This window comes from Cyprinus carpio, chromosome B4, assembly GCF_018340385.1.
Source record: "Cyprinus carpio isolate SPL01 chromosome B4, ASM1834038v1, whole genome shotgun sequence".
Lineage (NCBI taxonomy): Eukaryota > Metazoa > Chordata > Actinopteri > Cypriniformes > Cyprinidae > Cyprinus > Cyprinus carpio.
The window spans coordinates 22,104,044-22,234,196 of NC_056600.1; the positions used below are offsets into that span (position 1 = coordinate 22,104,044).

Consider the following 130,153-nt stretch of genomic DNA (forward strand, 5'->3'; position numbering starts at 1 on the left):
GACTTGAACTTAAGTAGGGTTGGTAAATGAGGATGATAACACGATACACCTGAACACAATGATAATCAGACACAGACAGGAAATTAGGTCACAACAAGGCGGTGGTGAAGGGCTGGCAGCAAGGTAGGCAGAAGACCAGGGCAGATGAGATGGAGGGAGGAGCCATTTTGGTGGCAGAAGGGACCAGGGCGGATCAGATGGAGGGAGGAGCCGGGAAGCAGACAGGAGGGAGCAGGAGGAGCCAGGCAGGACCCAGATCCCAGCCATGGTGGAGGAAGGGCTGATGGTGACCATCTGATCTGGATACAGACTGGATCTGGTGGCTATGGTGACCTCCGAATAAGAGAGAAACAGAGTAATATTAGTGTAGATGCCATTCTTCTAATGATGTAGCAAGTACATCAGGTGTTATGGGAAGTGTTCCCGGTTATGGTTTACCTAATTAATGCAGCCTAAAATCCTTTAACGGATTTGGATATTAGAAGCGTATTAGTGTGTTATGTGTAAGCCAGGTTAAAGAGATGGGTCTTTAATCTAGATTTAAATTTCAAGAGTGTCTGCCTCCCGAACAATGTTAGGTAGGTTATTCCAGAGTTTAGGCGCTAAATAGGAAAAGGATCTGCCGCCCGCAGTTGACTTTGATATTCTAGGTATTATCAAATTGCCAGAGTTTTGAGAACGGAGCAGACATGGAGGACTATAATGTAACAAGAGCTCGTTCAAATACTGAGGTGCTAAACCATTCAGGGCTTTATAAGTAATAAGCAAGATTTTAAAATCTATGCAATGTTTAATAGGTAGCCAGTGCAGTGTTGATAGAAACGGGCTAATATGGTCATACTTCCTGGTTCTAGTAAGAACTCTAGCTGCTGCATTTTGGACTACGTGGAGTTTGTTTATTAAGCGTGCAGAACAACCAACCAATAAAGCATTACAATAATCTAACCTTGAGGTCATAAACGCATGGATTAACATTTCTGCATTTGACAATGAGAGAATAGGTCATCATTTAGATATATTTTTGAGATGGAAAAATGCAGTTTTACAAATGCTAGAAACGTGGCTTTCTAAGGAAAGATTGCTATCAAATAGTACACCTAGGTCCTAGGTAAGTTTTCTATTGAAGGAGTGGATGCCGAGTTGCTATATCCTTCATATAGATATTAATTATATTAAAACGTTAGTTCTTGTTTGACTATTAATCAAGTTATGGCAAGAGTAAAATGTGTAACCTTATGTGCGCTTATGAGATATTAAAAAATCCTGCTTTATGCTGTACTTCTACTCTCTAAGATGATGACTTCATAGTGTGTGTGTAACAAACCATACTGATAAAATTCTAGCTAGGGCTAGACGGCCTTGAAGTTCTGATTATGTTTTCTGCGTATGTGTGTTAGTATCTGTCTGTACAGTGAGAAGCTCAGACAGTCCCAGGACAAACGTTCAACTACCAATGTCCAGCTTATCAGATATATACGTCTTTAGAGAGTTTATCTAGGTTTTGGAACCAACCAGAATTTTGTTGACTTATGCATTGACGCAATTAGTTCTCTGTCAAGAGTATAATTGTTGGTGATTTTGAGTTGTACGCAGAGCGGCCTACAAACTCCATCGAGAGTACTGAAGCTGACTTCTGCTGATGAAACTGCAAACCATGTTCTTCAGTAAATTTTTCTTTAATTGAACGCATCTCTGACTCCTGGTCTTCATTCATCATATCTGGTCCTTGGGTTTTAACTGTAAATTCCCCTACACTATTCTATGCAAAAGAATGTTATGGTCAATAGTGTCGAACGCAGTGCTAAGATCCAATAGCACTAATAGAGAGATACAACCACGATCAGATGATAAGAGCAGGTCATTTGTAACACTCTAAAGAGAGCAGTCTCATTACTATGATACGGTCTAAATCCTGACTGGAAATTCTCACAGATACCATTTTTTTCTAAGAAGGAATATAATTGTGTGGATACTACCTTTTCTAGTATCTTGGACGGAATAGGGAGATTCAAGATTGGTCTGTAATTAACTAGTTCTTTGGGGTCAAGTTGTGGTTTTTTGATGAGAGGTTTAATAACACCCAGTTTGAAGGTTTTGGGGACATTTAATAATAGTCAGAAGAGGATCTATGAATTCTGGAAGCACCTATTTTAGGAACTTAGATGGAATAGGGTCTAACATACATGTTGTTGGTTTAGATGATTTAACAAGTTTATACAATTCTTCCTCTCCTATAGTAGAGAATGAATAGAACTGTTCCCTTAGGGGATCTATTGTGCACTGTCTGATGCGATACTGTAGCTGACGGCTGCATAGTTACAATTTTATCTCTAATAGTATCAATTTAAGAAGTAAAGTAGTTCATAAAGTCATTACAGCTGTGCTGTTGGGAAATCTCAACACTTGTTGATGCTTTATTTTTCGTTGATTTAGCCACTGTATTGAATAAATACCTGGGATTATGTTTGTTTTCTTCTAAAAGAGACGAAAAGTAATCAGATCTAGCAGTTTTTAATGCTTTTCTGTAGGATAGGTTTATTTGCTGCCAAGCAATACGAAGAAAATATATCTAGTTTTTTTTTCCTGCTGTTGTGCTTTTTTTTGGATGCTGTTTTTTTTGTGGTGGTGTTGTGATTATTATACGGTGTTGTAATGTTTTTTTTGTTATTCTTTATTATTATTGGAGGAACTGTATTTAAAATGCTAGAAAAGAGAGAGTCCATAGTTTCTGTTACATCATCAAGTTGTTCTGAGGTTTTGGATATGCTAAGGAATTGGGATACATCAACTTACAAAGCAGTCTTTTGTGATAGAAGTGATGGTTCTACCATACATGTAACAAGAAGTAGAATTTACAGTTTTAGCTATATGAAGCTTGCATAAAACCCAATAATGATCTGAGATATCATCACTTGGCTGCATAATTTCAACACCATCCACGTCAATTCCATGCGACAGTATTAAATCTAGAGTATGATTTCAACAATGAGTAGGTCCTGAGACATTTTGTCTAACCCCAATATAGTTCAGAATGTCTATAAATGCTGATCCCAATGCATCTTTTTCATTATCAACATGGATATTAATATCACCAACAATTAAAACTTTATCTGCAGCCAGCACTAACTCGGATATAAAATCAGCAAACTCTTTAATAAAGTCTGTATGGTGGCCTGGTGGCCTGTATACAGTAGCCAGTACAAACATCACAGGGGATTTATCATTAACACTTGTTTCTCTGGATAATGTTATATGAAGCACCATTACTTCAAATGAGTTATACTTGAAGCCCGCCCTCTGAGAAATACTGAAAACATTGTTATAAATTATAATAAGAATATAAGTATAATTTATAATAATAAAATATAATTTAATATAATTTTCACATTTTATTATTATATATGTATGTGTTTATAAACAACCACATTTTGGTAAATATAGCCTTATTTTGAGGATGTCCCCTGAAACTATCTTGATGGCAGTCTCCATTTAAAAAAAAAAAAAAAAAAAAGGATTTCTGCTAATTTGTCTGTGGTGTTACTGTCTTTACTGTCTTTCTGCCTTAATATTAATGTAATCATACTGTTGATCAATTTCACTATTTTGTTCAATACATTTTTAATTATGGCACCTTATATGCAATAATAAGTTTGGTGTTACTTCAAAAATCTGCTCCCGTATCTTTAATTGATGTTTATTCATTTTGGTGGCTTTTTTTGCCCCAAGTTCCCATTAATTTCAGACCTTGGTTTCCATTTACTTTCAAAGTATGTACAAACAGAGTTGAAATAATCTTCAAATTATCTTCTTTGCATTCTACAGTGGGAAAAAAAAAGAACTTTGGTGTTACTTCAAAATGTATGTGAAATTATTTCCTTCAGATTTAAGCTTCAGGCATTTGTTTGCAGGGCATTTGTTGTGGTTTTTAAGATGCTCTTGGTACATACATGCATACATACATACATACATATCTGACATTCTTACCTTTCTAAGAATAAACATGGAAAAGGTATCACAGACCATTTTTCACTTTTCAAAATAATGTCAAATTATATTTAACAAATCTGACAGCAATAAATGTAAATACAATAAATGTAAATCGAAATGTTCTCAGTATCACATGACACCAGTAGAGGGCGGGGATTGACTCTGTATTTTGAGTATTGGCTCTGGTTACATTGGCGAAGACTGCAGCACCCACACTTTGAGCTTTCACTGAATGTAAATGAATGTTTGGTTGTCTTTATCATTATTATGCATTTCCGTAGATCATTGTTGGCACAAAGTTCTTGGTGTGATTATGCTGAATCAGAGATTTTAATTTTGAATTCACATTCCCTGCATTCTGTAACTGTTTATTCATGTGCAATGATGCCATCTTGTGCCAAAGCTGATATATATTAATTAAGTTTACTCCACTTAGTGCTCTTATTCAAGTTCACTTGATTTGTTTTTTATATATGGTACTTAAAAAATTACATTTACGTAGCCTGTTCATTTCATGTGTGCTCACATACAATGTAAAAATAATGGTCAAATTACTGGCAGTGATGGCTGCCAAACAAAAACCGTAAAATTTATGAAAATATTCTAATTCAAATAAAGTGCAAAAACTTTTATGTAAATTTTCATTGAACACTTTAACAGAAAAACTAAATAAATATATAATAATGACTAAACAGTTGTTGTCTGTAACATGCAGCATCAGAAACACTTCAAATTCCAACAAAACATTGAACATTCTAATTCTCAGTCTCATTCAGATATTTCTGATCTTTAGTTATTTATTAATAAATTTATGCAGAAAATGTTTTGACAGGATCATTCTGATATACACAGACATCAAGAATGAGCAAATGATTTTCAACAATGTGGACAAAATATTCAGATCATAAACACATCACAACTAAACGTCACAAAACAAGCTACTAAAAAAAAGCTTTTTGTTGATTGTCAACATTGTTGAGATTCATATACTGATTCTTTATGTTTCTGTGCATCTTAAAAAACAGCTTAAAATGTTTCTTTATGACTTGATGTCATTGAAATCACAAAACAACAGTAAACAATGTCAAATTCTCAATTAACATAGCTCGACCTGTTAATGACATTCAAATCAGGCTTCTACATCATCAGCAATAAGTAGCTAATGTAATCTGATCAGATTTTTTCTTGTAATTGTTGCTTTAAAAGAATGTGCTTTCGAAACACAAAGTTAGAGCAGTCAGAGAAAGGTCAATGCTTAAGAAATCAAGGGTCAAGAGCCCAACTAAAGCAAACACTGATCTATCATGGTGACATCACACTTGACTATTTTCAGTAAAACATTAACATCTTAACCTCTGTAATTCTCAACAAGAAGTCAAACTGGTTAGCAATAAGTGAAGATGCTGAGAGATCTGTTTAATGTTCTGTTCCTGCAAGTCATTTGACAAAATATGGGGAGAGACCCATAATTATCTACCAATCAGTGTATTGGTTCTCTTGTTGCAAGGCAGAACTGCTTGCAAAAGCTGTTTTAATAAATTAGGATTTTGAATTCACAACAATTGAAATCTTAAGTTTACAATACATATTTTGTAGGAAAATAAATTAAACAAATTTAGGTTTTTATTCATGGGCCTAAAACGCAAAATTTTAGCTAATGTTTAGTTAAGATCACTTAATTATTCAGGTAGAGACAACTGGGTTTACAGTGTTTCAAGTAGCCTACATTTAAGTGACCTCCAGTTACCGAGTATATTCCCCTACTGGTCAGTAGGGGTCGCTCAGTATTTGTGTGTATTTTCTAGTCCTGTTGTCCTGTTATGAATGTGTTTGATTCATACTGTTCACAGTTACAATCCCATTCATCTCAAAGACATTTTCATGGATTGCTCATACAGCCCTGTAAGTGTGACTATGATGAGCTGTGAAGACAGCAGACAAAGAAAAAGGTTATTTCGTGAGTCTCTAATTCATGAATGACTGTTAAGGCTTTTTTTCTCACAGAAAGATGCAGTTAAGCTACATAATGATGTAGTTATATATCATCTAACAGTCTATGTTAACTAATAAAACCATTCCTTTTACAATTTTTCTTTTATTATGACATGAATAATGTATCGTTAACACTACTGTGGTGACTGAGAGCCTTTAATCCACTAAATCTTGGGACACTGATGACTCAGTGACCTTCAACACACACAAAAAGTTGATATTCGTCAATAACACTGCACTATAACTTCACCAGAATGAATGACAAATACAACATGTATTTGTCATTCTTTCTGGTGGTGTTATGTGATGTGCACTCTGTCTTTCCACCTGTTTGTTTACAGCGGTCCAGAGTGGCATTCCTGGAAATGGAACACAAGCATGGCCAAATGGAGCATCAGAAGATGGGCTAGATGTTTCACGCCTCTCCCACGCTGCACATGTGAACTGTTACCAACATTTAAATGATGTTTGAGGAATAAGCAAAACTGATGCTAGCATAAAATCTACTGCTACATTTTTTATATGAAATGGTCTATGCATCTGACATTCCAGAAATTCCTTAATGTAGGTGTCTGCTCTCTCTCTTTTACTTTTGTCTGATTATCTTGACAGACAAATATATACCCTTTATATTGGTGCTCATTGGAATGGGTTGCTCTGGGACATTGTGCTGTATCATTCGCAGTCTCTGTAAACATAAGAGAGTCCTTAGAGCAGGGCATCCTCTTGAGGTCTGTCCTGAACTTTCTGTGGGACGACTTTAGGTCTCTCGCATCAGTTTTTACGTCAGTCTCAGAGGGGACTGACATCTGTCACCAACCACAACCCATATTTATCATCATACACAAATGGTACAATGTATTAACTGTGACACACATAGTAAAAGTCGTATGATGAGTTTTTGCAATTGCAAAAAAACATTTAGTTTTTCAGTGATGATGAAAAATCAAAGTCAAAACATCATTAAACCAAGATTTACTGTTTAATTTAAGTGAATACATTAGATCTATGCCTAGTTCCAGATAACTTATCTGAAAATAAAGCTTAATATTGCATCTGGTTTTGCTTGTCAAGACCTTTTTTTTTTTTAAGAAGGTTTTGATTGTTTTCGGTAAGGTCACTTGAAATATCGGCCAATCTTCATGTCAGAATCCATCCAGCATGACACAGTATTTGCTCATCATTTAGTTGACTGCATGTGTAATGAGGACATCTCTGCAAATCCCAGTAGATTGAAAAGCAATGATCAGACAGTGTTATCTGCAGAAAACACACATTTTTTCACATGTTGAGGAAGAGAAAGACAGGAAAGGACATCAGAGTGCAGGAATGCTCTGGCTATGATTTCCTCCTGTCGCTCCTCTTAATTCCTAATCTGAGGGGAAAGCTGTCTATCTAGGGGATTTGTAAAGCTGTCAATTAAAATCCCTTGACACAACCCTCCCCCTCTCCCTCTCTTTTTATTTTTTTCCCTCTTTCTCTGCATTTCTTCTCTTCACTGGGGCAACGTAGTCTTTAAAGTAAATGTTAGATGGTGTTCGCAAACCCACTTTACTTCTGTAATGTGTCTTGTTTCTGAGGGAACAGGAACAGTGGAATGTTCTGTTTATCTGGAATTGATTGAATGGTTAATTTTATCAAGTAGACTAAACTGTAAGTGTTAGAAAAGATTATTAAAAACAATTATTTCTTTATAACGTGGTGTGAAATATCTCACTTCAGAATTGCAATATGTATTAAGTTTTCACACTAAAATAAAATTAAATAATGGTTATTTAAGGTCATTGCCTTAAAATGTATGACAGTCAGCATTGGAAATATCAGTATTTCAAAATCATTAGCCCATCTGCAAAATAGGTGACATTACTAAGGTTAAATATAATGTGAATGCCATTTGACTGAGTTGTAAATGTTATACTATAGATATATTGGTTCACATTTTCCCCAGCCCACACAGTAAATTAGACATCATCAGAAAAGTAATGTCTTTTTTTTTGAGCATTTGGATAAAAGATTGGAAAAACTTGCCCTAATCAATCCATCAAAATACTTTTTGACCATATTAACAAAATATCTTGATTCAGTTTTTATTCATGTTGGATGTAAAGGGCATTTCAGCAGGTAGACACGTGCAGAGACATGCTGAGCATGAGTGGCCACTTTATTTACTGCTACAAGAGGTGCTGCAGACAGACTTTAGTCTTGTTTAGAGCAAGATAAAGACATTTCCCTTCCCCTGACATGATGAAGGGATGACTCAACCGTCTGTGATGCACAGAAGGGTTTAACCCCTTCATGAGCGACAGGAGCAGGCAGGACGCCCAGCGATGACAGCAGCTGCCGTCTTCCTCTTCAAAAGAACTCCTATTATTGATGCTTTATGCAATGCTCACATGAGACATACCATAAAACCCCTCGGCAGAATAGATCAGGGTGAAAACATAAAATAAATCAAATATTATATAAACTATATATATATATATATATATATATATTAAAACAATGAATAATAATAATAGTAATAATAGTAATAGTAATAATAATAGTAATCATATATTAAAGTATACAAAATGTTAAAAGAAAATAAGAATTCATTTAAAACAAATTAAAAAGATGTCTTTTCAAGGTTTGTTTCAGGCGGCAGCATCACCAGACGTTTTACACTTAGAGTGTGGCAAAAAGTATGCAACCAGTTAAGAACAAAAGGTTAAGACTGAGTCCTCTGCACAATGAGACTTTGCTGCAGCCTGGAATTGAACTGCTGGTTTCGTCTGGCCAGAGGAGAAGTGGCCCTCCGACTGAGCCTGGTTACACCCAAGGTTTTTTCTCCATTCTGTCACCGATGGAATTTTGGTTCCTTGCAGCTGTCACCTCTGGCTTGCTTAGTTGGGGACACTTCATTTCCAGCGATATCGTTGACTTCTGAAAAAACAGAGGTGTTAATTATAGAACCTAAAAACTCTGCATGTAATAACTTAGAACGCTGTCTAAGACTTGATGGCTGTTCTGTCAATTCTTCGACATCACTTAGGAACCTAGGTGTGCTATTTGATAGCAATCTTTCCTTAGAAAGCCACGTTTCTAGCATTTGTAAAACTGAATTTTTTGGGAGAATGCTCTCAATGTCAAATGCAGAAATGTTAATCCATGTGTTTATGACCTCAAGGTTAGATTATTGTAATGCTTTATTGGGTGGTTGTTCTGCACGCTTAATAAACAAACTCCAGTTAGTCCAAAATGCAGCAGCTAATGTTCTTACTAGAACCAGGAAGTATGACCATATTAGCCCGGTTCTGTCAACAATGCACTGGCTCCCTATTAAACATTGTATAGATTTTAAAATCTTGCTTATTACTTATAAATCCTTGAATGGTTTAGCACCTCAGTATTTGAATGAGCTCTTATTACATTATAGTCCTCCATGTACACTGCATTCTCAAAACTCTGACAATTTGATAATACCTAGAATATCAAAATCAACTGCAGGCAGCAGATCCTTTTCCTATTTAGCACCTAATTTCTGGAATAACCTACCTAACATTGTTCGGGAGGCAGACTCTTGAAGTCTAAATCTAGATTAAAGACCCATCTCTTTAACCTGGATTACACATAACACACTAATATGCTTCTAATATCCAAATCCATTAAATGATTTAAATGATTTATTTATTGGGTAAACCGGAACCGGGAACACTTCCCATAACACCCGATGTACTTGCTACATTGTTAGAAGAATGGCATCTACACTAATATGAGTCTGTTTCTCTCTTATTCCGAGGTCACCGTAGCCACCAGATCCAGTCTGTATCCAGATCAGATGGTCACTGCAGTCACCCGGATCCAGTATGTATCCAGCCCAGATGGTGGATCAGCACATAGAGATGACCTTTTGTGTACCAGGTTCAGATGTTTTCTGTAGTTATCCTTTCCGAGTGTTTTTTCAGCACATAGAGGTGACCTTTCCTCTGCACAACCTGACTTTGCTGCAGCCTGAAATTAAACTGCTGGTTTCATCTGGCCAGAGAAAAACTGGCTCCCCGACTGAGCCTGGTTTCTCCCAAGGTTTTTTTCTCAATGCTTGCTTAGTTGGGGACACTTCATTAACATCGTTGACTTGATTGCAAATGATTGCACAGATACTATTTAAACTGAACTGAGCTGCATGATGACATCACTGAATTCAATGATGAACTGCCTTTAACTGTCATTTTGCATTATTGACACACTGTTTTTCTAATTAATGCTGTACAGTTGCTTTGACACAATCTGTATTGTTAAAAGCGCTATATAAATAAATGTGACTTTACTTGAAATTGAATTGACTTGATGATAGTATATAGTTAGAAATGATTTTTGAACATATTTTTGTGTTGTGAGTATTAAGAATGATGCTGTGTTTTGTTGCTATATGCTTTTACATCAGATCAGATCTGCTGTCTGTTGTGATATGTAATACGTGTGTACGTATGTACGTGTGTGTACGTAAATACGTGAGCCGGAAATGTATGTTGTATTGAACATGTGAATCCCTAGTAAAGAAGTTATGATCCATCTCTGATTCTGTAGAGTAATACTTCATGGTGGCAGCGGTAAAACAACCATAGTATCATCCACGTGAGTGTTCGTGACCAGTGAAGCGAGGAAATTATGCCGCGAGCCCAATCTGTTTAACGTTAGATGGCTGTGTAAAGTTACCGCGGGAGTTCATTCCGTGACGCGTTCTCTTATACACTTGTGGGATCGTAAAAGAGCATTGTCTGCGTGATAATTGCTTATCAGTCCGAGGATACAACAAAATACAGAAAAGGACAACTACTTTTGACGTGAGTACAAGATACATGTGCAAAAATGGCGGCACATCTACCAATGATGAACTGGTCTGACCCCGATCTGAGTGAAGCAATGTCTTTATTTAAACAAAAAATGAATCTGTACCTCGAAGATGAAGAAATAACAGATGCAGAAAAACAAGCTAGGAAAATATGTAGAGGAATTGGAGATGAAGGATTAAAACGTCTAAATGCAAGTGGGCTTAGTGATGCAAATAAGAGAGAGCCTGACACCTTGTGGAATTTCTTTGAAGGACAACTAAAGTTAAATGTGAACTTCAGAATCCACAGGCTACATCTTATGCAGTATAGACAAAAGCCAAATGAGAGCATTGATGACTTTGTGACTAGAGCCAGAACTTTAGCACTGAAATGCCAATTCACTGACGATGAGCTCAATGAACGTTTAGTTGAACTTATCATTGGCAGTACTCCTTTTGATGCTTTAAGAAATGACCTATACAGCAAACCTAAAGGTCATCCAATTGCTGAAGTTCTAGCAGAAGGGCGAAAGTACGAAGCCTTAGCAGCTGGTAATGAACAGATACAACAACTTGGTATGTCACAGACTGAAAATGTCCATGCTGTAACAAGAGGACGAACGTGTCAAAACTGCAACACAAACCACAAGCCAAGGCAATGCCCTGCATACAATGATATATGCTCTATGTGTGGTAACAGAGGCCACTGGGCAAAGTGCTGTAAAAAGAGCAGACGACAGAGAGAGTTATCCAGCCAGCACAGAAGAAGCAAGTCACGAACACGCAACAGATACCAAAGCCACGCTCGCCCATGGAAAGAGCACAAACGCAAAGACGAGTCCAGCATTAGCACTGTAGAAAGCACTAAAGATGATGAGTATACATACCAACAACACTTTTACTCCATCACCATCAGTTCTAAATGCATGCATAGCATCCATGTGAAACCACCTAGAGATGAGGCATACACAAACCTAAATATTAAACCACCTTTCTTGCAAGGACATGGGTACACACTTCGTCTGAAAATAGATACGGGGGCATCTGGAAACACACTTCCATTGCGTACATTCAAGCAGACGTATGGTGCATCTCCACAAAGCATGGAACATTTAAAATCAGCATCCAACGTAAAACTAACGTCATACACTGGCGATGTGATTCGCTGCTTTGGAACCATCAACATGCCATGCCAACACAAAAAGTCCAGATGGATAGATGTAAAGTTTTATGTCGTTGATGTACCTGGACCAGCCGTGGTTGGGCTGCTGGTTGGTGTACTCATAAGTGTTGTGACGGTAAATGTTGATGCAATGTCTGAAAGAGAAAATAAGGGACATGGAGAACGACAAACAAAAGTGAGTACCTATCAACAAAATAAAAGGCATCAAAGAACTAAAAGAGCAATATCCAGACCAATTTGACAAAATTGGCAGTTTCAGTGGCACAGCAAAGCTCATCCTAAAGGAAAGTGCCAATCCATTCATCGACCCACCACGCAAATGCAGTATCCACATAAAGGACAAACTTCAAGATGAGTTGAATAGACTTGTCGACCAAGGAGTCCTGCGAAAAGTAGAAGAACACACAGATTGGTGTTCTAGTCTTGCCTTCAGCACTAAAAAAGATGGATCACTTCGAATCTGCTTAGATCCTCAGAAACTAAATGCAAGCCTGAAGAGGTGCCCTCACAAAATTCCAACTGTAGAGGAACTAAACCCAAAATTTGCAAATGTAAAAGTGTTCAGCAAGCTAGATGCAAAAGCCGGATACTGGTCGATACATCTTGAAGAGGAGTCACAGACTCTAACCACGTTCCGCACTCCTTTTGGCAGATACTGCTGGAGACGCTTACCATTTGGTCTCAGTGTGTCCCAAGACCTTTTTTCCAAGCCAAAATGGACCAAATTCTTGAAGGTCTTCATGGTGTAATCAGCATAGCAGACGACGTTGCAGTTTGTGGAGTTGACGAGGAGGATCATGACAGAAATCTGACAAGCCTGATGGAAAGAGCTGTAGAAACAGGTCTGGTGTTTAACAGTGACAAGTGCATCATCAAACAGCAGAGCATATCTTTTTTTGGCAACCTGTACACAGACAAAGGCATCAGACCAGATCCAGCCAAAATCCACGACATACAAAAAATGCCGACGCCACAAAACAAAGATGACCTTCATCGATTCATGGGCATGCTAAACTACCTGTCACCCTACATACCAAAGTTTGCTGATAAAGCCCACAATCTGAGAGGATTGTTGAAAAGTGACTCACCGTGGGTGTGGGACACTGATTATCAGAAATGCTTCGATGACCTAAAGGCAACAGTGACTATTGATGCTTGCTTAAAGTACTATAATCCAGCAGCCACCCTAACACTGGAGGTAGATGCGTCACAGAAAGGCATTGGTGTAGCACTTGTGCAAGACAACCGGCCTATTGCTTTCGGTTCGAAGACGTTAACTGAATGTCAATCAAGATACAGCAACATTGAAAGAGAAATGCTTGCTATTGTGTATGGTATGCAGCGATATCACACATACTTGTATGGCAAATCATTCGTCGTAGTAACGGACCACAAACCTCTCGTCACCATATGCACAAAGCCTCTTCATGCTGCTCCTCCAAGGTTACAACGCATGTTGATCAAAACACAGGGATACAACTACAGCATTGTGTATCGTCCTGGATGCCAAATGATTTTAGCTGACACTCTCAGCCGCCTGCCAAACCCTGAAAACAATGAAGACATTAAACTCGATGAACGAATTGATGGGCTGGATACCGAATTTGAAGACCCTGAGCATCATACTGTTGCAATTGTAAACTTCTCACCAAACAAACAGGAGAGTCTTAGAATGGAGACTGCAAAAGACCCCAAGCTCAGTGCGCTTAAAGAAATCATCCATCAGGGATGGCCAGACAGGATTCAAGACTTGCCAAAAGACCTACACAGCTATTGGCCTTTTCGAGATGAACTCGCCATAGAAGCTGGAGTTGTATTTAAGGGCAGACAAGTGCTTATTCCAGAATCCATGACCAGCGACATACTGACTCAACTCCATGCAGCCCACCAAGGTATCGAAAAAGAAAAAACACGCAGGTTGGCTAGAGAAAGTGTATATTGGACCAAGATAAACACAGACATTGAAAAAATGTGCAGATCTTGCAGTACCTGTGCAGAACACCAAGATGCACAACCAAAAGAACCTCTCATTCTACACAAAACTCCCACAAAGCCATGGCAATACCTGGCATCAGATCTGTTCGAGATCCATGGCCATCAGTACCTACTTACCGTGGACAGATATTCTAAGTATCCATTAGTTGATGAAATGCCCATACCAGTAAGTAGCCATGCAGTTGCACAAAAAATGCAATGTTACATTTCTTTATTTGGTCGACCAGATGAAATAATGACAGATAACGGACCACAGTACACGGGACAACCTTTCAGGAAATTCGTAACTGATTGGGGAATAGAGAACATATCACAAGTTCACCACACTATCCAAAAAGCAATGGATTTATTGAACGACATGTGAGACACATCAGATCAATCATAAAAAAAACAATACAACACAAAGGAGATGTACAAGTGGCTCTGATGCAGGTGCGAGCGACACCCATTGATGGTGATCTACCATCCCCTGCAGAATTACTCCTCGGCAGACCAATCACCACACTCCTACCAAGTCATGCAGATCCAGGTAAACTGGAACACAGACAGCACCTGGAAAAAAGGATTACAAGGATGAAAACACACCATGACCAATGTAGTGGTAGGGACTTACCACCGTTGTTTCGTGGACAGAGTGTAAGAGTGTTAGACAAGGAGAGGAAAACATGGCAGCCAGGAACTGTTGTGGAAAGATGCAAGGAGCCGAGAAGTTACCTGATCCAAACACCAAATGGAAACACAGTCCGACGTACTAGGAGCCAACTACATGAAATGTATGTAACACACACACAGAAAATACAGAAAAAAGTACAGTTTGCTGAAACACCCCAAAAAGATGAGGTTGAACAAAGCCACAAGAATCCAGTGGAGAACAAAATCACGCAACCTCTTGACACAAAAACAGACAATACAGGTACTGAGACAAGACCAACACGCACAAGGTCTGGACGGGTCATTATCAAGCCAGCCCAATACAAAGACTTTGTGTAAAGATGAAGTAATAGTCAAACAGTAAAAAGAATACCAAATACGGACTAAATGTGTATTTTTCACGCGTAGTAATTAAACAGATTGTTTGAGTTCATTATAGTTCTAAAGAGCAAAATATTGAAAAAAAGAGCAATATTGTTGTTTGTAGTAGTTATCTGAAGTGTTTACACAATTATGTTACACAGGGGGGATGTTGTGATATGTAATACGTGTGTACGTATGTACGTGTGTGTACGTAAATACGTGAGCTGGAAATGTATGTTGTATTGAACATGTGAATCCTTAGTAAAGAAGTTCTGATCCATCTCTGATTCTGTAGAGTAATACTTCGCTGTCAGGACGCTTTACCTTCATAGCAGTGCATTCAGACAAGCCCTCACCGGCTAATTCTCTCTGTGCACAGATGCCACGGGCTCTCTCTGTTCTGAGTGCATGATGGTCAGTGTTAGTCATCCGCTCTTCTGTTCCCTGCAGGTACTTCAAGGCTTTTTTTCTGTCCGACTTCTGTTTTGACTCAGTGCACTGAAAGGGCTTCAGATAATAGCTTAGTGTTTTAAAGGACTCATGCCATGAGGAAACTCATTTCCGTTTTTTGAGATAAAAGACTTCATTGTATTATTTAAAGCAGTCTTGATTTTTATTACTATTATTATTTTAATATGTTCCTTGAGGTTTACTTATAATGGTAAAGTTTTTCTTTTGCATACAAAAAGTAAAAAAATAAATATGCGGAGAAATGATTTATTTCAACCCTCATTCTCACCCTCTGTCTAAAACGACCTGTTTTAAGGGGCGGGTCCTTTGAGGCTTGTCAGTAATCAGCCACTGTTATTATGATAGGCTAACATCATTGCATAGGAAACAGTATCAGCGCCCCCTCGCTAAATATTTCTATGTGAACTCTCCATGACACTGTGCCTCATTTACAAAACAAAATACTCCGAACATGATCTAGGATGCCATTAAAAGTAAATATCCACTTGTTCCTTATGCTGGGATGCTTCTGATATCCATACAAAGACGCAAACAAGCTTTTTAAACCAAACACTTCAAAGTGAACGTTCTTTCACTACATTTGTCTTATTGTACGATTCAAGCATATGGACTTCTGTTTATTGTAGCCAGTGTAGACAAGATAGCGGCAGTGATTGTAATTTCTATTTGCTTTTGACGCGACGCGAAACTCGCCTTCGGCGTAATCAAGTGTCAGCTTTTAAAGGGATAGTTCACCAAAAATGTTTAATTCTGTCATCATTTGCTCACCCTCATGTCGTTCCAAACCTGTATGAGTTGCTTTTTTATGTTTTTTATGTTTTTTATGTTTTATGAATTTGAAGATTGCTGGTAATCAAACAGTTGGTGGTTGCCATTGACTTTCATAGTAGGAAAAAAATACTATGGAAGTCAATGGCAACCACCAACTGTTTGATTACCAGCAATCTAGCAACTCATACAGGTTTGGAACGACATGAGGGTGAGTAAATGATGGCAGAATTTTCATTTTTGGGTGAACTATCACTTTTTAAGTGATTGAATGCTTCTATGGTGAGTAGATGACAATTCTTCAGTGTCATGCTCTGGAGGCATTGTTTATGCAAATGTTTATGCACATGTTTGCACCCATTATGGCAAATGATATGTGACTGTATTGCAATAATTGGTTTTGCCTCTGTGGATTGTACTTTTGAACAAAATTAAAAATACCCAGGCAGTTGAGATTTGCTATGTATGTAGTGATCATATTGGAGTCAAGTTATTTTTAACAATCGAATGGCAAATAAACCTGTAGGACATGTTTGATTTTGTCTCATGAATAGGAAGGGGGCTGTGCTATTGTGGATATAACCATCTCCAGCTTGCTGATCTGAACAACTGAATTCTTCCACTGCAATTAGAGGTGCTCACGAGGGTGCTCAACATGATGAACGCTGGTTGTTAGTGGTTACCTGTTGTTATGGTTACCATTTCCCTCGTTCCTCGCAACAAAATCTCCCAAGAGCTCTGTGTGAGCACCAAGACACTGCATACTGTATGAATGTGGCATTTGTCCCTGTGTTATAAAGCAGACACGAACACACACAGACTGTTACTCAGCATGTACAAACACACACACACACAAACACACACACACACACACACACACACACACACACACTCTCTCTCTCTCTCTCTCTCTCTAACAATAATGCAATAAGAAAATATGACATTTTATGAAAATAATAAAAAAAGCATATCCTGTCAAAATTAATAAATATGTTAATATATATATATATATATATATATATATATATATATATATATATATATATATATATATATATATATATATATATATATATATACGCTTTGGTCAAGCTTGTTGCTTGTAGTCAGAGGTGTAAACATACTTTTTGTACTTCATACAAGTAAAATATGCATTTAAAATTACACGTTTATTTGACAATTTTTTTATATATATATTACGTATAAGATGCCTTTTTACTGTAGAATCTTTGCAATATTTTTCAGTAAAATGACTTACAATAATACTTTAATAGTGTAGTTATGGTGTTTGGGGTTGGTGAGTAAGATGCATGCGATAAGAAAATTTTGTATCTAGAGCATGAAATTGGAAGGCAGCCAATTACGCTGCCACATTAGCTGCTGTTGTGTGCTTTTATATTAGCACAGGCCTGCGGACAAAACCTTTAAATGAGTCAAGAACATGCAGATTCTCTCAAGATTAAGCTGGATGAGCAGATAAACATACATCCATCAATCACTGTCATCAAATGCACTGGATGCTTTTAAATAGAACGTACATAAATAGGAAGCAGCCATCATCCAAGCCGTAGTCATCTCTCCATCCAGAGCTTGCATCTTTTTGCATTTGCATTTCACTGAAGACTGGCATTATTGCTCCGGGCGCACTCTCATGACAGTTAATGCAAAGACGAGAAGAGCTGTGTCATGTGTGCAGATTAGAGTCCCTCACAAAAGTCATGCATTCGGACTTCAGCCCTTGGCATCTGCTGCACTCTCAGCTCCCGCTGAAACAAGAAAAAGAGCTTCTTTAAACCTCTGTTGATTTCCCACTCATTCAGAATGCCTAAAGGAAGCTAAAGCAACAGAAGACATATTTCCATTACATGTAACTAGTTACTCCCCAACATTGCTGATAAACTAATACAGAGATCTGATAATTTGCAGTCTTTACAAACACATACATATTAAATACATAATGATATGTGTTTGATAGTATTTCAAACTTTAAGTGAATGCTTGACCTTGATTTAGGGGTCACTGCACCTATGTCTGTTTTAACAAGTAATAGGAGAAACAAACTACACACGCAGAGAATAAGGTCGCATAGGTTTTAGTTTTTATAATTTTTTTTTTTGATGTGTTTTTTATAGCTGCAGAGATTAAAAGATTGAGGTCATCTGAGTCATATTTTATCACAGAATGCAGCGATTGCCAGGAGCTGTAGGAGATCAAGCAGCACAATAAGAGAAGCAGCAGCAGATCTTCAGCCACCATATTCAGTGTTAAACCATCACCGGGATCAGTTCTCTGTCACCTGTTACCCACTTGACTCATTCAACACATAATCTCTCTCCTTACATCTGACACTTAAATGGCTCATTCCTTTTTTAAGCATTTATCATTTGAGCAGCAATCTTTGTGTTTTATTTCCACACAGGCAGATTTTTCAGCATATGGAGAGGGCAAATGAGGCACGGTTTGAGGGATAAAGCACTTCTATAAGATATCACAGCTTCTCCAGTGACTGAGAGATTGTGTTCTCTGGATTTTCTAATTTTAGACTGTAAACATTGTACCTAAAATGACCAAATCATCCAAAAGCAATATACAGATTTACATACAGGTACTTTATAGCCAGGATGCTAGAGTAAAAGTATAAATAAAGCTGTATAAACCCATGAAGACAGGTCAAGACATGTGCAGGGCATTTGTAAAACAGTAATTAAAAAATCTAGGTGGTTTAACTGTCTCACCCTTAATGAAAGATTTTTTTTTTTTTAAAGTAACGTTTTATTACGTTTTATTGTGTAACATTTGTATCTAAATATAATTATCAAAGATAACATTTTTCTTTTTTAATTGTGCCCAGATTAGGCCTAATTACATTTTAAATTGGCTGCTAATTTGTCAAAGATGTTAAGATGTTTGAGGAAGAATTTCAAAATGTGTTGCCTTAGTTTTATCCTAGTGTGAGGAAATCTTCCAGATTTTGAAAATAAAATTGGTAGCTGGTATTACACTTTTACATTTAGGCTTGACATGTTTTTTTATTTATTTTTTTGTTCATGTAGGGCTTAAAATGTGTGTAAGTCTATACTTGATGAAAAATGTCTGTGGTCCATGTGAGAATAAAGTAAAAGTTAATGAAACCAGTTTTTAATTGATGCACCTACGAATCATCCCTGTAATTTATCTGTGCTCATATAGTTGAATATGTGCACTGTCTTTTAAAATAACATCAGAAAATGTCATAGCCTATTCAAACACACACAAGAACTTACAGTGGTGATGCAACTTAGACTGAGGCGAAATGTTGTCAACTCATGTGTGAATGTAGGCCTATGCTAATTTAGCACAGATGCCAGAAATACATTTTATGAAAAGAGAAAATTTGAACAAAGATTATATTAAAACCCTTTGCAAGTGATGAACATTATAAAAAGTGTGTATTTGATTATATAAAATGTGTATTTGATGCGTATTTGATGATGAAAGAAGCCATACACAACATACACAATGGTTATTTATCTTTTATTAATGCTTTTATTTTTGTTACCCTTTTATTAACAATTGTGCTTATTTACATGGTGATTTCAATTATTAAACCAAATCTTACAAATATGAATATGTGCGTCTTTGTGTGCGCGTGTGTGATTGATTGATAAATAAATAAATAAATAAATAAATAAACAAACAACCAAGTTGGGTTAGGATCTTCCTCTCTACACACAATTAATTTAAGCGAAATGGTTCGCTTTAATGATTCAGTTCATTATTATAGATACAGTTTTACAGTGTTGTTTATCACTATATGATTTGGTTTCCACTCCATCCACCACATAAAGTCCTTACAGTCAAGTGATACACCAACGCTTTGAGAATCGGTTCATTCAAAAGAATCTGTTCAACAGAACCGAGTCGCCTGGGAATCACTCCAGTACTTACGCTCAGCGCGCACACATGTATTTACCAGAATGATGGGAGGATGTTTGGATTATAGTACACTTCTTTATCCGCTGCAGAAGAAAAGAATCTAGCGGCAAAGAAAACGAGAGTGGATGTACAAGGGGCTTTTTGTTTTGAATTCTACAGGTCGTTTCTTAATGCATTTTGATGGCTTGGAAATGGAGATAGCTTTGGTGAGCTTTGACAAGCGGGGTAATGGAGGCAGTGATGGAGAGCCCTACCAAAACCAAAACTCCCTGGATCATCCACGCTTGGTCCACAACAAAGAACTGTACTCGAGAAGTCCACAACAGAGCTCATGGAAAATGAACGACATGAACAACACAATGATGGGTTCCACTGAGAATACGGTTGATTATTACAGTCCCCATTTGTTTGATGAGGACATTCTGGGCATGGATATGGACCATGAGAACAACGAACGAGTTCTTATCAATATCGCCGGACTGAGGTTCGAGACACAGTTGGGCACTCTGAACCAGTTTCCCGACACTTTGCTGGGAGACCCGGACAAGAGAATAAAGTATTTTGACCCCCTCAGGAACGAGTATTTCTTTGATCGCAATAGACCGAGTTTTGACGGAATTCTTTATTTCTATCAGTCCGGCGGGAAAATCCGACGACCTGTTAACGTGTCAATCGACGTGTTTGCAGACGAAATCCGCTTTTATCAGCTGGGAGAAGAAGCAATGGACCGTTTCCGCGAGGATGAGGGCTTTATCAAAGAAGAAGAGAAACCGTTGCCACAGAATGAGTTTCAGAAACAGGTATGGCTCATCTTTGAGTACCCTGAAAGCTCCAGTCCTGCACGAGGCATAGCTATTGTCTCCGTCATCGTCATAACCATCTCCATCATAACTTTCTGTCTGGAAACTTTACCCGAGTTTCGCGACGAGCGAGAGCTTCCAGTGACTAGTCGCGCTATCAATGGTACTCAAGAGCGTCCATCGCTCACCTTTAGCGACCCGTTTTTCATCATTGAAACCACCTGCGTGATTTGGTTCACCTTTGAGCTCTTTGTGCGCTTCTTTGCCTGTCCAAGTAAGTCTGAATTCTCCAAAACCATCATGAACATTATTGATATCATGTCTATCATGCCGTACTTCATCACCTTGGGCACAGAGCTGGTGGAGCAGCAGGGCCAAGAGCACAATAATGGCCAGCAGGCTATGTCACTGGCCATACTGAGGGTCATTCGTTTGGTTCGGGTGTTTCGCATATTTAAGCTCTCTAGACACTCCAAGGGGCTTCAGATCTTGGGCCAGACCCTAAAAGCCAGCATGCGAGAGCTGGGCCTCTTGATCTTCTTTCTTTTCATTGGTGTCATATTATTCTCCAGTGCTGTTTTCTTCGCTGAGGCAGATGAACCTGAGTCTCACTTCTCCAGCATCCCAGATGCCTTTTGGTGGGCTGTGGTGACCATGACAACAGTTGGATATGGTGACATGAGACCGGTGACTGTGGGGGGAAAAATTGTGGGCTCGCTGTGTGCCATCGCAGGGGTGTTGACCATTGCGTTACCGGTGCCTGTCATTGTGTCTAACTTCAACTATTTCTACCACAGAGAAACTGACCAAGACCAGGCGTCTCTCAGAGAAGAGCCTAATAATGGTGACACTTCAAACCCATGTGATGATCTTCATGGGTTGAGGAAATCATCAACATCTAATTCAAAAGATAGAGAGCATAATGAAGAAACAAACATTCCAGTTGAGAAGACTAACATGAAAGCTAACAGCAGAATGGATATAAAACGCTCCCTGTATACGTTTTGCTTGGACACTAGAGAAACCGACCTCTAGTTTGCCCACCTCTACCCCATTGCACTACCGGTGCCCATCACTGTTTCCAACTTAAACTATTTCTATCTCAGGGAGACTGACCAGGAGTAGGCATCTCTCAGAGAAGACCATGTGATGAACTTCATGTATTGAAGAAATCCTCAAACGCAAGCGATGGAGAACACAGTGTGGAAGAAACGTGTTTGAGAAGACCAACATTATAAACTGGATATTAAATGGTCCCAAGAAACAGAAACTTCTAGGCCATTCATATCCACTAAGTTAATGCACCCAAGTTCTGTATGATCCAAGGATCATCGCACTGTTAAAATCCTGGAAAGTTGCATTTATTTTATTTTTTAAAGCACATTTTAATCTGTTAATCTCCTGGGCATCAGCAGCTTTTAAGCATTACTTTTATAATTTCTTATTCAGAAACACAAAATAATGCTAAAAAAAACAATTATGTAAAATATTAGGAACTGCTGCGATGCTTGGATGACATGTTCAGTGTTGCCCAGTGATTCAAGTGAAAAGCCAAAATAGTTTTTTTTCTTTTAAAACATACATCATAAAAACAAATGTACATATTTTTTGTAAAATAATTGTTTGGTCTTTAGGGTCTCAATCAACACGACTTTTGTAATTAGTTTAAAATACTGTATGTGTCGTTTGTCGTATCAGTATTTTATAGCAATATTTTTTCACTCTCAAATTTAAAACTCAATGGCATATGAAATCTAGGGAGCACTTCAAGGAAAAGGACTTGTTTGCTTACGAATTCACAACGATAAAGCCTTATTGACTCTAAATCACATCACAGTTTTCCCGAAGTTTGATGCAAAATGGATTCAAGCAGAAATTAACGTGTACAGGAGAAGGTTACCCCAACAAATGACTGAACCATGATGATCTACTGAAAACAGAGGAGAACTTTAAGATGATCCAGTGATCCAATTTCATATAAGGTCAGTCTCCATTTTAATTCTTCATTGTTTGTTCCATTTGCTTTCAGTGCTTTTTTTAATTTATGATTTTGACATTTTGTTTGTTATACTCAATTGTAACCTAAATCACAGTACATTAGCCTATACATTTATACATATATACATTCGTGTTCATAATTGCTAAACTCTAAAAATCTAAGGTTTAAAGGGGAATAGGTATTCACGTGCATGTTCTCTATCTTTGTTGGATATGCGTTGCATGATCTAAAATTTATAGAATTAGTGTGAATTCATATTTATGTTGAGCTGTCAAATGACATATAGTGGAGAAAATAACAGCCACTGAATTTGTGAGTTCATTTCCATTATTAACACTGTATGAGCCTGTATGTGCTAGGGGAATGAGTTGATATTAGGTGCCAGGAACCAGAAAATAGGTGTGTGTTTGAAGCAGGGGCGATCACAGACAAGGTTTTGCTATGAGGAGTGACATATCGTGTTTCACAGAGGATTAGATATGCCATTGCCCGTTATAGATTATATCACATAACCTTCGAGAAAGTGTGTGAGTGTTACTGCATACTTGTTTTGGTTGCTTAGAAACATAAGACAGCTGCAACTAGACAGTGGGTAATGTAGGTCAGGACTGACAAGAATAAACACTTTGATAGCAATAAAACATCGCAAGCACATTAAAATGGCATGTTGTTAGATATGTGACTGCAAGAAGATGTTCATCTGTAAGGTTACAAACATGAAACATCTGGTTTCACTTTTCGCCCATATCTACAGTATTAGCTTTGAACTCATCTACTCCCTCTATCAACTTCCCGTTTCAATAGAAAAATTTCACAGAAAAAAAAAAACCTGCAGCATGATTTTCTGTTACTCTTAATCATCATTTTTTGATGTAGTCAAGTTGATTTAGTCATATTAAATATTTTTGACGTAATAATAGAAAATTAATTTTCATTTAGATGTTCCCTGACATATCACATTTACGTTATTTTACGAAACATATTTTGGAGTGTAATTTATATTGCACAGTCTCTTAGCCAAATTTCAACAGATAACACACAAGTTGCGTCAGTGCAGATGCAGATCAATCACTTCACAATCAAGTGATTGCCTGAATATTCCAGATATCACAAGGAATTAAAACACTTATATTGGTCTATAGATAGGGAGGGGCGATATAGCCAAAAAAACTAGCATGATCATTTTTTTCATATCAGTCGATAAAGATGCTTATCACAATAAATGTCAAATCTTTATTTCTTTCACGTTTAAAGCCAGATTTTTGCTACAAAGTGAAAGTTGTAGAAACCAGACCATTAATTTTTTATTACCAAATAATTATCTAAATAGAAAAACTAGTTTCTTAATGTTCTAATGAGTGATATTGTTCCAAATCAAGAAACAGGTTTGGGTTGCCTGATAATATTAATAATAATAATAATAATATCACTTTTCGTCTCTTAGAAATGCACATCTAATAGTAGCTTGTGTTAGGATGAAGAGGTATATTTTTGTTCATTATCAAAATCAATAACATCTGTAAAAATTGTAGCAACCTCAGTTTTAATGGTTACATTTATTCTGACCAAGTTTATATTTATTTATTTATTTTTAAATTAACCATTGGTCTCACATAGTAACATACATTTAAATCAAGATAAACACAGTTAAAACCAAACATATATCACCTCAATACCATGGTAAAACAACAGTGTTTCTCATGTTTGGCTTTAAACTAGTTTAAATCACGAGTCATTTGTGTTCTTCACTGAATTCAAGCGCTTCACACCTGGATCTCACAGCGCTGTGTAGTGCTCGCATGACCGAGTAAACACATCTGCTCTAGTGAGCTCACTTTTTTACTACACTGAATCTAAATGTCTGTGCAGTTCATTTCATAGCATCACTGTTGGATTATAGTGAGAATATTAGTAGAGCATTTAACACAAGTGTTTATTTACATATAATTCAATAATAGATGAATGTTTACTAAATTCATAGATTATTATACTTAGATTATTATAAGGCAAGCATGGGTGGTGTTTGCATGTGCAGTACTCTCTAAAATGATGTTGGGGGTATTACAAATAGTTTTGAGAGAGTTGTCAAATTGTTGTTGTGGTGTTCTTAATGTTTTAGCATGATGTTATGCAATTGCTACAATGTTCTAGGCATGAGTGGTTTAGCTTGAAAGTTTTAAGCCACTTCATTTGCTCAAGTATAACTTATAAATGTCTCTAGGATAGAAAATTGTCACCCTGGCTCAGTTTTCTGGTGTGATATCAGCACAAATGTCATCTTGGTCATTTTGTCTAAATTCACAGCCAAACATCTCTGTGTTGATGAATTAGTATGTTCTTTCTTTCTCTCCCTCTCTCTCTCATAGTCTGTTCAGTCAAATACAGCAGATAAAGTGTGATTTCAGCACCACAGACAGCTCCATAAATTCTAGCACAGCTTGTAAAAATACACAATTCATTTAATAGGAAACATTTAACATTTTAAAGGATCATTTTGAATGGTGGACAGCCATCATATGACAGATGAAAATGGCATTAGACAGGCTTTATCTAAGTCTTAACCTCTTGCCATTTTCATTTGAATAAGTAGCTCAACTGATACCAAATATTTGTCCAGGTGAAATACTCTTTATGACCCACAGTACTGTGTGTAACAGTAGAGTATCCTGTAGTTTTGTGCAGCTCAATGGATTGCAATTATGAAATAATGTTGAGTTAACCGAAATAGATAATTTTTAGGGCCAGTTTTACTAACAGCTTGCACCAGCGCAAACCGTCTTTTGGTGTTAAAACTGTCGGGTTTTACTAAAGACACGCAAATGCATGTCCTTAATAATTTTGCGCTTGAAATGGCTGCAATTATTGCTGCTAGGAGGAGGCACTGCAGAGAACACATCTGGTAGCATGTGGTAGAAGGGAGAGGATTTTTTTCACACGTATTAGTTTATTTAGAATGCCAGAACACACTATCCAAACATATCATTTGCCAAAACATGTTATTTTTAATTTGCTTCAAGAAATAAAAGACGACGTTCTAGTGTTGTCACGTATAGAAATATAACTTTTTTAGATTAATGTTATTTTTAAAAAAAAAAAAAAAAAAAAAAAAAAAAGCCCAGGAGTCTCATTTACAAAACTCTCTGTAGATTTCATCCTAAAAGTGTACGCCATGAACCGGGTTGACCGGGTACTCGGTACCACCGGTACTTAAAAAAAAAACTGGTACCATAACAGTTCCGCTTTTTTAGTACTGACTTGGTACCGAAGTACCGGGGGTCTTTGATTTGTTTCTGTCCAGTGGTTTTAATTTTTAAAGTTTTTGTTTGATTTAAAGCTAGATTTTGCATACGCACAAAAGTTTTCAGATTTATAAAACCATTCGTACGCCAGAACCTGCACAAAAATCCCTTTATAAATCCCAGCCAGAGGAAGATTGTGCATACGTTCATCTCCACCCCGACTCCTCCCCAAAATCACCACATATGGAGCTTACAACGCCTAGTTTTACTATGGATAACCTCATCTGCATATAATTTCCATGCATATTCCCATCAACGTGACACCATATTTAACACCGTTAAAGGTACAAGACATTAAGGAGATATGACATACGGACTATAAATGCCATTTGTGCCATACACAATTTTTATTGCTAAAAATCATCCAGTATCCTTGTTATGTTTTAGCATAAATACATAAAAATAAAAATCCATAAAAACTAATCTGTTTAAAATAGTTCTCAGATAAATATTTTAGAATAGAGTTGGTCTCGTTCTTTTCCACTGGTCAAATAGTATTTCAATTGTTTTAAACAATTCAAATCAAATTTAATTTATGCAGTTTTGCTGATAAGGTGAACATCTTTTAGCTATTTTTTAGCCTATATTTATTGCAGTGTTAAATAGAATTGTCTGACTTGGCATGTCACTGACAAAGTAACCTACTTTAAAAAGAAAACATGCAAATTACCATTTTCGTCAAGTTGTATCCTTCAAATACAGTGGTATTTTTCATAATGTTGTGGAGAAACCTTCACATGGCATCAACATCTCCGTGCAGCTGCGGTTGTACAGTAAGCTATTATCATTGGACCTATTCAAACCGGACAATGGACCGTTCTGCCATAATATCGAAGTAAGTGCGCATCATTGATCATTGTTCTCACTAAAATATTTTTGCATAGCATGAGATCTACAGTTTAGTTAAATTTTTGTTAAATTTTTGTTAATTTTAGTTAAATATTTTGCACCTATAGCACTCCTCACTGTCATTAAAACAGCAGGCCACAGGAAAAGTGACCAAGCGCATTCCACTAAATATGTCTAAATTCATATAATTTTTAACTTCTGCGTAATGACTTTATGTATTTTCAGTGCTTATCTCCATTAATGAGAGTGGAATATTTAATGTAAATGTGTATATTGAAATGAAAACAGATTTTAAAATCGTTGCTTACTTCATTTCTTTTTTTACGCCAGGAAAGAGTGCGTACGCATGGTCTAGAATGTCCGTAAGGTGCGTACATATTTACGCCAAGTTTAATTTTTATAAATCCTGATATGTGCGTGGAAAATTGCGTATGCAATTTCTATGCCTATTTTGTGCATACGCAATGTTTATAAATGAGACCCTGGGTCTTTTGACAACACTACTTGTAACCCTCAACTAGGAGTCATGCAATACCAGCTCTATCAAAACTTCTAGCAAACATTCATTTTTTGGCGTCTGGTTCTTTTCAACGTACTGCGGCTTCTGTATTTCTTTATTCTTTATTTGCGACTACGCTTATTTGCGCTGCTCTTGGTATATTGTGTTGGAGATGTTGCGTCTGTGTTCTTTTATTTGCACGTAGTTAGTAAATCACCCGCAGGTATTTCCATACCCATCTGTGCTGTTATGGAATTGCGCTCTCACGCTAATTTGCCCTGTTGGTAACACTTTCTATGAAGCCCATATTTATAATACATTATAAGGGTATTCTTAAAGGGATACTCCACCCCAAAATAAAAATTTTGTCATTAATCACTTTCCCCCATGTCGTTCCAAACCCGTTAAAGTGCCATTCGTCTTCAGAACACAATTTAAGATATTTTGGATGAAAACCTGGAAGCTTGAGACTGTCCCATAGACTGCCAAATAAATAACAGTGTCAAGGTCCATAAAAGGTATGAAAGTAGTATTTAGGATATTTTGTATGAAATCATGGTTGCTTTCTGGGTTATATGAAGCGACAAGAACACTTTTTGTAAGCGAAGAAAACATAAATAACGACTTTATTCAATAATTCCTTTGTCAACGGTCTCCTCTGTGTCTCTTCCTATCACTGTATACTGTGTATGCTCTTCTTTGTCATCCGCCCCACAAGGAAATATAGGCAAACACTTTATTTTGGTGGTTCCCCAACAGACAAACTGACTATAAGTTACTTTGCAAGTATGTCAACATTCTACCAACCCTAACTTTAACTAAGCCTACTAATACTCTAATGAGAGGTTTTTAACATGTAGTTGCAAAGTTGCTTATAGTCAATAGACTAAGGCAGTGGTTCTCAATTCCAGTCACTTTGAATGTCCACTTCACAGCGCATTTACGTTCGAATAGAACAAACATCTGAAGCGATAAGAGAAACATACAAAATGTGCAGAGCAGGGGGGCACAAGGACTGGAATTGAGAATGGCTGGACTAAGGGGAAATAAAAAATAAAATGTAACCTAACATATAAACATTGCAGTTTTTCAGTTGAAATGATTAACAAACTCACACCAAAATTAATATTAGCATCACAGGAAACACTCAAATAACACTTCCACACCTAACCACAACATGTAGTAAGATAATGTGCAGATCTTAAACAATGTCAAGATATGTAGTCCATTATAAATGTAAAAGATTTAATTTGGTGTTCATTGTGTGTTATAAATAATCATGATCTTAAAAGTTATAACCACAAATGCATAAGCATTATAATGTAATTGTTGTTATGATTATTAATAAGATGATATAAAATAAGTTTTTTTATATATATAATGCGTTATGCATTCATTATGATGCATTAAGAATACCCTTATAATGTACTGTATTATAAATATGGGCTTCATAGAAAGTGCTACCGCCCTGTTTAGTAAAACTGGCCCTTAATGTTATAAATCACAGTTATAGTAGTCCACATTCCAATAAAATAATATAAATAATATAATTAAATTAAATACATTTACTCACCTTCATGTCACTTGTGTGGACTTTTTTTTTTCGTACAATGAAAGTGAAGGGTGACTATGTCTGTCAAGTGAGATTTTCTGTGAATAAGTAAAATGTTGTCTACATTCCTCACATACAACTATTACATGAGCTATGATGTCTAGTAATAAAGTACACATCATACAGACTACTTTTAACTCTCTGCTGAGAGTCTGCTTTTGTGTTCCATAAGTAAAGAGTCAAACATATTTGGAAAGACTTGAGGGCAAGTGAAAAATTAAAATTTTTGGGTGAAGTATCATTTTAAAATGTGTTAGAGTTCATCCACTTAGAACCCTTCACATTATTTATTTTATTTAATTAATTAATTTATTTTTTATTACTGAGGAACAAGGTGAAGGTATACTACAGATGCTGCGAATAGAGCTTAACTTGTATTGAACCTAGAACAACCTTTTAATCTTCCAGAGGTTAGCAAATGTTTGACTCCCAAAAGAACAATGTGACTTCATTTTAAGAAATGCAGAAATAACTTTTTTATTAGATAGAATTGACAAGCAGCTTGATTCTCATCTCCCTCTTATGTCAGTATTTTCACAGGAAGTGTCACACACAGGCAGGATAAATCAGGTTCAATCTGGCAGAAATGCGCTGCTAAACTACAGCCTACATCAGCCTACAAAAACTGTGAGGGCTGTTAAAAGCTGTTATAGAGATATTGGTAAATCAGTAACCTATTTGAATTTTCATATAATTTTCATATAAGGAAAAAATATAAAATATATTTGATATTATTTGATATTCAAACTTAAACCTTTCTACACACATTATTTAAAACTTACACTGCCATGTCAAACATGGCTCAGCTCAGATCTACTCATATTTTAGTTTTAATGAGCATTAGAAGTATTTTTTGTTATTGTGAGTTTAAGATCTCTATGCAAAAACCTTCATCTCCTGTGAAATAAGATGCTTTTACTTTAAAATATTACTTTAATTTTAAAAATGGTTACCTTTACTTGTTCCAAGCATGGTCTTTTAATGAACAACAGAAGTAAATTGCATTGCCATTATTTACAATGAGTAAATTACAAATGTTTTAATTTAATTTGTTACCTGTGTGATTGCATTTAGTGTAGAATTAAAGCCATTGGTTGTGTTGTTGTTAGGGCTTGTGTTAGAGACAGATAGCTTATCCTGACATGACTCTGACTGTGTTATCTTGTCTTTCTAATAAAAAAAAGGCTTGAAGCAACAGAACCATTCCGGGTCTCTTATATAAGCAGCCCTTCCTCTCTGACCGCTGCTCACAGAGAGTAAATGGCCTTTCAATTAGACAAGAAAAAAGAGTGTCTTAAAAGGCAAGGAAAAGTGATATAGAATGGAGCAGATTTAACATCATGAGCTTAGTGAAATTGGATTTAAAAATATCACTTCAAAAAATATCATCTTTTGTTTGTAAAATGGTACAGTTTTTTAAATATCTGAAAGTACACTCTTAACATCTGTCAGTCAAGCATTATAATAATCAAGTATTATTTAATAATGGAACTTTAGCAATTAGAAATAAACTTGATAACCATGTTTGAATGCATATTAGTCATTTAACTGAACATTTTAACTGGACTGGTGGTAGTGCTTTTTTGATCATTCAGTGTTTCTGTAAAAAAAAAAACAATTGGGAAAAAAAATAACACAAATACTGCTAGGAAAATAATGGTACAATTTCTACTAATAAGAACTATAAAATGCACTAAGGATTACTAAGGATTAATGATCTTCTGGATTCATGAATATTAATCAGATTTTGTGTGTTCGCTCTAACTGATTTGCTGAAATGAAATTGCCATTTGCGCATTAGCTCGTCCCACTACCGGAAAACCAGGCAGTTCTTAAAAGCTGAAGAATTACAAAGGAACGCCATTATTTTGACCGGAAAATACAACAAAGAATATAGTTTACATGTAGCGCATCAGTTCACTCTCTCTCTCTCTCTCTCTCTCTGTGTGTGTGTGTGAGTCAAGTCGTATGCCTTCACACTAGAGTTTACGGTACGTCAAATACAAGTGTGTTGCACATCTGAAAATCTGAATCTGAAAATTTATTAGCCACTGGCTAATATTAGACAGCATTTAGTCGCCCAGAGTGAAGATTTAGTCACATATGCGATTGATTTACTCACAATGTAGAGGGTTATAAAATCTGTCACTGGCACACCACCCTTTCAAAAGGTAAAAATATGTACCATTTAAGGGTACAAAGATTGGACTTTTGAAACTGTACTGGCCTAGTGATTTTTTTTTACCTTTTTTTCTGAAAGTGTGTACATTAGCATAATACAAAATAACAAGGACAAACCAACATACATACAAGAAGGTACGTGTTTTTTTTTTGTTATATATGGGCTGCAGCCCAGGGCCCTGAACACTAGGGGGCCCCCAAATCTATTCTCTTTTATTTTTTATATATATATATATATATATATATATATATATATATATATATATATATATATATATATATATATATATATTTTTTTTTTTTTTTTTTGTGTTTTGATTTCTGCAAATCAGTTTGGTTGAATGCAAAGATGTGATTATTGATCGTAAGCACAACAACCAGCTAGAAAACACTATCTACCTTTTACTGTTTGCAATAGTTGGATCGAGGCTATAGAATAACCTTCCTATCTGTGAAAGCTTCAAATTCTGTCTGTGAGTTTACAACAAAATTGAAATCGTATTTTCTTAGTGGCTTTTTAAACTTTGTATGTTAAATTATTATTTGAGTTTGCTGGTGTATTTCATTTTAGTGGCTCCTGTGGCTCAGTGGTAGAGCACTGCATTAACAGCGGAAAAGGTCAGGGGTTCAATTCCCAGTGAACACACATACTGGTAAAAAAAAATGTATAACCTGAATTCACTGCAAGTCATTTTGGATAAAAGCATCTGATGAATGTTAATATGGTTTTTATTTTATTTGTACAGAACGATGGTCAACTGCTGTTCTGTTTATCGGTGCTTAATAAATACAAATACCTGAGGGAAGATGTCTTTCCCTATTGTAAGTTAATGTTGTTAAATAGAGAAACAAAATTATAAATGTTTAAAATGTCTATAACTTCTAGTACATTATAAGAAGAGCATGAAGAAGTCCTTTTAGTGGTGAGTGATATTAAATTTTATTTGCTTGGCTGTTGTTGATTTGTAAGATTATTACTCAATAATATTGTTTAATTTATGTACATAATTTTGTAGGGGGGCCCCCAAACCTGCGTTAGCCCAGGGCCCCTCAAAGGCTTAATCATGGATCTGCATACAACAGCCAATAAAAGTCCATTTATAAGACCAGGGGGCTGTTTCTTAAATCAAGTTTACCAAATAAGCTAGGCTTATTTCAGTTAGTCGGACTGTATTTAATGTATTGTGCCCAAGATTTAATGACTTTGTTTTAAGATATTTGAAAACATTTTAACATGCTGCTACATGTGCATTCAGTTGTTTAGCAGTTTCTAGCCATGCAGCCTTTCTCTCGGGCTTATATTCTTATATGTAGAATTCAAATTTTACATGTGTCACATTTAATGTACAACAACAAATATTTGAGCAGAATGCATATTTTATTAAGAATTATTGCGCTATTATTCTATCGCGTTCCATCTGTTTAGCACGCATGTGTAGCATCACTCGTTCACTCATGCAAGCCTCACTCACTCCTGACAGCAAAATGGATGTATTTCCATGACTTTCTAACATTTACAGATGAAAAATATACCTGTGACGTGTCAATTATGCACTGAGGAAAACACAATGTCTCAAATGCACTAAAACGGCACAAATATTCGCTGTTTGCCATGGTGGATCGATTTGATCCATGATCGACATTAAGGGAATAAGCGTGCACATCAAATTATCCTGACTCATTGAACCTAGATCGAATTAGTGAGATTGCGTGAACTTAAACTGTCATTTATGATTGATTTGTTATGTTATTTCAAGTCAGGTTTTGGACTTTAATCCACGCTTTTCTTAGAGTCTTTTATGAAACAGCCCCCAGGTGTGTGTGTGTGTGTAGTTTCTATAAAAGTATAATAGAGGGGGCTGGCGGACAAGGAAAAGGGTGAATGAAAATGATTGCAGTTATCCTATAGTTAGCAGCAATAATACTAATACCATTACCAGTACTACCCCTAATAATAACAATAATAATAAAAATAATACTAGCCATAGTAATATTAAATTATTATATTGCCTATGGTCCCCCCATGGCCATGGCCCTATTTAGTCCACAGCCCCCATCACGGCAAAGCAGGTTGATTTGTCAATTAATCATAATTCATTTTATGATTTCAAAATGTTCTTCAATAAAAACTATAGTTATTTAGGGGAAAAAAATTACGTTAGTGTACATTTAGATTTTTTTATTTTTATTTGTCCCATTCCTGACAACAAAAAAACAATGGGATTACAGTTCAGTGCCACTGACAAATTTGAATGTTAATCGCTTTATTTAATAGATTCTCTGTCCCTCTGCACATGGTTGTCTAAATCTGTTTGATAAGGTCAAAGGTCAGAGCTGGGACCTCTGAGATGGCAGGTAATATATTAATTTAGCAGACATTTAGTATCCAAAGTGAATTAAACTTAAAATATACTTTCTTCATTCATGTTTCACGGTGGCCCATGCATAGGTCATGTGATTTAATTTTCTTCATCTCCAGAGTCTGCAGACATATGCATGCAGCCCAATTTGATGATGACGCAATGGGAATGTTTCTGTTTATCAGAGATGGGGTACTCCAGTCACATGACTTGACTCGAGTCAGACTTAAGTCGCAAATTTTGCGAGTTGAGACTTGCTTGACAAATATTCATAAAAGACTTGACTTGACTTTGACTTGATATTCATGACTTGAGACTTGACTCGGTCTTGAGTTAAAGGGTTCCTCCATCCCAAAATGAAAATATTATCATTAATCACTTACCCCCATGTCATTCCAAACCCGTAAAAGCTTCTTTGATATTTGGAACACAATTTAAGATATTTTGGATGAAAACCTGGAGGCTTGAGACTGTCATAGACTGCCAAATAAATAACAATGTCAAGGTCCAGGAAAGTATGAAAAGTATCGGCAGAATACTCCATCTGCCATCAGTGATTCAACCGTAATGTTATGAAGCGATGAGAATACTTTTTGTACATGAAGAAAACAAAAATAACGACTTTATTCAACAATTCCTCTCCTCTGTGTCTCTCCAAATCAGCGTACCGCCATTTTGACAATTCTGAGCAGTACGCAGATGGCGCTTGACCATCAAATTATTAACATTATTTTGATGGTCACTGATACTAGTAGTACAGTAGAACATTTAGATGATGTAAATGAAACTTCATAAAGTTTCACTTGATTATACATTTAGTCAGGAATTACAGTTTGGAAAAAGTCTAACTAGTAAAATGTGTACACGTTATGTGAAACCTAATACAAGTATATAAATTCAAAAAAAAAAAAGACTTACTCATGTTTATGATCTCATCTGGATAAAGCGCTTCATTTCTTTTTTCTGAGGAAATCCAAAACTCAAATCCTGAGGTAATCCTCAGCGCATCTTCTTGGGGTGAATTATGTCTTATTCCTCTCAGCGCGAAGCAAACAGTAAAATAAAATAAAATAAAAATTGATTGGTCTGTCTGGTTTGTTTTTTTTATGTGCGTTTACAAGCCGCGAGCTTCACGTGGAACATTAAAATATTAATACCGCGTTCAGTGCGTGGGCGTGGTCGCATTAGATATAATGAAGGGAGACATGAAAGATGGACATCACATTGTTTTCATATGGATTACTTTATCACAGAATATTTGTTTTTGGTAGCACTTGCTTAGTTTAAAAGTAAACATGTCAAGCTTTCTATAGATATCTCTCTCATGTCTCTGTGTTGAGTATTCACTGAGTTACAGTTCATTTTAATGACGTGTTTCTAAATGAAGATCACCGCAGACCAAGGCTGCAGACAGCACTCCTTGTTTGTTTTCTTTATTTTATAAATGCACAAAGTTTTGTTGTTATTATGTGTGGATACAAATAAAAGAAGACCCTTTACAGATTTGATTGATGTATTGCTCTTATCTGTACGATCAAAACTGTAATTTAAGTTCTTTTCGGGGTTATCAGGAGAAAATTCCTCAACACGCGTATACGCGGGCTTTGACTCCAGATGGTATAACACTATAATAAACACACAAAAATTATCTCTGCCTGATGACACGGTTATTTTTATTATTGCGAAGTGAGATGAATGAAGACGCTCTTCATTCATCTCACTTCGCAATAATAAAAATAACTGTGTCATCAGGCAGAGATAATTTTTGTGTGTCTGGAGAAGGGAAGTTTGGTTTATCAAGTTAGTCAGTGATTTTAGCAACACGGGTTCAAATCCTGGGTTGTGGTGTTTTTATATAATAAAATAATATATAAAATGATTAAAACATTATGTTACACCATTTTTTTATTTTATTTTTTCTTAGATAGAGTGTGTCCATTTTACACTAAGCAACCAGTAGAGACTGAATTCAGTCCAGCTGGAGGGGGTGGTGTTTGGGGGTAGCTTGTATAGCTTGTGGGGGTTGAAAAATAAAGGTGTGAATCTCTTGCTCTTTCATATGGGCAATGTCTGATGAGGGTTTCAAACTTGCAGAGCAGGTTTAGGCAAAGTGTTTTCATGCCTCATTGGGTTTGGCTTTTGCAATTTTTGCAACTGCGTAGACCTAAAAAGAATTATACACAATATAATATGTTTTTGTTTTATCGCAGGAGAGATGAGGCGCTTCTGAGAGAGAGAGACAAAGAAACTGGCGGAAGAGTGGTGCATCTACCAAAGAGAAAAAAACTTTTGTTTTTAATGTAGGCCTATAGCCTATGCTGCTTTGTACTATTTTCAGTTTTAATTACGCAGCAACGCTGCAGTCGTTTTGGCAATACAAATGTAAAAATATATTGCGACATTGAAAATATATTGAGACTATAGAGAATAGAGAATATTTAGACTTTCTGTGATTTACGATGCACAAACCAGAAGCAACAATATCTGCAGAATGGAGAAGGGTTGACCATTTTTAAAACATAAAATATAAATTTTATTGCAATTTTCGTTTTTGTGTTTCAGAGGAAAAATCAATGTTAAGGCATCTCTCCATTACAGACCATTCTGAAAGCAGATTTTATGCAAACGTGTATAAAATGCTTTAAAAACTTTAACAGAGATGTCTAGAGGGTATTTTATAGGTCTGCCCCCCACGTTAGATTTTTCTAGTTACTAGTAGTCATTAATTTAAGTCATTATTCAACTAATCGCACGTTTATATTAAATTAACACAGTCTAATCAATAATGAGCCTTAATATATTCCGCGCTCAAGCACATGCATTAAGTTTGCCACAAAGTACAGGCAGAAGTAGCCTAATAATTGTGAAAAAGGAGACATTTTAATTATTTATTAATAAACTAATGTTTTCTTGTCGGCTGCAAGATTAAATTCACAGTGCTGACTCTCATCTCCACAGGATGCGCATAATTGGAGTATTTGCTTTCATTTTGAATTGGTTCGTTTAAAAGTAGACATTTCAAGCTTCCTGTAGATATATTTCTCATGTATGTAAGGCACCCCAGATTTAAGTCATTTCATTATCAAGAAAAAAGGGGGGGGGGGCCAGAAAAAAATTAATTGCGAGGGCACCTCCCTGTTATGTATGCGCATCAATAATTTTCCTCACAAACACTTGAATATGAATAGTAAAAGAGCACATTTCTTTTAGGTTACAGTATGGGATCCGCATTAAAAATAAATCTTCACAAGTCTACATCTCAGACAGATGGAGTTATAACCTGTAAACTAAAGGTTATTCGACGTTTTAAAATGATCTAACGGATGATGCCGCTCCAATTCACTGATTTTGATTTTTTTAAATAAATCTCTTTTACTACTACTAATAATAATAAAAATACAAAGCAGGTTAAGTTAGATATTATTGTACAAATAATTATAAAATGCTATAGACTGCGAATAAGATTGCAGTTTTACATTTTGGATTTTGGAGTTAAAAATGTTATTTGTTAAGCAAAAAGCCCAAAGTAGGCCAAAAGTATATGCTATGATAAAATTGTTGATCAATGTTGGATTTAGAGATTAATTATTCTTAATTCTAATTCTAATTGTGAACTGTGTGGAATCATAAATTTTACTTTATAAAAGGAATGGTTAAATCGGTTTCAAAGTTTTTAAATTCCTTGTTTTATTTTTGTGATTATTTTACTTTCTTTTATGTAAAGCACTTTGAATTACTATTGTGTACGAAATGTGCTATATATAAATAAACTTGCCTTGTCTTGCCTTTATACCATAGGAGCTTACATTGCTTTGATTAAATTCAAGAACTAATATGAAATAAGCTACTAAAGTTAATATTTTACTTTAACTTTACAATTGGAACAAATACATGTGCTATATATATATATATATATATATATATATATATATATATATATATATATATATATATATAAAAACCTATTTTCCACAATTAGTTCTTAAATACATCATAGTTTTAATTAAATCCGTAATTTTCAGTACGTCGCTGGAATAATTCAAATCACAATCTGAATACTGCTGTCATAGAGTATGTTTTATTTTTTGTTTCCCTGTAGTTAGAGCGTGTGAACGCGACTTTTATTTTGGTCTGGCGATATGACATCATAAAGCCGAGTCGCGCTGCTGCGTCTCTGGTTCAGCTAAAGAAAGGTTTGTGTTTATAAGCATTTAAGAGTGTTTAAATAGATAACTTTAAGACAAAATTATAGTTTTAGAAGAACTGTAAAAGTGACGTTTTATTATTTAGTGTATTATTATTATTATTATATGTAACGCAGTGTGTCGAAGGGCGTCCACACGAGTAAGTTAACCAGGAGTTTTGCAGGTTTTATGAAGGTAAATGTAGCCCAAGTCTTTTTTTTTAAAGACCCCTGTTCAGATTTTATTCCTTAAACTGCTTCCTTAGTTTATTTTTAAAACTAAACTAAAATAAACGAATAGATTGAAGGGAACATAAAGTGCATATTTTCTTTATGTTAATGTCTAGGGAGCATACAATGAGTTGTATTAGCAACAAACAATTAAACGAATGTATTTTAAATACCACTCTCAACTGAACTCTATTAATATTTAATAAATTCATTCATTTAAATTGACATAAGCAAAATGACAAAACAATTTGTGTTTTCTGTGAAACTTAACAAAATGAATTAGTTTGATTTAAAACAAGAACAAATATCTGCCAATGGGCTCAGAATCCATTTTGGATATTATTTTTTACATGCAATGATACAAAATAAAACCAAAAAAGTATAATATGTATACAAATAAAAATAAATGTTTTGCGTCACATTCAGCTTCATGCGCGCCGAGCAAATCTTGCACTCTGATATTTTAAGCATTTAAATGCGACTGCAATTTGTTTTTGTTTTATTATTAAATTGTATGGCTCCCTTTAAAATCACGGAAGTTGTCAATTAATGAAGCTCTTTTTTACATCGTATGCACTTTGTTAATTATAATGAGAGAACTTGAGTTTAAACGTGAGGACATTTTATTAATCCGTCCATTCTTTTCAGTTTCAATGATTTAGCTAAATCATGGCCAGGTTTAATTTATTAGTTTCTTGTTTTAGTTTGGCCTAAATAATGGGAGCAAACTTATTTAGTCCCTCATGTTTTACTAAAATAATGGAAATAATTTATAAAATAGGCAAAAAAAATTTAATCAGTGTAAAGACTGATATCTTTTCCCCAAGTAGTTATCTTTCAAAATAAATGACAGGTAATGAATAACAAAGAATGTGCGTGCTTTATTCTGTTTTATTCGTTCTAAGAAATGAACGTAACTTATTAAGTAGGCTACTAAAGTTTCAAAGTTAAATATTTTAACTACAGTGTTTTTCTTTTATTTTCCTCTGACTACAGCCATCAAATGTAGCACACCAGCGAGGCAAAGCTGATGGTTATTTGCCAAAATGTGCTTTGGTGCGTTTGTTTGATAACTTGTGGTTAAAGCCCCACTCAGCAGTCAAAAGCTGCAAATACACTTTGCAGACGCGGCGGCGGCACTCGCAGCGGAAGAAAGCACACTCTGGTTGGCCACCTACTGTATATGGTAATCAGCCATCTTTTACACATTCATGATTCTTATAATCTCTTTCTCTTCTTATTCAAGAAGTTCATGCCCCAGTTCATTCAGTTTTTTTATGAATGAAATGTCTTGTTCTGTGCCACTCCGAGTTGGATTCAGCAAATGGTTCAATTAAATGAGTGTATTTGTTCAGTATGTTTAAACAATGAAATGGTATGGAGCGAATTTTGTGACAATATTCATCAAACAAATCCAGCATTTTGCAAATAAACAATTTGCTTTGCAAAGAAAAACTCGACTTTCAAACAAACGCAAAGTGATTTGCAAATACAAAATTCTATTTGAGAGAAAATGCAGAGGTATGGACAAATATATTTATAGTGTGTTACAACTGTGAGACTCATTTTGCATTTTTATGAGGAATCTTGGTTTGATTTTCTCACAAATGCATGCAGGCAGATTTTCTCACATGCGTCAAGTTGGATTTTCTGACAAATGCAATTGAGCAAGTTTATTTTCCAAAAACAGCAGATGGCGCTGTTGGTCAATTTATGCTAGTCTCCTGAGATCTGAAATATCTGTTTACCATTTCAGACCAATATGAGAAGATATCCTCGCTGTCCAAAGTGTGTCTTCACCCGTGTAGCGCACCAACATCCAACGGGCAGAAAAAGAAAGTAGGCTAAATTCTATGATGAAGCTTGACGTTTTGATGGCATTTTTCGGGGGCATCTACTGTACATGCTTACCTGGCTGACCTCAGATCATTAACATGTGAACAGAGCGCTAGCGATAATGAGGTGAAACATGAGAAACTTTACCTCTCCTCACTTTTATACGGATTATATAATCAGAGAATATTTGTTTTCAATTTGAATTGGTTTTAAAATTAGACATTTTAGGCTTTCTACACATAGATGTACCATGTATGTGAGGCACATATTGACTGAGATTCAGGTTGTTTTATTCAAGAAAGTTCCCAGAGACTGAGACGGCAGAGAGCGCGCCCTGTTTGTTTTCTTTAGTTTACAAAAGTACATTGTTTTGTTGACTATACACAAATAAATGCAGACCCTTTGCAGTTTCAAACGATGCCATTCTCGTATCTGTAATTTAAATTATTTTTGTGGTCATCAACAAAACAGGACAAAACGCACCGGCACAGTCTTCGACCCCAAAGATTAGTTTCTAATCATTACATTATCCTTCTGAAATACTGGTAAACCACTATTTATTAAAATGCTGAATTTAGTATTATATCAGCGTGAACTTGATCTTTCTCCCAAATTCACAGGACAAGAGTGACACCAGAAGATAAATATTCATCATGTTGCTTATCTAAAAAATACATAATTATTTTAGACACAAATGATTGCACAGTGTTAAAACATTTAAAAAGTTTTAGATATTGTACTAAATAATGTGATTTGCTTTAAAAATGTTATTAATAATTAATGACCTCTTGGGTGATATTGCTATATCTGATACTAAATTAAATGGTCTAAGCTTTCATTTTTGGTACACAATATTTTTGTTATACATTGAACAATTTTATCAACATGTATATATTCTATATCCCGTGATCCTACAGAGGATAAGAGGTATGGAGAATGGATCAGTTTTTATAGGGAAAGACCGCCTAGTTAAATGTTTAGCCATGTCACTACTGATTTTTGAACTAATCAATCATGTTACCAACTTTACAGCCCTTATTGTGAATTTTACTGAGACTAGTAGGGTCGCTTTGTGAAAACATCTAAATGGTTAATTATATAGTAAGACAGAAACTCACCTGTTCCCCACTCATGTTGGTCTGCTGTATTCGCTGAAAAGGTAAACAGGTGTTTCAGGTCTCAGGGGACTAGCATAAATTGACGGACAGCGCCATCTGCTGTTTTTGGAAAAGATAGTTGCTCAATTGCATTTGTGAGAAAATCTGCTTTTACACATGTGGGAATATCTGCCTGCATGCATTTGTGAGAAAATCAAGCCAAGTTTCCTCACAAATGAGTGTCACAGTTGTAACGCACACTACATATATTTGTCCATACCTCTACATTTTTCTCTCAAATAGAGTTTTGCATTTGCAAATCACTTTGTGTTTGTTTGAAAGTCGAGTTTTTACTTGCAAAGCAGATTTTGTTTATTTACAATACGCTGGATTTGTTTGATGAATATTGGCACAAAATTCGCTCCATAGAAATGTTCTTTCATCAGATGCTGTATGTTCATTTTAAGTCAGTTTTTGAAAGCAGGAAAGAAGTCACACATTTTAAAACACATGCTCCGTGCATCCATATTAAATAATGTTATCATATATCCTTTCCTTCTAAGGTCCAAGCATACTTTTTGGCATCCAGGTGTCTGGGCCTTGCAGGGTCATAACCCATTCTTGACATAATAACACAAGTACTTCATGAGCTGCAGACAAACTTGAATTATTCAGGGAAACTGAGCTCAGCTGCTTATAGAAACAAATGAGTGTGTTTGATCAAGGAATCTGATATGCTGATCTAGATTACTTAACATGACGCTGATGTTCAACATCATATATGATGATTTATAATGCCTATTTCACTAAAAGAAAAAAAAACTTTTACTTTTATATCAAATGCATGATGTACTGGTTATATAAGTGGAAGCAGCTTATAAAAGCAGAAAGACTAGTGAAGCGAGGGTTGTGTCTCTATCAGGTTAAATGACGGTGTAATGATTCCCAGAGGCAGTGAGGGGGATGAAGAAAACAAATTCCTATTAAGGTCAGTTTAATACCCAAGAGGTTACTTTTTCAGCTATTTAGGTTACTTGTTTTATCAGGAATTAGTCATTATTATTCATTTTTAATAGCAATAAGTATTATTCTAACTATTATTGGTTTTTAAAACCCCCTGAATTCATAAGGAGTTTGTTTTATCACTTATTTTATGTATGCCGCTGATGAGAACCAATATTGGCATATGATCCATTTAATTGCCCAATTTAGTTTAAAACATTCTGATTCCCCAAATTTTGCTTCCCAACACTGGTTATGTTTGTTTTAATCAGATATTTGTTGCATGTAAACACCTTATTTATAAAATCCACTAAAAGGAGTTAAATTTGCATGATCAGCCCACAAGGAATTGTGGGTGCTAACAGATGCTTAAAGTGCCCCTATTATACCATTTTAAGGCTGCCAATATTGTTTTATGAGTCTCCTAAAACAGGTTTACATATTTTCTAAATGATTTGTAAACAACTCGTGCAAAGCAGTTTGTATTGGTCTACCGTGTACAGCATGTATCGGGAACGAAATGCCCATTGCCATAACGGAAGGATAGCCCTGGAGACTTGTCAATACCATAGACTGTGGTCAATACATAGAAAAGATCGTATCAATTGTACCTTACTAATTCGAGCCAGAGTCTAATGACGAAATGGTTGAACTGGCTGATTGACAAGAGACTAATTCGCAAGCACGACTGGAGCAGGACATTTCTCAGTGGTAAACGTCGAGTGTTAATAAGTTTGTGGTAATTATAAGATGTTATGAACCAAATTTACTCTCACAGCATAGGATACAGCATCTTCTCGACATGATGTTAACCACACGGAAATTTAACTGTTTGTGGGTGGGCAAGTTGGCGACGTAGAACGTGCAGACATTATGCAAATGTAACAGAACAAGATTCGTATTCCTGATGACTCATTTAGGCGATTGCGAGCCGACCCTTTTATTTATAGACAATAACTTACTTTATCGTGACACACTGCAGCAACGGTAATATTCGAAAAAGCATAATAGGGGCACTTTAACTGTAGGCTAGGTTACTAGGAATGGTAACTTTCTGGAGTGACATTTTTAATAATTTTTTTTAAAAAGAAATCAGTAAAAGATTAATTAATTTACTTTGGAAAAAGTAGTAATAAAAGTAATAGCTGAGCATACTGTTTAATCAGCGACAACTTCTTTAATCTCCCTGGAAATAACAAAGGAAATTGTCACATTTTCAACAAATATGTATACAGGAATATGCATATGTATTCAAAATATACAAATGAGGACAACAAAATCAACCAAATCAATCAATCAGTAAATAAATAAAATGCAAGTGTTAGATAAATACAATGTAGATGGGAAGTGTTAGATTTTAAAGTTTTAATAAAAAAGAAAAGTAGTTAGAAATGGGAGCATCAGTGCAAGTTCTACTAGGAAGACTTAATGCCACGTCACATTGCAATTAGATCTAGCCAATCGGCACTTAACATGAGGAATATAAAAGCCCTCTACTCACACTTCATTGTGTTTGCAGATGCTGCCGCGAAGTTTCCCCTCCATCCTCCCCACCACCACCAGGTTGGCCCTGTCCATGCGGGGTATGCTCCGCCCTGGTCTTTGGCAGGAATAGCTGGAATCTACAACGTCTGATTCAAGTTACAGATGGGGCCTACACCAAAATAATTTTGTTCTTTTTGTATTGGTTTTGTAAATAAATACTTTTGCTTTTTATCTTCACATCCTGAGTCTTTCTGGTAGAAATAGAATAGAGAGTGCAAAAATTAGTCAATTTTTATTTATTTAAAAAAAAGTAAATAGAACAGAAAAAGAATAGAAAGTGTTAGAAATTAAGATGGAAGAGATGCATCTTTTTTTTAACTGCACTTTTTTTGGCTCTTTAAAGACAAATCTTGAAGTCACATTCTGGATTATTTGGAGAGAATTGATAGAACTGGCTGGAAGACCGTGCAAAGAGAGCATTGTAAATAGGGCCTGATCTTCTTAATATAAGGCACAATGCCTGTATAATGCAAATCTGCTGGACCAGTTCAAACAGTGTGGTCTGTGAAATTTTGTTATGGTAAATAAAAGGTGTTATGGTGATGCGCCTAGCTGGATATAGAAATTGTGATGAAGTAATGGGTTTGCTGAAACCACAAGCAATTCTTCATGCAGCAAGAAATGACTGTTAGACATGCTGAGATGTGAGCAGCTATTGTTGGGATAAGAGGCAGAGATGAGTGTCATCAGCTTAGCATTGATATGAAAATGTATGTTTCTGAATGACAGAACCTAGTAATGCAATGTAGACAGAAAAGAGAAGTGGTCAAAGAACTGAGCCCTGAGGCAACCCAGTAGCTATGTTGTGGCTTGGACACCACACCCCTCCAAGATACTTTTAAGGACATATCTGAGAGGTAAGACTTGAACCACTGGAGTGCGGTTCCAAGCATGTCTACGTGGTGGTCAGGGGTGGCACCGCCCCCCCTGAAGTTTGGCTAGCCACCCCAGGTGCCCCCCATCAGATGTCTGGTGATAGGCTTGTTTTTAGTAAATTTCTAACTACATCTGGCAGTGGCGGATCCTGGCATGTACAGCTGCCTAGGGCTGCTTTCTTCTCCTCTTTATACTTTATTTTAGGCGGTTTCTATAGCGTGATATATGACAAATATCGAGAGCCCATAATGTTACGTGATCCATGTAATGCGCAAGGACGAATCTCTCCACTCGCAAGAGGATTTCCTTCGCTCTCACAAAACTGGACATGTGCTTTTAAATATACATTGTTCTTTTAGAAATTAGTGAGAGTGCTCTAGTCTTAATGCACATTTTCAAATATTTTGTCCCGTTATCCCCATGTCAATCACTGCTACTTCGAGAGTGAATCCTGTATAAATATGCAGATGTCATTCCCGAAACTTTGCAACGTGTGCTTGGCAGAAAAACAAAGTTGTACATTTTAAATGCATTATAGACTAGAAAGCTTGCAAAGAGTGCTCATAGCCACTAAAAAGCTGCCACTCTTTGTTTAGTGAGTGTATACACATTGTATTATAACATACATTGTGCCACAAGATAAGTATTGCATATTTGGAAACCACTCTTCCCAGTCTTAGGGGTTCAACAAACGAGAGCAGGGAGGTCTCAGCTGAATGACATGTCCATTTCTGAAGCCAGATTGGTTGCTGTCCAGGAGGTTGTTCTGTGTGAGAAGAGCAGAGACTTGGTTGAACACAATTGTTCAAGTGTTTTTTCAGTGAACGGAAGGGATACTGGTTTTTGATTTTTTGATTTTTGATTTTAATTTTAATGACCACACAGCCAAGCTGGTGGAATTTGTTTTCAGTACAGCTCTTTGGTACAGGTTCCAGCATTACATTAAACAAACAATAAACATATAAAATAAAATAACATACATATACATACAGACACATTAATACATAATAATACATAAAGGGTCATGCTTAATCCACAGTCCTCAGCGTTCAGAGTTCAAAAAGTGTATTGCTATTGGGATGAAACTGTTTTTGAAGCGAGTTGTTCTGGAGACGATTGTCCTGTAACGCCTCCCAGAGGGCAGTAGCTGGAAGGCGTAGTGTGCAGGGTGGGCGATATCAGAAATTATTTTGTGGCCTCTGCGTAGTGTCCGTTTATGGTAGAGTGATTCAAGGGATGGTAGAGGTGAACCAATAACTTTGGATGCTCTGTTGATGATGCGCTGTAATTTCTTCCGGGAAAGTGTGTCAAAGTTTGTAGTTTTCTAAATGTTAAGGGTTAAGAGAGGGTTTCTTAAGTAGTGGGGTGATCCAAGCCTGTTTAAATTATAAAGGAAAGACACCAGTGTGAAGGGATGCAGACAGATAATGACCCTCTGCTCACCCCACCCCTCTCTTATTTTTATTTATAAATTTATTTTTTTTTTTTTTTTTTTATGTATTTGGTGGTGCATTGCTATCGAAAACAAAACTAATCCACTTCATCCTCAGTGGCTCTGATGTCAGGAGAAAATGAAGACTCACTATTCAATTTTACACCAATTTACAAAACACCTGCATTTCTTACTAAACATTGTTGTCACTACAGCTGCTCGAGTGTGGAGAAAATGGCGGACGGCGTACAACTGGCTGTGGGTTGAAATATGGGGTGTGTCTCAATCAGCTCCCTTGTTCAGTAGTCAGGGCACTGATTAGGGAGTCTGCCATTTTAAGGGCTGTCTCAATCATGAAATCCTTCCAGTGCCCTTGAACGTTTACTCCCTAAAAAATCCCACAATGCACCGTAAAAACTAGGGCGCATCGTGCTCACTATGCTCCCTTACCAGAAATAACAGAACATTTCTGTAGTGTGAAACATACCCACACAAACTAATTTGATAAATATAATGACACGTGATAGAAGATTTGAAAAGGCAGTCTAATCTAAAACATCTAATAAACATTTATAATTAATATTCGGCTAAAATGTTGTAAGAACATAGAATATCAAAAGAAAAATAATATTAAAATGAGATTGGTCTAACCTGTTAATTAATTAATTAATTTATTATAGCGATGACGTTCTACTATGTTGTCTGTTGACATTGTACGAAGTCATGTCACTGGAATTCGAGTGATCACATTTCCAATGTGAGCTAGGGAACTTACCAGTGACCAAATTCATGCACACGATCTACTGTTTCACAAACTCGGGAGCGAAGGAGCTGATTGAGATGCACCCATGGTAATACATGAAGATCCCTGGGCAGTATTACGTCATACTGTTTAGAAAATCAAAATGACTTGATAATTGAGACTGTTAAGGTTTTTTGGGGATTAAAAAAATAAGTGAATGTATTTTTTTTTTTTTATTGTAAGGTGGTTGTGTCCACACACTAAGACACATTTATATGCAAACACCATGCAAAAGTGCATTTTGCATCCCATGTTCCCTTTAAGGTTATATGTGGTTTCTTAGGTGTGTTGCTTGGCAGTTAGAATTTCTTGGTGTATGATGACTCTTTTGAAAAGTTCTAAAGTCTCTATGATATTCCAACAAACTGCTAGCAATATTTCTTGAAATGTACTTCAAATTATGTTTTGTCAGTTGTGTTGCTACTGTAGATCCTTTGGGGAGCAGACAGATTTATGCAGCTATAAACACCGAACATAAAGAGCAAGTCCAGTGCATGTCTACGTAGTTCAATTTAAAAACCTCAGTCTCTGATTTAGACATTGTGAGGTTTTACTGTTGCAGTCATGTCTGTGAGAGAATACAATCCTGTCAAAACAACAAACAGATAAAGACCAAATTGAGATTTGACAGCCTATGAATATCCTTTCCATTTTTCACAATACAGTTAGCTATGAATTGAACTGCACAAAAACTACACACTGTGTGCGCAACAGATTTAATACAGTAAAATGTTTTATTCAGAGCCACACAACAAACATTGAAATAAAAAAGTTTAAAATGTGAATTATGCACAGACAATACCCCCAAATTCCCATGAATTTAAAATATTACTCTGAGGGTTAATTATTATTATTTTTGTTGTTTTTGTTATTATTATCATTATTAATAATATTTTATATTTATACACACACACACAAATACATACATACATATATATATATATATATATATATATATATATATATATATATATATATATATATATATATATATATATAGATTGATTATATCCAATATGATAGGATGTTTGTCTGCCTACAGCCTGATATGCTTTTAATATATTACTCTGAGGTTTGTTATTATTTAATATATATTGTGATTATATCCATCCAGGATGTTTCTCTGCCTACAGCCCGAGATGCTGGGATAGGCTCCAGAATCATAGAGTACATAGGTTTATCCAGAATAAATGAATGGATGGATGGATAATAACATAAATCAAAAAATCTTAATCCATCATCTTCTAACATTTATTATTTGTAATTTTTTGTTTGATTTTGGGGTGAAATGTGCCTTGCATTGTTATAAGCATTTTTTGTTCCAGAGGATGTACCCAAATATCCCTGATAATGGAATATTAAGGAAAATAATTTATTATTTTAGAACACTTGTTGTTTGACTCAAAACATTGTGGTTGAGTAAGAGTCCAGTGTGAATAATGTCATGCTGTGATATGACACAAGCCCACTCCACTTAAGTCCACCCACATACTGTACAGCACAGCAATCACACAAAACACTTGAACAAGCTCTTCTGACTGCATGTACCAAAACACATACAAGCACATACAACATCTTAAAACACACAAACAAAGCTTATTTATACCACATGCCTAATAGTGACAAACCAGACCTCTAAAGTTGGGCTCCTGACAACATGCTGTTTACCCTGGACAGAGAACACACGTGTGTCATGTTACCCTTTCAAGCAGAGATTATCTATATATATATATATATATATATATATATATATATATATATATATATATATATATATATACACACACATGCAGTTCACAGCACACATGAAATATTGTCTCTCTCTCATACATACACACACACACACACACACACACACACACACACACACACACACACACACATATATATATATATATATATATATATATATATATATATATATATACATACATACATGTAATTCTGTGGGGGTTTAGGGTTTTAGTATTTACACGTTTAACTAGCTCAGTATAAAAGCAATACAATCGTCTATGCAACAGTATGCATCAATAGAATGTCTGTGTCCCCATTTAAATAGCTAAGTGAACGTGTATGTATGATATATGATTTTGTAAAAATCTGTTTATATTGATTGTAGTTACATTTATTTTGGATAAAAGTTTCTAAATATCAAATGTTATATTTTTTTTTTATGTTTATTTATTTTTTACTGGCTGGTTGGTTTATTTAATCACTGCTTGTGATAATTGATATGATATATGATCACTCGTTTCATGATACTGAAGATACTGATATTTTGAAGGGCTTTCAACAGTGTGAATTGCCCTGTCGAGATTGATCAGTCACATGGTATTTATAGAGTAGCTCAAAAAACAAACAAACAAAAAATCCAAGATGGCAGCATCATCCATCATCATGTATTTTGAGGGCTGTATTCACCAGCTGAGCAACTCTTCCCAGATGAATGGGAATGCTGGTGGATAGCCTTTCAAAGAATTATAGACCTTCCTGAAACCAAGTATTGTCAAGCCTTTTTGAACTCAGCATTGACAGAAAAAACATACCATGATTTCATGGTTTTCCAATTCATACCAAAGACGTTCCATAGAAGTAGTTTAGGCCATATAATGTAGATCACATGCAAATGTTTTTTCCTAAAGTCACGTCAATAAATACTGACCTCAGTCGTGCATCCTAAAGAGGTGAATTTCAACCATTCCATTGGAGATTTCCCATAAAGCTATCTTTAATCTGCTTTGCATCATTAAATGGAGGTTACATTAATGCTGCAGAGTCCAGGGAAAATAAGTCGATGTGGACGCTGCCATTTCAATCTTAATATAGATTACACAGCTCATCTGCCTTCCATAGGCACATGTAGGCGGCAGTAGTCGACAGGCTTGGCAGAGCCCGAGCACTCTGAATCATATTCATATCAAATGTCTTTATTTTATTTATTTTCTACAGTCTTCTCAAAATAAGTTTTGTCTCCACCACGATAACAAAGTCATGAAAATACATAAATGAGAGGACACTATTCATCACAGACAGCATACTTAAGCTGGCAAATTTATAGTGGAGTTTCCAGTTGAAGCAGATGGGGACTATTGGGAAACAAGATTTGAAGAGTTGTATTGTGCCACCTAGTGGATATAGTCAAAACTTCAGTAGACAAAGTACAAATGGAAGGACTGTGTGTAGATGAGCTGTCATGTTCATAAAATCAACACAACATGCAGTATATGCAAACCAGCATATACATAAAATCTGGTCCACTGTGCTACTTATTATCTGTAAACCATCTGAAGACAAGCTTGGCCCCAGCAAAATGCTCTTTGAATAGACCGTGTGTGGTCCCTGGGTTTACTATCTGATGCTGAAAAGGGGGCAAAAAAAATAAATTAAAATAAATTACAGACATTTCATGCAGCATTTCTGCACATCGTTCCTCCCATTACAAAAAAAAAAAAAAAAAAAGGAAGATTTCTTAAAATCTTGACATACAGGAATTAACATAATTTTAAACATTTTTACAGCATGGCAGTAAAATAAAGAGGAAGCACATAATTTCTTACAATGATCTCAGTTTTTACACATATTTAGTGTTGGCTGCATTCATCAAGCTCAAAAATTCAACCCTCTCATTTTAAGAAATTATGACCAAACAAATAATTTAATTTAATTTAATGAAAATAAACATTTATTAAAAACTACCAATCAATATTAAGTCACAAACTCGCTAACTCCTACTGAATGAATTAAATTTAATCTGTTATTTATACTGGTACATGAATTTTTTAAATGTGTCTACTTCATTTCTTGAGGTGTTCCTCAGGGTTTGGTTCTTGGTCCACTTCTCTTATTACCCAAGCAGAGGTGTAAAGTACTTGAGTAATTTTACTTGATTACTGTACTTAAGTATTATTTTGGGGGATTTGTACTTTACTCAAGTACAATTTAAACTGACTACTTGTACTTTTACTTGATTACATTTCTGAAGAAAAAACAGTACTTTTTACTTACAATTTAATTTCATCTTGAAAAGTACATTATATTTTTATTTTAAGTTGCGCCCCCCCCCCCCCAAAAAAAAGTTTATTCATTATTTGTTCTGTTTTGTTAGAGCCATTAGCTATGTAATATATTAGCTGAATGCACAAAATTGAGTGCGAATAAAATCAGTGATGAGAATTTAAATACAATTAACATTTTTGTGGGATTTTTTTTTTTTTTTTGTTAAATGTTACAAATCTCCCAAAAGTGTTTATATAAACACTGTATGCTAAATTAATTGTAATTCATGTTTAGTGATGTTCTTACCAGGTGGTGGATAAGTTGTATTTACAGTATGTCATTATATGAAACATTAAGTAGGAATTAGGACTGTCAGTGAATATTTTTTATTAATTAATTAGTCACAAATAATTATTTATCAATATTTGCTAAGAAAAAAACTCTAAATGCCCCAAATACACATTTAAAAGATTAATTGTCCTTTTAGACAGTGACGTTGAATAGACAACACAAATAAAGTGGCCTTTAAAAATGTTAATGTTGTATGTTTTAATTATATGACTCTCCTCATTAATTCAACACATTCTTGTATTCTGTCTGGAATATATTTCTAGCCTCTCCATCACATCTTGCTCTTCAAAGGGATAGTTCAGCCAAAAATGAAAATTCTGTCACCATTTACTGAACCTCTGTCATCCCAGATGTTTATGACTTTCTTTCTTCACATGAACACAAGCAAAGATTTTTAGTCCATATAATGCAAGGGGACAGGACCACTTCAGAAACCACACAAAGTGAACATGATGGTCAAGATTAAAATATTGGTATTTGTATTTTTCTTACATATGGCTATCATTTCTCTTAAGATGACAGTGATTCATTAACAGGGGTTGCATGAGTTACTGTCATATTCACTTTGTGTATAGTTTTTGTAGTGTCATTTTTGGATGTCCCATACACTTGCATTATATAAAGAGAAATGATTTTTTTTTTCTAAAACTCTTAGTTTGTGTACATCTGATAAATGAAAGTCATATAGGATGGCATGAGGGTGGAAAAGATGGAGTTTCCTTTTAACCCCTTTCCCTGTATTTTTTTTTTTTTTTTTTTGGTGTTCCGCTGTGTTTCATTTTAATTGTTGTTGTTGAACTAAATATACATGTTTGACCTGTACCATTGCATTTTTTTCGTTCTCTCCCTTTAACCATTCTTCTGTATGTCTGTCAGAAAAAAAAGTACTTCTACTTTTTTAATACTTGAGTACAACTTAAAGTTGTACTTTTTTACTTTTACTCAAGTATGTTTTGACCAGATACTTGTACTTTTAACTGAGTAAAATTTTCACTGAGTACTTGTACTTTCACTTGAGTAAAATTTTTGAGTACTTTTTACACCTCTGCACCCAAGTCTAAATTAGGTATGTTTACATGCACTAATTTTCCTCGGTCGGAATGAATCCAATCCAATTTCAGATTCTGAAAGTTCTGTTTATATGAACCCTAAACGTTGCAATCCAATTTTCAGTTTTCTTTTACATGTGCATTACACCTATTCCAAACAAAATTTAATGCATGCTTATTGCTTTATCACTGCATAAACAAACACATCCATATGATGTAACACGTATGTAAACATATGCATCATGGCACTGTGCATTTTTTCCCTGTTGATCTAATTATTTCAAGTGTATACATACCTCTCTTTTCAATCCATTGAAATTTCATTTGATGAATTTCAGAGTTGTTTACATGAAAGCATTCAAACTCTGAAGTTTTGATTTATTTACATTTAAATTTTAATTTATTTACACTCTGACTTCATTTTTGGGAGTTTCAGGCCTTTTTTACCCTATTGATGAAAAGTGCCAGGAGCTCAGTGGATGCTATGGGCTTTTGGTGGACATGTGGCTTCTATGTTGTCAGAGGGTTTATGTGCATGTATCCACTGGAGCAGTGTAAACTAACTAGAATACTCAGTGAAGCAGAATTTGACTTCATACAAGAGTCTCATAGGAAATATTACCTGTGTGATATTTAAATAGATATTTTTGACCCATTTATATTAAAATCTGAGATTGTTTGCAATTTACGTAAAAGAGGCACTTAAATGCAATCAAAACTGACCATATTATTTTATAAATGTCTATTTTGTCTTCGTCTATGGTCTGAAACTATTTAGCTAGTGATGTAGCAAAGGATTTGTTGCTGTATCATGACAATGTCATGTCTTCAATGCAAATATTGTGAGAAATTCTTCAATCATAGTTTGCAACACCTATTGTAGATTGTAGACTTAAAAGCACTCACCTTTGACTGCTTGTGTGGTACACATGAGCAGTGCTTCAAAGAGGTCCCCTCTGGCAGCTGGAACAGCTGTTCTCATCCTGAAGCGAGGGATTTCTCTTTCTGTGAAGATGAATGAGATGACAGCATGTGAGAACATTGTTCTCTTCAGACTCAGTGACCTGAGAGCAAGTGAATAAAACATGAACACATTACAGTACTATTGTGTGGGCCTGGGTTGCTTTGTTGTAAATTAATATTTGTGATAAAGGATTTGATATAAAATAGGATAACACTCACTAAGTGCATAAAACACAATGTGAATATTATCGCTAGAAAGGATTATTAATAACTGGCATCTACCAAATATAGGGCCTATGATTTTGTGGTGCTAAATCTTACAGAACATATTGGTTGCCAAACTCAAGAGGTACTATATTTGACATTTTCCTATACCCTTGAATCTGTTGATCATAAACTGCCAATAAGCTTCATTCTATGAAAGCAATAATACACATTTTCAGAAGCTGGGCACAAAAAGGTGACATTGTTCTCCTCACCCCTTACAACCATCAAATATCAAAAGAAAAGTTTTTTTTTTTTTTTTGATAAATTAAGTACTTTCAGCAGAACACAAATAACTCTGAAAGCTCTGGTGAGCCTTTCAGCAGCAATATTACAAATATGTTACTGCAGTAACATATGCTATTCAAGCATGTAACAAATGTTTGTTAACCAACCGTTAATAAAAAATATAGATATTTCGAAGTGATGATAAATTTTAGGTACAAATCCAAATATACTCTAACTTTGGGGATCCCACTGAAACCTTCAAAAATGTCACAGAGTTCCCACTTTCCCACTAGCATCTTTATTTTTCCTGTTTAAAACACTAAGGGCCAGATTTACTAACAGCTTTCGCCAGCACAAACCATCTTTTTGCATTAAAATAGTACTGTCAGTATTTACTAAAGACGTGCAGTGAAGAATCAGCGCTGAAAAGGCGTGGAGACAGTTATTTTTGCGCCTGACCTTATTGAATATGTATTTTTAGGAGTTTCCCTTTCAGATGCAAAATTTATGGGAGGAGAGTATTAAAATGAGTCACGCAACGCAATTTACTAATGTTTGCGCTCATCAAATTACTGGTATTTGCGCCATTATTTAACACCCAGAAAAGCATGTCTTAAAATATTATGCACCTGTTGTCACAAGTAGATCAACCGCACCTGCTTATTTTCGACTATGCTATTTTGCAGTGCATTTGGTATATTGTATTGGTCAATATGTAAATGAGATGTTGCATCTTTGTTCTTTAATTTGCGCTTTGTCAGTAAATCACCCGCAGAAATTTCCACGACCATCGGCGCTGTTTTGTAATTGAACTCTCGCGCTAATTTGACCTGTTAATATCCAGTGATATGCAGGATAAGCAGTAAAAAATTAATATTTAGGTGATAGGGGGTTTCTTCAAACCATAAAGATGGACCCAGGAAAGTATTTCAGATAAAGTAATAAATGAGGAAAAGGACTGGCCATAAATGAGAACATGAGGCATGTAGCTGCATGCAGGAGAAGAAGATCAGAAGTGTATCAATGAGTGACTGGGGTGTGCAAATGTGTCCTTGATGGATCAGGCCCACAGGCCTTCTGCATATGCTGTGCAGGATTACACTGATCCAACTTAATACTTAAGACCAAGGCATCATTCATAACTACAGCCACCATCTGGCACCGCTGCCTACCCGACCAGCCCATCAGATTAACTTTGAGGAAGATTCCAAGAGCGGATGTGTGCTGCACTCTCTAATACTTCAGATGGTTCAGCGTCAGTGTGTGCTGCTCGGGTGGCCTCGCAACACACCCATGACTAAATGCTTTAATTGTGGTAGTGGTCAGTGCACTTATCCGTCACACAATTGCACTGATCTGCACTGAAAGAAGTCATCGGCTAGCCTGTTGAATGGGTCAAAGCTCAGTGGGAATACTGTATTGTTAAGTCTTACACTGCAGAAAATAATTTCATTTTATAATATCAATGTCATGTTTACCAATAAAAATATACAATTTTTTTTTTTTTTCAAAATTGCATGAGATAAGACTTGTTTTCAGAATGTATATCTTATGTTTATTTTTGCTACTTCCTTGCTTCTGTTTTATTTTTTAATTATTATATTTTCTTTCTTTTTTTCTTGTAAAGATGGACATATATATCTCTAAATGTGAGCAAACACAAGTACTTTTTCAGGATTCACTGGTGGTGTCATTTTAAATTAAAACAAGTTCCTGGAAGTGTTCACCTGATAGAAATGCTCACAAATGCTCATATTCTTACACACACACACACAAACTGGTGAACATCAGCTAAAATCCTTTGTTCCAAATCAGTTCCCACTGTAGGTCATGTACTTGCCATCAGCTTATAGCTGTCTGTAGACGATTTTGAAAACACAGAATTATATGTCCAGCAGGGGAAGAAAAAAAAAGATACAAACATTTATTACTGCAATCAATTTCAAAGAGAACTTTAAACGATAATGATAATAATATAATTATGTTTTTCTTTTTAAATATTTCTCTGTCACAGATCCCAAAACAGGAGCCATAATCAAGACAACAGATTTTTCAGATCTTCTGAAAACCTCTGCAGAAACCTGTGCCTTTGATCAAACCCTGTGAATCAATCATTTTTGTATGGGACCAGCATATGATAACTGATAATGCATTTCTGACAGACACCTTTATGAACTGAACAGGTGACAAATAAAGGTGGTTTTTGAAGCCATGAAGTTTGTGTAGAACGTAAATTGTCTAAGAGGGAATCAATCCAACTCTGTGCAATGTTAGCCTGTTTTAGAGTGACGTTCATGTCTAAGTAGATTTTGGATTACTATGTTCAGTTGGTATATTTTTTTAAAGCTTTTTTCCTGATGTTTTCTAAAACATTATTTTCCAACAGAACAGACACCTATGAGCACAGAGAGATAAAATATTGCTAGGCAAAGAAAATGCCTTCTTTCTTAGACAGGGGAAAAGCCACAGTACCTCTCACCAACAACAGTGATGGTGTTTAGAATGGCATTTGCTGAAATTGTGTGTCACCCTTACATATGTATGCCCTATAATTTCATTTGCTGTATACTTGAGTGCTTATCTAATGTAATAATATAAGAAATAAATATTTATATTAATGCCGTCAAATGATTAATCGCATCCAAAATAAGTTTTTGTTTACAAAATATATGTGTGTGACTGTGTCCATTTATTATGTATATATATTATATTATATATATATATATATATATATATCTATATATATATATTATATTATATATATATATATATATATATTATATATAAATACACATATAGTATATTTTTCAATAATATTTACTTATATTTATAATCATATAATTTATACTATATTTAAAATATAAACATAACTTATTTTTCTTAAATATATATACATGCATGTGTATTTATATATACATAATAAATATATACAGCATACACACACATATTATGTAAACAAAAACTTTTATTTTGGATGCGATTAATCGCGATTAATCATTTGACAGCACTAATTTATATAAATAATAGTGAGTATATAATATGATTGATTTTGGAATATGTTCTTCAAAATATTACTTTTTTTTTTCCAAATGAAAAGAACATGTTTTGATATTTGGATCCAATTTGTATTTATTTATAAACATATTATCATTATTTATATATCATTATTCATTGTTTATTATTTTTTATCATTATTACCATGTTTCAAATCACCAGGTTTTATTAATTTACTTAATGTGTGCTTTTTCAAACAGTATGTTTAGGTTTCAAAATGCACATATAATAAAAGCATATTGTACTTTACTAGGAAATTTAAAATGTTCACTTCCTTCACATGAGTGAAGTCTAAGGCACTAGCAATGCAAGGCCTAATGCTGAAGTTACAGCCAAAAAAAAAAAAAAAAAGAAGAAAACATCAAATATCTTACTCAGTATATTAATCATAGACATAGAAAACTACACATTTTGTCATTAATTCAGTGTTGCTGAAAAAAAAAGTAATCTACAAACTAAATGATGTTTGGTTGTGTCAACTGTGTTGCTCATGTTAACTATGTGACCCTTACTGTCAGCTATTACCTTTTGTACTAATATATATATATATATATATATATATATATATATATATATATATATATATATATATATATATATATATAATATATAAAATAGTTTTTTTTTTTCAATGACTTAAATGCTGCTTCTGACATGCTTTAAAATGCGTTCTATATTCCCACACATAGGACCTTTCAAAATGGACTATACTGTAGAATTCTGATAAAATGTTTCTTTTCCTACCGACCATGATGAGAATACCATGCTTACATCTGCAAACAACACCAAATTCAGTCTTAAAATGATCTGTTTCTTGAAATACAACAAGCAGAATAAAAAGCACCCATTTACTGCATATCTGCATAGATGTCTCTGTAAGAGAATAGTACTGAGGCTTTGAAATACACTATGGATTATTTCTGAATGCTTAATTACTTGCAGTAGAGAACACTTGTGTCCCTTCAAGCTGATGTCCTGGATGTGGCTACTATGGATACAGTACGTCATCTGTTGCGAACTTGAGACTCTAACAGAAGTTTATCTAGGATGCTTGTTTTTCTCTCTCTTCATTTTCTGATGTGTACAGTATGTTGTGACACATATGTACAATATTTCCAATATTAAACCACCTTAATGAAAAAATGACTAAATCATGTTTTTTTTTTTTTTTTTGGACAGGCACAGTTTCACTGAAAGATTAAGATTCATCTCTTATATAGTATGATGTGGATCATTGACAGACAGTTCATTTTGGACTTTGGCTACAGTATCACATTAACACATTAGAGGGGAATATTGTTGGGAAAAAAGCCTCTGAATACATGTACGGGTATGAAATTGTACTGTATTTTATAAAGATGCAGGACCAAACTAATCTCATTTACAGTCATGTCTATATAAACAGTGACTTATTTGTTACTTTACACACACTTCTAAATCAAGTTTTGCTTATTTTTTTCTGTTAAGAAAAAAAAAAAATCTCACTGAGCTACAGTTAAAAATGTCATATTTGTTATTGTCGTAAAGAACACTGTCAAAAATGTCAAATTTTTCATCCTGTCACTGAATAGAGCTTAGAAGCAGAAACTGAAGCATTTTACCTAAAACCCAGAACAAAGCTATCAAACCAAATGAACATAGTATATACAGTATATGTTTATATGTTAGATTAAATTATTATTAATTATTATTGTTATTTTTCTTTATACTTAATAATAATGTTTAAGAGTTATTGTTGTTGTTACTATCCTATATATGACATGATTGATTTACAGATATTCATTTGATGCCAAATGATGCCATTTGATGACATTCTCAATATTCTGAGTAAGTTGAGTCAAATTCAATCAAGTAATGTGGATTTTTTTTTATCTGTATTTATATCATTTGGTTTTGTAAGTGAGGACCACAATTAATTGCTCTTTTAAGTATGTATAGCTCAGAAGGGTTGAAAACGGCTGCTGCTATTTAAATTTCCTCAAATAATTCGAGCTTCACAAAAGGACACATGTCCAACCACATTGTTTTGGGGTGCTGGTATATAGGGAAGATTATTTTTAATGTATGGAGCGAATTTTGTGCCAATATTCATCAAACAAATCCAGCGTATTGTAAATAAACAAAATCTGCTTTGCAAGTAAAAACTCAACTTTCAAACAAACGCAAAGTGATTTGCAAATGCAAAACTCTACTTGAGAGAAAATGTAGAGGTATGGACAAATATATGTAGTGTGCGTTACAACTGTGAGACTCATTTGTGAGGAAACTTGGCTTGATTTTTTCTCACAAATGCATGCAGGCAGATATTCCCACATGCGTTAAAGCAGATTTTCTCACAAATGCAATTGAGCAACTATCTTTTCCAAAAACAGCAGATGGTGCTGTCCGTCAATTTATGTTAGTCCCCTGAGACCTGAAACACCTGTTTACCTTTTCAAGGAATACAGCAGACCAAGATGAGTGGGGAACAGGTGAGTTTCTGTCTTACTATATAATTAACCATTTAGATGTTTTCACAAAGCGACCCTACTAGTGTCAGTGAAATTCACAAACAGGGCTGTAAAGTTGGTAACATGATTGATTAGTTCAAAAATCAGTCGTGACATGGCTAAACATTTAACTAGGCGGTCTTTCCCTATAAAAACTGATCCATTCTCCATACCTCGTATCCTCTGTAGGATCACGGGATATAGAATATATACATGTTGATAAAATTGTTCAATGTATAACAAAAATATTGTGTACCAAAAATGAAAGCTTAGACAATTTAATTTAGTATCAGATATAGCAATATCACCCAAGAGGTCATTAATTATTAATAAAAATTTTTGAAGCAAATCACATTATTTATTACAATATCTAAAACTTTTTAAATGTTTTTCACACTGTGCATTCATTTGTGTCTAAAATAATTATGTATTTTTTAGATAAGCAACATGATGAATATTTATCTTATGGTGTCACTCTTGTCCTGTGAATTTGGGAGAAAGATCAAGTTCACGCTGATATAATACTAAATTCAGCATTTTAATAAATAGTGGTTTACCAGTATTTCAGAAGGATAATGTAATGATTAGATACTAATCTTTGGGGTCGAAGACCGTGCCGGTGCATTTTGTCCTGTTTTGTTGATGACCACAAAAATAATTTAAATTACAGATACGAGAATGGCATCATTTGAAACTGCAAAGGGTCTGCGTTTATTTGTGCATAGTCAACAAAACAATGTACTTTTGTAAAATAAAGAAAACAAACAGGGCGCACTCTCTGCCGTCTCAGTCTCTGGGAACTTTCTTGAATTAAAAAAACCTGAATCTCAGTGAATATGTGCCTCACATACATGGTACATCTATGTGTAGAAAGCCTAAAATGTCTAATTTTAAAACCAATTCAAATTGAAAACAAGTATACTCTGATTATATAATCCGTATAAAAGTAAGGAGAGGTAAAGATTCTCCTGTTTCACCTCATTATCGCTAGCGCTCTGTTCACATGTTAATGATCTGAGGTCAGCCAGGTAAGCATGTAGATGCCCCCGAAAATGCCATCAAAACGTCAAGCTTCATATAGAATTTAGCCTACTTTCTTTTTTTCTGCCCGGTGGATGTTGGTGCGCTACACGGGTGAAGACACACTCTGGACAGCGAGGATATCTTCTCATATTGGTCTGAAATGGTAAACAGATGTTTCGGATCTCAGGAGACTAGCGTAAATTGACCAACAGCGCCATCATCTGTTTTTTTTTGGAAAATAAACATGCTCAATTGCATTTCTGAGAAAATCCAACTTGACGCATGTGAGAAAATCTGCCTGCATGCATTTCTGAGAAAATCAAACCAAGATTCCTCATAAAAATGCAAATGAGTCTCACAGTTGTAACACACTATAAAGATATTTGTCCATACCTCTACATTTTCTCTCAAATAGAATTTTGTATTTGCAAATCACTTTGCGTTTGTTTGAAAGTCAAGTATTTCTTTGCAAAGCAAATTGTGTTTATTTGCAAAATGCTGGATTTGTTTGATGAATATTGTCACAAAATTCGCTCCATAGTAATGCCTTTATCCTAGAGTGGAAGTAGAGAGAGACAGGTGAAGTACTTGACCGCAAATCAAAGACAGGTTTGGAGCAACATGTGGGTGAGTAAATGATTTTAATTTGTATTTTAATCATTTAAAAATATTTAGTTATTTTACTCATTTTAATTTTTGGTTGAACTATCCCTTTAACATTAGGACCCAGAAAATAAATATCAAAAGACATAACAATCAAATAACAAAACAAAAGAATTACATAACAAAAGAATTGAACTAGAAAAATCAGAATGTATGTTGATCTCAGGGAACATAAAACAATGATTGCTGAAGAGCCACACATGTAGGGCTGTTTCGTTAATCTGTGGGGTATAAAATTCAAATTAAGATCAGATCAATCAAGCTTTAACTACACTCTTGACTAGAGGAACCCAAACACTGACTGTACCATTTAGCCTATGCTAATGTTTGATCATTCTAGCAGGTAAATGCCATCAAGGATTATGAGGATGAGAGAGTTTTTCATATGCTGCTTTACATGTAAACATTGGTTACAGTACCTGCAACCTGAAACTCACTCACACATCCTGTGTTTGATTTCTTACAGAGTGTCATAGAGTGGGGGTAATCAGACCCCACATAAAATCATGTAGTTGAGTCAGGGTTTAACCTGGCAAAAGCACATCAATGGTGAAAAAAAAAATGTAATTGGAAAAGGGGCCGCCACTGATATGCCAGAGAGGAGAAAATATTACAATGTGTGCTGGAATCTCATGTTATGGTTTGGTCCTGCAGAAATGCCAGATTGGTCCTTACAACACTAAGTGCCACCTCTTGTTTTTAGCTGACCTCCACCAACAACTGGTGCCAGAAGCAGAAGGGAAACCAGTGGGAGGAAACATAGCATTCCACCATTTGCATTAAATCACAAACTAGTGTGCAGTCAAGAATGGTTTCACCTTTCCTTCCCTACTTACCTTTCCTTTACCCCACGTTTTTTTTTTTTTTTTTTTTTTTTTTTTTTTTTTTTTTTGCCTGGAGGTATGATATGGACAAAAATGTGGCCATTTTTCCCCCACTGGCAGTATATTCTTAATCAGCTCTTGGGGTTCATTTGAATTTTCCTTCATTTTTTAAAAGTGTTCCCTTTTTAAAAGTTTTTTCCCTGTAGCAAAAAAAAAAAAAAAAAAAAAAAAAAAAAAAAAAAAATCCAGTTTAATGTCCTTGGGGTCAGATTAAGCCCACGTTGAAAATGAATGGAAGTATATAGTGATTATTATTATAATTATTATTATTTTTCATTTGTCAAAAAAAGTAATAAACCCAGTAAAAATCTAGAATGTTTTACATTTTTGTAAAGGCCTGGATCTAGAGCACAAGCGCAAATTGGAACGAACATTCTATCTCATGCACACACACACAAACACACACATTTGTGTGACTGCAATAGAGAGCATTTTTATAGAAATTGGCATATAAAATCAGCAAATCTGGCATAAATATGAAAATTTCCACTCATCAATGAAGGACTGGTACAAGAGCACAAATGCAACATGGAACAAGCATGTTCACTCACTCACTCACTAACTCACACACACACACGCCGGAGTGTCATAGGTTTCCAGGGCATGCTTTAGATTTTGGCAAATAAAATGCCCAAGACACAAATGCACAACAATGTGAAGGGGTAGACATAACATACACCACACACAGAGAGAGAGAGAGAGGGAGAGAGGGAGAGAGGGACATTTCTGCAAATTCATGTAACATAATTTGAATAAGCAGACAATTCAAAAGACATCAACAACAACAAATTCTAACATTTGACAAAAATATAGATTTTTAATATATATTTTAGAATATCTAAATATATATTCACAAAATATATATCATAAAGTTGCGAGGAGAAGTTGAAACATGAAGAAAAATTTACTTGAAACTGAACTGAATGGACCTCTGCTGGATATATTTGGTCATTGCACTTTCTTTAACTGTAATTCCTAAAGTTTTTCCTCTAACCTGCAGATGACAGTATTCTATCCCTAAAACTTGGGCTAATATCCAGAAACCTGTTATATTTAATTTAGGTAATCATTTAAGTGATTTTTTTCATAAAAATATACATTTTTCATAAGCCAATTTATGGCGTAGTTGAGTAATTGTGCAATAAATAGGTAAAAAACTACCAAATATCCACAAAAACACAGCATAAATGTATAGTTGAGAAGTAAGAGAAATATAGTTGAGAAGTATAGTTGAGAAGCTTTAGAAAGAAATATTTTAATTATATGATTCAACATCAAATTTATTACACAAACTATGGAACATAAAAGAAGTAACTTTGAGAAACATCTTAGTATTTTTTTTCTTACAATGAAAGTCATTTACCAAAACAGCTTTGTTACCAACAGTCTTTTGTTCCACGAAAGAAAGGTTTGAAACGACATGAGGGGTGCGTAAATGACAGAATTTATTTTGAATATATAAACTATCCTTTTAATGTTATTATTATTATTATTATTATTATGAAATGATACTCCAAATAAGAAACTAAATCTGCCAGCAGGTGGCGGTAAATGAGTCATTCGATTCAAAAGGCTGATTCATTCAGGAATTCAGTAAATGGCTCTCTTTATGAATGGGCCTTTGAATCATTGGTTCAAATGATTCGTTCAAAACGTGGATTCATTAGGAAACTAAACTGTGTTGCTCAGAGATGCACAACAATTCTGCTATGGCTTTAAAGGTAATATATTCTTTGCAAAATTGAGCAGAAACACAAAATATTGTGTTTAAAATATAATGCAATATCAACTTATTTACTGAACTGTAGTATAAAATCACATTTGCACTCCTGGTATTCGGACACTCGTCTAATATTGCTCTGGCTGCTCGTGTGATAGGCTTTTGCTTATCGTATGATGTAAGTACAGTATGAGACAAAAACTCATAAAGGGGCATTTTTGCACCAATATCTTGGGCATAATGTCGTTGCTAGGAAACGCTTGTTTGTTTACTGTGTTGAGAAGTGCTGCGTTTGGTCTCGTACTCTATCGCATACGTTGTCAGTGTCGTGTGCTTGCTTAGACCTTTGTTGTGATAAACAGTAAAGTGTGTTCAATCGCTAGCAAAAGACAGTATACAGAAATACCCTTTGAGAGAAGCAGTTAAATCAGCGGAAGTTAAAAGCAGATTGTAAGTGTATTTATTTTTTGTCTCCTTAGTGTATAGCGCAGTTGTCGTTGCTAGGAAACGATTGTTTGTTTACTGTGTTGAGACGTGCTGCGTTTGGTCTCGTACTCTATCGCATACGTTGTCAGAGTCGTGCGCTTGCTTAGACCTTTGTTGTGATAAACAGTAAAGTGTGTTCAGCTGAATTCAATTTCCGTTTTGTCTGACGGGTATACAAAAAAGGTTAGTAAACCGCGGCAGTGGTCGCGGCAGCCCTCCTGTTAAGCCCTCCTCGTGTGAAGACCGAAGAGTGTAAAGACCATCGACTCTACCGTGCGACTCCACCGGGCAGGGACACCTGCAAGGGATATAAGTATTGTTTTGATTACTCCTTTTTCCTTCTACTTGTTTCACTTCTGTTTCAGTTTGTATAACTAATTCTTACTATGTGTTTCCAGATCCCTACTATCACTACCACTCGCAAACCACGCATCACACAATGTAGGCAGCGCAATCCTAACAACCTGCACACTCTGCCTATGTCTGCTAATACACTATCTTTTTCTATTGGTCTCTGGAATTGCCAGTCTGCTGTAAACAAAGCCGATTTCATTACTTCTTTTATAAGTCATTCAAAGTTAAATCTCATGGCCCTGACAGAGACCTGGATCAAACCAGAGGACACTGCTACACCTGCAGCCCTCTCCAATAATTTCTCATTTTCCCACTCCCCTTGTTTGATTGGAAGAGGTGGAGGTACTGGTCTGCTCATCTCTAATGATTGGAAATTTAATCATTTACCATCTTTAGGTATCAACAGTTCCTTTGAATCTCATTCCGTTACTGTTACCTACCCTCTTAAAATACATTTTGTAGTTGTCTATCGACCCCCAGGACCACTAGGTAACTTTTTGGATGAATTAGATGTGCTGCTCTCAACCTTTCCTGAGGATGGTACTCCCCTAGTTATGCTTGGAGGATTTCAACATCCACCTAGATAAACCTCTATCTGCTGACTTCCACACTCTGCTTGCCTCTTTTGATCTCAACCGAGTGTCAACTACTGCTACTCACAAATCAGGCAACCAACTGGACCTTATTTACACACGACACTGCTCCACTGATCATGTACTGGTTACTCCACTGCATACGTCAGATCACTTCCTCCTCACTCTTAACCTCAACATGGTTCCTGACACATCATTTACCCCTCCACATGTCATCTTTCGACGTAACCTACGCTCACTCTCACCCTCCCGGCTATCTGCAATGGTTTCATCTTCGCTTCCTTCCCCTAAACTGTTAGCATCTTTTGACGCTAACAGTGCTACTTATACTTTCTGCTCCACTCTTACATCTTGTTTAGACACCGTTTGCCCCTTGTCTTCCAGGCCAGCCCGTACCACCCCTTCAGCCCCTTGGTTATCTGATGTTCTACGCGAACACCGTTCTAAGCTTAGAGCTGGTGAAAGGTTGTGGCGCAAATCCAAATATACTACTGACCTTAATGTGTATCAGTCACTCCTCTCTTCCTTTTCTGCTAATGTCTCCACTGCTAAAAAGACAAACAAAATTAACAATTCGTCTAACTCTCGCATGCTTTTTAAAACATTTTCCTCTCTCCTCCTCCTCCCCCTCCTGCTTCATCTCTAATAGCTGACGACTTTGCCACGTTTTTCATTAATAAAATTTAAAACATCAGTGCACAATTTTCCACACCACAATCCATCAAGCACATCTCACAAACAAATTTACACTCATTCACATCCTTCTCTTCACTCTCTGAGGCAGAAGTCTCCAAACTCATCCTTTCTAATCATCCTACTACTTGTCCACTTGATCCTATTCCATCTCATCTCCTTCAAGCCATTTCTCCTGCAGTTGTACCTGCACTCACTCACATCAACACATCCCTTCATACAGGTGTTTTCCCCTCACCATTTAGACAGGCTCGTATAACTCCACTCCTTAAGAAACCCACCCTCAACCCACCTATTTTAGAGAACTACAGACCGGTTTTCCCTTCTTCCTTTCATTGCAAAAACACTTGAACGAGCTGTTTTCAACCAAGTCTCTACCTTTCTCACACAGAACAACCTCCTTGACAGCAACCAATCTGGCTTCAGAAGTGGACATTCAACTGAGACTGCCTTGCTCTCAGTAGTTGAAGCCCTAAGACTGGCAAGAGCGGAATCCAAATCTTCAATACTTATCTTGCTTGATCTATCTGCTGCTTTTGACATTGTTAACCACCAGATCCTCCTGTCAACCCTACTGACAAAGGGCATCTCAGGAACCGCACTCCTGTGTTATGAGTCTTAACTATCAGATATGTCCTTCAAAGTAATCTTGGAGAGGTGACGTGTCCAAGTCGCAACATCTAACTACTGGGGTGCCTCGGGGCTCAGTTCTTGGACCACTTCTCTTCTCTGTCTACATGGCATCATTAGGTTCTGTCATTCAGAAACATGCCTTTTCATACCATTGCTATGCTGATGACACTCAACTCTACCTCTCATTCCATCCTGATGATCCATCGGTAGCTGCTCGCATCTCAGCTTGTCTAACAGACATTTCTCGCTGGATGAAGGACCATCACCTTCAACTCAACCTTGCCAAGACAGAACTGCTTGTGGTTCCAGCAAACCCATCGTTTTCATCACAATTTCACCATCAAGTTAGGCACATCTACCATAACTCCTTCAAAAACAGCCAGAAACCTTGGAGTTATGATTGATGATCAGCTAACTTTCTCAGACCACATTGCTAAAACTGTCCGTTTCTGCAGTTTTGCTTTATTCAACATTAAGAAGATCAGGCCCTTTCTTTCCGAACATGCTGCACAACTCCTTGTTCGAGCTCTTGTTCTGTCCAGGCTAGACTATTGCAATGCTCTCTTGGCAGGTCTTCCAGCCAGTTCTATCAACCCTTTACAATTAATCCAGAACGCGGCAGCAAGATTAATTTTTAATGAGCCGAAAAGAATACACGTCACACCTCTATTTATCAATTTGCACTGGCTACCAATAGCTGCTCGCATAAAATTCAAGGCATTGATGTTTGCATACAAAACCACCACTGGCTCTGCACCCCTTTACCTAAATTCATTACTTCAGACTTATGTGCCCTCTAGAAGCTTGGGTTCTGCAAGTGAACATCGCTTGATTCTGCCATCCCAAAGAAGCACTAAGTCACTTTTACGGACTTTTAAATTAAATGTTCCCTCCTGGTGGAATGACCTGCCCAACTCAATCCGAGCACCTGAGTCCTTAGCCATCTTCAAGAATCGGCTTAAAACACATCTCTTCCATCTTTATTTGACCCTCTAACTTTTGCACTCACTATTCTAATTCTATTTAAAAAAAAAAATGTAATTACCTTTCTAATCTTTTTGTATTCTATCTATTTTCTTTTCATTTATTATACAATTATAAAAAAAGACCTCTAACACTAGCTTGCTCTATTCTTTTTCTATTCTATCTGTTTTCTTTTTATTTATTATATTATTTAAAAGCCCTTGCTACGTATACTGTGTAATGCTGTACATAGTCATGATAACACATGATCTATATCATTGCTCTTTTGTTGTTTTTGATTGCTTCCATTGTCCTCATTTGTAAGTCACTTTGGATAAAAGCGTCTGCTAAATGACTAAATGTAAATGTAAATGTAATAATTTTAGGGCATAACTGCATTTATGGAGTTGTTGCCCTGCATCAAATTTGACAACTGTCAACTGTATGAAATACAAGATGATGTACAGGTCTGAGGGCAGGGCCAGTGTTATTTTTCATAACTAATTAATTAAGTTAAGCGTTAAACTGACAGCCCTAATTTACTGTTTTATAGATACACTTAACTGGTTCAATGAAAGACCTTTCTTAAGTAAACCTGTAGCACCAACATTTTAAAGATGATTCACTTTCTATTTGTGAGTTTTTTTTCTTTGATATTGAACCAGTCAATTCATGAGGCCAGTGAGGACATATGGATATGAACCACAGTTCCAGGAAATCCTTTTGGATTTTCTTTTTAGGTTGTTTCCCAAAGGACAGAAAATTGATTATGCTATATATTATGCCCTTCTATAGTAATTTAAAATGCTCGGAATGTCACATGTTGCTGGAGTGATCCCATGTTTCACACACTGTGTAGAAAAAGCCTCCAATGTGAAACGCAGATCTGCCATAGACCTGTCTATGAAACCCTTGTGTTGGAGTATAACAACAGGGTCACAATGCTCCAGAGAAGGATTTAACCCACTGACCAGACCCAAAGATGCAGATGAACTGGATCTGTATGCCAGATGCTGCTCTCCAGCTGGGAAAACAGGTCCTTCCTTGGGGAAAGTCAGAAGTCTCAGTAACAAAGGAAACCATGGTCTGGCTGGCAGTGATTCGCGGGTCAATGTATAAACAACCCGCACCTGACCGTGTGTGTGCACTTTGGATGGGTTAAATGCAGAGCACGAATTCTGAGTATGGGTCACCATACTTGGCTGTATGTCACGTCACTCACTTTTTTTTAATTATTATTGTACATTGTTATTCTGCACTTGTGCTATGTATGTTTATAAAGCTATATAATTAAAATCATATATTCTGTTGTATTACATCAGGTTCAGTGGGAATAAATTACATCTTGTGTGTTTGTGTATTACCTGTCTTTGGATGATGAGTTGAGTAAATTGTTTTATTTGTGTGTGTGTTTGTGTTCTACAGCAAAGACCTATAAAGACCACTTCTGTCTGAGAATGTTTGAAAATTTAGTTGAATTTCCTCAAAACATCAGTATGATGATTGAGAATGTCTAAAGTGCCCCAAAATCTTTTGAGCTCATGCTCTGTTGTGACAGAAGCTTGTCATGAACTACAAGTTGTAGTGATTGTATTTTCTAAATGGCAAACTAAACTGCAGTTCCAGATGTACTGTGAGACAACGAAAACCTGTGTTTTCCACAACAGAGAAGGGACACTATCCATAATAGTGAATTCCAGTAATTTTGTATATTTTTACAGTTTAATATATATATATATATATATATATATATATATATATATATATATATATATATATATATATATATTACAAATAGGTTTTCATTTGAACCCAAAAAAAGAAGAGATCAGTTCACACACAAATTAACAATAAGAAAAGAAAAAGGTTAAAAAAAAATAAAAATCAAACCAAAGCATCAAACTAACAAGAACCAAATTGACCTAACAAAATGAACAAAGCAACAACTATTTCACACAAGACATTTTTTTTTTACATGTATTTTTTTAAATCTGAAAATTCTGAAATTTTAACAAGGGTGTGTAGACTTTTCATCCACCTTACATTTAACACTGTAAGAGCTGGGTGTACTTGAATGTACAAGCCACTTATAGATATTTTAGCTGTATAAAAATGTTACACTGTTTGATATTACAAACTGATATTTATCATTATTTTAATTTATTATTGTAATCATAAAACACTGTTTTGTAGCATGAATAGTATTACCCTTTACTATGCTTTTTTCTTGTAGATTTTATATTGCAGATGTTGATAGCACACATGTATTTAATCTTTTTTTTCTCTGTCCCAGATGAATTTAGTCATGGTGAGATCAGATTTCTGTGGAACATGCTATCTGTTGTAGGACACCTTGTGCATACAAAACTTATTGGATTATTACAATTAACAGCAAAAAGAATGTTGGGAGATTATATTTGGTGAATAATCTCAAAAGTATTTTGCACAATACTGCATATACAATGTAAAATAAATAAATAAAATAAAGAAGCACTCACCTGAGAAAAACAATACGGTCAGCTTGTAAGTACACAAAATTTCAAAAAGGACAGGATCCTCCTAAATCACCATAGAAACAGATTCCAGCAGTCACCTGAAACAACAGATGAAATGAATGACCCTACACATATTTTTATGCATTGACTTTCATGCAAACCTTTTTCTTGGAAGCTAAATGTTTGTAGACTCTTTGGGTGATTTCCATGTGGACTTTGTTTGCTCTTCATTCAAAAAGCTGGACATAATATGGAAATAATCAGTGTTCAGTAAAAATACGTACATCACAATGGCAGCCTTGGCCAGGCTGTAGTGAAATGATATATTCTTTTTGTGTTCCACAGGGGGAAATAGCCACACAATTTCATATAAAATGTGAACAAAACATAACAGGTAAATTATGCCTTTAAACCTAAAAAAATAATACTTTAAAGCAAATGATGTGCATAAACTTGATTGTGTCATTAAACTTATATAGATGATAAATACATTTTATAAAGAGAATAAGTCTTTGTGTAAACTATACAGTACTTATATTGTTCATTTTGTCATGTAACGTTTACTAGAAGCTTTTATCCAAATGTTCCAAAAAAAAAAAAAATAGAATATCATGTCTGAGTGTGACTGGTTCTACTCACACTGCTCAAGGCAGGATTCAATCAGCAACAAGCGGGGCTACATTTCCCAAACAACAACATAACTTCTTCTTTACCAACACATCAAACAGGAGACTTTTCAGACACACACTCCACTTCACCTCAGTGACAGGTGTTAGTCAAACGGGTGCGGAAATTGTATAGGTGATGTGATGAGGGAGCTTCAGTAGAACGACAGTGAACTGCAGTCAGATGAGATTTTGTCAGGTTTTGTCCTGTCAGCCATTATACTGTGCTTGTAATGCATGCTCTTCAATTGCACACACAAATGCAGCGGCGTGCACTGTAGACTGTATCATTTCATGTTAAAGTGTGAATGAAACTACGAACATGCATGTCAGATCAACAGCTCTTAAAGTAATAGCAGTCAAATAACCTAATAACCGAGCTGCTGTGATGTCTGTTAATCAAAGAACAAAAGAAAAAAGATTAAATAACTTTTGTAGCTTTAAGGATTCATCTATGTTTAATTTAGAATTTAGTGTTTGAAACTTTATTCTATTTCTGTATATTTCCTACTTGCTGAAGGGCACGGGTAAATGTGACATTCATTTTAATGGGATTATGTTAAGATTGATTTTTCACTTAAATAAGAAGCTGTTATTTTTTAATAAATTTTAAAATTGATAGCTCTCAATTATACTGTAATGTTGAATGGCTATAATCCAGGGGTGGTGAACGTCGGTCCTGGAGAGCCGCAGCCCTGCAGAGTTTTGCTTCAACCCTAATCAAACACACCTGAACAAGCTAATCAAGGTCTGAAGTGTTATTAGAAAGCTACAGACAGGTGAGTTTTAATTAGGGTTGGAGCTGAACTCTGCAGGGCTGTGGCTCTCCAGGTACGGAGTTTGCCACCCCTGCCATAATCAATTGATAATATTAGGAAAAAAAGAACAATTTCCTAGAGAAATCAGTAGTATTGATATCACTGATACTCGCCTTCTGTCATATAAAACAATGCCATTGAGCAAATAATTAAAATATACTGTCTTTATGTTGTTTCCATATTACTTTGAAGATTGAATGTGAAATCATTGCAATATAAAAGTATATTTAAAAACTTTAAAGTTAAGTGGGATTAATTGTGATTAATCACGATTAAGTTTAGAAAATTATATGATTAGTTAATTTTTTTAACCGATTGACAGCACTAATATTTTATCTTATTTAAATATTAGCCCATGTTTAATGTATTAGTTCATTTTTTAAACGTGTTTGCATATTTAATTTTGTAACCTTTTTTTATTATTAAAATGAAATGGGGTGGACACATGGGAAGGGCTTGATACGAGTTGGTATAAAAATTTGACTGATAGTGGGATTGGTTGTTTACCAGCAAAGTCAGAGTGTGTGTGTGCTATTCTTATAGTCCTGCTAATGTGAGGCAGCTGTGAAATGGTAATGAGTACGGATAAGTCTGGGCAAAGGATTATGTGGAAATGGAGTCCTGAGTGAACAGCAAGGTACAGAATGGAGTGCCCTCTAGAAGAGCTCATGGGTACTTAGTTTTTTTTTAGTTTCTGATAGTTTTTGTTTCTTTTCATTTCATTTTTGTATGTTTCATGACCCTGTCAAGGCACCTTTTAAGAGCTTATATTTAGTTGTGGGTATCTAAAGACTGATGGAGAACTATGTGTTTTTACTGAGCACTTATTATTTCCATATTTGAATGAAGAGCAAATAAATGTCCAAATGGAAATAAAACTCTGTGTTGATTATTTTGCATCTGAGAAAAGGTTTTGCATGAAATGTCTGCATATTTATGCAGGATTCACTCTCAAAGTAGCAGTGATTTTCATAGTGATAACAAATCAATAGACAGGACAAAATATGTCAAAATGTACATTAAGGCTAGAGCACCCTCACTAATTTCAGAGGCACCCTCACTGATTATTTCTGAAAACCTGGTTGGTACGCTTTTATTGCAAAACTATATACAAAACAACAAAATACATATGCACTAACTAAAATAATTGAATAAATGCATATTTATAATTTAAGCACTTAACTAAAATAAGTATGCTATTAATAAAATAAATAAATAGAGAAGGCTGACTATAATCAGCTTGCTTCCATTTAGTGAGATAACCTGAATTAGAAAAAAAGCTCTTCTAGTCTTCAGTGATGTGAAGACAATGTTTGAGCATGTACACGCAATTTCTGAGCAAAAGCAGAGACCATTCATAAAATACTTAAATTCATAAAAGCCTAAAATTAAGTATAAAGTGGAGAAGAAAGTGGCCCTAGGCAGCTCCACATGCCAGGATCCGCCACTGCCAGAGGCAGTTAGAAATGTATTAAAAACAAGCCTATCGCAAGACATCTGGTAGGGGGGGCACCTGGGGTGGCCAGCCGAATTTCAGTGGGGGCCGGTGCCACCCCTGGCCACCATGTAGACACTCCCCCGGCAATGGGAAAATATTAGTTGGCTGATGATACTAAAGCAACGCTCATAAGGAGCTGCATCATACCACCATTATAAGTGCACATTTGCAGCATCATATGAGATTTTTTCTTTAGTGTACATTAGTCAGCTAGTTGTTCCAGTGACCACCGGACAAGACCACAGGAAACAGATGATTCTTCTGCACAATCTGACTTTGCTGCAGCCTGGAATTGAACTGCTGGTTTCGTCTGGCCAGAGGAGAACTGGCCCCCCAACTGAGCCTGGTTTCTCCCAAGGTTTTTTTCTCCATTCTGTCACTGATGGAGTTTTGGTTCCTTGCCGCTGTCGCCTCTGGCTTGCTTAGTTGGGGACACTTCATTTACAGCGATATCGTTGACTTGATTGCAAATTATTGCACAGATACTATTTAAACTGAACTGAGCTGCATGATGACATCACCGAATTCAATGATGAACTGCCTTTAACTGTCATTTTGCATTATTGACACTGTTTTCCTAATTATTGTTGTTCAGTTGCTTTGACAAAATCTTTTTTGTTTAAAGCGCTATATAAATAAAGATCACTTGACTTGACTTGACTTTTGAGAGTTGCACCAGAGGCTTTCAGAAAATTAGGGTGACCAAATGTGCCATTTTCCCAGGACACGTCCTGGCCAGGATTTCTATATTGCCTAAAATATCCAGGTTTTGGCTTTGGTTTCCTGTTTTCATACTTAATGAAGGTAATGATCGTTTGACCTATAACATGCAGACATTGTATGTAATCGACCAGTTGTGGTGCGATTATGTACAATATCGTTCTCCGTTCAGAGCCGGTCAGAGAACGGTCAAAGCGACGCAAATATGTGTACATATTAGTGTTCGATCGGTGTATGACATCAAAGTACCGTGAGAGCGATTCAAAAGCACAAGAAGCCGTCTGCTCTCTAGAGCTCTTACAGTACTTTGTCATACAAGAATTGGTCTGCGCAGCACAAACAAAGCCAAAGCGTATATAGAAATCCTGGCCAGGACGTGTCCTGGGAAAATGGCACATTTGGTCACTCTAATTTACTCATTTACTCGCAAGATTCAATTTACCCCCCCACCACTTCTCTCCCCGTGAGTGTGTTTGTGTTTTCCCTTTGCTGATGAGCAGATCAGGTTCCCTATATAATCAGTTGCTTCCTACCTCTTGTTGTCAAATTGTTGTGGTAGAGGTGTGGAATCTAGCTCTGGAGGAGCACTTGTGTTGGTCAGTCACTGTTTCATGCTCTGGACTGTAGCTGTTGTTCTGACTGGATTCTTGTGGGGGATTTATGGAACTTTATATCAGCATGTTCAGGATTATCTTCAGTGATACCATACCTTGTGTTCCGTTTCCTGCCAGTTTTGTCATGCACTTGCACTTGAATCCTCTGTTTATTACTGTAACAGAACAATTTGACCATCTATGGATTCAGCAAGTGTGTCCGAGCTCCAGAACTTTCTGGCGAGTAATGCCACTCATATGGATCACCAAGAGGAACAACTAAGAGTCACAGGACAAGCTATCCAAATGCTGGTAGCACAGGTGACCAACCTTTCCGCCCAATTACAGCACCTGAGAACCAAGGCTGTAGATCCTTCCATTGCACCACCACTGGTCTCCCCTGCACCTGCCTCCAGTAGCAGCTCAAGTGAGCCCCGTCTACCTCTGCCTGCCCCATATGCACTGTTAAAAATGATTTGGGCTTTTAGTCAGAGGGACTATTGTTGTCAAGCTGAGAGAACTCATTGCCCATTACAACAAAGCAAGAGTTACAACAACTTCAACTTGGAAAAAGTGCGGAAACTCATTAAAAACTCATAATAATCCGTTCAGTTCACTTCAGAAAATAGGTCAAGGTGGACATTTCAACCAACACGCATGCGCCCGCAGTGACGTCACGCGCCATGTTCAACTCTGGAAAATCCGAGCTGACCGCCATCTTTTTTCCTCGGAGCCGAGCCGTCCAAGTAAGTACATTTAAAATTGTTTTTTTTTATTTGTTCTTTTGTTGGTGTTGTGTTTTTGTTGTATTGTGTCTCTGTGTCTAATGATCCGTAAACATAACCTATGATGAATATTTCATGTTCGTTCGTTTTTTGGAAATACGTTAGCATGTTAGCGCCGGTGTGTCACAGCAAGTATTTAATGTAGGGTTGAGCCTCATATTCGACAATAACAAGTATTCGGCACCGATAATATACTCTTATACAAGTGAAACGGTGCGAGACCTGTCCTCATTATTATGGATAAATGTGTGAACAGTGGGAACATTATACCCAGGTCAACCCGCCAATTTACGTGACGTCGCGACTCGTACAAGAAGCTTTGCTCGCACTCAATCAACCTGGCACAGCATTAACAGACAGCGAGATAACAGAGCAACTCGTGGTCCGTGGCGAAGAGGAGTGCAAAAAAACACTGACCACCGCCGTAGTGTATGGACTATATTTTTTATGTTGAGTTAGATGCGGTATAAACACTTAGTGATTGGTGATTGTTTTCATGTGTAGTGATATGTGTGCCGTTACACTCTGTATCCATGGCAACGCGCAGGGGGGGTGAACGGTCGCGCAGACCACCAGTTAGAGATCAGACGTGGGTTTTTTGCAAGGGGGAAAGTAAAGTATGAATGTAGATGGATGTAGATTATGACAGACAGTAAACCTCCTCTAATTAATGTACTTGGATAGGCATTTGATACAGACTGAATAGATAAGAAAATGGCTCTGTAAGATGGAGTAGATGGAGAGAAGGCCAGAGTTCAAGTTACCTCTTTGAACTGAAAGCTCAGTTTCCGTCATTTGAGGGTTTACAAAAATCAGAGTTCTGATATCAACTGAATTCATGTATTGTGTTTTTGCAGGCATCAAACCAAAGGAAGAGAGCAGCAGCTTTGCAGGGACTGCCATGGTACATGAAGGAAAATCCTTCTACATTGATGAAGAGATGTGAGGTAAGCAGCAAAATGTTGTTTAATGATACAAAAACTAGTTCACAATGGGCATGGTTACACATCATTTCAGGCATCCTCTGTGTGGATACACTATATACAGTAGGTGGACATCCAAAACGTCATTTCTACCGCCGCTCGTACCGCCGCCGCGGCGTCTGCAAAGTGCATTTGCAGCTTTTGACCGCTGAGTGGCGCTTTAATCACAGGTTTTTCAAACAAGCTCATCAAAGCACATTTTCGCAAATAGACGTCAGCTTTGCCTCACCGAAGTGTTATATTTAATTGCAGTCGGGGGAAAATGAAAGAAAAAAATATTTAATATTCACAGATGAAAGTTTAGTCCTTATGAAGATATGTGCGTTTCTTAGAACGAATTCAAGCAGGATAAATGTCTAAAAGCCTATGAGCCTGTGCTTATATTTTCTCTACACCATATTTTAGATTAGACACATTTAAATAGTGTGCAGTATTATTTATATACATATGAATTATGTGTTATATTATTAAAAAGAAAATGTGGTTTACTTTGCATCGGAGCATTAAAAGTGATAGCCTATTGTGAGCTAGGCTTGCGTGTTTTATAAATTATTGTCTTTATTTTAGTAAAAACGTAAGGCACTGTATCATTTCGCTCCCATTATTTAGGCCTAATTAAAACAAGAAACGAATAATTAAACCTGCACGATTTAACTAAAATCATTGCAACTCTAAAGAATGGATGGATTAATAAAACGTCCTCACTTATCAACAAAGTGCACACGATGTAAAAAAAAAAAAAAAAGAGCTTCATTAATTGACAGCTTCAGTGATTTTAAATGGAGTCTTCTTTGCTTGCTTTCATATAATTTAAGTAAAGTAAAAATAAATAAATAAAAATAAATAAATAAATTGCAGCCGCATTTAAATGCAGGTTTGTATAATATTCCGTAAAATATCAGTGCAAGATTTGCTCTGCATGATGCTGAGTGCACGGCAGCATTTATTCTTATTTGTCTACATATTTTTTATCTTTCATTACAAATCTTGTTTGGTTTTATTTTGGATAATTGCATGTAAAAAATTATTTACTTTGCGATGCATATGCAAAATGTGAATTATTATTTATATTCAAGTGTTTGTGCAAAAATTATTAATGTGCATGCGTGACAGGGAGGCGCCCTCTCGATCACGTAATTTTTTTCCTAATAAATGAAATAACTGAAAATTGTGGCGTCTCACATATATGAGAAATATATCTACAGAAAGCTTGAAATGTCTTTTAAACGAATCAATTCAAAACGAAAGCATTATGTAATCTGTGAAGGTTGTATTTCTGTTTAAAAGGCGCGTCCATGTGGAGAGAGAGTCAGCACTGTGAATTTCATCTTGCAGCCGACAAGAAATCATTTTGTTTATTAATAAATAATTAAAATTTCTCCTTTTTCATAATTATTAGGCTACTTCTGCCTGTACTTTGTGACGAACTTAATGCATGTTCTTTAGCGTGGAATATATTAAGGCTGGATTATAGTTGTAAATTTAATATAAATTTGCGATTAGTTTTGAATAATGACAAATGAACGACTAGTAACTAGAAAAATCTTACGTGGGGAAGCAGACCTATTAAATACCATCTAGACATCTCTGTTAAAGTTTTTAAAGAATTTTATACGCGTTTGCATAAATTCTTCCTTCAGAACGGTCTGTAATGGGAGAGATGCCTTAACACTGATTTTTCCTCTGAAACACAAAAACGAAAATTGATAAATAAAATAAAATAAAATAAATATTTTATGTTTTGAGAATGATTGGGCTCAACCCTCCCCGCGCGTTTGAGACCCGCTGCCGAGCCGAGCAGAGTATGAGCGGAGCGGAGTGATTCTGACTGAAGAGGAGCGGATTTTTTAAAAGTCAGGAGCGTCGTGGTTTTCACTCGCTCCAGCACCGCTCCATCACGAATACAATTCATGCCAAAACCCCGTAATATAACTGCATATTTAGTAAGAATTCACATGATAAACATATTTAGCTATAGCTTGATACACTTATTCTCTCCGATCAGAAGACTATAATGACGACAATAGTCGAGCGGGATGTTACAGGCTAGTTCTCAAGGAATTTGTCTTCCTTTTAATGATTATTTTCGGGTTAAAGCATGATTTAAACAGATACAACACATTCACACGTAATCGCTGTCGCAATAATGCATTCAAACAAATGTAATCTTACAGTAGGCTACTTCAATGAGCAGAAATCTGTAACAAATGCATTGATCTGTAGATAAAATAACTGACGAAAATGTAAACTGTTATTTTCATCACAAACAAAATTTGCACAGCAGAAAGCAGCAATTATACCTTTTAATGCTGACAACAATGTTATTGTTGTTTTACGTCTTCCTTTCATTTTACAATTACATTCAGTTCGCAATCCGTCCCTTTGCGCCACCTGGCGGTAGTTTCGCGAATGATTTTAACACGCGACTGATTAGCAGTTGCGGCGGCATTACTCATTTTGGTTGTCTACCATCTGTAGCAAAACATGTCTAAAGCACAGGCACCTTTTTGTTTGTTTTTGCATGAAGCCAACAGATCCTGGAGAGGACTTCATCAGAGGAATGGTGATTGGAATCCTTTTGGTCGCTGAAGATGTGAAAGAGCCCCTTCCAGTTTCCTACAACGATGTTGCCAATGTCATTGAGGAAAAGATTGTCATGCATCATCTTGGTGATGTACCCAACGCTTTTGTGAACCTGATGGGCCTGCTGTACATGCTGAACCTTGACTATCCAAAAGACATGAAATATACTTTTGAGGTGATTCAGCGCCTGTTCATGGGAATCGGGTCTGAGATGTGCACTCCCAGGGTCCACTCTCTAAAGAACAAACTGCTCAGTTAGAGGGATGGCTCAGGAGGATGTTTCTGCATTTGGCCATGAGGAAGTATTCTAATTTTCTTGCCATTTGTCCACTATGTAGTAAGAGGAAATAAATGTAAAGCCCTTCTGTGGGTCACAACAGTTTATGTTTTTATGTTCTAACAGATGTCTATTGCTCTCTGTGGAGGAAATGTCTCTTGCAAACACTAATTTGTATTTTATGTTGTAGAGCAAACATGAACAGAGTGGAGATTTCTGTAATGTTTGAACGTGTTCATTTTCTGGCTGACATTTGAGCAAGTTTCTCAGATACATTATTTGTTTTGTTTTTACAAATCTTTCTGCAATTTACTGCAGCAACTCTGAACATCCACAACAATGGACTCAGTTGAATTCGGAGAGTTATTTTTTTTAATGTATTATATTATTATTTGTGGAACAGTGTAATTTCAGTTAGTAAGCAGCCCCAAGCAAAAGTGTGTTAGAGAGTGTAAAGGCAAAATTTTGAACATGTCCCAAGGAAGGTCTTTTTTTGATCTCTCAATTTTAAAGCAAGGCTGGTTGAAGTTGGACTTGTTGGGGTTTTAATAAAGGTCCTTATGAATTGGATTTCATCTCTTACTTTTTATATAATTTCATCTCTTACTTTTCAGCTTTTTTTAATGTTAATGTTAATATTTAAGTTTGACTGGCCAGTTCTCATGTAGATTTTTTGTAGATATTTGCTTAAATTTTTTAAATCTAGCAACTCAATTAACTTGGCAATAGAGCATGAGAAAAAAAAGTAATAATGTTGCCCTAACTTGATAAAACAATTTAAACCAACATCTTTTTTAGTTCTCTTAAGTAATGTTTTACAGTCCATATTACTTGATACAGAAAGTTGAGTCAACAAATCACAAGTTGTATCAATTATGTATTCCATGTTTAGCCAACTTGATTCACAGTTGTAGGAACTTGATCAAATAAATTCAACCAACATCTCTTAAAGTTATCTCAAATAATATTTTAAAGTCCAACTTACTTGATACAGGAAGTTCAGTCAACAGACGGCATGTTGCATCAATTTGTGTTTTGAAGTGTAATAAACTTGACACTATAAGTTGACTCAAATTAACTCAGTCAAAGCAACAAGATGACATGACTTAGTTAAGTTGAGTCAACTAATGCTCCCTGTTTTTCTCTCTTCAGCCATTGACGTATGTTACGGAACAGTCCAAGGTGGTGCCGGTGATTTGTTACTGACTGGAAAGGCATCACTATGGGGCACGGCAGTTTGGAACAAAAACTCATGTGTCATTTCATTTCAAGCACTCTTGGAGGAGATGAGACAAGTGATCAACCGGGCTGTGGTGGGTCAGGAGGTGGCTTGAGTTTTAGCGGATCTTCATCAAGGGCATCACTCGGTCGCTGATTACTCCATCGAGTTCTGCACCCTGGCTGCAGAGTGTAAGTGGAACCAGGAGGCTCAATCGGACATGTCCGCTGCGTTCTCAAAACTCTGGCAATTTGATAATACCTAGAATATCAAAGTCAACTGCGGGCGGCAGATCCTTTTCTTATTTAGCGCCCAAACTCTGGAATAACCTACCTAACTTTGTTCAGGAGGCAGACACACTCTTGCAGTTTAAATCTAGATTAAAGACCTATCTCTTTAACCTGGCTTACACATAACACACTAAAGCCCTATTCGGACGGGACTAGTTTTCTAAACTACGTTTGAGTTTCGATTCTTACCACATGACGTCTGCGATTTTCATGTACCAATTCGGACGGGACTAACATCTCCGTGTTTATTACAGAGGTGGGAGGGTCTGTTTTGTGCATCTGGGCGTCACAGAGATCACGCGCTCTGCATGCGTGCATTGCATATAACGTTAGTCATTCGGATTGATTACCATTAGTATTATTACACAATAAATACTAAAAACTAAATGGCTAGTATAGCAAAACCATGTTAATGTGTGGTTTCTTTAGTTTAACTTGTTTTTTTTATTTTTATTTTTATTTTTATTTTTATTTTTATTATTATTTTATTTATTTATTTATTTATTTTTTGTAGTAGGCTAAACCCATGTTTAATTTTCATAAAGGTACATCTGTAATTAAAACATTATGTAGCTGAGTGCATAAATGAACGCGAGTAATCTTACCTGATGCTGATATTACAATAGCCAGTATTAATAGTTTACGTGATCTGGCTCTTGATTTTTTATTTTTTATTTTTTTTTATCATTATTATTTCTTTGCCGGGAAGAAAATATATCAAACATGCGCGAGGTAAGAGCATCTACGGTAATTCACGTTGGCCAAAACACACAAGGAAATGCGTTGTGAAATAAAATATCGCCGGCAAACACAGACATTCGCATTTGGACGGGATTAGTTTTCTCAGAGGATCACTGAGTTTGCTGAAAAACAGTAGGTCATTTGCTCTGGAATTATCACAGAGGTTGTGTGAGAAAAATACAGACGTGGCAGATTCGGAGGGGATTAATATCACCAAGTACGTCTGTGAAACACAGATTTCTCTAACGACCCCCTGTAAAACTAGTCCCGTCCAAATAGGGCTTAATATGCTTCTAATATCCAAATCCGTTAAAGGATTTTTAGGCTGCATTAATTAGGTAAACCGGAACTGGGAACACTTCCCATAACACCTGATGTACTTGCTACATCGTTAGAAGAATGGCATCTATGCTAATAATAATTCCTTACATTTATATAGCGCTTTTCTGGGCACTCAAATCGATTTAAATAGAAGGGTGTATCTCTTCAACCACCACCAGTGTGCAGCATCCACCTGGATGATGCAACTGCAGCCATATTGCGCCAGAACGCCCACCGCACACCAGCTTATTGGTGGAGAGGAGACAGAGTGATGAAGCCATTAATATTACTCTCTTTCTCTCTTATTCCGAGGTCACCATAGCCACCAGATCCAGTCTGTATCCAAGTCAGAGGGTCACTGCAGTCACCCGGATCCAGTACGTATCCAACCCAGGTGGTGGATCAGCACCTAGAAAGGACCTCTACAGCCCTGAAAGACAGCGGAGACCAGGACAACTAGATGAGCCGCAGAGACAGATCCCCTGTAAAGACCTTGTCTCAGCTGACCACCGGGACAAGACCACAGAAACAGAGGATTCTTCTGCACAATCTGACTTTGCTGCAGCCTGGAATTGAACTGCTGGTTTTGTCTGGTCAGAGGAGAACTGGCCCCCCAACTGAGCCTGTTTTCTCCCAAGGTTTTTTCTCCATTCTGTCACCGATGCAGTTTTGGTTCCTTGCCGTTGTCGCCTCTGGCTTGTTTAGTTGGGAACATTTCATTTACAGCGATTTATCATTGACTTGATTGCAAATATTGCACAGATACTATTTAAACTGAGCTGCAGGATGACATCACTGAATTCAATGATGAACTGCCTTTAACTGTCATTTTGCATTATGGACAATTGTTTTCCTAATAAATGTTGTTCAGTTGCTTTGACGCAAACTTTTTTTTGTTTGTTATATAAATAAAGGTGACTTGACTTTTGGATGGACTGGCTGACCGCATCTGAGGAGTGTGGTTGGGGGTTTGTTTTTTTTTTGTTTGTTTTTTTCCTCCTCTTTTCCACTGGAACTTCCTGATCTGGATGGATTGATCATGTTAGCCATTTGGGTTGATGCCTGACTGCAATGCAGAGACCAAGTTTTGCATACTTTAGTCCCTGAAACATCAGTGTTTTCAGTCACTGGGATTAATGTGATCAGACCAGTCTTTGAATCTGAGCCTATGCAGGTGGGCAGGGCTCGACGGTCTCCAGAGGAGAGGAACCATCAGAGGGAGAGGGGACTATGTTTATACTGTGGTGCTGCGGGCCACCTCACAGCCAGGTGCCCGGTAAAAGGCCAATCCCAGCTGTAGAACTGAGGTTACGGTCGGGTGCATTGTCGGTAGAAATCCTCTGCTTCAACTCTCCTTCCAGTTCGAATACTATGGGCATCCAGCACCCACTCCTGCCAGGCATTGGTGGATTCAGGAGCTGAAGGTAATCTTCTGGACATTAATTTGGTTTTACACTTATAACAGCCTATTTTTCCCTTAAAGGATGAGGTGGTGGTTAATGCTCTTAATGGACAAGGACTGCCTGCCATTACACGTCACTGGTCTGTTTACACATCACTTCATGGAGTCACTCGGAGAAGATCCGATTACTGCTCACTAACTCCTCACTCACTCTGATCGACCTGGGTCACCCCTGGCTGGTTCTCACAACCCTTCATCTGTATCTTGTTCTGTGTTTCAAGGGTACTCCGAGCTGAGGGAAGTGTTCAGAAAGTCCCGGGCTGCTTCTCTTCCTCCACATCATCCCTATGACTGTGCCATAGATTTATTACCAGGTACGTCTCCGACGAAGGGCAAGTTGTATCATCCGACCCCTCTTTTCCTGTGGGGGTGGAGGTGTTTTTTTTTTTTTGTGGGAAAGAAGGATGGCTCCGTGTGACCCTGCACTGACTATCGGGGGCTGAATAGCATCACGGTAAAGAATATGTATCCTTTGCTGTTGACTCTATTCAGGTGGAGTATTTCTGGAACTTTATCAGCATGTGCAGGATTATCTTCAGTGGCACCTGTGAAACCATTCATTGTGTTTTGTTAATTGTTTTACGTGCACTCGTGTTTGAATCCTGTTTATTACCGTAACAATGACCCTACACATTTATGCATTGACTTTAATGTAAAGCTTTTTCTTGGAAGCTAAATGTTTGCAGACAATGCAAGGTTTTTTTTTTATTTCCCTTTTTTTTTTTTTCTCATGTGGACTTTTTGCATGTTTGCTCTTCATTCAAAAAGCTAGAGATAATATGGAAATCAGTGTTCAGTAAAAACATGTGCGTCACAATGGCAGCCTTGGCCAGGCTGTAATGACATGATAACTTGTGTTCCACAGTAGGGGAAATGGCCACACAAGTTATAAAAAGAATAAAACGGGTAAATTATGCCTTTAAACATAAGAGTAGTGTATTCAAGCAAATGATGTGCATAAACATGTGATGGTGTCATTAAACCTATATAGATGATATATATATCTTATAAAGAATCTTTGTGTAAACTGTACAGTACTTATATTGTTCATTGTCATGTAACTTTTACTAGAAGCTTTTATCCAAATGTTCCAGAAACTAGAATATCATGTCTGAGTGTGAGTGTTCTACTCGCACTGCTCAAGGCAGGATTCAAATCAGTATCAAGTGGGGCTACATTTCCCGAACAACAACAACAACAACATGACTCTCTGCTTCTAAACCATAGTATGATACACTGTTGGAGAAACAAACGAAAGTTTCCCAAAAACATAAGAACACTTTGCTTTGAACCTCACACCAGTATAACTGGCCTTACTCCCACCACTCTCAACTGGATTTGAACCAGTGTCAACCTGCATGGTAGACAGTTGTGCTAACAAGACTGCAGCCTCTACTGTCAGTTGCTATTGTGCCCCTTGAGGCCAGAGGCATGTGGTTTAACTGCACAGTGCTTACTGGCTTCTGTTACATGAGCAGACAAAGAGGGTTTTGACACCCTCATTTACTTTTACTTTGACTCACACAGATTGAACAAAATAAGAAAGTGACTTGACACAGCTGTGAAAGTGGAACATGAGTACCTTTTAAAATTATTGTCAAACTTCACTTCGGATTAATCATTCAACAAAACATTTTGCTACATGGTTTTGGTAAAATTAAGGCCGGCTTAGATGGTGTATACATGCCAGACCAGCATGTGGCGCTGTAGTTATGTCACAGAGATACAATAAAAACGGAGAAAAAGACTTGGACTATGTGCATAAACCTTGCGAGTGGTATACCAATGAACATGGAACAATACATTTATTAATCAAGTCAAGTCATCTTTATTTATATAGCACTTTAAACAAAAAAGATTGCGTCAAAGCAACTGAACAACATTAATTAGGAAAACAGTGTGTCAATAATGCAAAATGACAGTTAAAGGCAGTTACTGAATTGAATTCAGTGATGTCATCATGCAGCTCAGTTGAGTTTAAATAGTATCTGTGCAATAATTTGCAATCAAGTCAACGATATTGCTGTAAATGAAGTGTCCCCAACTAAGCAAGCCAGAGGCGACAGCGGCAAGGAACCAAAACTCAATCAGTGACAGAATGGAGAAAAAAAACCTTGGGAGAAACCAGGCTCAGTTGGGGGGCCAGTTCTCCTCTGGCCAGACGAAACCAGCAGTTCAATTCCAGGCTGCAGCAAAGTCAGATTGTGCAGAAGAAGAATCTGTTTCCTGTGGTCTTGTCCCGGTGGTCGTCTGAGACAAGGTCTTTACAGGGGATCTGTCTCTGGGGCTCTAGTCCTGGTCTCCGCTGTCTTTCAGGTCCTTTCTAGGTGCTGATCCACCATCTGGGCTGGATACATACTGGATCCGGGTGACTGCATTGACCCTCTGACTTGGATACAGACTGGATCTGGTGGCTACGGTGACCTCAGAATAAGAGAGAAACAGACTAATATGAGCGTAGATGCCATTCTTCTAACGATGTAACAAGTACATCGGGTGTTATGGGAAGTGTTCCCGGTTCCGGTTTACCTAATTAATGCAGCCTAAAAATCCTTTAATGGATTTGGATATTAGAAAGTGTATTAGTATGTTATGTGTAAGCCAGGTTAAAGAGATGGGTCTTTAATCTAGATTTTAAACTGCAAGAGTGTGTCTGCCTCCCAAACAATGTTAGGTAGGTTATTCCAGAGTTTGGGCGCTAAATAGGAGAAGGATCTGCCGCCCGCAGTTGACTTTGATATTCTAGGTATTATCAAATTGCCAGAGTTTTGAGAACGGAGCGGACGTGGAGGACTATAATGTAACAAGAGCTCGTTCAAATACTGAGGTGCTAAACCATTCAGGGCTTTATAAGTAATAAGCAAGATTTTAAAATCTATACGATGTTTGATGCAGTGTTGACAGGACCGGGCTAATATGATCATACTTCCTGGTTCTAGTAAGAACTCTAGCTGCAGCATTTTGGACTAACTGGAGTTTGTTTACTAAGCGTGCAGAACAACCACCCAATAGAGCATTACAATAGTCTAACCTTGAGGTCATAAACGCATGGATTAACATTTCTGCATTTCACATTGAGAGCATAGGCCGTAATTTAGATATATTTTTGAGATGGAAAAATGCAGTTTTACATCTGTGTTAATGTTAGTTTATAAGACAATCGTTTAGTGTTTGTTCACGTTTTTGTTGCTGTTACGTGACGTAGCGGTGTCTGACTAGGGGCGAAACGTGGGCTGATGATGTCATTGTTTCAGAAAATATATGGATTTGCTGCACACAAACACACAAGGGCACCGTTTTCAAATTTATCCACTCTGGGACACGGTTTCAAAAAATATCGGTTTCACTCTCCCAAAATGCCGGATATGTGTGGACGAAACACCTATACGATACAAAATGTATGTGTATAAAGCGAAACGCGTCTCCGGGTGGACGGGGCCTTAGTGTTTGATAACTTTATTCTATTTCTGTATATTTCCTACTTGTTGAAGGGCATGGGTAAATGTGACATTCATTATAATGGGTTTATGTTAAGATTGTTTTAAGTTCACTTTAATTTGAACCTGTTATTTTCTAACAAATGTTCAAATTTATAGCTCTCAATTATACTGTAATGTTGAATGTCTATGATCAATGGTTAATATTAGGGAAAAAACAGAGATTCATTTCTTAGAGAGATAAGTAGTATTAATATCACTGATACTCGCCTTCAGTCATATAAAACAGTGCCAGTGCCATTAAGCAAATAATTAAAATATACTGTCTTTATGTTGTTTCCACATTCATTTGAAGATTGACTGTGAAATTATTGAAATAAAAAAGTATATTTAAATACTTCAAATGTTAGGTGGGATTAATTGCGATTAATCAAGATTAATTTCAGAAAAATGTGCAATTAATTAGTTACATTTTTAACCGATTGACAGCACTAATATTTTATCTTTTTTTTTTTTTTATTTAGCCCATGTTTAATGTATTAGTTCATTTTTTAAACATGTTTGCCTATCTTATTTTTTTAACCCTTTTTTTATTAAAATGAAATGGGGTGGACACATGGGAAGGCCTTGATACGAGTTAGTATAAAAATTTGACTGATAGTGGGATTGGTTGTTTCAACAGAACGTTTTGCATTTCACTGTAGCTTTACACTGTTATATAAAATAAAAATCAAACCCGGAGATATTAAAAGTGCCTGAAGTTGAGGGAACACCCTATTACAGATTGATAAACAGTAAACCATCATACTAGCTCCCAAAATGCTGTGGGCCCACAATGGAGGGGCTGTGTGGGTTTTCTGTGGGCAATCCACTGTAGGCTTTCCAAATGGGCCCAAATGGTTTGTCCCATAATAAACCTACGCATATACACAACTGGCTTCTGAAGAGCCAATGTCCTGCAGTGTTTAGTTCCAACTTATTTTCCACTAGCCTGAAAATTTCTAGTAAAAAAAAAAGTTTTCTTTGCATCAAGAAAACAGTTCAGAAGAAAAGAACTCTGCAAATATTAATATATGGTATTTATCTCGAATGTGTTTGTGTAACATGGAGGCTGAGGCGGCATTAGAATCCATTTGCAGAAGTTTATTAGGGAAAGATCTTAAAGGCAGAATCGTTAAACCAGGCAGAGAGTCAGTACCGTAATAGCAGTCCGATCTTTTAAAGGAGCCATGTGTAATGTCTGGCAAAAAAATCAAGTCATACTCCACATTCCATACCAGATGGGGGCAGTATGCCTCAATAAAGTGAATTGGTCTACTCTAGAGTAACAAACGAGAAACGGCATAGTCTCTATGCTCGGCCCCTACCTTCACAACAACCCTAGAGCCATAGCCGAAGCCTAAAGGACGTTTTGCCTCCAGAGGAATGTTGGGTGATGTCAAGTGATTTTGAAACATGACATCTTCAAGCTACTCCCCTTCACCTTTACCAGTGAATATGTTTCATATTCGTTTTGTTCATATTACATTTTGAGTTGTATATACACATTATTTGAATTAAATTAATTTGACAGACAGCATTCTGTCAACATCATTGGTCAACATCAGACAGCTGATGTTGACCAAGCTAGCGCCAACCAACGTAACCAGAGCTGCCAACTCTCAAGCATTCACCGTGAGACACACGCAATTGACTCTTTTCACACGCTTTCAAAAACTTGACCGCTCTGAATATAGTGAGTGAGTGCGCGTGTGGCCAGGGCTCTCTCTCTCTCTCTCTCTCTCTCTCTCTCTCTCTTGGGTTCATTATCATCGAAGACATTTCAAGCTTCTTAGGTAATGTTACATTTTAGCATCAGCTTGGTAGAGACGGGCTTTGGTAGATAACAGGTGAAAACCGGATCGGATCTGTGGGTAAGTTATAGCTAGCTAACTATCAAACGCAGCTACGGGTTAGCCAGCGCTAACATTAGCACGTTTATCGAACAGCCTTCGATACATTTCTATGTTATAACTTCCCGAAAAAAATACGCAAACATATAAAACAAACTTCTAGCGAAATACTAACAGCATCTTACTTACCAATCCAAAAGAAATGTTGCAAGTTCGGAGTCGAAGCTCATTTCTTTCAAGTCCATCAGTTGTCTCCAGCGATGGAAAGCAGTGCCGATGTTTACTCTGTTTCGGCTCCTTTTCTTATCGGATTTGATTTGTGATTCCGAGCGCGGTTGCTTGACATCAGGTTCAAGTACGCCCACAAGCCGTGCGAGTTATTCGTGTATTGCAGGTTGGCTGGTGGTTATTTTGCCCGCATACCGCCTCCCATGGCCGAAAATGGTATTACGACACCTGTCGGGCCGTGGCTAGTAATGCTAATGCTAATTAAGGTTGATATCTCTGCAGCACTATAACTTGACATTTTTTTAATGACATCATCACCCTTATTTCTTCTCATTCTTTTGATGCGTGTAGGTCATTTTTTGGATATTTTTACCTCAATTTTTACACATGGCACCTTTAACATACACAAAGGGAATCCACAAGGCAGAGACGAGTAGGCAGGCGAATGGGTCAAACACAAACATCAGTAAAATCAGGCAGTGAATCCAATGGGGTAATCCAACAATCGTAAACGTGAAGACAGACAGAATCATACACAGAACAGGCAGGCAGAATAACTATGGGAACCGCTTGGTAAGGCAGGCAAACTGGCAATACTTCACAAAGGGCAAACACTCAGGGTGCTTCTCAATATCCCTCCTCGTTTCCTCACTTCTCCCTCCTCCATCCTATGAACCGGAAACCGATCGAGCTTAGAACATCTCAATTCTCTAATTGCATCATGAGTAGGCGAGGATCAAAGAGTGAGGAGGCTTCCTGAGGAGTCATGAGCGAGGATACACAGGTGTATCCTTTGCGGAAGTGTTTTTCATCGAAAAACTTGACGCACGTATAAATTCTCCTCCCCCTTCACATCTGTTGTAATAATTTTAATTTATATTTTAACTTTTCAGTTTAAATAAACCATACATGTCATATATTTCAAACAGGGCATTTTGCTTTATTAATATTTATTATGAATGTCTTAAATAACAAACTTTAACAGCATAAGGGCCGATCATTTTAGCGCAGCTGATGATGGTTTGAAGTGACCCTAAAAGGAGCAAGGAAATATCATTACACTTGATTCAACTCCTCCGTCCTCACGTCTTTTCCTTGCGTCCTTCCCTCGCATCCTGAAGGGTGTGGAGCTAAGACGCTAGGTAAGGAAGCAAAGAGAGGAAACGAGGATGCACAAATAAGAATTGAGAAGCACCCTCAGACTCGAGTTAAATACTGTCCAAACAGGAAATGACTGTAGAAGCAGAGGGAGCGGTGCACAGTCAGTACTAAGGTGAGGGCTTCCTCTGCTGGTGCGGTGTTACAGTTTGGTACAAAAGGCTAATGCAGGGATCTCCAACCCTGCTCCTGGAGAGCTACCATCCTGCTGACTTCAGTTCCAACCCTGCTCAAACACACCTGTCTGTAATTATCAAGTAGCCCTGAATACCTTGATTAACTGGTTCAGGTGTGTTTGATTGGAGTTGGAACTGAAATTTGTAGGACAGTAGCTCTCCAGGAGCAGGGTTGGAGACCCCTGAGCTAATGTGAAGTACAAAATTTGCTGTTTTAACTACACTCTCTCATGGTATTTCAACTATTTGATGTTTTGATGGATTTATCTCTTTATGTAATGAAGGTAGTCGTGACGACAGAGTTGGGGATCCAAAAGCAAAGATTTATTCCATAGAGCAGGGTTATTCAAATCTTGCCCTGAAGGGCCAATGTGGTGCAGAGTTTAGCTCCAACCATGATCAAAGTCACCTGCCTGTGATTTTCTAATAAGCCCAAAAACATTGATTAGCATGCTCAGGTGTGTTTGACTAAGGTTGGAACTAAACTCTGCACCGCAATGGCCCTCCAGAGCAAGATTTGAATAACCCCGCCATAGAGTGTACCCAGAATAGGCAGGGTCAAACACCAGCAAACAATAACATCTGAGGCACAGGCAAAAGGGTAATCAACAAGACCAGCAAAAGTCAGGGCAGGCAGCAATAAATCAAAAACAAGGATCAAAACACAAGTAAGGCAAAATCTAGGAAACTATGAAACTCAGAAGGGATAAACATTAAATTATTAATGAAGAGAGAGTGTGTGTGCGCTATTCTAATAGTCCTACTAATATGAGCCATTTCCAATAATCCAGGCAAAGGATTATTGGAAATGGAGTCCTGAGTGAATCCACTTGTTATGTCTGATGTCACGTGTCACCGCTTCCAGGTCCAAACGTGCATCAGATGTCATGAGAAAACAACAAACGGTGCTAATATACACTTACAATGTGATATAATGCTACCAAAAAAAATTATAATCCTACCATTTAACTCCATAACAGAATCCCAGATAATCAGACAATGAAAATATAAATAAATAAATATAAAAATGATTTGTGTTTGTTACGCTGAGAGCACAGAGCGTTTAAAAGCATTTAACTTAAGTTTAAAAGCGTTTAGCTTAAATGTTTAATATGAATAAACAGTGCTCATAAACGGCTGTTGAGAGTATTCTTAAGTGAAATGAGTTGACGCTTGGACCCGGATACAGCATTCGTTGGACGTAATATGTCACCATTTAAGAAGCTGATAGCAAGGTACAGAATGGAGTGCCCTCTAGAGGAGCTCATGGGTAATCCAGCTGGAGATCGTGAAACTTTACTTATTTTTTTTTAGTTTCTGCTAGGTTTTGTTTTGTTTTGTTTTTGTATTTCCATATTTGAATGAAGAGCAAACAAATGTCTGACTGGAAATCCCTGTTTCAAATATTTTGCATCTGAGAAAAGGTTTTGCATGAAACGTAATGTATAAATATGCAAATATGCGTGTTGGGATCATTCAGTCTGCCTGTTGCTGCAGATAACTGCTGTGATCTGGTCATGAGATTGTCTTATTACATTTTAATGCTTAAGCTATTTTTTATTTAATTGTGTTTGTGGAAAGAACATCTAGAATAACAACAGTTTCAGGTTCCATACATACTTTAAATCCATCACCAATGGACAGGCTGTTTCAGTTGCTTTTATTCTCAGGTAAGTATTTTTTAACAATGTTTTAGTAAATATTTCTTTAAACACTTAAAAAAAAAAAAATAGAATCCCAGATTTGTGCTTTGACGCAATGCATTCTCACAGGTCAGTGGACTAGTTTTTGCTCTAAAAATACATGACCCAGTGGTTGAAATTAAAATATGTAAAAGTCCATTTCTGAAGTGGAAATCTAAAAATATCACTTTTACTGTTATTTGTAGTATATAATAGTATTTTTAATTTAATGAACTTAAAAGTAAAAGGAGTTTGTTCCGAGGTATTTTTATGCACAATGTTTGAAAAACAGTTAGTTTGATTGGAGTTCCCTTTCACAGGAACTCAAAGCTGCATAATCATGCAATGGGAATATATTAATTGAGTGATGATACTAAAGCAATGCTCAAAAGAAGTTGCATAATATCACCCTTATAATTGCACATTTGTGGCATCATATCAGATTTTTTTCCCTTAGTGTACATTAGTCATCTAGTTGTTCCAATGACTCACCATTAAGTGGATTATTTCGACTTTTGAGAGTTGCACCAGAGGCTTTCAGGAAATGCATTTATCCTTGTATGCTTTTATCTTTGGTGACAATGTACGTACAAAGTGTGCATCTCCTGCTTAGGAGTTTGCCATGTGGGAGCTGTGCTGAGGGACATGACCACCCTTGCTGCAAACTTCTGAGTAAAATAATAATCCTTAAACAGTATGTCAGAATGTTTTCTACTGAGCTCCACATACAGTATAATTCCATTCATGAGTTCACACTTACATATAATGAACAGAGTAAAGGTTATGCGTATTTGCCGTGCTGTTTGAGAGGAGGGCTCCGAGCTCCAAACCAGCAATACCCCCCAAAAAGGAACAGAGCAAAGGACAGCCACCTGACGAATTGACATAACCCCCAAAATGAGCGCCAAAATTTGGCGGGAAGAAGCCTAGTCCTTTAACTGGGAGGGCCCACACAAATTCCAATGGGAGCAGTTCACGATGCCGGATGGATGGGCCCTACTGGCTGATGGATGAGGAACAGTGTGATTTGGGGCGCTCAATCGGGGAAGGTCACACTGGTTCTTGATGGGAGCAGCTCGCGGCATCAGACTGGTGAGCTCTACCAACCGATAAAGGAGGAGCAGCGTGTTTTGGGCTGTCAGACCAGTGGCCCTTACTGCCTCCAACAGGAGCAGCTTGCAGCACTGGGAAGATGGGCTCCACTAGCCGATGGACGAGGAGCAGCGTGATTTGGAAAGCCTGATCGGAGTCAATAACGGAGTGGACGGGGCTTGACTCGCCTGACCGGGAAGGTCCACGTAGCATTTGACGGGAGCAGCTCACGCCGTCAGATGAGTAGACTTTACTGGCCAGTGGATGGGTTGAACTAAATTTGAAATGCTCAGCTGGAGAGTTTCACAGTGTCCGACAGATGGGTAAGCCTCGTTGGTAGACGGATGAAAAAGGCAGGGTTTACACAACCGGGAGGCTTTCGCAGCATCTAATGGGAGTTCAGTGCTCATAGCATCAGACGGGTAAGCCTTGCTGGTAGACAGATGGAAAAAGCAGGGTTTGCGCGACCTGGAGGCTCTTGCAGCATCTGATGGGAGTTTAATAAACAGAACGTTGGTTCTACCGCCACTCGTACCGCCGCCGTGGCGTCTGTAAAGTGCATTTGCAGCTTTTGACCGCTGAGTGGCGCTCAAACAAGTTATCAAACAAGCGCATCAAAGCACATTTTCGCAAATAGACGTCAGCTTTGCCTCGCTGATGTGTTACATTTGACGGCTGCAGTCAGGGAAAATGAAAGAAAAACACTGTAGTTAAAATATTTAATATTCACAGATGAAAGTTTGGTACTTATGAAGTTATGAGCATTTCTTAGAACGAATTCAATCAGGATAAATGTCAAGCCTGTGCCTGAGCCTGTGCTTATATTTTCTCTAAGCTGCACAGTTTTACACCATATTTTAGATTTGACACATTTAATAGGTGTGCAGTATTATTTATGTAATATAAATTATGTGTTATATTATTCAAATGAAATTGTGGTTTACTTTGCATCGGAGCATTAAAAGTGGTAGCCTATTTTAGTGAGCTAGGCTATGGATTAATATGCAAAATGTCAATATTCACATATATTAGGCCTATATTTTAATTTATATTTTAAAATTCCTTTAATAAAACAACATGCATTTTTGTTATTCGTTACCTGTCCTCTATTTTGACAGACAACTTATTGGGAAAATATATTTGTCTGTACACTGATTAAGAAATTGTTGCGTATTTTATAAATTATTTTATTTATTTTAGTAAAACGTGAGGCACTGTATAATTTCGTTCCCATTATTTAGGCCTAATTAAAACAAGAAACGAATAAATTAAACCTGCACGATTTAGCTAAATCATTGAAATTCTAAAGAATGGACTGATTAATAAAACGTCCTCACAATTAAACTCAAGTTTTCTCATTATAATCACCAAAGAGCTTCATTAATAGACAACTTCAGTGATTTTAAAGGGAGCCTTCTTTACTTGCTTTCATATAATTTAAGTAAAAAAATAAAATTGCATCCGCACTTAGATGCAGGTGTGTAAAATGTATGCGTGCAAGATTTGTGATGCTGAGTGCACGCGCAGCATTTATTCTTATTTGTTTTATCTTCTTTACAAATCTTGTTTTGGTTTTATTTTGGAGAATTGCATGTAAAAAATAATTTACGTTGTAATGCATATGCAAAATGTGAATTATTATTCATATTCAAGTGTTTGTGTGAAAATTATTAATGCACATGCAGGACAGGGAGTCGCCCTCTAGATAACTTGAATTTTTTCCTGATGATGAATTAACTTAAATTTGTGCTGTCTCACATACATGAGAAATATATCTACAGAAAGCTTAAAATGTATTTTAAACGAATCAATTCAAAACGAAAGTATTATGTAATTTACAATTATTGGGCTACTTCTGCCTGTGCTTTGGGGCAAACTTAATGCATGTGCTTGAGCGCGGCATATATTAAGGCTCATTATGAATTATAGATGTAAATTTAATATAAACCTGCGATTAGTTGAATAATGACAAATGAATGACTAGTAACTAGAAAAATCTTACGTGGGGGCAAGACCTATTAAATACCCTCTAGACATCTCTGTTAAAGTTTGTAAAGCATTTTATACGCGTTTGCATAAATTCTTCTTTCAGAACGGTCTGTAATGGGAGAGATGCTTTAACACTGTTTTTCCTCTGAAACACAAAAACGAAAATTGAAATAAAATTGATATTTTATGTTTTGAGAATGGCCAGCCCTTCTCTGCAGATATTGTTGCTTCTGGTTTGTGCATTGTTAACAGGCTACAATAATAATAATAATAATAATAATAATAATAATAATAATAATAATAATAATAATAATGTCTCCAAAAACTCTGTAACGCATGTGTATTCCCAAATCTAAAAAAGCCTATAAAACATCATAGACAGATCATACTGATGTCTGGACTCTGTTTGGGATTTAGAAAAACATAAAGAGATGGTTCAATATATTGGTTATGAAAAGGCATTCACATTCTGTGAGAATTTATTTTTCATAGTCTAAAAAATATTAGACAAAACAAAATAAAATTAACGCAACAGTTTGCGAATTTATTTTATTTATTTTATTTTATTTATTTATTTATTATTTTTCTGAGTTAAGGCAACTACCTCTGAAATTAAGTTATAATAACCAATAAACTATATTGCGCTAGTAGTCAACATTTGAAGTGGATCAAAACCTTTCTTCTAAGTTGCCCTAAAACCAAAATGACGAGGCAATCGTCCTATCTAAACCTGTTCTGCAAGTTTGATACTCTCAGAAGACACTGTCCATATGAAAGACCAAGAGATTCACACATTTATATCAACCCCCACAAGCTATATAGAACTACCCCAAAACCCCCCCAGCTGAACTGAATTCGGTCTGTTTTTTGGCTGTGCGGAACGGTGTGTTGTCATGTTACTGGGCTGAAACATGCCTGGACTCACAGCAGCCCTACTCTTTTTATTCATTATTTTCCCGCAGCCAATATTATTGTTTTCACAAGACCATAATAATAACAAATTATCAATTGATAATTAATCATTATTTTACGAAAATCATTGTTATTTGTGAACGTAGCATTTGCGGAAGGCTTTAAGACCAAGTGGAGTCCTCCATCAGCTGCTCCCGCTTCACAGCGCGCGGGACTCGCGCTAACTGACCCAGCTTCAAAGTCCGCAAGTTTTGATTTAACTAAATCAGTTTGAGCGAATACAACTTACTGATCATGAGCCCAACATTTAGCATGACAGAAAAACATTCAGTCTACCTGAAGGAAGACGTATTTCATTGTAAGTTAATGCTGTTAATAGAGAGAAAAAAAACCGTGTTGGCTATTCCTAAACTTGGAGCTCATTATATTGAAGTACAAATCTAAACACCAGAAACAACCTACACTCTCAGTGTTCTTCCATTGAAAAGTATGTTTTTTTTGTTTATTCACAGGCTATATGGTTGAAATAATATTTTAGTTCAAAACTTTAAGTGCCATTGTTTAAAAAAAAAATGCTTTATTGGCTAACGTTTCGTAGACCTTCAGTTGTTATGCTCTAAAATCCCATGCCATTTGTAATTTCACAGTATTTTCACCTCCTAAATCACTAACCTTTAAAGTCACAATTCTATAATGGTCAAATTTACTCAGGCCGATGGCACTTTTAATGACATTATTTTTTATTTTTTTATTTTATTTTTTAAATAACTGTAGCCTACATTAATAGGTGAAGCAAAACAAATATGAATAATATTTGGATCGTCCCTTATTTTTTCCCTTATTTTCTTAAAGAATTAACACTTATTTTCTACAAGAATAAACATGATAACATATTAATTCATAGAAATAATTTAAGCAATTAAAACCTGATAACGTATTATTAAGTCATAGAAATAATTTAAGCAATTAAAACCTGATAACATATTATTAATTCATAGAAATAATTTAATTAATTAATTAATTTTTTTTTTTTTTAAATACTATTAAACTGACTTTTTTTTAAATCTCAAGGAGTTTCTAAGTTAAAAAGGGTAAAATGTCACAGTGCATGTTAAATAGCCTAAATGAACTTGCGTAAACAATATAATTAGAACTAACAATATAATTTGATTTTTTTTTTTTTAATGAATGATTCCTGTATAAAATGGGACATCAACCTTTATATCAGACATTTTGAAATCATCCACAGCTGAGCAACGCGCGAGGCAGGTTGAGCGTGCAAAGTGAATGTGCTGCACAAAGTCATTTTCAGATGCAATAATAATAAAAAAATTAAAAAAAAAAAAACCCTGGATAGCCTAGATTAGACCCAGACTCTGTTCCTAAGTATATAATAATTATAATTACTGTTAACCCACAGTAACAAATTTTAACCGATTAATCACCTATTTTCGTTTGCTGCATGTTTTTTTTATTTTTTTATTATTTATTTTATTTTATTTTTTTAAACAGGCCAAAAAATAAATTAAGTTTGTGAGAGGAAAAAAATATATAAGTCATGTATAAGTTGCATTTTATTACATTCAGAAATAATAATGGCTTGCCTAATAATGTTATAATGTGCCAACAGGATATTTTTAGTTCTCTTCACTTTATAACAAATCCTTTAAATTTAACAAAATTATCAGAATAGAACAAGAATTAAAAATATATAATTCTAATGGATAAATAAAATTGCAGTTTATAATAATATAGGCTTAGATATAAAAAAAAAAAAAAAAAAAAAAGAATAATTATTTAAACCGAACCATAAGGTAAGGTTGGGCTCTCATTCGGGAGAAATCCAAACGTTTCCATATTCGTGATGTTGCCTATTTCAAGCTTAACTATTATTCAGAGGTAAAATTGTAGTTCAAAATTGTAGGCTTTGTAGTTCATGCGTGTTTCAGTATCGACGAAAAAAAAAATTATAATTAGCAAAAATATGCCAAAGTGGACCGCTGCTCGCGCCGCATGGCACGGTGAACGACTACTGTTTCCAATGAATGTGAGCGAGGCACCAGCGCGATCAAACAGCTGAAATAGAAAATACTCAATTTTTGGTCACACAGTAAAGGCATAATTCAAAAATGCAAAGTGTTAGCAGTTTGAAAAATCAAGAATAATAACAGAATTAATAAATATTATTGCTAAATGCTGGACCGTTCTCATTTCGATCTGCAAATGGAACCTGAAGGATTTTTTTTTTTAAACCAAGAATGAACCGAAATGAAAACATTTAGCTTTTTATCTGTATATATAGGCCTTATATTTATTGACTGTTTAATAACAATAGCATGCATAAGATCCTTTGTGTAAAGGTCTTTCTTTTAATTTTTGATGAGTAGACTGTAGCCTAAGACTATCCTACATTTTGAAATGAACTCACTGTGCATTTTTTTAATGGTTTTTAAAGATGTTACAATGTTATATCATAATGTTATTGTTGTTTTACTTCCTCCTTTTATATCTCATTTTACAATTACATTCAGTTCGCAATCCGTCCCTTTGCGCCACCTGGCGGTAGTTTCGCGAATGAATTTAACACGCAACTGACTTGCAGTTAACCGCGGCCCTGCGCCGCATGGCGGTATTACTCATTTTGGTTGTCTACCTACTGTAGGTGGCATGAATCCGGATGGATAGGCATCACTTTGAAAGCTGAGGTGATGTCCACTTGTGTGCCAAAACCCATGATTTTTATCATATTGATCACATGATCGATGTCCTGCTATTTGAGAGAAAGTTTGTCAAGAGTATGGTTGGGAACCCAGAACCGTTTCTGTTTTTTTAAAAGAACTGGAACCATGATCAACTTCTAACTTTCGGCTCCGAAAACGGTTCTAGTGCGACACGTGACCAAGCACTGTGAGCAGCCTTGCACTAGTGTTTCCCATAAAGGATGTCACAAACGAAATAACAGAAACGTCGCCCTGTCTCTGTAATTACTGAGCACATTGTTTCCAATGATGCACATTCCACAGATGCACTGCGTCTTTAACTGACGACTACATCGTTTTCCAGGACTGTACGCGCACTTGCGCCTTTGATAACTGTGCATGTTGTTTTGTCTGACTGTGCACGTACCGGCAGCGAGCAGCACCTGCTGCCACTAAATTACATTTATATTTGTCCCATATTGTCATTAATATACATAATGACTTCAATTTGGACCACTGAGTAAATAAACTGCTATTGTTATGCAAGTATGAGGCTTAGATTATTTAGTGTAAAGGTCATTTCAAGAGCGATAAACAAAGTGATAGAAATTATTTATTTTCATGCATTTTAAATGTTTAAAAATGTGGAAACCACTCATTGCATCACACCATCTCCTGTTTTGCGGAAGCCGCTTCATGCTTCCTTCAGCTGCTGTAGCTGTAGGCCGTGGGAAAGAGAAGGGGTTTGTGACATTCGGAGAAAAATGCTGAAGAGCCTGTGTAGCCTGGACTGCTAGCGGAGGCAGCCTCACACTAGTGTCTGCTACGGGAGCTTGAGGCCACAGAAAAGGAAAAAAGGGGTTAGAAGTAGCAGGAGGAAAGTATGAGATGTGAGAGCCTGTGTTGCAAGTGATGGCAGTCTCGCACTTGCTTCAGCTGTTGTAGCTGTAGGCCACAGGAAAATGGAAGGGTTTGTGACATTTGGTGGGACAAGCTGAAATGCCTGGGTAGCCTGCAGTGTTGCCAACTAAGCAATTTTATTGCTAGATTTGGCAATTTCTCAGGCCTGGTCCACACTAATAAGTTTTCATTTGAAAACGCATCTTTTTCTATCTGTTTTGGCCTTCAGAGTGAATACAGGGCACCTTGTCACAAAAACTTTGATTGATGAGGGTCATAAAAATTCCACCCCCACACTCCCTGCCACCCTACTGGACACCTGTTTGGACACTTGTTCCTGTACAGCCCCCAATCATCTGTTTATCCGTCCGAAAGATCTGAAGGAATTTATGATTGTTTGGGAATGTTTTTTTTTTTTTTGTGTGTGGGCCATTGAAAACTGTTCAAAAACTATGTGCTTTAAATATGAAACGTGGTATGATTATTAAACGGGATAAGGGAAGTTTTTATTAAAGTTTTTACATACACAACACATTTCAAGAAAAACATTATAACATACATGAAATAGAAACAGTGTAATGACTGTTTTTGTTCCCAGAAAAGAGTAGAAAACGGGTGAAGGTATGTATTTAAGCGTTATTAAAACAATTTAAAAAGTAGTTAGAGTTTCAGATACCTTTGTTAAACAGTACGTGACAGACAAAATCTTGAAACATTACAATTTAAAAACTAGTTAGAGTTTGTTACAAGTTAAATAAAAAGAAAAGTAGGCTACTGACCATCTATCTAAAACAAACAAACAAAAAAGTATCAGATACGATTGTTAAACAGTACTTGACAGTCAAAATCTTGTAACAATACAATTTAAAAACCATTTAGAGTTTTTTACCAGTTTGAAAAGAAAAATACAGAGGTTTGCAGTATTGGTATCTTACCCTGATCTAAAACAAAAAAGTGTCCTTCCAGATATGTTTGTTAAACAGCTTGTGGCAGTCAAAATCTTGTAACATCACAATTTAAAAACTATTTAGAGTTTGTTACCATTAAAAAAAGAAAAAAAAATGTTGACTTATCTTACCATTATCTAAACAAAAAAAGTATCAGAGGCGAACATTAAGCAATAAGATACTTGTCAAAATCTATGTTGTAGACTATCATTACAATTTAGGAAAGTTAGCTGTTTTGTCACAACGGTAGAAAATTTAAACAAAAGAAAAAGAACAACATATTTACGGTGATCTAAAAGAAAATTCATCAGACGCGGTCGTTAAAACACCAGCATAAGATACTTGTCAAAATCTATGTTGAACTCTACCCTTAGCTACAATTTTAAAAAGAGTTTTGTCACAAGTTAAACAAAAGAAAAAGGCCATAACAACTTACGCTGATACATCCTCACACACTGCTGTCAAAGCTCAGAATGCTTACGTCCGGTCCCACTCAAACCACACCCACTAACCGCCCCCTAACACCGGAGGCTGCAAACATAGATTTAAATGTATGTTTAAAGAATTAAAGTAATGTTTTTAATAAATCAACATCATTTCTTAATTGATGAAAACATTCTACCTGTTTTTAACATTGGACCGGCATTTTTTACTTTAAAATTAGGATAGCCTTTACAAGTTTTGTTCTAAACAATCACCTCTAAGTCACAGGAGAAAAATGTTGTTTGGTTTGTTTTATTTTAGTTTAGTTATTCACACTTAATTTAGTAGTCTAATTCCTTTAATCTTTTTTTTATTTTTGTCAATCTTAACTTCTAGCATGCTATATCAGTTAAAACACATGTATGCGCATGTAAATATTTAAGTGGAATGAAAGGGGTAAAATCAAGACAGGATTTCTCTTTGATTTGCTTGTCGTGAGACTTGTTATCAGTTGAAATAGACATACAATGTCTAAACTTTTACAACATGGTACGAAATGGAAATATTTTGCCTCACGTAGTGCATCGAAACAAGAACAGCGCTGGGTGTCTGCGTTGTTTGATTACTGATGCGACCATATCAGTGTACTGTTGTTTCAACCCTGTTTAGGGACCAACATAAGAAAACCATTCTAAAGGCAACAAACACCACAGTGGCCAGGGCAAAAAGTTAAAGTTCTATTATACAGGTAAATTAAAATAATCAAAAATAGGAAAACAGCAAAGTGTATTTAAACAAACAAATCCTAAATAAGGACTGGGGAGCTAACTAATTTAAACTACCACTAACTCAAGAGTTAAAAAACTTCATATCTCCCGAGGAAGAAATCAAACACAGCAAAAGTCTTCAGGGTCAGCTCACAGGAAAGGAAAAGGGGAAAGAAAGAGCAGGGGCTCGTAACAGACAAATGTCTCACAGAACTCTTACAACAGATTAGACTTTCTTTCTCACTTTACAAATGGTTTTGTTAACCATGCTGATTAAATGCAACATATTTATTTTTCACACTATAATGTTTTATTTTATTAAAATAAAAACATTTGGGTCTTTATAGATTTATTTTACTAAGATTTGATCAAATAATTGATTTGTATTGTAATAGGTTATAGATTACAAGTTACCCTATTTATAATCTAATAAGTAGTGTAACTATTTCAGTTTCTTTAAAAAAGTCATGTTACTGATTGCATTTCATTACATGTTTTATTACTTTTCTAAACATGTAATGTTTTCAACCGTTAATCTTTTGAAACATGTAAACCTGCCAGGGTTAACATTACAGTAGGACTCAACAACTAATGACTGTCAGACTTTCAAAATCCTTCATCACTTAAATTAGGATTGTAATAATTTCATTTTAAAGCACAACCACCACAAAATCAGATTTGCTTGGAGATTGTTTTGAGATTAAATACACATTTAAAACCACAACAAGATAGTTTAATAGCTATGATACTGTTTTTGAAATCGAGTTTTTGCATAGCTATAAGGGTAAACCCTGGCATCTGACAAACAGTTAAACTTAAAAAATAAATATACATCACCCAAATAGGAAATAAAACAGTTATCAAATAATCATGTGTCCTTAACTCCTGAAACATCTGTGTCTCATATTTTAGAGCAGTCAATGCAGTTCATGAAATATATCAATTAAATCTGTATGTGTGTGAAAAATATTCAGAAGTAACCCCTCTGTAATCGTTAACATTTTCATAATTAACTGCAATTTAATTATATTTTTTCTCAGTAACTGTAACTGATTACAATTACATTTATTTTGTAATTAAATTACATAATTTAGCTATATGTAACTAGTTGCTCCCTAACACTGTTTATGCATTATTACAATAATAGATGGTGAAAGAGTTAATTAACCTATTTAACGTTAAAAATGCGGACAATATCACTTAACACTAGTTTGGCAAAAATACTGGTCACGCTCAACATACAGAGAGAGAGAGAGAACTCAACAAACATAACCCTCGGGGTCACGAAGCAACCTGTCTAACACAAAACATATTCTCCAGAATGGTGCTGATGATGGGTTTATAATTTCATGATGAAGACAGACTGGATATTCAGACAACAGCAGCAGGACCTGATTGTCTTTTTCTAAAGATAAAGAAACTTTGGTTTAAAAATTTGGTTTCAGGAACACACAAATCCTAAAGCCTAATTTCTACGGTCTAAGCATCAAAAATTAAAAGAAATAATATATATATATATATATATATATATTTAAATACACTGATTAAAAGCTAAATGTTTTCATTTCAGTTTGTTCTTGGCAAAAATAAATAAATAAATGAATCCTTCAGGTTCCATATGGAGAGCGAAATGAGAACAGTCCAGCATTTAGAAATAATTCTTATTAACTCTGCTATTTTTCTTTATTTTTCAAGCTGCTAACACTTTGCATTATCGAATTATGCATTTACTGTGTGACCAAAAATGGAGTATCATCTGTTTCAGCTGTTTGATCGCGCTGGTGCCTCATGCAAACATATTCATTGGAAAAAGCGTTCACCATGCCATAAGGCGTGAGCAGCAGTCCACTTTGGCATATTTTTTGCTCATTATGATTTTTTTTCCGTCGAAACTGAAACACGCGTGAATTACAAAGCCTGTTTTACCCAATGAATAACAGTTTAGCTTCAAAATGTCCAACACCACGAATATGGAAATGTTTGGATATGTCCCGAATGAGAGAGATAAGCCCAACCTTACGTTTTGCTTTAAATTATTATTATTATTATTATTATTATTTTTGTTTGTTTGTTTGTTCATAGCTAAGCCTATATACTGCAATTATATTTATCCATTAGAATTATATATTTTTAATTCTTGTTCTGTTCTGATAGTTTAATTTAAAGGATTTGTTGTAAAGTGAGGGGAACTAAAAATATCCTGTTGGTACATTATAAAATTATTAGGCCTGCCATTATTATTTCTGAATGTAATAAAATGCGACTTATACATGACATAATTTTTTTTTCTTCTCAAAAACAATTTATTTTTAGCTGTTTTTAAAAAACATGCAGCAAACAAAAATAGGCGATTAATCGGTTAAAATTTGTTACTTTGGGTTAAATTAATCGTTTAAATTTTGTTATTGTGGGTTGATCTAGGCTATGTTGTTAACTATTTAGAAGTTTCATGTTTGTGTTTATTCCGGTTTTTTTTCATTGCATCTGAAAAAGCCTCCTCCCCCCTAACAATTTTGAATGCCCATTCACTTTGTGCGCTCTGGCGCAGAACCTGCCACCGGTGTTGCTCATCTGTGGACAATTTAAAAATGTATAATGTGATATAAAGGTTGCTGTCCCATTTTATACAGGAATTGTTCATTTTAAAAACAATCAAATTATATTGTTAGTTTCATGGTAACATGCAATCAAGGTCTTCAAGGCTATTTAACATGCACTGTGACATTTTCACCCTTTTCCACTTATAAACTCCTTGAGATTTTAAAGTCAGTTTAAAAGTATTGAGATTCAAGTAAATAAGTATCAATATATATATATATATATATATATATATATATATATATATATATATATATATATATATATATATATATATATGGCAGAGCGGGAACTATAGGGTGAGGCGGAGCATTAATTACACACGTGCTTAGCAAACTCAAGTTGATATCACTTTCCGACTACACCACCTTGGGAATTTCACCCAAGGAATTTAAAGCGCCCTCTAAAGGCACACACAGGTTCTAAGGCTCAATAATTTACAAAAAAACATTGACAGACAGCCACACTCATCTCATTTGGGAAGTTCAATTATTACTGGCAAAGGAACGGGAGTTTACCAACAGGGGCAGTCGCAGATAGAAGATCACCATTAAATAATGAAAATCACTCAAATCACAGTGCACACACACACTAGCACATACACCGACTAATGTCAGTGGAAAGCACGACACACAGTGAAGGATGCCACCACCCAAAGAAGGTCACTCGTCTGCCCCCGTGTACCCAGATCCTGCCAACAACAAGAGAGCAATGGACATTTAGATAAGGTCAAGATATGCAAAAGTAAAACAATAATTTGACAATACAAAATCTAAATTAACTGTAGTTCCAGGCAGTAACCAACTATTCGGTCCTGCCTGAGTCTACACAAATCAAAATCACATTTGACAAGAAAAACCCAAAGCATAAACAAACTCCAATTTCATGAACCACTATAAACAAATAATTAAATAAATTTGGCAGTATAGCTCAACCGTAATAATGATTAGATGAAGTCAATATATCCAATCATCACAAAAATGAATTGAAACAAAAATACAAATTCAGAAATACCAAACCATTTGAAACCAATTAAAGAAATAAACCAAAAAAAAGAAACAAAAAAAATTTAAAGCATATCAGTGAGACACGCTTTCACACAGAGCTAAGGAAGCACAGAAAGTTCACTTAAAACATGAAAAGCTTGTTGGAAGCATATCAGTCCCATGCTAAACACAGAATAACCCAATGGAAACAGAAAAGCAACTTTATAGAGAGGCACAGAGCATCGCATTTGATCAGAATGCCACCATTGCCTTTAATAATATTCAATATCCTGAATTATAGCAACACATGGAGCCAGATATCCCCGTTAAACTCGTCGGCGGAGAATGTTAGTAGACTTTAAACGGCTCAAATGTCCACATTCAATTCTCCAACCCGCAACACATCAGTAAACAGCACAGTCAGTGGCTGAGCTTCAGCGGTCTTAATGACTAACAATACCCGTCAACACTCCACTCCAACACAAGCAGCAAGGTGCGTCAATGATGTCACGGCCCCGGAAAATGACACACCCCTGCAACTGGCACCCCATGCTCTTATACACCCCTGGTCCAAGTCCATTGGCTAAACCTCAAATTACAAAATTAGGAGGGGGAAATAGCCCATCCTGCCACACACACACACACACACACACACACACACACACACACACACACATGTCACTGGCACTTAAAGAACCTGTTTTGAACTAAGCATAACATTATTTCAACCATATAGCCTGTGAATGAATAAAAATGCATATTTTTCAATGAAAGAACAATTAGAGAGTGTAGGTTGCTTCTGGTGTTTGGATTTGTACTTCAATATAACCTACACTATTTTTTTTTCTTTTTTTCAATGTATTTTTTTTCTTTCTCTATTTAACAGCATTAACTTAAATGAAATACATCTTCCTTCAGGTAGACTGAATGTTTTTCTGCCTTGCTAAATGTTGGGCTCATGATCAATAAGTTGCATTTGCCCAAACTGATTTTGTAAAATCAAAACTTGTGGAAGGTAAACCTGGGTGAAGTTACCGTGAGTGGCGCTCGCTGTGAAGTGGGCGCAGCTGGCAGAGGATTCCGCTTGGTCTCAAAGCCTGCCTCAAATGCCTACGTTCACAAATAACAATGATTTTCACAAAAAAAAAAAAAAAAAAAAAAAAACAAGGATTAATTAATTATCAATTGAGAATTTGTTATTATTATGGGGTGGTGAAAATAATAATATGGGCTGCGAGAAAATAATAAATAAAAACAGTAGGCTTGCTGTGAGTGCAGCATATTTCAACCAAGTAGCATGACAACACCGGCCCTCGGCCAAGAAACAGACCGAAGCCAATCCGGGCCTGATATATATATATATATATATATATATATATATATATATATATATATATATATACATATACAAGAAACACTATAATAAACACACAAGAATTATCTGCTTGATGACAAGGTTATTTTTATTATTGCGAAGTGAGATGAATGAAGAGCGTTTCTGGAAAAGGGAAGTTTTGTTTATCAAGTTAGTGATTTTAGGAACACAGGTTCAAATCCTGGGTTGTGGTGTTTTTTATTTATTTATATATAATAAAATAATGCTAATAATAATAATATATGTTCGCTGGTTTATGTTTCACCATTTTTTTTTATTTTAGATAAACCATTTGTCCATTTTACACTATAACCAGTAGCGACTGAATTCAGTCCAGCTGGAGGGGTTTGGGGGTAGTTCTGTAAAGCTTGTGGGGGTTGAAAAATAAAGGTGTGATTCTCTTGCTCTTTCATATGGACAGTGTCTTATGAGGGTTTCAAGCTTGCAGAGCAGGTTTAGGCAAAGTGTTTGCATGCCTCGGTTGGTTTGGCTTTTGCAATTTTTACAACTGCATAGGCCTAAAGAGTAGCCTATAACACAATATAATATGTTTTTGTTTTATCTCAGGAATTAAATTGAAAGACAAATTATTAATTTAATGAAGTACTGGATGAAGTACTGCTTGAAAAACTTTTTTCATTTTACTGACGTGACATTCGCAGTCAAAACCTGAAATATAAATTATCACAGAATGTAGCCTATTCATAACCAATATATTGAACCATCTCTTTATGTTTTTCTAAATCCCAGACAGAGTCCAGACATCAGTAAAGTATCCGTCTATGAACATGTTTTATAGGCTATTTTAGATTTGGGAAATACACAGTTACAGACTTGACAAAAAACATTTTGGAGTTTTTTGGGACATCATTTTTTTTTTTTTTTGTAGTCTATTTACAGTGCACAAACCAGAAGCAACAATATCTGCAGAGAAGGGTTGGCCAATCAATTTTATTTCAATTTTCGTTTTTGTGTTTCAGAGGAAAAATCAATGTTAAGGCATCTCTCCATTACAGACCACTTTAGAAACTTTAACAGAGATGTCTAGAGGGTATTTAATAGGTCTGCCCCCACGTAAGATTTTTCTAGTTACTAGTCGTTCATTTGTCATTATTTAACTAATTGCAGGTTTATATTAAATTTACATCTATAATCCATAATGAGCCTTAATATATTCCGTGCTCAAGCATATGCATTAAGTTTGCCACAAATCACAGGCAGAAGTAGCCTAATAATTGTGAAAAAGGAGACATTTTAATTATTTATTAATAAACAAATGTTTTCTTGTTGGCTGCAAGATGAAATTCACAGTGCTGGCTCTCTCCACATGGACGCGCCTTTAGAGAGAAATGCAACGTTCACAGATTACATAATGCTTTCGTTTTGAATTGATTCGTTTAAAAGACATTTCAAGCTTTCTGTAGATATATTTCTCATATATGTGAGACGCCACAATTTTAAGTTAATTCATTATCAGGAAAAAATTCAAGTGATTGAGATGGCTCCTCCCTGTCATGAATGCACATTAATCATTTTCGCACAAACACTTGAATATGAATATTAATTCACATTTTGCATATGCATTACAATGTAAATTATTTTTTACCTGCAATTATCCAAAATAAAACCAAACAAAATTTGTAATGAAGATAAAACAAATAAGAATAATTGCTGCATGTTGCACTCAGCATTACTCACGCCACGCAAATCTTGCACTCTGACATTTTACACACCTGCATTTAAATGCGGCTGCAATTTTATTTTTATTTTACTTAAATTATATGAAAGCAAGTAAAAAAGGCCCCCTTTAAAATCACTGAAGTTGTCAATTAATGAAGCTCTTTTTTTTCTTACATTGTGTGTATTTTGTTGATTATAATGAGAGAACTTGAGTTTAAATGTGAGGACGTTTTATTAATCCCTCCATTCTTTATCGTGCAGGTTTAATTTATTCGTTTCTTGTTTTAATTAGGCCTAAATAATGGGAGTGAAATTATACAGTGCCTCACGTTTTACTAAAATAAAAGAAATAATTAATTAATCAGTGTACAGACAAATATATTTTTCCCCAATAAGTTATCTGTCAAAATAAATGACAGGTAATGAATAAAAAAAAATGCATTTTGTTTTATTAAAGGAATTCTAAAATATAAATTAAAATATAGGCCTAATATATGAGAATATTGACATTTTGCATATTAATCCATGTAGCCTAGCTCACTAAAATAGGCTACCACTTTTAATGCTCCGATGCAAAGTAAACCACAATTTCTTCTGAATAATATAACACATAATTCATATAATATAAATAATACTGCACACCTATTAAATGTGTCAAATCTAAAATATGGTTTAATACCATGTAGCTTAGAGAAAATATAAGCACAGGCTCAGGCACAGGCTTGACATTTATTCTGCTTGAATATTAAATATTTTAACTACAGTGTTTTTCTTTCATTTTCCCTGACTGCAGCCGTCAAATGTAACACATCAGTGAGGCAAAACTGACGTTTATTTGCGAAAATGTGCTTTGATGCGCTTGTTTGATAACTTGTGGTTAAAGCTGCACTCAGCAGTCAAAAGCTGCAAATGCACTTTGCAGACGCGGTGGCGGAGGTATGCGCGGCGATAGAACCACCGTTTTGGTTGGCCACCTACTGTGGCTCTTGTTCCCTCAGAGAGCAGGGTGTTCACATTCTCAACTATCTAGACAATTGGCCGATACTAGAACAATCTCAGGATCATTTGTGCGAGCACAGGCACCTGGTGCTCTGGCACCTCAGCCTGTTGGGCCTTTGGGTCAACTGGGGAAAGAGCAAACTCTCGCCGATGCAGAGGATCTCTTTTCTCGGTATTGAGTTGGATTCGGTCAAACAGACAGCACGCTTCACAGAGGAGCGTGCGCTGTTGGTGCTAGCCTTCTTGAATACATTCAAGGGCAGGACAGCGGTCCCACTGAAACTTTTTCAGAGACTCCTGCGGCATATGGTGGCTGCAGTGGCACTTACACCGCTCGGCCTGTTGCCAAACCCTCACCCCGTGGTCAGATCTTGCGTTTCTCTGGGCAGGGGTGCCCCTAGAGCAGATCTCCGGGCATGCTGTGATTTACATGGATGCCCCCACCACCGGCTGGGGGGCCACGTACAACGGGCATGCAGTCTCAGTGATTTGGACGGGCCCGCAGCTGCAGTGGCACATCAATTGCCTAAAGTTGTTAGCAGTATGCCTTGCCTTGAACCGTCTCAAAGGTCGCTTATGAGGCAAGCACGTGCTGGTCCGAACGGACAACACAGCGACTATTGCATACATCAACTGACAAGGTGGTCTGCGCTCCTGTCGCAACTCGCCTACCACCTCCTCCTTTGGAGTCGGAAGGTTCTGAGGTCACTTCGTGCTGTTCACATTCTGGGCCTGCTCAACCGTACAGCTGACAAGCTGTCTCGAGCAATGCTCCCAGGAGAATGGCGACTCCATCCCCTGATGGTCCAGCTGATTTGGAGATGGTTTGGAGCCACTCAGGTAGACCTGTTTGCTTCTCCAGAGACCTCTCACTGCCAGTTTTTCTACTTCTACTTCTACTTGGCATGGACGCACTGGCACACAGCTGGCTGCAGGACCTATACAAATATGCGTTTCCCCCAGGGAGCCTTCTCGCACAGACACTGTGCAAAGTCTGGGAGGACGAGCAGCAAGTCTTGCTAGTGGCGCCGTATTGGCCCACTCAGACCTGGTTCCACGAACTAGTGCTCCTCGCAACAGCCCCTCCTTGGCTGATTCCTCTGAGGAAGGATCTACTGACTTAGAGACGGGTCACCGTTTGGCACCCGTGTCCAGACCTTTGGAAACTCCATGTCTGGCCCCGGACAGGACGCGGAGGTTCTAGGTGACCTACCCCAGGAGGTAGTGAACACCATTACTTCGGCAAGAGCACCGTCTACGAGACACGCTTACACCTTGAAGTGGAACCTATTCATTGAGTGGTGTTCTTCTCGCCGCGAAGACCCCGAAGATGCCTGATTGCAGTCATGCTTTCCTTTCTGCAGCAAGGGCTGGAGCGAAGGCTGTCTCCCTCCACCCTCAAAGTCCAGGTTGCTGCTATTGCTGCGTACCATGACCCCGTGAATGGGAAGTCTTTAGGCAAGCATGACCTCGCCATCAGGTTCCTTAGAGGGACCAGGAGGTTAAATCCTTCCGGGCCCCCCTCCATACCCTCTTGGGACCTGACTCTGGTGCTGAAATCACTACAGCAGGGCCCATTCGAGCCTTTGCATTCAGTTGAGCCAAAGTTTCTTTCATTGAAAACTCTGCTGCTGCTTGCACTGGCCTCCATTAAGAGGGTAGGGGACCTGCACGCATTTTTTGGTCGACGATTCATGCCTAGAGTTTGGGCCGGCTGACTTCCAGGTAATCCTGAGGCCCCGGCCCAGCTATGTGCCCAAGGTTCCCACTACACCCTTCAAAGACCAAGTGGTGAACCTGCAAGTGCTGTCCCTGGAGGAGGCAGACCCAGCCCTGACTTTGCTCTGTGCCGTCCGAGCATTGACATGCAACATAGACCGGACACAAAGCTTCAGGACCTCAGACCAGCTCTTTGTCTGTTATGGAGGCCGGCAGAAGGGGAATGCCGTCTCTAAGCAGAGGATGGCCCACTGGATTGTGGATGCCATAACCCTGGCTTATCAGGCACAGGGTGTGCCCTGCCCATTCAGGTTGCGAGCTCACTCAACTAGAAGTGTTGCATCCACCTGGGCGCTGGCTTGTGGCTCCTCGCTGACAGATATTTGTAGAGCTGCGGCCTGGGCGACCCCTAACATGTTTGATAGGTTCTATAGCCTTCGTGTAGAGCCAGTGTCCTCCTGTGTTCTCACCTTAAACGGGTAGTGGCACCGAGGGTTAGGGTTAGGGTTAGGGTTAGTTGGTCAGGTCATTTTCTTTTGTTTAACTTGTGACAAAACTCTAGCTTTTTAAAATTGTAGCTAATGGTAGAGTTCAACATAGATTAAGTATCTTATGCTGGTATTTTAACGACCGTGTCTGATGCATATTCTTTTAGATCACCATAAATATGCTGTTCTTTTTCTTTTGTTTAACTTGTCTACCGTTGTGACAAAACAGCTAACTTTCCTAAATTGTAATGATAGACTACAACATAGATTTTGACAAGTATCTTATTGCTTAACGTTCGCTTCTGATACTTTTTTGTTTAGATCAAGGTAAGATAAGTCAACATTTTTTTTTCTTTTTTAATGGTAACAAACTCCAACTTTAAAATTATAAAAGTTTAACACTGAAAAACTACCGTATTGTTTAACGCACATATCTGGAAGTATACTTTTTTGTTTTAAAATATAAGTCACCATTTTTTATTTTATTTTCTTACCTGAACAAACTCTAAATAGTTTTTAAATTGTGATGTTACAACATTTTGACTGCCATGTGCTGTTTAACGAATGTACTGTATCTGGAAGGACACTTTTTTGTTTTAGATCAGGGTAAGATACAGTACCAATACTGCAAACCTCTTTATTTTTCTTTTCTTTTCAAACTGGTAACAAACTCTAAATATTTTTTTAAATTATAATGTTACAAGATTTTGACTGTCACGTATTTAACAAACTTATCTGATACTTTTTTGTTTGTTTTTTTTTTTATATATGTTGTGTGTAGTATTTTTTTTTTTTTTTTTTTTTGTAAAAATCTATATATTTTTTTTATTTTGTTGTTTTAAGATTTTTTGTGTGTAGTGTTGTTTTTTTTTTTTTTATAGATGGTCAGTAGCCTACTTTTCTTTTTATTTAACTTGTAACAAACTCTGACTAGCTTTTAAATTGTTTTAACAACACTTAACAATACATACCTTCATCTATTTTTTACTCTTTTCTGGAAACAAAAACAGTCATTACAGTCAAACAGTCGTTTCTAATTCGTGTATGTTTTAATGTTTTTCTTGAAATGTGTTGTGTATCTAAAACCTTTAAGAAAATCTTCCCTTATCCCGTTTAATAATCATACCACGTTTCACATTTTAAAGTTTAAAGCACATAGTTTTTGAACAGTTTTCAATGGCCCACACAAAAAACACATAAATGTTCAAACAATCATAAATTCCTGCAGATCATTCGGACGGATAAACAGATGGTCACTTAGACGGGTGGGGTGCTGTACAGGAACAGGTGTCTAAACAGGTGTCCAGTAGGGTGGGTGGGAGGGTGGGGGTGGAATTTTTATGATCTTCATCAATCAAAGTTTTTGTGACAAGGTGCCCTGTACTCTCTCTGCCTTCCGTCCACACCGAGACAGCATTTTATCAAGGAAAACTGACCTTTTTGATAACGCTCTCCAAAGCGAATACATTTGAAAATGTTGTTTTCATGTTGTAGTGTGGACTGTGAAAATGGAGGCTTTTGAAAACGATGAAGCATGTTTAGTCATGTGACACATATTGTACCAACAGGCATCTATGTTTACACCAGTAACAGTAATTGTGCAGTTACGTGCTATTCACTTTCACACTGTTGCTAAAGATATTTACTCTGCATACTCTTCATATTACAGTCCTAAAAAGACAACAGAAAATGTACTCACAGTTGCTGCCCTCTGGCAAAACATGAGGGAAGTTGCATTTAGATCAAACATGTGACCGCTACATGGGTGCGTCAGTGAATGATGAGATATTTCCGTAAATAAAATGATCCTGAAGAAAAATTATGAAACTTAAGTCTGTTCCATCTGTATAATGTCAGTGAGGTTTTTACATGCACATTAAGGTGAATTTAAGTGTGGATAAGAAACTTTTGGAAAATACTTAAAAAAGCTAATGTGAATGGAGAGTGTTTTGAAACAAGATCTCTGTTTTTTAAATCTATCCGGATTAATGTAGACATAGGGTCAAAGTACCCTAGCAATTTGTTTTTCAAAGCACCAAGCAACAAATTTACAGTAGCTATTTTAAAAATGTATTTGGCAACTTTTAAAAGTAATAAAATAAAAATGACTCTCTGTGGTCATTAAAAATCTCAGGATGTCCTTCGAAAAAGAGTAGGGTTGTAACCCCAGCATCCTGGCCAAATTCGCCCATTGGCCTCTGACCATCACGGCCTCCTATCCCCATATCTGCTGATTGGCTTCATTACTTTGTCTCCTCTCTACCAATAAGCTGGTGTGTGGTGGGCATTCTGGCACAATATGGTTGCCGTCGCATCATCCACGTGGATGGTGCACACTGGTGGTGGTTGAGGAGATTACCCCGTTCTATGTAAAGCGCTTTGAGTGCCCAGAAAAGTGCTATATAAATGTAAAGAATTATTATTATTATTAAAATTATAAAAACGAAGGTGTGTTTTCCTCTTAACCACACAAAAAGAAGAAAATATGGAAACAACTAGCCAGCCAAGCGGCACATCAGCTGGTTGACACTTTGAGAGAGGTGACAAGCAGTACACACATCATATGTGAATTAAGTAAGCCTACCGCAGCCACTCAAAGCTAAAGGAGAGCCGGGTTTTGTGCTTCAAATATATATATATATATATATATATATATATATATATATATATATATATATATATATATATATATATATATATATATAAATATATATACACACACCTCTTATCATGTTAATTAAGCTGATTACGTATTGTGCTCCTCTTGTGTTAATTAGGTTAATTATCTGAACGTGTTCTTTCCGAACTTTGTTAATAAAACATCATAAAGTGGGTCTCTGAAACTATAAAGCTGCATCACTTGTAGGTGTGTTCATTGCCACCCAGAGCAAAGATTCCCCAAATGTCTATTACCAATCCTAGAACAGGAACACTCCCCAATTAAAGAAAAAACATTTGTGGAGGTCATCCTCCAGGAGTTACTCAGAATAGATGTGAAAATTTTTCATTAACAAGTACACTCAGTGCCAAGAAGAGTCGAGAGCAGTATACTTAAAGGGTTATTCCACACCAAATTGTAGCCTTGTAAAAATCGACGTGTTTCAGAAGGCGAGGCATAGAGGAGAAACAATGATGTACAGTATGTGGAAAATGTGTTTTTTGAACCTTAAACTGCATAAAAACATTTCATTACACCAAATACACAAAATAATGTTCTTTTTAGCAGCATCGTATGACCCCTTTAAATTTTTTTTGGGATGAAAACTGGGAGGCTTGTGATTGTCCCATTGACTGCCGAGTAAGTTACACTGTCAAGGCCCAGAAAATTATGAAAGATATCGTCAGAATAGTCTATCTGTCATCAGTGGTTCGACCGTAACGTTAAGAAGCAATGAGAATACTTTTTGAACGGGAAAAAAACAAAAATGTATTTAATAATTTATCTCCTCTGTGTCACTCCGAATCACCATAGTGCCATTTTGGAGAATATCCGCTGAACGCAAACTGTGTATGCTATTCTGTGTCAGCCGCAACACAAGGATATGTTTTCTATGTGTATTTAAGCTTTGATTTGAAAGAAAACAGTGCATCCATGCAACGCGACTAACACAGAAGAGCATAATGCTGCTTGCGTTCAGCGGATATTCTCCAAAATGGCGCTACGCTGATGCGGAGAGACACAGAGGAGACGAATTGTTGAATAAAGTCGTTATTTTTGTTTTCTTCGCATACAAAAAGTGTTCTCGTTGCTAATGTTACGGTTGAACCACTGATAGCAGGTGGACTATTTGTCACGGTTGGTAAACAGTGATCTCTGGGTGTTGGCACTTTGTGGTGAAGTCTGTTTGTTTCGCGTCTGCACTGATTAGTTTGTGGGCGTCTCCGTTAATTGTCATCAGCAACAGCTGTCACTCATTACTCATTCCCTATATATTGGTTTGTCTCACGTCTTGTGTTTGTGAGATCGTTGTTTCATGTCGCTTACCCTGTTTGTTTGGCTTCAGTGTTGTCTGCGTTGGATGTTCATGTTTTCCCGGAACCTCATCCACTCTACGCACTTCCACTCAGCCACAAATACTTACCTTCGGCTCTATTCCCCGCAGTTCCTGTGCCATCCTCTCCTGCTGCCTTCTCACCGTCATCATCCGGATTCCTCACCACCTCACCACCATCTTGGATTTTTGTCTTCCCAGCATCATTGTCTTTTCCCTGTTCCCTGTTGTTTCGTGGCCTAATTATTTTCAGTCTTAAAAACCATAACTCGCTATTGTTTCCAGTGTGTGTGTGTGTTCCTTCTGTGTGTGTGCACTTCCAGCCGAATTCTGAGTACACACTACTTTCTGACGATGTCTTTTTCATACTTTGACAGTGTAATTTACTTGGCATGTCTTTCATACAATGTAATTTACTGGCACTGTCTTTCATACTTTGACAGTGTAATTTACTTGGCAGTCACTTAAATAGTGTCCCAAAGACGAACAAAGCTTTTATGGGTTTGGAACGACATGGGGGTAAAGGGTGGAGTATCCCTTTAAAGATATGAAGAAAATGTGAAATATTGCATGTTTGTTAAATGCAATCAAGGTAAATATATATATATATATATATATATATATATATATATATATATATATATATATATATATATTCGTTTTTTTAATCCCTATCATGAGGATCATCACATTTTGACTACCTTGACCAAATTTTATAGGTCACCTAAAAAGCTGCTTCTTCTCAAAAATCTCAAATACCATGCCTGGCATCTATTTCTGCACACTGTAACATTCTATACTTTTCTCAACAGGATTCTGTTCATTTACTGGGGGCATCTCACGTGAGTATGTTGTAATTCAGGAACAGATGACTTGGAAACAGGCACAAGTTTACTGCACAGCGAATCACATTGACTTGGCTACTGTTCAAAGTGATGAAGACTGGGCGAATCTACGAGATGTAGTTCAAAAAATGACTAAAACGGCTTGGATTGGACTGTACAATGACATCAATAGCTGGCAGTGGTCTTATCAAAATAAGGAAATTGCATTTAGGTCTTGGAAATCTGGAGAACCAAACAACTATGGTGGATATGAGGCTTGTGGATTGACCTATGGTAGCTCATGGAATGATAATGATTGCAATAGTCTACTTCCATTTTTTTGCTTCAATGGTAAGAAATGATAGAAAACAATGTTATTAATGTAAATATTTTGAGTGGACAATGTAGTCAGCCTAGCATACTAATTAGCCAGTGTTCCTCAGATCTTTCCCTGGAGGGCCAATGCCCTGCAGAGTTTAGGTCCAACCCTAATCAAACACACCTGAGCAAGCTCATGAAGGTCTTCAGGATCCCTAATAAATTACAGGTAAGTGAGTCTGATCAGGTTTTGAGCAGTGGCCCTCCAGGACTAGATTTGAGGAAACCCTGTAATAAATTATAAATAATCTCTAACTACCATCCAGAATAATCCAGGATCATTTAGTAGTTAATATAAGGCCTGTGTTACATTGAACAAACAAAAAGTTGTAAGCAAAACAGCTTCATAAAAGCTACAGTGAGCACATTTTATGCTTTCATGGTGACATTATTTCTGCTTCAGTAATGTGGATAAAATCAGAGTATTGAGTGTTTCCTTTAACAGTCATAATTATTATAATCATAAGTTATTACACATTTGATTGTCATAAAAATGTAAGTTTAAAGGGTACTCCATCCCAAAATGGAAATTTTGTCATTATTCACTTATACCCATGTCGTTCCAAACCCGAAAGTATGAAAAGCATTGTCAGAATAGTTATTTTTGTTTCCTTTGTGTACAAAAAGTATTGTCGCCGCTTCATAACATTACGTTTGAATCACTGATGGCAGATGGACTATTCTGACGATGCTTTTCATACTTTCCTGGACCTTTCCTGACACTGTTATTTATATGGCAATCTATGGGACAGTCTCAAGCCTCCCTGCTTTCATCCAAAATATCTTAAATTGTGTTCCGAAGATGAACAAAGCTTTTGGAACGGGTTTGGAACGACATGGGGGAAGTGATTAATGACAAAATTTTCATTTTGGGATGGAGTAACACTTTAATGGAGAGGAAGATGAATTTTTTTCTATATCAAGAGCTACACTGAATATGTTAAACTGCATTTAAAATGGCTTTATATATTTGTACTGCATCACAGTTGCACTTGTTCTGAATGCTTTTCATTTTGGATTATTCAGTAGAAAATCCAATCATACTGTTGGATCTGATTTAAGGTATTTATGCACATGAGGCATTTCAAAACAGGTGATCACTACTTCTTAAGTGTCTTGTAACATTTTCCCGTAAATGTTACAGGATTTGATTTGCCTTTGCTTTGCTCATCCTGACCACTAGGTGACACAAGTAGCCTCACTCACATCAATATCGTTGACTTGATTCCACATGATTGCACAGATACTATTTAAACTGAACTGAGCTTAATGATGACATCACTGAATTCAGTGATGAACTGCCTTTAACTGTCATTTTGCATTATTAACACACTGTTTTCCTAATTAATGTTGTTCAGTTGCTTTGACACAATCTTTTTTGTTTAAAGTTATTTCTGTATAAGACAGGAAGCAGTAGAGTAAGAATATAGGGTGACCAAACATGCCATTTTCCCATGACACGTCCTGGCCAGGATTTCTATATTGCCTAAAATATCCACGTTTTGGCTTTGTTTGTGCTGCGCAGACCAATTGTTTTATGACAAAGTACCGTGAGAGCTCTAGAGAGCAGACGGCCTCTTGTGCTTTTGAATCGCTCTCACAGTACTTTGATGTCATACACAGATTGGTATGCTTAATGCTGCTTCAAATCGAACACTAATATGTACACGTACTGAGCAACTTCATCAATGTACTCCTCTAACCTCCGGTAAGGGTTGAATTCCCACAATTCACAATTTGGTTCAGACGAAGACAATGATCCAATTACTTTTGTTGAATGTTGTGAGGAGTATTTTGCACTCAGACCACTCACCGATTCAGAAATATTAGCTTCTCTCACTTCAGTGTTACGGGGACAGTTAAAGACTGGTGGCTAGCAGAGAGAAGACACATTTTCACTTGGGGCCAATTCAAACAAGATTTCCTTCACGCTACCTTGTCTGACGATTATGAAGTTGAAGCTGCCAAGCATTTGCTGGAAAGAAAACAAGGTCCAAAAGAATTTTGCATATCATTATCATGCTTTGTGTTTAAGATAGAAGAAGGAGATGTCTGAGAAGGAGATCGTACAGTCAATTTTGGAAAACTGCAATCCTCGACTTGCAGGAGAGGTGAGCGAGCTAGTGAGAGTTGGCACACAAATTTAGAGAGATTTTGAAGAAGCCAAGAAGTATTGGAGTCAGTCTAACGCTGAAATGCAGAAGCACAGAAACCACACCGACAGAGACACCCATCCCAAGGCCGATCCATCGTATTCTACAGTCTGCTTCTAATACCAATCTGTTCAACTTGTCCAATCTCTACAATCCGCTTCTAATACCCAACTGTTCAACAAAGATACTCACCCCTGCCAAAATCGATCCGTGGGAGATATTTTCAAGCCATGATTAATACAGGTAGTTCGCTAACCCTACTACAGGAATCCTATTGGAGACAGTTGAGACACAAAGAACCGCTGAGTTTTAGTTGTGGTCAAGCAAGCCAATGGCCAAGTGTTATCTGCTTTGGGGGTGTGGAACTGTGAATGCGAAGTGCAAGGAAAGAGGTATGATTTTACTTTGTATGTTATGAAGGATGAAGATCTCACTTTTCCTGTCATCCTTGGTATGGATTTTCTGATATCTACTGGAATTAGTTTGGATTTTCGTAAAGCTCAGCACACCTTGCCTGCCTCAAACCACTGTCAAGCAGAAACATTCTCATTCATGCCTTTCAATTCTCACAATGCATTGCTGTCTTTCTACCTTGCCTTACCCTTACCAGAAGAGTCGCATGAAACACAGGCCTTTGTGCATCAACTGGTTACCATTGCAGACATGTCTCCAGAATATTAGCTCTGACTTAAACATCTGCTGAGATAATGGCCCACTGTTTGCACCAATGAAATAGGACACACTGATGTAGTCAAACACCACATCATTACAACCCGTGAAGTACCCATCCACAAGAAACCATACCAAGCATCTGCTGAGATACAACTGAGACTTGTTCATCGAAATCATGGTAATGCTGGAAAAAAAGATAATCAGACCCTCACTTTCTCCATGGGCAGTACCTGTGGTCCTGGTACCGAAGAAGGGAGGTAGTCAGCGATTCTGTATTGATTTTAGAAGTTTAAACTCAAAGACGTACCCCATGCCTCAAATACATGAGATCCTTGAATCTCTGCATGGAACTGTTATTTTCAGTACCCTCGACCCCAAAACCGGGTATTGGCAAGTTGAAATGGTGCCAGAGAGTATTCCCAAAACTGCTTTCACCAAATCATTAGGGCTATATGAATTTCTCTGACTACCCTCCGGCCTTAACCCTTTGGAGTCGATCAACGCGGATATGCTTTTTTGATTTGATTTGATTTGATTTGATTTGATTTATTTGACAATATATTTAAAACAAGTACAATCAAGCCCAAAAGACCAATTCATACACATCTTTAAAAAAAACTGTTGAGGATAAAATACACAAAAAAGCCATAGGCTTATTTCCATTGTGGTCCTCAGAATTCAAAAATGGACGAGCAGTTCATAATGGGAATGAGATCAACACAACACACATCATCATACATATAATAACTCAAACATCGTTAAAAAGACATTTTTAAACTTTTCTCCTAAAAAGACCTTCTTCTTGAATTTGTTTTAAGCAATCAGGCAATTCATTCCAAGCAAAAGCGCTAGAATACAAAAACGAATTCTTCCCATTTAAACTCTTATACCGACACAAGTATATATTGTTTATCCTTGACCTTGTAGAAAAACTATGAATATCTCTTATGAAAACATAATAATCACACAAATACTTTGGAACATTTCTCTGTAATATTTTATACACCATCATCAACTTAAGAAAAAATACCCTCTTGTCCACTTTTAAAAACCCTATTTCCCTAAAATGATTAGTATTTAAATGCATTTGTGGATGAAGGCATAGAATAATTCTACACAACTTGTTCTGAGCAGTCTGTAATTTAATTTTCACTCGTTTCGTAGAGCCACTATACCAGAAAGTTGCTGCATAATTGAAATGTGTTTGCACTAATGCACCAGCTAACATTTTTAAGGTTTGAGTATCTAAATAAGCAGCCTGTCTTCCTAAGAATTTTATTCGATTACATAGTTTAGAATGAACTTGAACAGCCATACTATCCCCAGTTAATTTATCATCCAAGGTACATCCTAAATATTTCACTTCTTGCTTAGCAGTAATCGTCAAATCTCCAACCCTCACTTCTAATTTGGAACATTTTCTCAATTTAGCCGCAGAACCAAATAAAATAGCTTCAGTTTTGCCTAAATGTAAAATCAGTTTATTTTGAAATAAACAGTTGGATACTTCCGCAATCTCTCTACTTAATTCACTTTCTATTATTTCTTTCTTCTCATCAGTAACAATTATTGTTGCATCATCAGCATATAATAGAAGGGGTTGGATAGGACATTTTTTTTTTAGTTTATTTATATTAATTAAAGTAGTGGTGGTAATAATATGCTTTGTTGTGGTACACAAGAGGTGGTTGGTTTATTTTATGAAAATACTTTTAAGTCTACCATTTGACACCTATTTGAAAGATAAGAGTTAATCCATTTACATGCTTTAGAGTCAAAACCCATAGCATTTAATTTTGATAACAAAACAGTATGGTCAAATGTGTCAAAGGCTTTCTGTAAATCTAGTAATACCATCCCACTTAATTTACCTTTATCCAATTCTTTCTTTATGTAATCTATCAAATACAAAATTGTTGTCTCCGTGGAGTGCATCCTCCTAAAGCCAGACTGAAGTTCATACAAAATATTACATTTAAAAATATATTGTTCAATTTGGTCAAATAAAATCTTTTCAAACACTTTGGATAAGGAAGATAGAATTGACACAGGCCTATAATTATTACACTCAAACCTACTCCCTTTCTTAAACAGGGGGAAAACTCTTGCTTGTTTTAATTCATCAGGTACCTTAGCTTGGCCTGTAGAGAGATTTAAAATATGAGTGACCACAGGGGTTATAAAATTAGCTGAATCTTTAATAAACCTTGCTGGAATATTATCTAAACCTGTCGCTTTATTGCATTTCAGATCTATTAATTTCTTATAAACTGTAGTCTCATTTACCTTATTAAATGAAAAACCTCCTAAAGTGACACCACAATTAGCATAATACTCCTTAACTAATTTGTCATTATATATAAACCGGTCTGAACTGGTAACTCCTTTATCAAATTGTCAGCAACAGTAGTAAAGAATCTATTTAATCGGTTCGATAGTTCTTTCTGGTCTGTCAACAATTGATCATTAACTTTAAGACTAATTCTAGAGCCTTTACTCTTAGCCTTTTTCCAACACCCTAAATCATTTAAAACTCACCATAACTTTTGAGAATCCTGCTTTACTTCACTAATCTTATTCTTAAAAAAGAAAAATGTTTTAGCGTCTTTAATCTTACATCTTGTTTCATTTCTTTTATGTTTAAAGTTTTCATAGTCATCCTTATTTCCATTCCTTCTAAATGCTTTTAAACTATCATTGCGTTCTTTAATATCTTTCAAAATACTATCTGTCATCCAAGGTTCTGTTCTTTGGTTAATTCTTATCTCCTTGTAAGGCGCAATTTTGTTCAAGACTTTCAAGAAACTTGTCACAAGCTATATCGACATCATCACACTGCGTCACCTCAATCCAATTAATCTTACTAAGTTCTTCAACAAAAATTTGTGGATTATACCTTTTAAGCGATCTAATTTGTAATGTATTATGTTGCCTTATGGCCTCTCTCTTTAATTTCCTAATTACATAAACCATATTATGATCACTTAATCCAGCCTCCAAAACACCACTTCTAAAAGTCTTGTAATTATCTGAAACTAATATACAATCAATAATTGTTCTACTTTTAGGAGTAATTCTAGTAGGATCAACAATAATTTGTTTCAATGCATATGACTTACAAAATGAACTAAAATGTTTAAACACTGACAAATCCTTCGTCAGCATATCTGTATTTAAGTCACCCAAAATGATTAACTCTTGACCTAAAACATAATTTGACACATTTAAAATCTCATCGAGACTCACATAAAAGTCCCTTTAATCAGGAGGACGATAGCAGATACCGACCAAAATCGGTTTACTCTTCGGCAACAAAATATCCAGCCAAACTGCCTCGACTGCAGTATTTGCAAAGTCGTTTCTCTCTTTAAACATAAAATCTGAACTTATATATGCACATACACCGCCCCCTTTTCGATTTCGATCTATTCTCAAGAAGCAATAATTGTCTATATGAATCTCTGCATCCAGTATCGAATCATCAAGCCATGTTTCACTGCAGCTGAACAACGCCACATTAGATTCTTGACATAAATAACGAAGTTCACTTATCTTTGGAAGTATACTCCTGACGTTGAGATGAACCATGTGCAGACCTTTCATTGTCCCAATAGACCGAAGATCGCTGATTTTGGACGTTGTTGATTTTGAAAAAGTTGTATTTCATTATTCACAGTAGATTTACTCGACCGAGTCCTCAGCATCCTGCCTCCATTCTCCATCATAGAGAACATATCAGACATTACAAGGACGTAAATCGTTCCACTGATCCGCCATCAGGCTCCATTCGACACCAATTTCCGAATGCCGACATTGCTCCGCTCCCAAAGCCCGACGGCCATCCGCGGCAAAAGTTTGGCAAACTCCTTCACCACCTTTGCACGAACCAGGCCCAGGACATTGATGTATGTCTCCCGACACAAGGAGACACATTAATATGATTAATAAGTCACTCAACTGTCTTTTTTGGCCGCGTCAACTGTCTTTTTTGACCCCGAAAATAACTTATGATGTCATGTCTTTCATGTCTCCCTTCATTATGCGACCATGCCCACGCACTGAGCGTGCTATTGATATTATAATAGACAACGTGAAGCTGGCGGCATGTAAACGCCCACATGACAGCAAACAAAGCAGTGAGACTGTTCAAGTTTTTTTATTTTACTGTCCACTTCGCGCTGAGAGGAATAATACCGGTACTTTAATTCACCCCAAGAAGACGTGCTGAGAGGAATAAGATTTGCATTACCTCAGAGATCATGAACATGAGTGTCTTTATTATTATTATTATTATTATTATTATTATTAATCTACTTGTATTAGTTTTCACATAACTTGTATACATTTTACTAATTAGACTTTTTCCAAACTATAACTCCTGACTAAATGTATAATCAAGTGAAACATTATGAAGTTTCATTCACATCATCTAAGTGTTTCACGATGCCAGGAGGTTTTTTATTTTTAATATTATTATTATTATTTTTTATGTTCTACAACACACTCCCATAAGTCTCTTAAAAAAAGTGTATGTCCTTCAGAGCACATAAACAATATACACTTTGGAAATGCTAGGCATGTAATGTTCATTTATATATTTCAACATGACACATTACCAGTCAAAAGCTTTTGAACAGTAAGATTTGTCATGTTTTTGTAAATAATTGAACTTCTGCTCACAAAGCCTGCATTTATTTGATCCAAAATACATAGTTGCATTTGCTAAAGCAGTAATATGGTGAAATACACTCACCTAAAGGATTATTAGGAACACCATACTAATACTGTGTTTGACCCCCTTTCGCCTTCAGAACTGCCTTAATTCTACGTGGCATTGATTCAACAAGGTGCTGAAAGCATTCTTTAGAAATGTTGACCGATATTGATAGGATAGCATCTTGCAGTTGATGGAGATTTGTGGGATGCACATCCAGGGCACGAAGCTCCCGTTCCACCACATCCCAAAGATGCTCCATTAGGTTGAGATCTGGTGACTGTGGGGGCCATTTTAGTACAGTGAACTCATTGTCATGTTCAAGAAACCAATTTTAAATGATTCAAGCTTTGTGACATGGTGCATTTTCCTGCTGGAAGTAGCCATCAGAGGATGGGTACATGGTGGTCACAAAGGGATGGACATGGTCAGAAACAAAGCTCAGTTAGGCCGTGGCATTTAAACGATGCCCAATTGGCACTAAGCGGCCTAAAGTGTGCCAAGAAAACATCCCCCACACCATTACTACACCACCACCACCAGCCTGCACAGTGGTAACAAGCCATGATGGATCCATGTTCTCATTCTGTTTACGCCAAATTCTGACTCTACCATCTAAATGTCTCAACAGAAATCGAGACTCATCAGACCAGGCAACATTTTTCCAGTCTTCAACTGTCCAATTTTGGTGAGCTTGTGCAAATTGTAGCCTCTTTTTCCTATTTGTAGTGGAGATGAGTGGTACCCGGTGGGGTCTTCTGCTGTTGTAGCCCATCCGCCTCAAGGTTGTGCGTGTTGTGGCTTCACTTCGCTTTAAGAGAAATTGAACAGGTGTTCCTAATAATCCTTTAAGTGAGTGTATTTTTACTATTTAAAATAACTATTATTTAAAATGCTTTCTATTTGAATATATTTTAAAATGTAATTTATTCCTGTGATCAAAGCAAAATTTTCAGCATCATTACTCCAGTCTTACTCCAAGTGTAACAATATACACTATAACATTCAAAAGCTTGGAGTTGTCACAGACACGCCAGGCTCCAACACCACCCAATCACAGCGCACGCCACCACCAGAGTACTAATCACACTCACCTGCTCCTCATCTACCTGCAATCTCCCCAGCACTCAAAAGTCACACACACACACACTCGCAATCATTGTCCAGTCTCGTTCGCAACTAGGTCAAACCTACCTGCTAACTCTAAGGACTAACCGTATACCTTACTTACCTCTCTCCAGCGATCTCCAGTGTCCTCCTGTTCCCATCATGTGTGTGTGTCATCATCCTCCATCATCTCAAGCTACTACCTCTCGGATCATCTCACATCCCAAGACACCAGCACCGTATCCTCACCCATTGCTCACCTTACTTCTTCAGTTTGATTGTTCTCCTTCACCTCTGCTTGTGTCGAATAAACATCATTCCCTGTCATTCTCTGTCTCCGGTCCCTGTGTACTGTAACAGAAGACCGGACCTAGACCGATTGACACAAGCATGAGCCCAGACCCCTTCCAGGACCTTGTTAACGCGTTGCATCGGACGATCACCGGCATACCATCACCCTCTTCACCAGCGAGCACTTCCGGAAACAACACCACCTCTTCCTCACCTACCATTCACGCCAGCCTCATGGCCAAACTGGCGCCCTTCTCTGGTTCGGCGGAGGAATGCAGCGGATTTCTCCTCCAATGCTCGCTGGTCCTGGAGATGCAACCGCACCTGTACCCCACCGAACGATCGAAGGTAGCCTTCCTAATATCCCAGTTGCAAGGTAAAGCACTACAATGGGCCGATTCCATTTGGACCCAAAATAACTCTGTCATCCAGTCATATTCTAGCTTTGTTGACCACTTCAGAGAAGCTTTCAGTAGACCCACCTGGGATTCAACCATTGGTGAGAAACTTTATAATTTAAAACAAGGAAAGATGACTGTAAATGAATATGAATATGCTCTTAAGTTCAGGACTCTCGCGGCCACAAGTGGATAGAATGAGCAAGCCTTGCTGACCACCTACTGTCAGGGATTGGATCCTCGAGTGCGGTTGCATCTCGCTGCATACAAGGACACCATCGGGCTCGAACGCTTCATTCAACTATCCATCCGCTTCGCCACTCATATGCAGTTGTGCCTCGGAGAACACCAGGGCCAGTCACATGCCAACTCACCCCTCTGCCGTCCAGAGACCGTCAGCTCCCCAGAACCAGCCCACAAGCCCATGCAGGTTGATACCACTCGTCTCACGATGACTGAACGGCAAAGATGGCTGGCCCAGAATCTCTGCTTATACTGTGGATCACCGGGGCATACCATCTCCCTATGCCCTGTCCATCCTCCTCATCCCATGGTGAGTGCCGTTTTCCCTTCCAAGTATCAGATGAAGCCACTCACCACTGTTGTGACACTTACTGCCGCTGATGTTTCCCTTCCAGTCCATGCACTCTTCGATTCTGGGTCAGCCGGCAACTTCATCTCCGGCACCCTCTGCCATCAGCTCAACCTCAGTACCACGGCAATGCTGTCAGCCTACCAGATCCATTCAATAACTGGAAAACCGCTAAGCAGGAGACAAGTTCGCCGTGGTGTCAGCCCTCTGACCCTCCAGATCGGGCTACTTCATGTGGAGAAGATCCATCTGCTGGTTCTGGAGGAATCCACCGCTGATGTGATTCTAGGCGCCCATGGTTGGAGCAGCATACTCCGGTAATCTCGTGGAGGACCGGCGAAGTTCTGAAGTGGGGCAAATTAATTTCTCAATTTCCTATCGGCCCGGATCCAAGAATGTCAAGGCTGACACCTTATCCCGTTGTTACACGCCTGAAGAAAACCTGGAGGAACCTGAAGCTGTACTCCAAGAAAAATTAATTGTCAGCCCAATCACTTGGTCAGCGGAGACTCTGCCCTCCTCCAATTCCTCCACCAACGCCCCGCCGGGTTGTCCACCGGGCTTGCAATACATCACCAGGACACGGCGCACTCCACTCATCCACTCAGCTCACACCTCACTAGGCACTGGCCACCCGGGGGTCAATGAAACCCTCTCGCTGCTGAGGGAACGCTTCTGGTGGCCCAACATGTCATCCAACGTCAGAAGGTACATGCAAGGATGTAGGGCAGGGATAGGCAACTTCTGTCCTGGAGGGCCACTGTCCTGCAGAGTTTAGCTCCGACCCTAATTAAACACACCTGAACAAGGCAATCAGTGTTTTCGGGATTACTAGATAGATACAGGCAGGTGAGTTTTTATGAGGGCTGAAGCTAAACTCTGCAGGATAGTGGCCCTCCAGGACTGGAGTTGCCTATCCCTGTTGTAGGGAATGCGCCATCTCGAAGAGTCCCCGTCATCTACCATCTGGCAAACTCCTCCCTCTGCCCATTCCTAACCATCCATGGTCACACCTAGGGGTGAACTTCATCACAGACCTACCGCCGTCGAAAGGCTGCACATGTATTCTTGTAATTGTTCATAGATTCTCTAAATCATGCCGTCTTATTCCTCTGAAGGGACTACCCACGGCCATGGAACTGGATGTTCAACCACGTCGTCCGGTACTTTGGCCTCCCTGAGGATATCGTTTCCGACAGAGATCCCAAATTCATCACCGAGTTGGAAGGCCTTTCACTCCCTCCTAGGTGTGGCCGTCAGCCTGTCATCTGTATAACACCCTCAGTCGAACGGGCAGACAGAGAGGAAAATCCAAGAGATTGGTCGCTTCCTCCGTACCTTCTGTCATGGCCACCAGGACCAGGACTCTTGGAACCAGTTCCTGGGGTGGGCCGAGTACGCACAGAACTCCCTGCGCCAACCTTCCATCGGACTCACTCCATTCCAGTGCGTGCTCGGCTACCAGCCCCCGCTCTTTCCCTGGTCAGGTGAACCCTCAGACGTACCATCCGTCGACTACTGGTTCCGAGAGAGCGAGAGGTTCTGGGACTCGGCCCACCATCAGCTACGTAGACGCAGGATGACAGCCGACCTTCACTGCTCCGAAGCTCCAGCCTACCAACTCGGACAGAAGGTCTGGCTGTCAACCAGCAAACTGAGTCCCAGATTCATTGGCCCATTCACCATCACAGAGCAGATCAACCCATTCACATACAAGCCACACCTCCCTCCTGAGTATTGTATCCACCCCACGTTTCATGTATCACTCCTCAAACCTCACCATCCTTCTGTCTCCCTCTCCACAGAGCCTGGCATAGCCACAGCCCCCTTCCACTCATCCTGGACGATGGTGCTGCCTACGAGGTTCGCGAGATCTTGGATTCCCGATGCCGTGGTGGACAACTTGAGTATCTAGTGGACTGGGAAGGTTACGGTCCAGAGGAATGCTCATGGGTCCCACACAACGACATCCTGGACCCGAACCTGCTGGACACCTTCCACACCAATCACCCTGACAGACCTGCTCCAAGAGAAGAGGAAGACCACCACGACATCAGGGTCCTCGGCCCTCAGGAGCGGGCCGTGGGGAGGGGGGTACTGTCACAGACACGCCAGGCTCCAACACCACCCAATCACAGCGCACGCCATCACCTGAGTACTAATCACACTCACCTGCTCCTCATCTACCTGCAATCTCCCCAGCACTCAAAAGTCACACACACGCAGTCACTGTCCGGTCTCGTTCACTACTAGGTCAAACCTACCTGCTAACTCTGAGGACTAACCGTATACCTTTGCTGCAGCCTGGAATTGAACTGCTGGTTTCTACTGGTCAGAGGAGAACTGGCCCCCCAACTGAGCCTGGTTTCTCCCAAGGTATTTTTCGCCATTCTCTCACTGATGGAGTTTTGGTTCCTTGCCGCTGTCGCCTCTGGCTTGCTTAGTTGGGGACACTTCATTTACAGCAATATCGTTGACTTGATTGCAAATTATTGCACAGATACTATTTAAACTGAACTGAGCTGCATGATGACATCACTGAATTCAATGATGAACTGCCTTTAACTGTCATTTTGCATTATTGACACACTGTTTTCCTAATTAATGTTGTTCAGTTGCTTTGACGCAATCTTTTTTGTTTAAAGCGCTATATAAATAAAGATGACTTGACTTGACTTGACTTACCTCTCTCCAGTGATCTCCAGTGTCCTCCTGTTCCCATTGTGTGTGTGTGTGTCATCATCCTCCATCGTCTCAAGCTACTACCTCTCGGATCATCTCACGTCCCAAGACACCAGCACCATATCCTCACCCATTGCTCACCTTACTTATTCAGTTTGATTCACCATTGTTCTCCTTCACCCCTGCTTGTGTCGAATAAACATCATTCCCTGTCATTCTCTGTCTCCGGTCCCTGTGTACTGTAACAGGAGTCAGTATATATAGAAATTAAAACTTTTATTTAGCACCCAAGTGATGATAAATACAATAATCATGTTACAAATGATGCTGTTCTTTCAATTTATCCAAAAAAAATATTTTGAATTCTTTTTTCAACATTAATTATAATAATAATTTTTTTTTTTTTGAGTAGCGAATCAGAATATTAGAATGATTTCTGAAGGATGGTGTGACTGGAGTAATGATGCTAAAAATTCAGCTTTGAAAGTCAGCTTTGATTGTTCTTAAACTGTTTAACTGCACTCGCAAGTGAATCTCAAGTTATTGTGTGGGATAATTAAATATATTCTAAATAAACTACAAACATAAAAATATATACATTTATTTTGTCCTCACATTCTTCCCTTTCAGTCACACACCTGGCTGAAAGGCTCATAATGCAGCACATTATGCGGGCATTTGTCTTCTCAGGTGTAAATCACACTAATATTCAAGGTCAATCAAGCCTACTCACATATGCCCTTTCGAAACAAAAAGTGTCTTAGAAAATTTAAATCAATCTATTGTTTTTTTGTGAGTGAGTAAACAAGATGATTTTCATATCATTTTGAGGCATCATCTTGTGAACAAATGTTCTGTATGTGTTTTATGACCTTATATCAGTGACTTCAAAATTTTAGTTTTTCAGTAACCACGCATAAACATTGTTTTCACAAAAACACAATCATGTACATACATGCTATTTACATATTACTGTAGCCCAGTTCAGACTTTAGCCATGTATATGTTTATAAGCAACTGTAAAAAGCTCAAAAGTCAGGGCATGTCAAAACTTCTCCAGGCCCCCAAAACCCCCTTAGACCTCAGAGGGTTAAAAACTCTGCAGCCACGTTCCAATGATTGATGGAGTTGGTGCTGAAAGATGTAAGAGGTAAGAGTTGTTTTGTATACATTGACGATGTGGTAGTTTACTCCAAGTCTGAGGAACAACATCTAGTCCACCTAAGAGCAGTCTTCCAGTGTCTAAGCTGAGCGGGTTTCACCCTCAACCTCCAGGAGTACAACTTGATGCAGAAATCTCTGAAGTTTTTAGGACATGTAATTTCAGCAGAAGGAATTAAAACTGACCCTGCTAAAATTGAAGCTGTTGCTAACTTTACTGTCCCCAAGTCTCTGAAAGAAGTGCAACGTTGCTTAGGTCTAGCAGGATGGTACCATAGATTTACCCTCAGTTTTCAGAGAAAGCCACACCATTTCATGCCTTGAAAAGAAACGGAGCTACCTGGACTTGGACTGAGGAATGTCAGAGTTCTTTTGAATTGATCAAGCATGAATTGATCAGTGCCCCGGCTATAATGGCCCCAAATTTGTCAAAGTCTTCTAGAGTCCA

General features: G+C 36.9%; 1 protein-coding gene and 1 long non-coding RNA gene across 2 annotated transcripts; one reads left to right on the top strand and one right to left on the bottom strand.

Moving 5' to 3' along the window:
• The first annotated feature begins 20,091 nt into the window (after positions 1-20,091).
• On the top strand, positions 20,092-56,271 carry LOC109073315 (potassium voltage-gated channel subfamily A member 1-like). The gene is made up of 2 exons (XM_042722392.1): positions 20,092-22,917; positions 55,604-56,271. Exon 1 carries the CDS (start codon positions 20,261-20,263, stop codon positions 21,968-21,970), a length of 1,710 nt encoding a protein of 569 aa, XP_042578326.1. The 5' UTR covers positions 20,092-20,260; the 3' UTR covers positions 21,971-22,917; positions 55,604-56,271.
• Positions 49,346-70,955, bottom strand: LOC122137055. The gene is made up of 4 exons (XR_006154559.1): positions 70,279-70,955; positions 69,643-69,737; positions 53,041-53,139; positions 49,346-50,096 (listed from the first exon to the last, which is right to left on the bottom strand). It is a non-coding gene; the product is annotated as an uncharacterized LOC122137055 (long non-coding RNA).
• Positions 70,956-130,153: the final 59,198 nt, after the last annotated feature.

What these genes read in the sequence shown, in the direction of transcription:
- LOC109073315 (XM_042722392.1), top strand. Translation starts at nt 20,261, where the DNA reads ATGTACAAGGGGCTTTTTGTTTTGAATTCTACAGGTCGTTTCTTAATG.